This window comes from Mercenaria mercenaria, chromosome 2 (assembly GCF_021730395.1).
Source record: "Mercenaria mercenaria strain notata chromosome 2, MADL_Memer_1, whole genome shotgun sequence".
In the NCBI taxonomy this organism is placed as follows: domain Eukaryota; kingdom Metazoa; phylum Mollusca; class Bivalvia; order Venerida; family Veneridae; genus Mercenaria; species Mercenaria mercenaria.
The window spans coordinates 96,139,948-96,284,126 of record NC_069362.1 but is presented as its reverse complement, the minus strand read 5'-3'; the positions used below and the strand labels follow the sequence as shown (position 1 = coordinate 96,284,126).

The following is a 144,179-nucleotide window of genomic DNA, read 5'->3' as shown; positions in this document are numbered from 1 at the left end:
TTAGAGATGAAAAACATATAACAAAGTGTGTGTAGGCTGTTTAAATTTGATCATGTATTTCATACCGAAATGGAAATTACTATACCATGATTTATGTTTTCTTCTTGTAGTTTTTTCCTCTTTGTTTTTCGTAGTTTCAATTTATCGTACGTTTTGTACATTTCAGGTTTAATATCTATAAAATAATCAAATTGTCAAATATCAGTTGCTTGAATAGTTAACATTCTAACGCCGTGTCACAACATCCGCTTTTAATTGGTCACGTATCTCAAATGACGCCATGACGTATGTAAACAATCGTTGCTAATATAATGTTTTCCAGAACCACGATAACAGATATAATTCAGAAATTGTGAACACACAGGTAATATATGTGTATCGTCTGGATGCAAAGGCACTGGCAATAGTAAGTCAAACGTTTACAATATTCTCTGATCAATGATTTAGTCAGAGCATTTTTGCACCATTTCATGCTTCCAAACGTAACAATTACTTGAACTTTAACGAAGAAAATTACAAAATAAACAATCTGCAGGACTAAGGGACAATTGTTATATTTTCATGATATTAATAGACAGGGTCAACACGCTATGCCAAACGTCCAAAGTTCAAAGGAATGCATAAATCATGTGTATGCGTGCTCAAGCACAAAGTGCAAATACAGAATGTAAACTTTGTTCATATTCATTAGAACGCATAAATTTCAGAAGTATTGAAGGTAAGCAGGCAAAATAACAGCAGACTCGGCTGAATTGATTACGTTCTGTAGAGGTTGTTCAATTTCGAAGTGCAAATTATACCTCTCACGCCCCAGGGTATCTTTATTACAGACAGGCACTGATAGGACTCCATTATCCATAAGAACCATGATTTAACAAAACAGAGTCCAAAGAATTAAACACTTCTAACGACAGACATGCAACACTTTAAAAACGTAAAACTCGTTTTATTGTAAAACTTGAAAACCTGGTAAGTGACAAAATGATATACAACAAATAAACATCAAGTGTAGGGAAATAAAAAGGTGATATTATCTTTTTTCTAAAGAAAGAAAATATTTTTATGGAAAGTATTCACTTACTTCCGGTTATTATTTGTTGAAAGACAATTACTCAAACCAATGATAGTACGTTTTAGGCAATAATAAATAATAAAATATACTACGCTGTTGGACACATGATTTGTTTTTGAAAAAGGGTGAGCGAAGTCAATTTGTGTCAGAATACACACTATCTGGTTTTATTAGGCTGGCCCTCCTCTAAACAGACACGTGTTTGTCTTATCAACATATTAGGTCAGCATACTAAACTTCCAGCTTTTCTCTTTCAAGCAAATCATTAGCAGATGCAGTTGACTGAGTACGTTCACGAATAGTAATGTAGTAAAGAAACGTGACCCCCACCCCCATCCCCCCACCCCCCCGCAGCAACGGCTAAATCGTAATTCTCTTTTGGTACAATTTAATGGACTTCAGTGATCCAAAAGTATAAGAAAATAAAACAAATTCAAGTACGGAGAGATTTGTAAAGCAGTCGCATAACACTTAAAGACTGTTATTTTGGTCATTACTTAAATCGTAAAATATTCGACATTTCTTACATTATACATGCATTGGATATTTTACATTTGATATTTGATATTCAAGGTTAGATATATTTTGTGTAAATTGCGCTTTCGTCATTACGCATGTGCTTTTGCCAACTTTATACATGTATGAAAGTCTAGAAAACGGGATTTTGTTCCTGCATAGCGTTTATTTTTGTCGCAGAACGTGAACGATAAGAATTGATTTGCGTTTTGCGTGTCAGTGCATTGTTTGTGCAATATCAGAAATTCAGTTTCTCATATGAACTTTCAAATTCAAAGACAAAGTAAAACTATCCAACCTTGAAAGGTATCAATATGTATCAAAGTTGAGTATTATGGCTATGCTTTTGGATGCTAGTATCTTTCATTGATAATGATAATTCTATATTTCTAGTCAGGATACGAGGCTATTGGATTATTCCTTTATTAATTAAATGTCTCAATATAAATGTTAGAGAGACTTAAATAATTGCAAGGTTTGGATTAATATCTTATTTATTTTAGGTTTCCCACTATTAAACATTATAAAGAAAAACATGTGAAACATTTGTTTGTAGATCATATTACTATTCCTCTTTAAGGTAGTTCTGCACGTTTGATAAACCGGAAGTGATGGCGTAACGTCATTTATCCGGATAACGTAGATTAAAGCCTGGATTCGGCGTACGGAAATGAAAATAATTTTATAATTTAATCGAAACCTGTGAGTACATTTATTATAATGACCCTGATGCTATATTTCTAAAGTCAAAATATGATATTAAAACATATGACACGTTAAAAAATTAAAAAATGTCTTAGAATTAGCGTGAAATGTCCGGTTCACTTTAAACTTGGTCAGATATCTCAAAAATAAGCACACAGACCCATAACTTTTATTGCACCAAATTATAAGCCATGTGTTTATTTACAACTGTGAGAAGTTTCATCAAAATCTACATTGTAGAAAAAGCTCTATTCGCGAAAATGTTATGAAAGTTATGATTTTCCCATAGACTCCCATTATGAAATATTGCGTGAGGTCCAAATTTTTCAAATCAGTCTAGCCAAAAATCAAGCACACGGCCCTATCTTTAGTATTTGCTGAAGTTTCTAGATATATTTTGAAGTTTTGAAAAATCAGTGTTTAATCAAATTCTACATTGCAGAAAAAACTCTATCCAAACGTGCAGATCTACCTTAATCGGTAAACATTTGCGGAGTCATTTGCGTAGTTACAAGTGGAAGTTGCTTGGAAAACTATTACGACGTACACGTATTTCAAAATATCCCTTTTATACGGACAAGAAACGCTGGTCTTATTTTGTTGACCGAGTATCAATCAACTCTTGATTTCGTTTAAGAGACTGAAAGCTATGTACTTGCTACAAATTTGCAACTATAAAACACGCTATCTTAAACTTGTTTTCAAGTTTGGTGCAAAAAAATGGAACTTTAATGATAAAGGTAACAAATTGTCAGTTTTAGGTATAAATATTCCAGATGTCATATATTACAATATATCATTGCTTTCTAAGAGTATACTGCTTAATACAAGCAATCGTATTCCGTTTGTTTGTCCCTGTTATACACATGATTTACGTTTATGAATCAATTTCAGGTAATGCTTTATCTAAGACAATCATCCTATCATTTCGATATCGTAAACCATTTTAATAACTTTACCACAAAAAGCTAACATGCTTTTGTTTAAATTGTATTTTTATTGTGCAGCCTTTCACAAACGTGAGAAAACGTATTAAAATATTTAAAACAAGAACGCTCGATTCTCGAATTTCCTGTCACGGAAGATGTTATTCATAGATCAACTAGGATTGAAAAATAACGTTAACACAGACAAACATCATTAGCACTAATTGCTGAATGAAATGATTCTGATTCTCGCAAAATACTCAACACTGTTGACCCTATTACTTGTAGTACGTCATTGTAACTTTTGTGGTACTACGTTGTAAAATTTTGGTCGAGTTTGTTTTTTTGTTGTTGTTTTTTTATTATTATTATTTTATTTTGCAAATGTAGTGAAGGAATATCTTCTCAGTGATTTTAACTTTAATTCATTTCATAAATTAAGAGTAAAACAAGACAATAAATACCGAGAAAACGTTGATTATGAGCTTCAGCCGTCCGAATGATTCTTTTTTCAAACTAATTAAATATTTTGCTTTTACTACTGTTTGAAAGACATATGAATTGTTTAAAATAATTGTTAATCAACTAACAGAATAAGCATGTAATATATTATTAACACGAAATTGTCTTATTACTTTTCAGCCGGACTTCTGTTATACCACGTTAAAGTTTGTCTTTAATTTACAAAATTTAGTAAGACAGTAATGTATAGTAAAATAATATGGACTTGTGCCAAAGGAAGGTGCTAGGGAGTGTAATGGGTGTTGCTTAGTTCATTATATCTCATACACAGACTCAGTCAAACCGAGTCTGCCATTATTTTGCTTGGTTGCATTTTATGCCCTCAAAGAATCTTCCTATGGATTTCGTTTACTATTAACCATGGAATGTGCGACTCATTGCCATGGGCATTTTGGAAATGTTCAATAGACTTCGATTTTGATGATCGTTTTGGATTGATGTCTAAATGAAATAATTGTTTTGCCGTGGTGTGAGGGCTTTAGGATTCAATGGGCCAATGATTCTTGATGTACTTTTCCAATGTCGCACGTATTCCAAACTTTCAATAGGCCAGAATAGATAAAGTTGTTTACAGCTGATGTATACTGATTTCTGTGACTTTTGAAACCACAGGGGAACCTTCCAAAAGATCAGAACACTAGATTAGCCAAGACTGTTTACATATGTCAGGACGTCTTATGAAAAGCGTGTGTAATACCAAAAGTTGCCCTGGGAACGTTTGCTTTATTAGGCGAAGTTAGAAACTGTGCTCTTATGCGTCTACCTAGTCATGCTACCGACTATATAAAGTAGATAATATAATGTGGTCGCCTAATACAAACAGAAAATATTTATATAATTTTCTATTATTGGAACTCATTTTAAAGCATCATTTAAACGTGAAAGACAAACGTTACTTTTTCCAGTTCATAATTCTGTTAAATGTGTTTATTTAAATTATGCTACTTTGTTTCCCATTTTTGCATGTTATACATTCATATATTCACATAATTCTACACAATGAAAAGGAGCCGAATGATAAGAATTGTTTAACATTTAGTCTTGATACAATCAAATTTGTTTAGATTTATTGGATATTTTTTTATGTAAAGTTATATTAGAAAGTATATCAAGAAATAATTTTATTAGAACGTACATGAAAACAACCGAAGTCCTAACCAACTCCCTTAATCTTTTTGCAGTATGGTTTTAAACAGTCTACTTATCGACATTTTTACCCGTGTAATTTTTATTGAATTAGCATACTTCGTAATATCATTCCTATAACTGTTAAACATATAAATATAACGAACAATAAATGCAGAAACAGACCTTCAACCTTCGTCAATTCACATTCAAATTACTTGCCCCTCATCGATGTGGGTTCGAGCCTAACTCGGGGCGTTGAATTCTTCATGAGATGAAGCCATCCAGCTGGCTTACGGAAGGTCGGTGGTTCTACCCTGGTGCCCGCTCGTGATGAAATAATGCACGGAGGGGCACCTGTGGTCTTCCTCCACCATCAAAGCTGGAAAGTCGCCATATGACCTATAATGATGTCGGTGCGACGTTAAACCTAGCAAAATAAAATAGATAAATTCAATTATTATCCACGTGTCAGTTTAGGTGTCTTCAACTTTTTATATACCTTAATAAATAACCTGGAAAAACAAATCAAATATTCACAATGGTGTGTCATTCATTGACAAGTAATTTTAATTATTACAACACAACTATTCTACATTCCTTGTTTATTTAAATACTAAAGAATACTGTCCCAGGATTCTTTACCGGTAGGTGTTTCCGAAAGTAACTGTGAGAAGGAGGAATGATTTGAGACATGTTAAAGTTTGTTAAACTGTCACAGAGATCATTTGCCATATCCGTAGATAGAAGTATCGAAAATCTTTTCTCAGACTGATCAATTATTTATAATTTTATGATATAGTTTTCTTTTTGCAAAACATAGCAGTAATAATTATGACCCTGAAACTACGAGTACATGTAAAATAGAAAGAGCTATTGTGATTTTTATTGATTTATATAGATAAAGTTGATATTTCTTTTTGTAAAGTAAAAATAAATACATGTTGAAAAAAGTATTCAAATTACTTCCAGTGATTTATTGTCGAAGGAAAGATGAATTATTAAAAAAGATGTAAGTGTATTTCAAAACATTATATTTACATACATTAAACATTTTGTATGGAAATGAAAGAAGCGTTTATATCTGTATCGTATAAACAAAAGTGGTGTCACAATATCACGGACGGCAATTTCCGCGAGATTGCACACGCTATTCGACGTCATTCACAAAAAGAAACATTAAAAATGGCGTTTTTTTTTTTTTTGTTTTTTTTTTTTGTTTTTTTTTTTTTTTTTGTTTTTTTGTTTAAAATCTTTCGGAATTTGACACACAAGTTTCAAAAAAGAATATTAAATTATAGCTGGAACTATTTCTTTTGACGATGAAGATCAGAATTGAATCGACATGACTACATGATTTTCCACTTGATTTAACGATATTTTAAATGACTTTAACCGGAAGGCAAATTACTATTGAACATGGTTGGGTCTTTTGGACTGTTCTGTTAAGATGTTGAAAATATCGATGTCCTTGGTTATTTTCTTTTTCTAATCCTCATGGAAAGCAAGCTCCAAGCTCCTGTAAACATGTAAATATAGGGATTTATTGCTATTTTATGCGTTTATACTGCTATACTTGAATCGCTATCGCAATTTATGAATTTGCAAGACGTCCAAATGAAAGTTTTACCATTTTAAACGCAAAAAAACTAGCATTTAAATTCTGAAAAGGGAATAAAATGAGCAATGGTATTCGCAACAGGAAAGATTTTTTCATTCAACTATTATCAAAAATTCAAAAAGGTGAGCTTAATAAAAGTGAGCCCGAATACTTACTATCTTGTTGTACTAGGCTGACTTATCATTAAAGATATACGTGTTTGTTTTATCAATAGTTTGCTGTATTCGCATAAATTATAGAGATGGTCTTGAAGGGTCAACTGCTTTTGAAACAGCTTATTCGTGTGAGCAAGGAGAAGATAATAATGCGGTCAGAATATAGTCTTAACAGGTCCGAGTTTGATTGAAAATTATGTTAAACGCTTTTGCACATTTTATCGAATATTAGCTTTCCTTTAATCACACGTAACGCGATTGAATAGATTCTGTAGGGCAATGGTACGTTTTTCATGCTTATATTAAACGCTTGCAAGCTTTATAGATCGAAACCAGCAAGTATACATGCCTACGAGGGTCTCATGCTGCATGAAAGACACTTTTTCAGTCCCTAGTTTTTTCTTTTATATATGTCAATTTGCAAAATATCTTGCATGGAATTTAGTAACAGGAAACGGATATTCTATAAAAAGATGAACACTAGCTCATCAGATTTTATCTTCTGATCCTCCACTATAATATCAAGCACATTTTGATATTTCATCCGATATATCATAATAATTTCACTCTTGGGAACATTTTAATCAAAGCTATCATCTCGAAAGTACATTTTATAATTATTCGATAATGTCTATTATATGCCCCTAGATATAGAACTGAAAAGGTAAAAGTATAATTAATATTTATCGTTTTTACACAATATTGAAAAGAAAAATAATTATGCATTTCATCAAATCAGTGTAAATAATTTGGCAGAAAGCTGAAACAACGATCTATCATATACTTTGAATAGAAAAACAAATGAACCTTTCTAAATCGGAAGACGTTAACGGGTACTTTATTTAATAATAGATATTTTGAATGAAAAATCAATTTTTACTCCTTCGTTGGTGTTATTGTAGAACTGTGGCATGTACATGAGTAAATGGACAATTTGCTTCGCTGCAATGATTATATATGATCTTAGGTTGTCAGATGAATCTTTGGTAGTATCATCATTTAAATTTGACCAAGAACAAAATAGTCCATAAATTTTATATTAAAACATCATTTACATGGATGGGGTATTAAATATCTGTCTTGGCCACCTGTGTATTTGTATACCATAAGGTTGGACACAATTAGGAATAATATCTTATCACGCGATGATGTAAACCTTTATGCTTCGAGTAATCTAATTGTATGTTTTGATGAATAATGATGATAACAAACAAGTTAACTTATTTGGGAGAAAATTTTAAGATTGATGCTACATCTCAATTCAACAGAGACGGAAAATTATTCTTTAATAAGAATTGTTTAAGATGTGTGTACATGTGATAGGAAAGTTTCCTCAAGCTTATTTTCTATTTGTATGGGAAACATTTGAACGATTTCTTGATTAAAGGCATACCATTTTACACTTATATTAAAAACTTTCTCACTAATCCTTCTAAATAAAATAAAATATCTTTCACATTTTATTTCTAAACATGTTCGTCCTTCAAGCCTTTTACACAATTGAATATAATAATTTTGTGAAAAAGGCTTTAAGAGAAAGTTTAGAATTGATGTAGTATGTTACAGCCTGTAAAAATGTACCGCACCATAACATTTTAAGTTCAGAGATCTAGATCTCTTCGTTCAAGTCTTGCTGCCAACCGTTTAATTCAAAACGTGTGACTAATTTACCTTTCTCTGAAAATGTGTCGTCTGGAACTGTCATTTATTGAACTGTAAAAATATTCATTTGATGTTAAACAATTGATATTTTACAAATAATTCGAAATATTACATTTGATATCTTACAATCATTATAAGATATATTTTGTTCCGACAGGGCTTACTTCAGTTTCAAGTATTTTCGCAAAATTTCTGTATTGATGAACTCTTGAAAAAAAGATAAAGTGACTGTTTTTGTCGAAGAGCTTGTGATATTATAATTCATCTACAGTTTGCGTGGCACTGAATTCTTTGTGGGTAAAATACATGTTAAATATTGTTAAAAATGTAAAAAGAATGTAAATTTTCTTCATTATTTCAAAACCGTTGCAACGGTTTACTACATTCTGCGTAATATGTTTGGTTATTTACAAGAATGTCTTGCAAAAATCTTATATCAGTAAGTTTGTACTACAAATCACTTTCAGAGTACTCACTTTTTATGGATTTTTAGAGAAGTTATTTTCGCCGAAAATGTGTTGGTTTAGTCCCTTTAAGCAAATTTTAACTTTAAAAATCTTGGTGAAAGCGATAAAGAATATAATATTTTATTTTTTTTAACCATTTTAACACAATCATTTTGAAAATTTCTTTGTAAAAACCTTGGTTTGTGTGTTGGTGGAAGATACGTGGTTGAAAGATTTAGGGTTTCCTCTACCATTGTTAATACATAATAGAGAATAACGAAAGTGATACAGTTGTTTGCAGATCAAATTACTCTTCCTCTACAATCTACAAGCATAAGTATTGTCCCCCGACGTAGTTGCAAGTAGCAAGTTGCTTGAACTACTATTACGACGAACACATCGTTAAAAAGATTCCGCATTATACAGGTAAAAAGGACTTGCTGGCTTTACTTTGTCGATCGAGTATAAATCACCAGTCTATTTCGTTTCAACGAACGAAAGCCATGTACTCACCTCAAGTTAGCATCTATAATATGTTATTTACAAAAGTCTTTCAAAATTGGTACAAAAATAATGAAGCTGTAAGAACGAAAGAAACGAAATGTAAGTCCATTGTATAAACGTTTGGGATTTCCTATGTCACAATGTCTCAATGTCTTCTTGGTCATTCTACATAATTTAATCATTTATATGTCGTTTGTTTGTCTCTGTTTTTAGAAGTTATTAACGTTTAGCAATCTATCTCAGAAAATAATCTGTCATTCCAGTACCATAAACTATTTTCAATAACTTGGCTACAATATGCTTAAATAGTTTTGTATAGATTGTTTATTGTATCGCGTTGCTTTTCACAAACGTGAGAAATATATAGTTAATTAACGCTCAGTTCTTGAATTTTCTGTCACATAAAAGCTGTCCAAAGATCAATTAGGATGTAACAGTGAGCAATGACAAATCTCGTTAGCACTGACAAATATCATTAGCATTAGTTGCTGATTAAAATGTTTCTGATTCTCGTAAGATGCTCGACAGTGTTAGCCTTATCATGTATGGCATTACATTGTAAACTGTCCGTCGGACAATGTGTTTAATTTGCAAAGGTAGTGTTGGAATTTCTACTGCAGTTACAACAATTTATTCGGTATATCAACTGTAGAACTAGACTATAAAGATCGAAAAGGGCTGAATACGTGGGTAAAATGTATGTTTTGGTTGTTACTCCGTTTATAATGTAAGTTCAGTTGAAGAACACAACTCGAAGACAATGATGTTGTTTCTGGAGTTTATTTTCTTTAAATATAGATAATAAATAAGTCAACAATTTCATGACTGCTAATTCCAGTATACCGATGAAATAGGTTTCTAATGTTATAAAATAAAACTAGTGATTCCAGTATTTCGGTAACATAGTTACTGGTGTCAATCATTAGAAGGCAGATTCAATCAAAAATTGAGTTCCGAGATACGTTTAGATATATCAGCATGTTTCCTGATTTCTTTTATAGGAAAGGATTTAAACGTGATATGAGAAATTGAAATAAAATCTTATCTTTTTTATTATTGATCAGCAGAAGCCTAAAACATTTAAACGCAGACATTCATAAAAGGAAGTAGCAAGTATGTCAGCAAATATAAAATTAAATGGTGCTAAAAATGACAGCTGTAATGCCATACTCATTCATGCCTCGATTAGTGTTTAAATAAGTGTTTAATTTTAAATACAAAAATGGGTTTCATGATAATTCAGCCATCTTTCCTCCTTATTTTGCCTTTACTACCATTTTAAAGAAATAAAAATTAGCGGCTCGTCCAATATGGTTTTCTCAGCTGGGTACTCGTCCAAATATATCACCGTATTATACAGAACAATGTTAAATAACCTTTTTATTCTATATCTATTTTATTATAGTTTAAATTAAAAGAATATTGTATTCCTGCCTTTTCTGTATTTTCCCATCTTGGTATGAGTGCAAATATATATTATACAGAACAATGTTAGGCCCTAAATAACCTTTTTATTCTATATTCATTTCACTCCATACGTAATATACGTAATTCATTGAATGTTGTTTTTCTGCATATCAGTATTAAATAAATTATACGGTGCAACCTCCCTACAACAGCCATTTGGCGATTTGGGTGGTTATAATACTTGGCTGAGATATGCCAACAAACAATGTCAGCAGGTTTGGTGAAGATCCGATGAAAACTGAATTAGAGAGCGGACATGCTTTGGATGCCGACCGCCCGCCCGCTACTACGGATGTTCACATAATTCGCCGAGATATTATGCCCACAAACATTTCAGCAAGTTTGGTGAAGATCGGATGAAAACTGTTGGATTTAGAGAGTGGACAAGGCTAAATTTGCGGTTTTCCTGTACGGGTTGTCTAGAGGTCCGGTTACCAGACCCCTAGCCACTGCCATTCAAAATTTTCTCAACCCGTGACAAAATAATAGAGTTTTCCAATCAATAAGATTTTCTTCCAATTATATATGTATAGATCTAGATCTATATAATTTCTGTTTGGGAATACCTGTTCTTCTTCTTCTGAAACTTGTTCTAAATCAGATAGCATTGCCATCACTTGAATCGTTTTTGTGTGTTGTAAACAAACAAACGACAATTAAATCCTGATTTCAAGATGATAATCAAACTCTGTACATAGAGCACCTACTTCATCCGATTTACATTCGGAACATTTTCACGCGTTTCGGGCTTTATCGTATGTTTAACATGGGACTGTTGAACCGTCCAAATACAGAAAATACAGGATTTTTTGTACGCACGTGCGTCCAAATACAGAAAATACAGGATTTTTTTGTACGCACGTGCGTCCAAATACCGTAATATATTGTACGGTCACGTGTTGTAAATGAACGTTCGTGATTGGATATACAAAATAGATATAGAATAACATATAAATATTGTATTGACTATTTAGTCACATTTCTTTAACAAATATTTCGTATTACTAAGACAATATTTCGTGCAAATATTCTTCTGCTTATGTTTACTGGAAATATTGATGCCATTCTAACAATTTCCTTTGAATAACACATCGTGATTCACGTTCTAATGAATGACATACCGTGCTTCGAGAGTTTCTGGTTCAGTGTTCTTGTATTTGGACGGCAATCAGTTGACGCAATAGCCTGGCCCGAAAGCATTTTCAATTTTTCATTTTCTCGGAAACACCATGTTCCGACTAGAGTTCTAAATAAAATATGAAGGTGTCACTTTAATGTGTGAAGTAGAATTCATTTCTGTCTGAAATTTAACAATTATCGAAAAGCTTTGATTTTATTCATTTTCATTGATTTTGTTTCTAGTTTGGCATAGTATGTGGGCTTGAAGTTAAGATGGGCCCTTTACTCTGCAGTACATATTTCCAGCTATTAACACGGTAAAATTAGAACTGTATACATGTAATGTATAACAATTTCTGTGACTTTTGAAACCAACAGAGAGCCTTCCCAGGAAATACAACGCTTGTTTATATACTAGTTTGCTATTATGTAGGAAACGTTAGTCATGGCATAAACATATGCAAAGACGGATCAAGTAAATCGATGCGAAATATAAAGAAAATGTACCTATAAGAGATACATTGTGATAATGTAGTTTCCATCTTAAGTTAGAATACACTCGTTTGTTTAGAAAGTAAGCATTAAGGTCGCTATAAATGGTGGAATGCATTTTATATCCAGATTGTAACTGTATAGCAACACTTTATTCCATAAACAAAAGTCATATGTGTATACACTGTAAGTAAAGTCACTGAAACCAGAAAACGTGTATCATATAAAGAAAACAACAAAAAGCCCTACCCAAATTGCTTGATTCATTTGCAATATCCTTTGAAAATATTATAATAATATCGCGAACTTATCCAGATATCAACATGCACAGAAAGCATTATAACGGTCATCACCTCACGTCATTTATTTGTACTCTCGTATACAGACATAAATTATTTTTCTGAAAGTCATTTAAGTGACGAAATTTATAGGAAATTCAATAAGCCATCCCATAAGACGATAGGGGATTGTAGGTGAAAGGTCATCCTGAAATGCTTTTGAACAGTCTCTAAATATTTAAATGTATGATGTCAAGTTACACATATACATTATCTGTCTAATAAATTATATAAATAAACATCCATCATTACTTGTGATGGAAAATGTCCTCTAAACATTAGTAATGACCTTATGAAATCAAGTCGAGTGTGCTTTTGATTTGTTTGAATGCTTTCTATGTTTTCCATTAATCTCTTATAGATTCAATTATTGCATATTTCTTTAGCTATTTATTGTGTCATCCGGTATAACGTTAACAGGTTGAATATTGAAGCATTAATTATCATTCTTCCACATATTTTTCAACAACGATTAAAACATAAACGGCGTCTCATTTTGTTCAGTTTCAATTAAGGTTAAAGAGTATATACCGAATTAGTTGTTTATGTAAAACTCTGGAACGTATGATTAATTCTGGACTGGTCTGGTACCTCGAATCGCAAGGTTTAATTACAGACTTTCAAAGCGGCTTTCGCAAACAACACAGCACAACCGATCATCTTGTTCGACTGGAAAATTTTATTCGTGATGCATTTATTAAAAAAGAGCATCTAGTGTCTGTCTTTTTCGATTTAGAAAAAGCTTATGACACTACATGGAAATATGGTATAATGAATGATCTTAACGACATAGTCTTAAAAGGTCGTCTGCCAACATTTATATCACAATTTTTATCTGATCGAAGTTTTAAAGTACGTGTTGGTGATACCCTTTCTGACTCTTTTGAGCAAGAACAGAGAGTTCCACTAGGTTCAATTTTATCTGTCACACTTTTTAGCATCAAAATTAATAATATTGTGAAATGTTTGTTACCAGGGACAGACTGTTCATTATATGTTGACGATTTTTTGATATGTTATCGTTCAAAAACTATGCGTACGATTGAACGCCAATAACAACAGTGTTTGAATAAAGTCCAAACTTGGGCCATGGAAAATGGGTTTAAATTTTCTCAATCGAAAACTCAATGTGTCCACTTTTGCCAATTACGGAAACATCATTGTGACCCTGAGCTTTTTCTAAATGGTACAAAAATACCCGTTGTTGATGAAGCAAAATTTCTTGGTGTTATCTTTGATAAAAAGCTTTCGTTTGTACCGCATATAAAATACTTGAAAGCCAAATGTCTGAAGTCATTAAATCTTTTAAAGGTAATTTCAAATACTGATTGGGGTTTAATTAAGACTTTATAGGGCTTTAATTAGATCTAAGCTAGATTATGGCTGTATTGTTTATGGTTCCGCAAGAAAATCTTATTTACAAATGTTAGATACCATACATAATCAAGGTATTCGTATTGCTCTTGGTGCATTCCGAACATCGCCAGTTGAAAGTTTATATGCTGAAGCAAACGAACCATCTCTTTACACACGCCGAGAAAAACTTTCACTGCAATATGCTTTAAGAGTGGCTGCCAACAAATCCAATCCTGCTCATGAAATTATTTTTAAACCAAAGTACTCCGATTCATATGAGGAAAAACCAAAACAAATCAAACCGTTTGGATTTCGCATACAATCTTCTATGAATGAAACTGACTTCAAATTCGGTAGTATTAAAGAAAATTTAATTCCAGATACACCACCATGGACCCTTCATACCCCTACAGTTCTTTTCGATTTGAAAACTGCCTTTAGAAAGTCTGAAACAAACCCTGAAATATTCAAGTCCAAATATCATGAAATTAATTCAACTTACAATGACTATTTTGCAATTTACACAGACGGTTCAAAAGATGAATCAAAGGTTGGCTGTGCTGCTGTCAGCCTCCTTCATCAATCAGAATTACGTTTGCCAAATAATGCAACAATATTTTCAGCCGAGGCCAAAGCTATTGATTTAGCTCTAAATTTTATATCAAAAAATAGTGCAGAAAAATTTATTATCTTTTCCGACTCGCTTTCTGTTTTACAGTCAATTCATAACCGAAATATGGAAAATCCATTCATTCAAAATATTCTTCTCAGGCTTCATGAACTATCTTTAAAAAAGTTTATCATATTTTGTTGGATTCCTAGTCATGTTGGTATTCATGGAAACGAGGATGCTGATATTGCAGCAAAGAAATCCCTTTTATTATCACAATCTAATTTGAAATTACCACATACCGATTTTAGGACCAATATAAACAAATACATTTTATCTAAATGGCAGTCGTCATGGAACCGTGCTTCATTCAATAAACTTCATGATATCAAACCTACTCTAGGGGAATGGCACCAAGGGAACAGATCTGTTCGCAGGGAGGAAGTTGTTCTTTCTCGCTGTCGAATAGGTCATACCCGTTTGACTCACTCTAACCTTTTGAATAAAGAAGATCAACCAGAATGTGTACCATGTCAAACACCGCTAACTATTAAACACATTTTAATCGACTGTGTGGACTTTGCTACCGACGCAGTACATATTATGACGTTCAATCTTTGAGAGAATTATTTGACAACGTTTCAGGTGGAAATATTTTATCGTTTTTAAAGCAGATAGGAATATATCAAAAGATCTAACACTTCCTATTTTTATTTACATCTTGCAATATTATTATGTTTGCAGCTGATATTTTAACACACACGTACATACATTTTTACATTACTGTTTTTAGATATGCTTTACATTTTTACATGGATGCTTTTAGATATGTTTTACATTATTCATAGTGTTCTTTACATTTTTACATGGATGTTTTTAGGTATGCTTTACATTTTTACATCAGTGTTTATGCTTTACAGTTGGCGTTTGAAATATGACTTCTTCTCGGCGATATATGACCATTTTGTGTCGATTCGCCGTAAAACCCAACTCACTCACTAATATCTCACCATATTGAAGAGGTACGTGAACAGATCAGCAGATTTCGTCGACTCTACATCCTTCTAACAGCTTTTTGTATTATATTTATATCAGTTATTCTGTGTGCGTCATAAGCCAGTTTATCATTCTGTGCTTTCCCCCGTACTAAAACATATAGTCCACATGAAAATATCCATTAAATATATCAACAATTTTCAACCTTTTGCTGGTAGTCATTATCAACATAGATTTATATTACAAAATACGCCATGGCAATAATATACTTTCATACATAACGCTGCTCCTAAAATTATGTAAAACTGAACCATCACAAGAGAAAAACATGGCCGTCTTATCAATAAATTTGCTATGATTTCTGATTCACGTAGAAATTGACGTAAATACATTTGTATTTAGCAAGTTGAAATAATGTTTATTAAAACAAAGTAATGTGAACATAGTCAGTGATGCAGCCACGATATATTTCAGTGATGTAGATGAAATGGCAAAATAAACCATCTTGAAATTTCGAAAAAAAAACGTTTTGTTAAGATGAGAATGTCAACTGTGAAGTGGCCAAAATTTAATTGAAATACAGAAGGAATATATATGTGCCTTTTAAATAAAATATCAAAGTCACTAAGCTTGTCACGCTTAATAGTGGTTTAGCAAAAACGTAATATGTTTTGTTGTGATATATAAAGGTAATTGCACTCTTGAGAGAACATTAATGCCATATCAATCAAAGGCATGAACTATTTCTGAATACATTTAACATTATCACATGGAATTCTGCATCTTTTTTCTAAACAACTCGCATGCAAAAAAACACACTTTAAGTGAAACCCTTTGTCTGGTTTGGAATACACAGCGAATTCATGCACGCTTGTAGAAGAACAATTTTTGTATCTGTCATGACAGGACTTTTTCCTCATTTGCATAAATACTACCACTGTAGTCGAATTTGAAAAACATACGTTACGCTACAATTATGATTAGAAACAAAACTATTTATTGTCACGCAATGATGTGAATGACTTTTTACACTGAACAGCTATCAATGTTTTCCAAACGGAGAAGACAAAACAAAATTCAAATGAGTTTGCCTTGATTTAATCTGATGGTAATGGCTTAATTAATATCCGAAATGGAGGCAAACTTTTTTATTGATTCTCATGAAATTGTAGAACTATTATGCCTACACCATCGACAGATCTTATTGATTTTTTTATTTGATCCCAGAAATATAGAAGTACATCTCTATGCTTCACTATTTTACAGGTGGTCAATTCATTACACCGCATTGTATGACCTTTTTCACATTTCGTAAATCTCTATTACACAGTATGTTCCAAACTCCACTCCAGTCCCTCTTACATGCTGAGTATTTATATTGATTTTAATACAACTGCTTATATGATAGATATCGGGATATTTTAACAGTCTGAACAAAAAAGGTAATTTCTAAATTGTGTGTAGTTTTGTAATTCTTTTATTTAATTTAAACCTCGGTTGCACAACCAAAATAGGAAAAGGGAGGTAATTATTTATTTGTAATGAATTTTGGCAAAATATATAAGTGGCAATCAAATGACAAAATCATCCAAAAGTCTTATATTTATATCATTCTTTAGGCAGAGTATATTTATCAAATTCATACTTATGCTGTAATTACTCTTATCTTGGTTTGGAAAGCATTACATGTATAGTAAAATCAAATCCATTTAAACCCGACGTATATTACACGGCTAGTTAACATAAATTTGTGTAAATGATAAATGTTAAAATTTTAAACAAATCAATTATTTTGCCAAATCAAATCTGATAAACCATCTTTGAAGAAAATGAGCTCTTGTTTTTGGAAGTTGTTCATTACGTTCTACTTCAGGCAGTAGTTCAGTCTTCTTGGAAAGCATATATTTGGGTGATTTTTTGACAATTTCATTATGAAGTATGTTTCGTTTTTAATCCTTTGTACTTCCTGCAAGTGCAGAATAATTACGCAAAACCACAAAATGTTTTATCTGTCCTATCACAGTGATTTTACTCTTGAGAAAATATTTACGTGATTATTGTTCGTTAATTTCTTCAACGCTTGAAAGATCCGAAATTCAGTTGTAATTCTATAAATTCTCATAATTTGGTTGGTTGAGAATATTTAATTCCATAAAAAGCCTGTAAAACTAGTTCCAGTGATATATACTTTTTAGAACAACCTTGGAATTTATCAAAGATGTGTTTTGTTAACTTGTTCAGTCTGAAATTTTGAGTTAGAGTCAAGGAAAGTGTGTTCCATCACCCAAGATATTAAGAACCTGAAAATGAAAGAACATTTTCAATAAAGTATAGTCATTTCATAACACAATATCGTTGTCAATTTTGTTTAATTTCCCGAAAATAATTTAAAATCAAATAAGTAAACCCGTAGAAAACTCGACAAGAAAGATTGTAAGATATGTGAAAAGCCTTCATTTCATTTTATTTTACGATTTAAACATTTTTAGATCATTCTTAAATTTGAAACATATATTGAGCGTATCAAATTAACAGTCTAATTACAGCAATGTAAGGTTCACTAAGGAAGAATAACTGCTATTAACTGAAAACTCCTTGAGGAACTTGGTTTTACCATTTACTATCATAATTTGTGAGATTATTTACAGTTATTGAATAAAATCGATGGAATAAGTCATTATTGCGTGAAATACATTGATATGGTTAAATCAATTTTAAAGAATCACCTATTAATGCGCTAACACTTCGCCAAGTTTCAGCGTGCTATAGACGGCGGCAGTTTTCGTAGCATTTATTAAGCATCGTAACATATAACGGTCGTTGTAAGCAAGTTGCAGCAATGTTAAAATGGATTTGAAAAACATGTTGAATATTTCATTAACAGGGTCTGCTGTTCGTTTGCTCTATTATGTTCTCTTGTTTCATACACACATTAGTCTTCCAGTGATTCACTATCAATTCTGTATTTTCAAAACGACGTAATCGATATTTTGTAGCTTAAATATACACTATGCTGATCTTTTACTGATCTATTTGATAAAAATTTAGATACAGAAATTCCTCAACAAATTTAACAAACTTAAACCAAATATATGAACTATTTGTATATATAGAGGAGAACTCACAATTAATTGTCATATAGTAACGGTCAACTGTTAAAAAAGACCCCCAGGTATATTAGTCGCATTACATATTCATGCTATATTTATTTATACAACTTTAGCATGTAGTTCCTCAAACCTAACATTTATTAATGTGCACACACACACACACGCTTGCATGCAGACCCCACACACATGCTTATATTAATATTTCCACAAATACTGTATATAGCTTTTTTCGTTTTAAGTTCAGAATTTTGATATAATACATCATTTATATCATCAATCATGATTAAAATAATGAACTTGGTTGAATTTTGTGTAGAGTCGATAAAGCATAGCTGTATTGAAGTTAGCGAGTGTAATTACAGCAAGATGCCGATGAAAATCTGACAAGATAGGCAGAGTTCATGCTGTTAGTGACTGGTGAGTTTGTTTTCTTAGCGGCCGCGTTGGGCAGAAACCATAGAAAAAGCATATTTGTCAATACACTTGTAATTAAGTTATTTGCTTTACTACATACAGCTTTGTACTCACAATTGAATGGTGACCACGATAACAGGCAGTTCAGTGCAAAATATATATTTTTCTTTTATACCGGTATTTGAAGAAAAAATACTTAGGTATGCGTTTGATATAAGTGTTATTTATCTATCGTGTTTTGTATGAAAATAAGTTAGATATGTATCAAAGAAGGACTACTTAGTTTAATTAGAACGAAGTACGTTATGGCAAACTCTTTATCGAGCATCGCTCGTTTCTAATTTAAAGAAATGACTTAGTATTCTTAAATGCATAAACCGTGAACACACAAAATAAATTAAAGCCCCTAAGGGGATTCATATAATGAGGCAGGGTTTCATTTGACCCTCGTACGTTTAAAACCTAGAAACGATAGTCATATGTCCAACTACAGTTACAAAATGATACACTGATACATTTTCAACAGTACATCTAGAACCATATTTTCAGTCCGGATATGAAAATGTGTCTACGTCGGTGTGATAAAGAGCAAAGTATCCATTAGAAAGCTTTTTTTAAAGGTTTTACAAACATAAATATATAATGAAAAACACAGATTTTGCAAAACGTACCACAGATTCCACTTATTCCATTACATGTAAAGCGCCTTTGAACGTGTTTATCATGAAAGGGGCGCTATATAAATCTGGTATAATAATAATAATAATATTACATTGACTTTCCAGACAAACTATTCTACAGTTACCAAGCTTCCAGACTATCTCAAATTGATTTAGGAAAAAAGCGCTGTTATTAGTTAATTATAGTCAATACAAATGTAAAAATAAATAGATGTAAATGAGTTCTATGAGGAAACACTTTTGAAGTATGCATAGTATGCAGAAAAAACTCCTGAATGGTGGCCTCCTTTTGAAAAATTGAAGAAAAACAAGGATCTAAGACAATCAGTAGTTATTTTGTAACTAAATCTCTGTCATTTTAGCATCGGTAAGATATACTTATTTTAATATATTAAGGTTTTACTTACTTATAACATACCTGAGTTGCTCCCCTTTGTTGCAGTTCCGCCACTTGTAGTGCAAACAATGTGGTTTGTTTGCATTTATTAAAAATATTAAAAATTACCGATGAATAAATGTATGCTACAACTGAATTTTTTTCCCGTAATCTTATTGGAGCCGCTGCAAGAAGTGAAATATGTAAATGTTTCTACAGTGGAGATAACAATAGAAATCTTCATGAAGTATCAACTTTTGAAATTGGCCAAAAGGTTACGACATATGCTCTTGAGTTACAAGAAACATCTACTGTTCTTGGCAAAATTGAGTTCCGGGGATATCCTATCCCAAGAAGCAATATATCCTTTGAATTTTTATAGAGATCATTCCATCGAAACAGAAGAGAAAGAGATGTTACTGCCAAAGCGACTATGGACGAAAAACAAATACACGGTATCGCACTGGTTGAATTAGTTAATTACATTGATTATTTAAATTCAGATTCAGATACCTGTTTTCAAGCTTTCGAAGCTATAAACAGCTAGCTGTGATCTGTTAGGGAAACATGTATATTCACGTCACATAACTGAAAAAAAAATACTGGCAAACATTCCAGAGCAACAAGCTAATATGCAAGATCGTGAAACATTATAAATATATAAAATGTACACCTATGATATAGATTATGCTCTAACGGAAACCACTGAACAAGATTTTGATACTGAAGCTACAATTCTTACTAAAGCAGCAAATATTATATGCAAACATATATTGAAGCGCAAGAGAGATGTTTAGAATGGTTTTCTTAACCTACAATGTCAAGAGGAGTCTATTCCTCGCTCCTTACAAACAGTAATTGCAATGATGCTAGCAGGTACAATTATTCATAGTCAGTGAAACACAAGCATAATTTATTAATGCCCAATAATAAAATTCAACTCAACAGTTTGTCGTAGGAACGGCTCCAATGGAACATATAATGCAATGAATCGTGAATGTCCCCTGCCGATGTACGTTGACATGCTTATTCACGCGGTTTAGTTGAAAAACTTCATAATGTAGAGTTGGCAGTCTAGAAATGTCCAGGGAACTTGGAATCAGTGTTTGTAAGATGTATGAAAGACAGAATATTGCATGTCCATCAAATCTGAAATAAACATCAGCCGTTGACAACATTGACAACAAGCCTTGTTCCACTACTGTACACAGATCACTCCGTGGGACAGAGATATCAATCTTTCAACATAGACAGATTGGTTGTGACGGAGAGAACCGAAACATTCCTTCTATAGAAAATTGTGTCACAAATGAAACTGGGTTTATTCAGTTTCCGAATGTTTACAGATGTGTCTCTCCAGTTGATGTTCAAAGTAAACAGCCAAGTATTCCTAGTGTTGTCATTTGTTTTCGACAGAGAAGAACATATGCATTCAACGTTTACGCATGGAAGAAAATATGGAGGTAAACTTACCGAGAGATACGGAGGGAAATTCAGAATGGGTCAAAATAGTGGAAAAAAGTCGAGACATCAGTAGAAACCCACAAAGAGGTGATGCTGAAGGAAACTGGGAGCCTATTTGAAAATATAAGTGGTAATTCTACAAATAAAATTTCAAATCTCGCTGATTTCACAACAGAGTTGGTGGTTTATCTAGTAGTAAAAGCAAGACATACTGGTTCTCTGCGTCACATCGTATAATGGAGAACCTTAGTCTCACTGTAACGGATTGCATAAACATAAATCACTGCAGTTTTTATTTTGGTCAGTTACACTGTCACTTGTTTCATAAACAAAATATTTCAGATGCGCTTAGCTATTCCCTGACTTCTTTCTTTGTGCTAAAGTTACACAGAAATAAGGTAATATAACAAATTGCAAGCTTTTGATGGTGGAGGACTATCTTAGGTGCCCATGCGAGCATTTTAAGCACGAGTCTCTTTAAGGGTGCTTTTCTTGATGCTCTGTCTCCTGCAAAGGCATTGAGTACATACGTGTTTGGTTCTTAAGGTTTGCTTTTTATATAATTATACAGGAACATTTTTGTGCCTTTCGTTTCTAATGCGTGTGTTATAGATTCACCTGGCGGGGATTTCTTTTATTTACACTGTCCCATGATTTTAGGACATGGTTGGGGTAAGAGTGATGTTGGGTTCGCACCATAAACCGTTTTAATCTCTCAAGTGGTGTTTTTGCCACTGACCGTTCCAAGGCGGTGCTCCACTGTGTTCTTTTATTTGTCCGTTTTGTACTCCGCTGTTTACTTTGAATGCGAATGTGTATGTTGGCAGTGTGAGAATCTGCATGCTGTAAGTTTTGGTTTGTGGAGGCTGCGTTTTTGGACCTAGGCATTTCCTGTTTGATATTTATCCCTGTTTTCTCACATAGGTAGAACGATCTTTTTTCCGTAAGCAAGCTGTTGATTCGACCCTGCGTAAATGATTTTTGTAAACTGTATATTTCTCCATTTATTGACTGTGACACTTAAAATTACTTTGGCAGGTTTAAGATAACATATCATTTAACTATTTCTAAGTATTTGATAATCTTACGGATGAGATTCAGTCACGATTTTAAGTGCATGTACCACATTTACAAAACATCATACTGAAGATATGCGTTATTTGATCTACAATGATTTAGCAGGCTCGATTAACTTTATAACACCTATATACAACTGTGTTAACTTACATTGTTATACACCCGATATGTATTTTTGTTACTGTCATGATACGTGTTATATGACACAGCGAAGTGCCTACTTCTTCAGTATCTTGAACAATAAAATGGATCCAATCGCTAAAGTGACTATGTCTTAGACTAGCTGACAAATGGTGTAGAATGTCCTTTGTTAAAACGTATAGTTGGTGAGACTATATATCTGATGTATATAAAAAAATGTCTCTGGCTACCTGGCCTAAATGATTCGTGTACCAATGATTCGTGAATGATTTCAGTTATGAACTAGATAATTTCAGGGATCAGGCAAAACTTACCCAATGTTTCAAATATCAACCTTCAATTAATGAAATCAGCTTAAACTCCTATAGGCTGGAGATACTATACTTGACGTCTTTTTGTCGAAATTCCCGTCAGATAATGCCTTTGAACAACAACGTACGAGTCCTTTCGCGTTGTGTCTGTAACTCAATATGTTTGCCCTAACTCCTTGATGTTCAACGCCTATATGCTATCATATAAAGCATCATATAGATGTAACTCCGATTCGCCTATAACGCTGAACCTCGTAAATAAGCTGGAACTCTCCAACTGTCTCTGTAGATTACCAAACACTATTTCTCTGCCTCAGCTTTCCGATGTTCAGTCTACATTTGTCCGCCTCGGTAGCCTAGTGGTAGAGCGTCCGCTTCGAGTGCGGTAGGTCGTGGGTTCGATCACCGGCCGCGTCATACCAAAGACGTAAATAAATGGTACTAGTAGCTTCCTCGCTTTGCGCTCAACATTAAGAGGATAGTGATAGGACTGGTCAGCCCGGTGTCAGTATAATGTGACAGGGTGGGGTATCATGCCACGTGTCTACGGCGTGATACTCCAGTGAGGCAGCACTATAAAGTTGGACATTGTGCTCACTGCTAGAAGTAGACACCGTCGTTTATATGACTGAAAAAAATGTTGAAAAAGACGTTAAACCCGAACACACACATACTTGCTATCGTTATAGCATTCAACTACCGTTAAGATAAAACTCCTATGTGCTGGCCCTATAACTCGAAACCTTGTTGAAATTCTGCGAGTCTTCTTTAGTCTTTGAACTTCAAACGTCTTCTTTTTAATAATTTATCCGCCCTGACAGTGTAATTGCAGTAACTTCCTCATCAAGGTACGGGGATAAATTATAAATTGAATTGTCGATGTGTCTACATCAGTCGCTGGATACAGAATGATCTCGCTGTCTACCTATTTATATCTGCTACCTTAGCAGAAGTGAGCTTTGATTGGTGCTATTTATAGAACTTGTTTCTGATTGGTCTAAATTAGTACATGGTATTTTACAACGGATACTTGCTTTAACAAATAGTTGGTTCACTTTAACTATTGTATATAACATAATATGTAATGCTTGGATCCAGCTATAACTGTGATTAACCCTAATCGTCCATAAATGACCATTTACAGCAATTCAATTATAATTATAGCAATTATACCATGAAAAAGGAGTCAAGCGCTATCTGTGCTTATTTGTTACATTGGTAATGTATTAAATATACAAATTATTCTGACAATTACCTTAACTAAAACAGATATTAATGTTTACGCTCTTGGTTGGCTGAACCGGATTGTAAACTTAGTTCATATTCAACGATACCTTAACTATTGAACGATGAATTACGTTGTAACAATTATAGATAAGTGTCTCAGTTACTTTGAAACAGAACTTTTTATGTACTGTCGGTGCATTGATCAATTGTACATATTGATTTTGCTAGTTAGAATAAACTAGCCGAAACATGATTTAACATGGCGTGACGTCGGGGCGTCCTACAGATTAAAGTAAACGACATGGGGAATCCAAGCTCATTATATTTATTAAATCAATAATGCAATAAAATAATTATAATAATAAACCTAATAAAATCTATAAAGATCAGTTCTTCTCGGTTTGTTTCTGACTAAGCTCTGTAAGAATGATCGACGTCATGAAAACTGACTTGTTTCGAAATAAACTGGCTGGCGAATTATATAAGAATATTAACTATCACTAAAGAGATGCGTGGCCTTCTTATCAATAATAATTGCTTTATTTCATTGCGTATACACATACAAAAGTCCAATTTGAAATAACTTTGATCAAAACCTGGTTAAACGTGTGAGTTAGATGATCACGTGAAATGATCTCGTCAATAATATCTTTCAGCTGGTGTAGTCAAATAAAACCATCCTATTGTGTCCAACTTTAGACGCACGGAAAAGGTACTTTAATCCCACAATTCCACTTTAAGAATGCATTTTCAAATAGAGACAGGAAGTGATGTACATGTTCAAACTCAAACGTTGGAAAACAGTGTAAACGTAAGTTCGGTTTTGACATGCATATACGAAGCGTTATCCTATTACAGAATACCTGGTAGTAGCATTTCACCACGTGCTTTTTCATGTGTGTGGTCAATTTCAAGACAGATTTTTGTTTTCAAAATCACTGGAAGAAAATATATGTTCCCTATCCTTAAGACGATTTAACAATTGCCTGTTACGCTCTATAGAAATATTTACATCAAATCTCATAAAGGCAACCAATCATTATACATTGTATCATCTACGCTTTGTAAATCAGTCTATTAACTTGAAACGAAAAGAATTATTTTCTTTCTTATTAACTGTCAAAAGGTTGTCCAACTTTTTATATTGCTATTTTCAAAGGAAATAGTATCAAAATAGACCAACCGTGGTCGCACTTTGCAAGGATGTTCTACATACTTATGTGTCAGAATTCGCACGCGGAAAGCAAGCTTCTTTTTCAGGCTTTACCAGTGTCCAAAATTAGTAATAATACATGTTCACATATAAAAACTAGTTTTACACGAATTAGAGATTAAAATATCTTTCATGACATTTTTGTTTTGCATTTGCATGAAGTACAAACCAATAACTCATTACAAAGCTTAGGAATAATAACGGTGTATTATATAGATATATTTTATTTACATGTATGAAGAAGAATCATGTGATGTTACCTTTCATTAACAGACTCAATCAAACCGAGTCTGCTATTTTTCTTCTTGGTTGCACTCTATGCTTCCAAAGGATCTTTTTACAGATTTTATTAACTATCACAACAGTAATTTTTTAGTGCCGTGTGGCGGCTGTTAAAAGTCTCCCCGTACTTGGATTCAGTGTTGTTATATTTTCTGGTCCTTTGGGATTATGGAGTCTATTCAACATATGTGTAATAGAGTTCCGCTTAAGCCGCAGCTAGGGGGCGTGAGAGGTGTTGCACATTTCATTACCTCTCATGAACAGACTCTATCAAACCGAGTGAGTCTGCTATTATATTTCTTTGTTGCATTCTATGCTTCCAAAGGATCTGTTTACAGATTTATTAACTATCAGAACAGCAATCATTAAGTGCCGTGTGTCGGCGGCTGTAAAAAGTCTCCCCGTACTTAGATTCAGTTTTGTTATATTTTCTGGTTCTTTGGGATCATGTAGTCAATTCAACATATGTGTTATAGAGTTCCGCTTAATAAGCTGGTTCTAGGGGGGCGTGAGAGGTGTCGCACATTGCATTACCTCTCATGAACCGAGTCTGCTATTATTCTTCTTAGTTGTTTTCTGTGCTTCCAAAGGATCTTTTTACAGATTTTATTAATGTTTTCAAGCTGAAAATCAGTCAATATAAGCCAAAGGAGGATATGTATGCAAGCGATGTACCTGATTAGACTTACATTAATCAAACTTAGATGCAAACATTGTTCTTCATTTCATTAGCAAAGTTGACTAAGATGTGCTGAAATAAACTTGATATTTATTAAACTTTATAAGATCCTTTTTAGATATGTACCTGACTGAAACGTTTTGTTTATTCAATATAATTTTGATATACAAATGTAAAAAATGAACATGTCAAACTTAGTTGTCTAAATGCAAATACAAAATGTTATTTTCTTACAGTAAAGCGTCTTCATTCGTAATTTTCTACCAGGCTGTGAAAATTGGTTTAACGCGGTGTGAGAAAGTCCAAGCATGATTGTCATTATGCTTTTACAACTGTTTTGCAAATATACATATAAGTAACTTGGCATTCAAAATATACATTAGCAATGCATTCGTTATATCAAGGAAGAGCAAACTGCAAATTTCAAGCAAGCATTTCAGAAATGTAACTCACAGGCATATGAAACGCTTTGTAATTTGCTTTAAAGGCACTGGCCTCCAGATTGTTCGACAACAAAAAATTATTTTTCAGATATCTGAGAAATAATGCTATATTTCTTAATATTGCTTTGAAACTTAATTACTGACAGACTATACGTTACGGAAACACTTGACAATTAGTTGTTTTTACTACTTTTTACGATGAAAATCGAAAAATGTTTGTAACGCTTTACTCGAGGTAAATTGCCTCGATTATGAATATCTATATTTAACGCGCATTAAACACTAAATCCACCACAGCGGTATTAGTAACGACAGCGGAAAAACTTCTTTTTTGTCGCGGCGGTCCGGGTTCGATTCCCGACGCGGTCATCTTCTATTCTTGATTTGGCATTTTAAAATAGTTTAGAAACAAAACCTTATATTCTTATGTTCATAATATGACCAAGAAAGATCATTTTAGCCAAAATCCGGAGGGCAGTGCCTTTAACCAATTTTATCTGATTAAACTTATATCGGTATATCAATTTCGCATCATTAGTCGAAGGCAGCCTTACACAGAAGTTTCTGAGAGTTAATGATCCGTTCATTCAATTCAGGAATTGCGATCTTCAATGCGCATTTTCCCCGGATATACTTATTGTCTATCTAGATAATCATAGAATATGAACTGCTGTAATTTAAACCATCATCTGCCCGAATTACCAACAGATTTGCATCAGACATATACATGTAAGTGAACTGTGCTACATATCCTAAAACTAAAATAGGCTCAAAGCAAAGAAACAGTTTTATGACAGTTTAAGACAGGAGAATGTTCCATGTTGATATTTTGATTTGAAAATGGAACTATCATATCTGCAGAGGATAGTATAGGATAGTTATTATCATTTGCCATACATATCACATTCAAATATCTGACGTACTTTCCATGGATAAATCTTGGTATAAATTGTAGTAAGCTCAAATTAGTGATGTGTTAATCAATCGTGGCATCATCGTTGACGATTTTTGACCTCTCAACAGTGAGACAAACTGAAATAAGAGTTTAAATGCAAAGTCCTGTGAGTTTTTTCCAAACTAGCATTAAAACTGTTATTTCATTGCAAAGAGTCGCAAAGGTTAGTGTTTTGGTTCGGTTTTGGTCAAAATTCGAATACAGTTTGAGTATTACCTGTTCAACGACCGAGCGGTTTTTGTTTCCTGAAAAATAGACTACTTATATATATAAATGGACATATTATTGTTTTCAAACACTACAGTATTAATTTGAAATACTTCAATAATTTTCTATAACTAGAAAATAATGATATTCAATCGATAACATTTTTGCTAAAATGGAGATTTTTTTCCGATCAGCCAAATAGGGACTTTTTCCATAAGAAGTTTAAAATAATTAAATTGTCACAAAAACTAAAATGTCGCCATAACTACGGATTCATCCTCGGTAATTATCTGTAACCACCAAGAAGTGAAACAAGAGCCGTAGTTATTTATTATGTGCAGGTCAAAGCCCGCTAGTTCTTCAATCATTTTAAACTTGATATCCGGGATTGTGTGGAGTGTTTGTTATTGATATTCCGATTATTAGTTACTCTACAACTGAAGCGAATGTTGACAGAAGAAATTCAGTAACTGATCATTAACTTTGCAGGAAATCATTTAAAGACTATATTTTCGTACGCCATTATCACAAAGAAAGCTAGACAATGTCTGGAGGAAATATTCTGCCTTGCACACGAGTAACTTCTCAAGCCATTTTTTAGAATACAATCAGATTTTACTAAGTATTTATTTCTATTATTTTTGATGATTCCAGTCAGAATATTTTCACAATAGCCAATATCCATTACTATAATATGTTTTCTAGATAGTTTCAAATCGATCTATGGTCAATTCAACATGATGTCCTGTCCTAAAATTTCCTCAGTTTACAAGATTTCAAATGACTACCAGGTAGAGCTTCGGTATAGTTATCATGATAATTAGTTTCTTTTACAAATGTTTCCAAAAGTCTTCATTGGGAAGCTTCGGTATCATATGAATTGATGTCTTTAAAATCCGATATCTTCATACTAGTATGTTTAGAAAACGTCCTTAGTGGACCTCGGTCAGTTTCAGATTGATCTTCTATTAAAGAATTATCTATTATTGTAATTCCTTTTCTCATATGTGGGGGCCTCCGTGGCCGAGTGATTAAGGACGCTTATTTTAAATCACTTACCCTACAATGATGTGGACTCGAGCCTCACTCCGGCGTTGATTTGTTCATGAGAGGAAGCCATCCAGCAATCTTACTGAAGGTCAGTGGCCTACCCGTGAGGAAATAATGTGCGGAGAGGCACCTGGGATCTTCCTCCACCATTAAAGCTGGAAAATCGCCATATGACCTAAACTTTTAGTGCGATGTTAAACCCAACAAAACATTTTCATATTTGATGGGTTTTTTGTTTTTGTTTTTTTTTGTTTTGTTTTGTTTTGTTTTTTTTGGATTTAACGTAGCTAGAGAATTGATACCTTGGTGTACTATATATTAAAAGTTTGCTGATTGGAAAATGAATTGATATTTCATAACGTTTTAATATTAGTATAAACTTACGGCATCGGTCAGAATCTATAAAATCCTGTACTTCTTTTCAGCCGATAAAACGTGTTTGCAGATCCAACTGCTAACAAATATGTTCCCGAAGTTAAATTTGTTTTTCCCATTCATTTCTAAAAGTCATTATAAGTTGTATTGTGCCGCTGATAGTATGTATCGCTCTGTTGCCAGCTGTTTAGATTTAGTGTTTCCCTACGAGAAAACGTGTCGCATAAACGACATGACTGTTTCCTGATACAGTTGGCAAGAAATTTTCTAAAAAGGCATCAGTACACTTTACCATGAGTATAAGCAAATAATCACAGAAAGATCCTTCTTGTCGCATTAACTGATTCTGATAACTGATTTGAAGTCAGTCTAATTTCCTTTTCAAGTATAAATCTACCGTAATTAATATCTTTAGCATCAGTTGTGCGGCCTACGCCTTTTTCATTTTAAATCGATGAAATTAAACAGGGTATCGCGTTTATTGACATTTATTTTTCTACTAAAATTTTTACATGTTATTACCTTTTAAGCTAGTGGGCAAATGGTTAATGTGACTGTGTCGGTGTGAAGTTAAACCCAGCTGAAAAATAAGAATGCAAACACGTAAAAAGGAATAAGAATCCAATTCTAAAACAAGAAAATTGCACAAAACATGGTTGAAAATGCTTTTGTCTCACGAGACAAAACAATAATCTGGCAATGTCAGTAGGCGCCTATTGTCTTCTCTGATTTTTAAGGCCATAATATCTTTTGACTGTGAATATAGCTATGTCATTTATAGCAAGTATGCTGCTGCTCCTATATTTCAAACTTGTGTAGATTCTACGGTTCGCAAGAGAGGACGGAATACTTGTCATATCTTAATTCCAGTTCTCAAGAAATGTGATGTTCGTCAGGAGACGTTTTCTAACAACTGTATGAATTCGTATAAGCCTAAATTCAATGATTCAATTTCTTGATAATTGGGTGCAGTTATATCTAATCTCTCGCTTGCTGGAGAATGCATTTAATCTGAATTTGATATGAAGCTTGTATTAGTTTTGTTTGATATTTTCAGAAATTTATCTGAATAGACTTACAACTGTAATTAAGAAATGATAACTCATTTCCTCTCATATGCAACCAGGTAGTGAAAATAAGTCTAGACTCATGTAATAGTACCACTATTATCACAAACAAAATATTTGTCGAAGGAATTTCTCTTTAAACTAAAATATTGCTGTTTGCTAATTTATACCAGAAACTTAACCACGCAGTTTCCTGTACCGGCTTTTCGATTCAAAAGAACTGTAATAAAAGCCAGTTCATATAATCAAGATCAGTGGTGCGATACAAATCTTTCTCATTAGAACGTTTGATCCAAATGAGTGTTTTATTTTCTGAGAAGGACATATACTGCACGCTGTGAAAGGACAGTTCTATGTTGTGATATATGAAAAGATTTTAAACAGTTCAAGGGGCGTTAGGGTGTTGCAATTTTAATGACTCTCGTGAGCAGACTCAATAAAACCGAGAGTGCTCTTATTTTGCTTTGTTGAATAGCATGCTTCCAAATGAGCTAGATTGTATTAGCTACCACAACATCAGTCTATAAGTGCCGTTTGGCGATATTAAACAGCCTTCCTGCACTTGGAAACAGTGTGCCGTTTGGGATGAAAGAGCACTTTAATATGAACAGAATTCCATTTATGAAGGTGTTACTGGGTGTTTGGGGTGTTGCACTTTTCATAACCTCTCATGAACAGACCTATTAAAATTGAGCCTGCTATTATATACTTGGCAAGGATCTTTCAGATACTGTTATATATAAGTTTCTCTATAATTCAAATACGCTCAAGTATTTACGTTCTGTGTTGTTTTACCGCATTATTTTATGATTGTCTTATCACAGTAATATCACCCTTGGGAGAATATTAACATCATATCAGAAAACGGCATCAAATCTTTAATACATTTAATCTGTACTTACCCTTTACTCTTTCAATCAATTTAATGACTATAAATGTAAGAGTACATCAATCAATATTGAAACGTTAGTTAATGTTTGTCTTTTTCGTCAGATTTAAAGGTTGTTTTCAAGCAAGTTTAGCAAAAAATCATTATCAGATAAAACGTCAGTTGTCGCGCTATGAAAGATCGATTTTCACCATGACCATAACTATTAGAATTCGTGTTTGGAAATAAAACTTTAAATCAGGGTTCAGGTATGTGTATATTAGAGTGAATGCTTGCACATTTACAGTAATTTGACACGAAAGAGTAATATGTATTACCTCTCTTGACACTACTGACTTTTTGTGTTTCAATCAGACACAGCCTTTGAGAATGAATATGAATTACATTTCTTAGGAAATATTTATTAACTAAAGCCTTTGGTAATGTAAAATGGAAACAGCATTTGTCATTACTTCACCCGAACAGCTGTTACTGTTGTACTATAATAAACATGAAGTTGTGGCTATTGGTACGTTGACATTTTGTTCAAGTCTTATTGGGTTCTTCTGAATATCAGAACAAATTGGTAATGTTATATATGTAAACAAGTTCCAATATGTTTGCATATAAAGTCTGCAAGTCAGGAGCAACTTAAAGTAACAGTAGAAATTGAAAGCGAGAAAAGACGTAATATATTGAAAAAAACATCTACGGATGTCTTTAAATTGTATTTTAGTACTTGTAAAAACTGCAGCTGTAGCTTTCTACTCATCCCGGGATTACCTGCATAAACAGGGCATGTTCTAACTAATCCAAAAATATATTCGGTTCGAAATATAAACGATACAATGAAATAGAAAATGCGTCAACCACAGCCATGTAGATATGCACAAGTAAAACATATATGATATTTAATAATTTAGCGCTTTCAAAAAGTAAGCATACTTACACCTGAATGATTACTTAACTATAAAACTGAAGACAAGTCTTCTTGATTAGTTAAACGGATGTGTGCCTAGAAGTTCTTATTTTTCTTTCTTCATGTTATTATCTAACCTCCCAAGGACACAACATGTCTAACACGCCAGTAGAACTGATTTACTGATTCTACACATGCAATACCTATCGAACTTCTTTTTGATGAAGCGTCTAGTTTCATTCGCGTTTAGGTATATCTCTCAGATGTACAAATTGTGTCTTACATTTGATGAATCTGAATAGAGTCTATAATCGAATATAAGCTCATACTGACCCATTATTTTAAAACGCTGTGATGCTTCTCTGAGACCGCCAGCGGTGAAAAGAAAATATTTCAATATTAAAATGCACTAATTACACCTTGCAGTCAAAGGTAACTGTTGAATCCTGTCACGTTTTCATTTGTAGTTCTTTAGCAATTTGCTTATGTTATGCTTGCTGAACCAGTTTTACTTTGATCCCTGTTATCCTTATTTTGTACATACTATATATAATGTAATTCTGCATGTTATGTGCCAAGAGTTTCTTACTGGTCAATTCATTCATTTTCTTTCCCTCATACAAATACAAAACAGTCTGTTCATTTTTATCACGCACTGCACTCAGATCTGTTTCAAAATCTTCCTTCAAAGGTGAATGTCTCACCTATTTTTGCATACTCCTATGTCCCCCAAATAGTGATCACATTCAAGAGCTATAATTATTTTTGCAACGGAAACTCATTTTTCTGAACGGACTCATTTGGATGGTTTGAAGTGATACATCATTTTAATACGACCAGTATTTGACATGATTATTCGATATTTGTCGGGGGAAAAAGTCTACGAAATATTTCAATGTTGATCAGAAAATTTATTTTTCGTTAGGAACAGAAAAATAATTTTTGTATGTTCAATACAATTTAATCCTTCTTAAAAATTAGATAGGTTTTTAAAGTACAATTGTTTAATTAAACATCATATTTATGCCACCTTATAGGTTTAAACTGTGTTATTTCGGTTAATTTAAATGGAAACAGAAATTATGTCAACACTTGATTCAGGTCTAAATCATGTTTTACGTACACAAAAGAATTTGTATTACTTTGAAAGCAATACGAGTAAAGCCTTATAGTGTTTGCTGAGAACGCGGCCATGTGACACACCAGAAACGCATAAACGGTAAAAAAATGCACGACATGATTTTCATAATTTACACATTAATGAAATTGAAAGTCAATACATTTACAAAAGTGAAAATGATATTTCCTTCAGTTAAATTGTTATAAATAACCCTTCATCAATGTTGTACCTCCTGGTGTACTTATGACTCAGCCAACTTCATGTAAACGGTTAGATTCGTGGTCGTCGATAAGCTGTGCTGTATGACAAATTGTTGCACATATACAAGTTCAATCTAATTGAAATGACTTCTATTAAAATCAGGTTATCCATGTGAGTAGAAGTCCCGAATAAACCAATCTTACAGTTTCCAATTTTAGATGTTTAGAATATGTTGTGTAATCATAAAGTTTTACTGTGTGAAATGCATTTTGCAATTATATGTACTTGTTTACATGTTTATATTCAAATGTCGGGAAACAGTGTTTAATTTATAGGGCTTTAGTGTACAGATAGAAGTAGAAACTACACTAAATGACACTTCTAACGCTCCCGTGATACTTTAAACAATATAGTTCATAAAACTAATAGCATATTTCTGTAATTTCTTACACATTTAGATATATATGTTGTACAGAAAATGGAAACTTTTCAACACAATTGAATTATGATATGATGTCTTTTTATAAATTTTTGGGGGTCTCTACCCAATCTTAAAAAGTCATGAATATACACATAAATGTCTAGAATGATTCAGGAAAATCATGACAAAAAAAAACAAGCAAACACAAAGATCTGTGACTGTAATGTCTGTTTACTGGATTGTCTTGGAAACAAACTTAATTTTAATTGGATATTTGACCACATATTAGTGATATTTCATTATCAACACCTCTGTATCCTTATAAATCATATTTTTGCGTTGTATTCAGCTGTATTTTGTGACATTTTGCAAATGAGTAGAAGTCATAAAAACAAATGCTTTGATATATTTGCTCTATCAAACTTGTTTGTCATTTCCGTAATGTTCTTCACAACATTTTTATTCTAAATGTTTAGAAAAGTTCATACAATGTCATGTACTTTTAGAATATTTGAAAGATATTGCTAGAAATACCGAGAGACATCAGAAGTTTCGATCAGCATATTTCACCTACTTTTTCATGTTTGTTGTCAATTTCAAGGTAGATATTTCATGACAAATTGCTTAAGGAAAAAGTAATGTTCCCTGTGCTTAATGGTGATTTAGCAATTGTGTGTCATATCACAGTGATTACACTCTTGGGGATATATTTACGTCATATCACATCCCGGCATCAACACGTTCAATCATTTGATTATTAAATAATCTCCTCTTCTCTAATAAATTTATTGACCTGAAACGGACAGAGTGTAACGCCCAGCAATTTTCAATTACCATTGAAAAAGCTACATGGTGGTGGTTTTTTATTCAGTCATTTTTAGTATTGTTAACCAACCTTAAATCTACCCTTACCATTTATCATTTGGAAACATTATAATAACATTTTCGGGCTATGGCAATGATATTCTACATTATCATGTTATCAAAATCGCAAGTGGAAAACGAATATTTCAAATGGGCCCTTGATTTGTTCAAGCTTCCACACTGTTCAAAAATAATATTAATCCATGTTCATTTATATCGCAACTATTGTTTTTCACGAATGAGATATTGCAATATCTGTCATTACAGCGCTTTTGTATAAAATACAAGTTTTGAAACTAAACTTGGATTACCAATGATAACGTACGTTATCATGTATACATATGAATGAGTTTTCAATAATAGAGCTATGTTCCAAAGGGACAAAACATGTGGCAATGGTGAAGTTGTAATTAAAATTGGCAGAATTCAGCTTGAACAGTTATCGTAGATCTGTTTACAATATGGGATTATTTTGTATAAATAATCGATTTACAGACATTTTATATTGTTTTATATATAACAGCATTTATTTGCTTTAATGATACAGCTTTGCAGTTAGGAGAACAAATACACTTCAACTTAATTTTGAATTTTCATTTCTCTGTAGAGAACGATACTATCGATAATAACAGTTATGAATAAGACAGATGACTTTTATCTCAGTAAATGACCTAATTTAGATGGGGATGTACCCCGTGAATTGTATGAAATATATCTCTCTCAATTAATGCTATTTGCTTGAGCGTGAAGTAATGTTATATAGATTTTTATTTATTTTACGTGACTAACAAATTCCTTCGTCAGAGCTACTATTATTAACTCGGACATTTGTGACTTAAGGGATACGCAATTCCTTGGAAACCCCAACAAAAGGCGAAGTGAGTTTAAGGGATAACAAACTTTATCTTAAGCTATCTATACTGGACCAAACTTGGGCAGATCTTTCGAAAAGCCAGAAAAATAAAGATTACTCCTTTTGTGAAATATGCTCAAAATGTAAACTTTTTAAAATCTTTAACCTGTCTTCTTAAGCTAATTTAGTCCAGCATGGCCATACTGGGATCAGGATGAATTGTGATATATCTACCATTTCGATATGGTATCTGCTTTTTCTACTTTGTCTTTTAGCAGTTTCTATGATATGCTGGCTCAGAAACCTCAGATACATCTCTAAAGTTCACTTCGTTTAGTTCTGCCTATTGATTTCTCGTGTGTGTTGTTGGTCTGCGTGCTGAGTTAAGGTTTGGAGAGGCTGCATTTGTGAAACGTGGCTTTCCCTGTTGGATATTTATCCTTGTTTTAGTACAAGTTACATGTCAATTTCAATTTTTTTTGTGTTGAGTTACATGTGGAGTTTCCATTTGTTATACTAAAAATAATAATAATAAAATCTTTATTAAATGAAGGTAACATACAAAGTGTGCATAACATGAAAATGAAACGTATACTTATTTTAAGTATGGCCTTCAGTTAACAACAACAACAATACACATGTATACAAACATTTACGATTTCACAAACCACATAAAATTATAAAAAGTGTATCAATGATCAATGTATTAAATAAAAGCTTCCCATTTATCCATCCGACGGACTGAATAAACAGACAACAACATTCTTTTTAAATGGCATCATTATATGTAAAAACTGGAAGAATATATTTTAAGCACTGGACTGTAACATGAACAAATGTTGTTTGAAATGTATTTTTGAATGTTTGTAACGTGCTCGAATCCTTAATTTCAGCAGGTATTTTATTCCAAATATTAACGCTAAAGTACGAGAACGAATCTTTAAGATAATGTGTACGAGGTAATATATGCAAAACAAGATCTTTGTGGGCTGTTGATCGTATATTATGCAATTTATTATTTAGGTCACTCAATATTTCAGTCATGTCGATAGGCACTATGTTATGCATAAATATGTAAACCATCACTGCTGTGTGGTATTTTACCCTGCTACTAAATTTAAGCCATTTTAGATCAATGTAGTCTGTGAAGTATAATCTTATATCTTTTCTCCAAATAGTACAACAATAATCGAGAATGGGAAGGATATATGCATAATAGTACATCAATTTTGCTTCTTCACTAAGATAAAAGATAACATTTTTCAGAAGTGCAATTTTTGCATTCAAATTTTTACATAACATTTTCTACCTGAGCATGCCAACTCAGTGCATTATCTAGACATTTTCTAGCTCTGTGTCATTTATTTTCAGTTTTAGAGCACCTTCATCGAAGAACCGATCATCATACATTTCGTTTTCTTTGGGTGTAAGGACATGTTGTTTAGAATACACCATTCATTGACGTAGTCGAGGTTTTGTTGTAAAGTGTTTTGAATTTCAGTTAACTGATAACCGGAGTTATGCAGTGTAGACTACATAATATAGACAGATGGGAAGCTTTTATTAATTACATTTCTATTATTCTTCATGATTGATAAATGGGTTTGTTTTCTATGAAGTGGTAAACTAACATTCTTTTGATATTTTGTTGGATGTATGACGGATCGTCAGTACTTATTATCAGCAAAAAAATGTCGCTTCGTTTAAAAGCCATTATGCATTGATATACTTCATTTGGACCTTTCTCCACCACCTAAAGCTGGAAGGTCGCCATATGAACAAATTTATACCGGTGTGGCTGAAACCCAACAAAATGAATCAATTTATCTAAGCCTCCAGAAAAGCAAGATCTACGAAATAAGTACATGTTCATTGTCGGTTCTTCTAACTTGCCTGGCGGTGGTAAAAGTCTCCTTGTATTTCAGCTAAGTATTGTTATATTTTCTGGTTCTTGCAATCAAATTATTTGTATAACAGAAAAATGCTTGTTGCTAAGAGCTTGATGGGTGTTACACATTTTATTTCCTGTCACAAAACAGTCATACCGAGTTTAAAATAATTTTTCATGGTTGTATTTATGCTTCAAAAAGAGTTTGGTTGGAGTTAGAGTAACTCTGACAGAATATATACAGACACTGTTACATCACCTACGTACCACGGTAAAACCAATGATCTTTGGTACGTCAACTGCATGGCTTCATCACATAATTAATTCTACACTTAGAGCGAAAGTTTCGAACTCACACCGGCGAGGGGCAAGTGATTCAACGTCAGCGACCTTGGCCATCTGGCTACGGGGGCCCACCGCGTCCAAAGATTTTCAATAAACTAACTTAGATATGTATTAAAAGCAGACTATGTAGCGTAATAAGCAGTTTAAATCCATTCATCATTGATCAATGATCGTTCATGTACAAACCCTTATAATTTCAATTTTGCTATTATTTGTTCCTAAGACATTTTTCAAGCAAGAATTGATAATAAATAGTAAAATTGGACAAGAGTTTATCAAAGGGTACCATTTTGCCAAACCAGTTGAATTGTGATAAGTCACAAAAATTATCTACATGTTTGTTTATGACTTACTTATCTACAATCATTGATACAACGACTTTATGTATCTCTTTCTTGTCGCCGTTTTTTTTATTTTTATTATTTTTATCAAATAATGTAGATTATCTTTTTTCTCTCAAAGATGCTAAATAAAGACAAATAAAAAAACACAAATCGTATAAAAGAGTAACACTTTAAAATATACTGCTAAAACATTACTATAGCCGTGCAATATTCCTTTGAAGTCAAAACGTGCAGAGAAACGAATGATATTTTTTATATTTTCTTAGACTGACATGGGTGGTCTTTTTGTCCTTCTTTCGTGTTTATCGCTTTTCCGTAATCGGTCGGAAATTCTTCGAAATCACGTGATTTTAAAATTAATTCAAACGAATATCCGTTTAAATAACGTACTAATCCCCAATGATAACGTGTTTCACGCGCAAACTCGAGGACGCGTCCATTGTATGATAACAGATTTAATAGCAATTCATATTGCTTGTGCAATACTTGACAAGTAAATATTAGTATTTGTTTTATTTCAACTGTCCAATAGGTATATTGTGTAATAGCTCAGATACCAATAGCAAATCATCAACTCGTTTTGTATGAGTTCGAAACTTCATTACGATTCTTTTTATTTTTCGTAATTACTTTTTTTCATTGGGTTTTGTTTTTCCTATCCGTTTTTAATTCTGTTCTCTTTTTGATGGTTTCTTTGTGTGCATATATGTCTTTATAAAACATATGTTCATTATTCGCTTTCTATTTATGTGTTTAGCACATGCATTTAACTAATATCACATAACTTTTCTCAGCTGCTATATCGCCCTCAGATGAATCTCTGTCATTGTGTCATTGTGAAAAAGAAGGAATCTTTTTTATGCAAAAATAAAAAGAAAATTAACTGGCATGAGTTTCGAACCCACACGGAAAAATATCTGATAAACTTGATTAGAATGCTTCACCACTGAGCTAATTTGTAATTCTAGCTTCAACTTTTTGATTTGATATAATTTCAATTTTATCTATTAATGAATTACCATTATTTGACTGGTATCATTAAAATTCATCTGTGTTCTATGAATATTAATTTATTTTATGTTTTCCAGGGAATTATAGAGTTTTCCCAGTGAAATAAAAGTGATAATCCACAGTTTTGAAACAGTTGATTATCATTTTTATTTTTCACTGTTTTTGCCGAACTAGTTCCGGTCCTCCGGCGCGATTGAAGTCAAATTGTATACCGAGCGTTATGAATACCGGGGACCATAATGACGATGACGTCGTTAAATTGACGTCATTTGTGTTATGCTTTCTGCTGACCTTTCCCGCAATTTTCGACATTCTATAAAAGTAGAGTTTTACACATGAAATAAAAAGAAAATTTGTTTGTGTCGGTGAAATATCAATTTTACTTCACTCGTGAGCACCAAAAATGTCATTTTCACTCCTGGCTTCGCCACTCGTGATATCAGTTTTTGATGCTCACTTGTGAAATAAAATTGATATTTCACTGAAACAAACAAATATCCTCTATTTATTTTATGTTTTCCAGTGAATTTTAGAGTTTTCTCAGTAAAATAAAAGTGATAATCCACAGTTTTGAAACAGTAGATTATCATTTTTATTTTTCACTGTTTTTGCCGAACTAGTTCCGGTCCTCCGTCGCGATTGAAGTCAAATTGTATACCGAGCGTAATGAATACCGGGCACAATAATGACGATGACGTCGTTAAAATGACGTCATTTGAGTTGTGCTTTCTGTTGATCTTTCCCGCGACTTTCGTCATTGTATAATTTACGCATCAAAAGTAGAGTTTACACATGAAATAAAAAGAAAATTTGTTTGTGTCAGTGAAATATCAATTTTATTTCACTCGTGGGCACCAGAAAAAAGTCATTTTCACTCGTGGCTACGCCACTCGTGAAAATATCAATTTTCGATGCTCACTTGTGAAATAAAATTGATATTTCACTGAAACAAACAAATATTCTCTATATCTATATTATTATCATTATTATCATTGTTGTTACTATTTTGTATGTTTCAAAAGTTAACAACTCACAAGTAAGGATATATGTGGGTACTATTAAATTGCATATCTGTTAGGACTGTTCAGCATTTAAACGCACAAAGAAACAACAATGGGAAAAAAAACAAAGCATCACAGAAAATGCAGTGTGCTAAGAGCCAAAGCAATTATCTTGCCATGTTGATAGGCGCCCGTTTTCTCTTCCAATTTAGAAATGCATCTGCCGTTGATGGTCGTTGTAGCTCTGTATCGGTACAGAATCACTTGGGTTTTTTTTTCTTGTTGTCATTGTTCTTGTTGTTGTTTTTTTTTTTTTTTTTTTTTTTTTTTTTTTTTGTTTGTTGGTTTTTATATAGTTAGGAATCAGCGCGTCTATTGCTGTGTTGTTTTTTTTTTTTTTTTTTTTGTTTTTTTTTTTTTTGGTGCTCTTTGGCTACAGGAGCTATTGCTTGTGGTTGAAGTATCGTTCCAAGACAATACTGAGATTAGGATTTCAAACGTATGAACAAACACGGCTTTTCCTGGATTTCTCTTTTAACATAAAGCAATATCATTGATATCATACACCATTTAAGAGATCAAACAGTAGTCTGTTTCCAAATGAGCTGCCTGCTATTTGATGTTTCGTCAATATATCACATCTAGCCATATATCTAAACAGACAGAAGAATATCTAAATCCTGGAAAATCTATTTCAAAACTTTCGATGAATTGATTCTGAAATCTCTGAAAGCATCCCCAATGTCTTATGGTATAGAAATGTATTTACGTCGTACTATTCGTTCATTTCTTCTGCAGAACTATTTTAATTGACACGTGGTCAATGCATGTCTCTGTAGCCTTTTACAAAATCGGGAATTCAGATATTATTACACGTATTCAAGTTATCATAATTCTCTTGGTTAATTATATTACATTCCATTACAAAGCCCTTAATACACGCTACCGCTAGATTTACTTTTCAAGAACACCCTTAGGATTTATCAAATATTAAATTGACAGTTGTGTGACAGTTTAGAATAATTTGTGTAGGATGCTTGTATTTGTTAATAAGGATTAGACATTTTAGTCAATATCACAGACAGTTTGGACAGCTCTGAATGCATGACAGAAATAACCTGAAAAGGAGAATTTAATTTCAAACACCTCATAGTCAGTAGGCAACAGCACATTGTTGTCACTTTCTTTCAATTTTCCGAAAACAATTGCAAAACTATAAAGAAGTCGCGAGTCTATGGAGTGGAGACAGTAAAAATTGTAACTAAATTTTAGAGATTTTGAAACACATAATGGAGGTCTAATGTACAAATAAAAATAGAAGACGTCAATCAAAACCGTTTGAAAAAAAAACTATTTTCAGTAACCATTAGAGTTGTGTGTTAGATCAAATTTACGGTGTAAACAGAGTAATATATAATATGTTTAACATATTCCTCACTTTTGTTTACGTATACATGTGCTCAGTCAATGTGCGCATGTATACATTTACATATACCCCTATTTCCATGTGGAATGAATGCTGTGTGGGTGGCTGAGTTCCTTGAATGTGTGTTTTACGATTTGATTTCTTCCCTTGTTTTCTTTTAAATATCAATTGTAATTTTGTCTATATTTGTGAGCTAATACTTTGCCATCTTATAAATTGGTGTAGCCAGGCAGTAGTTATTATTTCCATAATTTCCGATCTTAATAAAGCATTGTCCTACATAACATATATCGTAAGCTAATTGTGGCGATTGAATGTATTCTTTGTTTAAAATTATGACGACTCGAAGTTAAGGGTAGTGAGACGTTTTCCACATTACCGTTCTCCCCATACCCCCACCCCTACGCCTATGAACAGTCAATGCCATTGAGTGTGCTATAGTAGTTTTCTTGGTTGCTTGCTATTCTTTCAAAGAAACAGTGGCCATACAGTGATCTTTAAATTGGAGTATCTGATACTTGTTTACTTATTATCGTGTTATTAAAAAATGCATTAAATACTTGCGATACACTTGATTCAACTTAAAACGTAAGCGACTGAAGTGACAAGATGCTAACGAAACTGTGGCAAAATACGCAGTACTACTCAACAAATACTCAGATTAATCAGCAGATTTTGTTTTCGTTTGTTACCCTAAACTCTCAGCGACTGCGTAAGAAGAAAACGCTTTTTATTGTAATTGTATTTGGAATAATGTCTTTGTACTTGCTTGGGAATTATGAATATGACAGCAGGCAATTCAGTACAGAATTCATCATTTATACACTCGGAGCCAAACAAAAAGTTCCTAAAGGTATGCATTCGATATTGGTGTAATTTCTTCTCATCGGGTGTTCCGCCCTGCTGATAGTATTCCTACTCATCTGAACTCCAAACAGTGATTTTGTCGCTATGTGAACTCCAAACAATGACTTTATTTAATGAAGAAATCATTGTTTGGAATATCATATACCATGATAATAGTACATAATACTATGAAATAACCAGATATATTTAAGTCTTGTATTTAAGCAATTGACCGAAAAGCATGGCAGAAATGTACCTAGTAAGTTGATGAAGGTTTTTTGGTTGTTTTTGTTTTCCATTTCAATTTTGAATTTTTAGTTAAGTTTAAACATATTTCATTGCTCATTCAATATTTACAAGAATATAATTTTATAACAATTTTACAATCACAAATAAAATAAGCAAATGGGCCGGGCCACAAGTTCTTAAAACATCAGATGACGACCCTCCCCAGTTTGAATTTGTAATTGTTTGCATTTATTGAATGTACTCTGGACCGTGTGTATATGCATGAAAAGAGTATTATATAACTGTGTTATAATAAGTCTGTAGATTGAACAGTATAAAGCAGTATAAAACACATAAATACGGCACACATCGGGAGCAAGACCTACTGAATGAATATTTTTGTCTCACGTTAAAACGGTAATACGAAGATTACTATTACTTCATGTGATTCTGCTCCGCTTTCCTACCAATAAAGATACTGTGAGTACTAGTAAACATCTCCTGTTTCCATGTATTTGAACATTATAATCCTAGATATACAAAATGATACACTGACATATTTTCTTAAAGTGCAATGTACAAACTACACCGAGAAATGGAAAGTGGTCTATAGTGGTGTGATAAATACCAAATATTTCCTTCAGAAAGCTTTTACGAAGGTTTTATCAACATAGAAGTTTCTGAGGAAAACACATACTTTGCAACTTCATATCAGACATCCCACTTCATAAATCATGTTTTCAGACAAATAAGCAACGTAGCCTACAATTATTATCACGCTATCAAATAAATGTCCAATTTTTTTAATTTAAGAAAATGTCAAAAGTAAATAAGCGTGGAACATTATAAAAATTATAGCCGTAGACAGTATTCAATTTAGAATAAAATCTGTTAGAAGATCCTTTAGAAAACTGAACGCAACCAGGCAAAATAATAGCGGCGGCTTAAGCGGAACTCTATTACCAATAAACAATAAATGGACTCCATGATCCGAAACGACCAGAAAATATACAAACACTGAGTCTAAGTACGGAGAGACTTTTAAAAGCCGCCGCGCAGCACTTAAAGACTGCTGTTGTGATTCATGTAGTTAACAAAATAGATAAGAAGACACTCTCATGTTGTCTGAAAATATGTAGCAAAACGCTAAAAGCGTTTGTCATGCAATGGAAATGTGATTTGAAAAAAGAAGTAATGTAGCTTTACTTTATTATATACTCTCAACCAACTTATATAATATTGGTTTATGATACTGCAGTTTAAATAACATTGTTTTCTGTTGCTGTATTTCATGACATTATTCAAACAGGAACATATGTATTCAAATTAAACTGAATCACATATGAGCCGGGTTTTATGTCGTACCCAAGACGACTCTCCTAGAGTAAGTTGAAACTGGCAAATGGAAATGTCGTTCTGCAATATACCCCTATATCAAAACACAGCTATCACAATGACAGATGTAAATTTGTTGTTAAAATAAATGACAGTTTCCTTCACCGAATTTTTTATGACAATATGAAAATATATTGATATTTTAAGTTAAATGTAATATGTTTCACAAGATGGCTGGGTTAGCTTTAATTTTAATGTACCTTACTTTGGAGGGGAATTCTTGGCATTGTAATAGTATGGGATAAATAAGCCAACACAAGTTTGTTTCATTAAAGTGCATTGCTGTTTATATGACAAAATGTATTTCTCGTATCCGAATACATTGAGTTAAATCTAGTTTAGAACTGCGGTGGCGATGATGTAGTATTATTTGTTACGCAATATAAAAAGATGTGTAAACAGTTCTTTCTGCCTAAAAGTGAATGTGCTACTGTCTATTGAAATACATTTTTGTACCGTGACTGCAAAAATCGTAAAGCAGCGTGCATGTTTAATGACTGACCATCTATATAATTTGTCGCTACGCTTTCTTATTTGACGGTGCAATGATTACTTGAAGTTTGTAAGTCTCTGATGCTTTTCACCTGAATCCTACTAAAACCGACGGAGTGCTGACAACTTGCCTAGTCGTGCACTTAAAGAGTTTTGCTCTTGATGCCCAGAATTTTGCCAAGATTTTGAGTACTTGGGTGTACTTGTACCGCGGACTGACCCTGATTATATGTATATTTTATACCGTGTGATATTTTGTCACTAATATTAGAGTTTTTTGATGAGGACTAATTTATCTACTCTACCTTGCCTAACTAGTTCAAAATAGCGTAAGTCTCAGAAAAACGTGTAAGCCTTCAGTTTCCGGTGCCTTTATTTTCAACTTGTTCTTTGTCCGTTTTGTTTTATATGTTTATTATCTTGTATGCCGGATGCCGGTGGTGTTACTTCCTTTCACCCCTTCTCTTTTATGCCCATCACAAAAAGACCAAACCTATTCTAGACCAAAATAACTTTATGAAATGAAGTATTTCAAAAGGGATTTGGTAAAAGGAGAATTGGAATAAATTATTCAATATTACAGTTAGAAATTTCTTATCTTTTTACTTTCTTTTTTGAGTAGTGGCCCATTTTTCAGTTATCATCAGAACATTGTGTGTACGATTCCTCCTACAGTTTCCATCCAACTGTAATGAAACTTCGACTTGCATCATCAACATGGTGTGGATATGGGCATATTGTCAGGACCTTCAAGTCCAATTTTGTTTTGAGTTTATAGCCCTGTTATGGACATTATTTTTTCTTTTGTCAAGCATTATCTTGGGTTATATTTCATACATAGTTGTCATAATTCTTGTTAAAAGAATATCAGCTAAGGTCAAAGATTTTCATTACACATTTATCCGCAGACATGCTTCTATTCAACTTGTATCCTTTCCGTCCTCATAAACATTCTTTAAATTCAAATATGTATTAGTCATTTAATAAAGCCCTGTTCGTTACGTTTCTCATAAACTATATCACTTATCAAGATACTGAATTATATACACTTTATTATAAAGCCACTACAAAAATATTGATGTTAATGTCACTTTCATGTAATGTTTTTACAAAACCAAACATTTCAAGAAAAGCTGTTGTAACAATTGACAACATAGAACAATATTAAAATTTTCTAACAACAAAGTTTCGACATTAAACTGACAAAGTACCAAAACAACGTTCATCAATTGCTATTTACTACATCAAAATGAAACTAGTTATCATGACGCAGGCATATGTTATTTATACCATTCGAGGGAACTGCACATAGTTTTAAATTCAGCATTAATAATATGTTCCAATGAAGGTAAAAGGTCGGACTCCAAAGAACTTTTTCTACTTTCGATATCTAATCATGTAAGTATCAGAACTCCTATGAAGATATTTCAGAGTAGTACAAATGCCGTTCCCTTTTTGTCTATCTGTGTTCTTGTGAGTCACGTAGAACACGTTGCCTAAATTGACTTTACCGAACTTGATGTAAGTAATCAAGCTTTGTTCGGATAGCGTTTAGTTATACTATAATAAATTTGATACTGCAATAAATTGGAACAAAATATGAACAAAATTAGATGTCTACTTAATTAACGTACGAAATGTACATTTGTTTCTTTTCTAGTGATATGAAAGGCTAGAAACATTTTACAGTACAACAAATTCAATAAACTTAAAATGCTTCACAGACAAGGCCTTGGAGATATGTACAAGTATAGTATGGTAAGTATTGAATACATATTCAATAATTTGGCACTTTAGAAAACCAAACGTATATAAATACCTGTATAATTAATCAATTCACTATAAAATGCAAGAAAATATTTCTAATCAGTTCAAGATAAGACTGGCTTGAGTTTGTGCTAATAATGGTTTTATTGAAATATCTAATAAGCCAATGATGAGCTGATTTAGAAATTTCACATGCAATAACTATCGAACACTTCACACTTTCTTTTGATGAACGTTTCAGATTTATATATCAGGTTGAAATTAGATAATTAACGTAAAGAACTGTTCATCTGGAATGTATACATTGTTTCTCTGATTTTGATAAGTCTAAATATTAATAGTCGAATTTTGACTCATTCACATTATACGTTACTGAAGCTTACACTAAAAATGCTGTGACACTACCATAATTATGTACATATTACATACATACACTCCAAATAAAATACTTCAAAATCATTCAATTCATAGCCGAGCATGACAGCTCCAAAGTCGTAACGTAAAACACATTTCCTGTCGACTTCTTCAACGCAATATCATCTTTCTACAGTTATCATAACACAACAATTTCGTATTCCTAAAACCTTTTGCAAGTAGTATTCTTCCTTTAAATACCAACATAATGTCCGAGCTTACTTTTCCTTTTTCTGACAAACATCGAACTTATTCACAACATTTTACTGAATAACGGTCTAATGAACGTTTCTATCGAATAGCACAGGGTCATACTCGTTTTATTGAATAATACACCGTGATTCACGAGCCCCAGTTCCTGGCAATGAATTCAAATTTGTTCGTGTCTGCGCAACAAGGAGATCCGTCCGAATACTTGGACGGCGGACATTTGGTGCGATGGCTCCACAAGCATCACTCATTCTACGTCGGATAGAAACACCTTTCCGACTAGGATTTGCAACACTATTACTGACGTATGACGGTGTCACTTTACGATGTAAAGCGGGACTCATTTCTGTTGGTAATTTAGCAAGTTTGAATAAACGAACGAATATTTCTTCGATGTTAATATTCTTTTTGGCAGATGTTTCAATGAAATCTGCTTGTTGTTGCCCTGCTATTAAAGCTTGAGGCTCTGAAGGGTCAATGACTCGATCCTTTTCTCTGTCGCATTTGTTCCCAACTAAAATCATAGGTGTATACATTGTCTTCCTGTTTGTGGAGCCTAATTTACACTGATTTTTACACTCGATTATCTGTTTCCGGAGTCTTGTCACTTCTTCAAAGCTCTCTCTGTTGGAAATACAGTAGACTAATATAAAGAGATCGCCTGAAACGAAACGAATATATTATATAATTTTGTATTATTGGAATGCCTTTAAACGCGCTAGTTACAGCTTGCTGTCAAAAGTGACTTAATAGCCTGTCGCTTTTCCGTTCAAATTGCGTTGGTAAGGTATGCTACACAAGTTTGAAAATGATCACTATTATCCTTCTTCTTGTATATAAAACAGGCAACAGACCATATTCGGTCAATTACCTTATCAGTAAATTACCTTATTTTTACATTGTTTTAGTTTTCCTTTCTTAACCGTTGTCACGAATTGTTTCCTTTGTTAAATCTTTTGTATGACAAAATTCTGAATGTTGCAAATATTTTCTAAAATGTCATGTCATACTTTTCCTGTATCATGACATATTTTAAGTTTGTTCGCCAATGGTGGTGTGATCAAATCTGATGTGCACACAAGTGACACAAAAATTTTTAGTTTTTTTTTTTTTTTTGTAACCTTTTACGAAGTATTGGAACTGTAATAGCTTATTTAGATTATAAGCTTGTTCTACATACGTTAGCTTATCCCATTGACCAAATTAAGTATTTGCGAATAATTTTCGTGCATTTAAAGAGAAACACTCTACAGTGTCACAGTCACGTACAATCTATAAAATATGTTAAGTCACAAACATTTTACTGTTCTCATTAATATCTCAAGAACGAACTTTGTAAACAAAACGTAAATCAGCAAGATGACAGTGTAATTGGCCGTAGTCCAGTGACGTTTCTTAATCTCTGTCACGATTGTTTTGTTCTGGAGGACAGCGAAAGCAATAGAAAATTCAAAGTTGACTTAGAAAATCAAATTATATTCATTTGCCTAAATTTTTATTGTTAGTTAAGACGATGAATCCGCCCTTAACAAATCCTGAACAACTTTTTCCATTCTGGAAATTTCACGTAAAATTTCCGATAACGGCTTGCAGTATTTCCACTGTTATAACTGAAAGGTGTGTAAATGGTTTAAATCTAGCGGTTAGATATTACTTAATTCAATTGTATAAAAAATATAATGTAATACTTAATAGCTATTTTAATTTGTTTTTGTAAAGTAAGACTATGTGAAGATTGACGCATTTATTACGGTGCTTCTTGTCATGTCCATCCTATTATAAACAAAAGGTATATGTATTTTGATGGACGCAATTGATATTTCTTTATTTTGCAAGAAATAAAAATAAAAAAGGTTTGTGTTAAACACAAGGGTACCATTAATGTCTTATTAAAAATTATCGACTAAGGCATACCTTGTGAATTATAAACCGTCAATTTTCATAATATGTCAGGTGTACTTAGAGGTACTAAGATTTTTATTTGTGCTCTCAAGTCATACCAAAACAGTTTATGTCACATGGCGCCTTTCCAGCTTGAAATATCCGAGTTTGACCATAGTTGACCCCCCCCCCCCACACACACACACACATACACACACACGTGCATTTTTTTTTCATGCATTGACGGGCGCATATCTAAATGGCTTACTCTCATGAATGATTCTGACTACCCGAATGCCCAAAGTGATGTTATGTGTGATAATGTGATAAGCGATTGGAAGACAGCCTTAAACACCCAGTGCGACCAAGGAACTACCCGCCCAGTCCGCATAAATCCTAGCTTGTCAAATCTTTGTATTTCTCTATTCATGACGATTACTCTTGTAAGCTAAACGATAAAGCATGTACACACCTTTTTCCACCCGTTTAATTTTTGATCACACATCATATTGAAGATATGCGTTAAGAAATCTGCAGTGATTTAATTAACTCAGTTGACATTACAACACCTATACAGAACTGTGTTAAATAATAATAACACCCTCATCATATTTCGAGATAAGGAGAACACCTTGGCCATTTTCGAAGTGGCGTCTATATCGAGAAATTACCAATCCTAAACCTTAATTAGCACCATCCAAAACCGAACCGTAATAGAGTGTGCATTATGAAATATAGACACATGGTTTGCATTTAGTGCTCAAAATAAGTCATCAAAGCAAGTTTGTAACTTTAAATGTCCGTTTAATCTAAGATTATTTTAAATGCATTTGGTTAGTGTGAGTAGCCAGTTTATATTTATTATGTTACTATGACACTATGATAATATTTTTGTGTTAGTCAGGTTTTACGATTTACCTTTCTCGGTATTGAGTAATCTCCCTCTTCAGAAATGGACGGGTGGGCAATATATTTTGAATTATAAGTAGGGTATAGTGGGTAGTTAACGCACTTCTATAAATGTTTTGTTGTTGCTGCTGCTGTTGTTGCTTTTTGTAGTTGGTTTCTTTGAGAGCTAGCTTGACTAGGGCTAATCTTTCACATAGTACACTTCATACAAATACAAAACAGCATCATAAAATCACGCATAAACAGCTCCATTAAATATATACGTAAATACACGCCATTGGTCTTGACGAAATACGATTTTGTAATAACATGAGGTTATAATGAGAATATAATTCATAATTTACACAGCAAATAAACTCTTTACAAGAAAGCAATTATGCAAATTGTTATTGATATTATGGCTCCCTTACAGTTCTTACTTGCACATGTTCCTTAATCTGCTAATAGATTATTTATCTGTCATTTTAAATTCAAACAATAGAATTTATCTTAACCATGGCGTGCATAGAGCAAGAAAGAAAGGCTTATACATTTTGTAAATTGATCTGTTTTTACGTTTAAAACAAGACGTGTAAAACCTTATATAGTTTGGTGGGTAAGCTTCATTTGATATGACCAAAATGCACAGTGACGAGTAATGCATGACATAGTTTATAAATCAACAAATTGAAGAAAACTATATTTAAAACAAGAAAATGCTCATGTGTTTTCTGTTAAATTGTTCAAAACGTATTTTCTTTGCCTCAACTAACGCCCCTAAAAGTTGGTCATCGATTACTTTACAATTCAGTATGATAAGAAGGGTCGATCTTATTCCAAAATAAAAACTGACAGTCTTGAATTGGGACAACCTACCACTAGAGAGACGCATGATATTCTCTTCAATACAACTTTCTGTTTCATTACATACACTCACACAAAGTAAAATGTGATGAAGACTTGGTTATCCTTGATATATCAAGGCGATGTTGTCAAAATGATTTTCAGAGGTGTAGCCGAATACACTCGTCCTAGAGTTTCAAATTTAAAGGGCTTAAAATGAGTGCATAAATCTAACAATTTCAATGTCATAATGCATTTTGAAAAATACGATATGAGGTGATGTGCATGTTTTATATTAAAACGTTGAAAAATAGTGCAAAAGTAGAGAAACTGTTTTGCGTGTCTGTAGCAGAATGCTAGGTTGTAGCATGTTACTAAGAACTTTATCACCGTTGTTTTTGTTTTTATTTTCATGTTTGTTGGCAATAGCAGGAAAGGTTTCATGAAAATTGGCTTTAGGAAATGTAATCCTTATCTCATATAGGCATCACCTCATTCATATATTTAATTATTGAATTATCTATTATCGCTCAATCAATATATTGACTTGAAACCTAAAGAACTTAATGTCAAGCTTTATTCAATAATTATAGTGGAAGTAGCATTTGGTATTTCACATCAAATTTTAAAACATAGTCCGAATTTTTGTATTACAAATTTAAAAGAAAACAGTATCACGATAGACAAATAGTGGCAGCGCTAAGTGAGGATGTTGTAGACAAATAGTTGCAGCGCTAGGTGAGGATGTTGTATATGATCAAATGATATATTCTGCATGTGGAATTCAAACAGTTCAAATTGAACCTTGATTAATTCAGGCTTCAGCACTGTCCGAATATAATAATAACATGTACAGTTATATCAAAACTAGATTTACACGAATGAGAGAATTGTAATATCTGTCATGACAAAAAAACGTTGATATGTTTTGCATTTGCATAAAGTACAACCCTGGAGACAGAATTTGAATAACATATATACTTTGTCCCATTACTAAGCTTGGGAATAATAACGGTACAATATGTAAATGTATTGTTATTTGCGTTTATAAAGAAGAAGAATATGTAATGCTTTACAGTTTTCAAGCTGAACAATTGTCAATGTGAACCAAGGGAGAAAATGTACAAAATGTAGTATACTAGAAAATGTCATTGATTAAAACTGTTGTAAAAGGTTAAATTGTAGTCAAAAATGCAGACTATAGTATTTCAATGCTACAGTTTAAAATTTGTAAGGGTACATATCTCTCGGTTTATTAAGTTTGTTCGCGGCTGATGTCATATGGATGACATCAATAACGTAATCTCAGAAGTGCTGTAAATAATAACAACATATCACACTGAATGGAGCACTCGCACAAGATCATACACAAGTGCCATTGTACATGAAATACCCTATTTTTGCAATATTTCTATTAAGGAAAGACTCGGAGTATTTAATATTTTCGTCAAAGTTAAATAAAAACATTCCTATACCACTTCCGGTACTAACAAAACAACCATGTGCACTTGCAGGTTTTACGTAAACAAACAAAAAGAGAGTGTGCAATATTCACAGTTAGGCAATAAAAACGAAAATTTGAAAAAAAGTCCTCTTAGAAATGACGAAATAATTTTGAATGTGAAATTATATTGTGAAAGGTGTTTGTTTCAAGTTGCTTACACTCATTTTAGCGTAAACGTGTACCTGAAATGACACGTGACACATATTTTCACATCAGTCAGTCAGAATATTTGTTGCCATCTGGACCGGAAATGGATTAGTGAACTTTTGAAAGTTTCCTGTAGCACTGACTATAACACAGAATACGCCGACTGTCTCTGCAATTACAAACCATTGAGAAAATTTGACTTGTGCACGACGGAGGATAAGTTATCAGTTGTTCAGTATGCATAGTGTCCTTTTGCCGAACTGTGCGTTTAAGGTGAGAAATACGAGATTGAAAGGCTAGTATATTTGCGACCTGAATACCGTGGTTCTCATACTCCGCCTGGGCGTACGGTATAACATGTACGATGAGATTTTCCACCTGATCACGTGCAAAGCCAGTAATAAAAATGCATATTGTTCACATTAGAAATTCACATGTTTACTGAGACATACTTAAAAAGGTATTTCAGGGACCTTCGTTGCCGAATGGTTAAGGCCACTGACTTCAGATCACTTTCCCCTTCCGATGTAATGTTCGAGTCTAAATTAAGTCGTAGGATTCTTCATGTGTGGAAGCTATTCAGTTTGCTTACGGAAGGTCGGTGTTTTGACCCAGATGCCCAGAGGGCACCTGTGATCTTCCTCCACCATAAAAGGCTGGAAAGTCGCTGTATGACCTATAATTGTGTCGGTGTGACGTTAAGCCCGACAAAATTACGTACAAAACAAGTGAATGAAGTATTGCCATGCAATACAAAGTCCCCTACTGGGAGGCACCTAATTTTCTCTACTGCAATATAACATAATGAACTGATATCTGTCAATGATGTATAAACAATATTGTACTACATATACAATATGTTATAACAACACACTTGGAATAAAATGTGCATATATAAAAACCCACAGTTGTTTCATATTGAATTCTTTTGGCTGATTATAAAAATAAAAATGTTATCATGCAAGTTATTTATAGTAACAACAAAGGGAAATTAATCTTAAAAAAAATTTATATAACATAAGTCCACAAAAAACTCTTTACCAGGTAGAGATAGCTCAAAATACACCTAAAAATTGGATGTAACACGCATGCTGTACCACAGAAAAGTGGTCTCGATTTTTCTCTACCGCCAGTAATAAAAAAGTTACAATAAAATCCATTTATAGTAAAACAAAGGGACGTAATTCTAAAAACAAGGGTGTCTCATGGTGGTGAACATTTGGTCCAAGTTACATCAAAATCCCTCCATGCATAAGGAGGAATGTTCCGTACAAAGTCATTCTTGAATTTGACCTTTGACCTCTAAATATGACCTTGACCTTAGACCTAGGGACCTGGTTCTTGCGCATGGCATATTGTCTCATCCAGGAGAATATTTGTGCCAACTGATATCTAAATCCTGCTTTGCATGACAAAGTTATAGACCGGACAGGAAAAAAATCCTCTTGACCTTTGATCTCAAAGTGTGACCTTGACCTTTAAGCTAGGGTACTGGGTGTTGCGCATGACACGTCGTCTTATCATGGGGAACATTTATGCCATGCCAAGTTATATTGTAATCCCTTGATGGATGACAGAGTTCTGGATCGGACAGGGAAAAAATCTTATTGACCTTTGACCTCCAATTTTGACCTTGACCATTGATCTAAGGGTCTGGGCTTTGCGCATGACATGTTGTCTCATCATGGGGAACATTTGTGCCAAGTAATATTAAAATCCCTTCATGGATTGCAGAGTTCTGCACCGGACAGGAAAAAAACTCTGTTGACCTTTGACCCCCAATTGTGACATTGACCTTTGAGCTAGGGGTCCGGGATTTGCGCATTACACGTCGTCTCATCATGGGGAACACTTGTGCTAAGTGATATTAAAATCCCTTAATGAATGTCATAGTTATGGACCGGACACGAAACAGACCCTGTTCATACTATGGTAACATTTGACTGCTAAGTATGACCTTGACCTTTGAGCTAGGGGTCTGAAAGTTGTGCATGACATATCGTCTTATTATGAGGTACATTTGTGCCAAGTAATATTAAAATCCCTTCATGGATGGGAGAGTTATGGACCGGACAGGAAAAAAAGCCTTTTTTACCTTTGACCTCCAATTGTGACCTTGACCTTTAAGCTAGGGGTCCAGGTTTTGCGCATGACACGTCGTCTCCTCATGGGGAACATTTGTGCCAAGTAATATTAAAATCTCTTCATGGATGGGAGAGTTATGGACCGGACAGGAAAAAAGCCCTGTTGACCTTTGACCTCCAATTGTGACCTTGACCTTTGAGCTAGGGTACAGGATTTGCGCAAGACACGTCATCTCATCATGGGAAACATTTGTGCCAAGTAATACTAAAATCCCGTCAAGGATGGGAGAGTTGTGGACCGGACAGGAAAAAAGCCCTGTTGACCTTTGACCTCCAATTGTGACCTTGACCTTTGAGCTAGGGTTCCGGGTTTTGCGCATGACACGTCGTCTCATCATGGGAAACATTTGTGCCAAGTAATATTAAAATCCCTTCATGGATGACAGAGATATGGACCGGACACGAAATTGCGGACGGACGGACGGTCGGACAGACGGACGGACGGAATGACGGAAAAGTGCATTCCTATAATCCCCGAAACTGGTTTTCAACCAGTAGGGGACTAATAAAACGATATTTAAATTGCAAATCAATCAATATACTTCTAATTATTAAATCTTTGAACACCTTTAAATCTGAAATCGTTCCTTTGACCACAAGACGTTTTGTGAGATAAAACATACGTTGAATGGTAATGTGGGATACAATTAGTTTAAGCCGTACAGCATTGTGTCTAGATAAATTTCGTAGATGTACACATCTGCTGTTTGAGATTGTATTGGATATTCTGTAAAATATGCATTAACTCAAAGTTAAGATAATTCAAAAAATAAAAAGCTTCCTATTACCTACTTTAGGTTCTAATGTCTTACACTTCAAGTAAAATTATGAGGAAAAAAAACATTGTTACGAAGAAGATGGCTCACACGGTCTACTTAGATGCTTTACATTTGCCTAAAATACATTGTGCATCTATACTTTTAGCCAGGAAAGTGGAAATGTGTCTACGGCGGTGTGGTACCTAACACACATTTCCGTTAGAATGCTTTTACAGACTGTTACAAACGCACATATTATCACAGAAAAAATACATTTTACCAGACATTACACGGTGCTGGATTTCAGACATATATTAAGTAGCCATTCCTTTGAAATATATATAAAGGACAAGGACCTTTGGTTTGTTTTATTGTATTTTTGTCGCCCTAACTCTGTTTTAACAGTGATCTAAATCTAAAATATCGATTTCTAAATGGCGAATCATCAGTATCGCCACGTTCCTTAAACTAAAACAAAAGTTTATCAGAGACAATGATCTGTTTCAGTAAAACAAATTATGGATCGTTATAATATAATTGAGACCTGGAATGTTCATTTTCTAATAACCATGCTTGATAACTTACTTCTTTGAGAATAATGATGTTGGAGTTACATCCAATTTAAAACTTTCAAGGCAAATGCATCGACTTTATTGTCGCCACAAAGACTACACCGCCGTTGAAATTTTTGAATAATAAGAGCAAGTAGAACATTTCAGTCAGTAATATCATTCTGCGTGTTTTGAAAATTATTCAATCAAATTAATTATTAAATACCCCTTTATTTGTGTTCCCTGTTTAACTTGCTATTCTTTCAGCCCAAGGAAAGGGGAAGTAACTAATGCATATCAAGGGTTACCAGTAATGGAGTTGTATTGTAGCTCTTCTGACACGAATTATTACTTTTAAAGCATGTCACCTAGGTCCAAGAAAATAACCTTGTCATAGCTTTAAGAACGGGCACTTCTTTAAAAGACGAATGTTTTAAAAAGGGTGATTGTTAAAATTAGATCTACAACAACTGGAAACAAACGTAAATGAAATGAAAGGCAGAAACAAAAGGATTAATTGTGGATTCAAATCGCGAAGATTAAACATCAGTACAGTGCTACTGAACAGCAAACGAATGAGTGTTTCCATCAAAAGGGTATAATGAATAGCATTTATAAATACTAATATAAATACTTAAAATGCATAACGTAGGAAATGACGTTTTATACTGCAGAAATAGATGCAAAAAAGCACATGTTGAGAAACATCTTAGGCTCAAAGTAAATCAACCTGCGTCAATTGAATTGTATTAATTATCCCCGATTTTCATTTGTAACCACAAGGAGGTGAATCAAAAGTCATAGTATATCATTATACACAGGTCAAAATACGCACCTTCTACAATTCTTTAGTAATATTGGAGCAGTTGTGGCGTATTTGCTTTCCATACTTCGACTATTAATTACCTGCAACTAAAGCCATGGCGAAAACGCGGATACATATTGACCGATAAGTGCATGGAAAGTAGTTCACAGCTTAGAACCTAGAATTGTTCAGTAGGCCATTATCACGACAAAGTGTAATTAATAACCAGACAAAAACTAGAGAATACATTTCTACTTTGCACACAAAAGGCTTCTTGGGTCATTATTTACAATCAAATGCTTTTATTTTGTTACTTGTTTTCTATTTCTTTGCAGAGCTAGTTCGGAAAGATAGTGAAGTTATTTATCGAATGCCCGTCGTTTTCTACACTTAATTACATTTTCAGAATTCTTCCTGGTGGAGCTTTAGTACTATTTTACAATATATCTTTTTTTTTATATTGGATACCTTCATGTATTTTCAAAAAACTTCCTGTGATCCGACCTTGCAAAATCTACTCGAGCAGAATACAAAATCCCAGATCTAGCTACTATTGTAATGACCCTTTTATTATTACCTGCGGCCTGGAGGTATATTGGAATGCAACAAGTAGTAAAGCACATGGAGACTGGGCGATTTCACGTGATATTTTACCGATTTGCGATTGGCTTATCGCATTTATGGAACGCCGTTATTGCAATAAAGCTGGCACTCTGTATGATATATATAGAGAAAGTCTTGTGTCCTGAATTCCTTATTTATTATTTCATATAACTTATTCAAACTTTCAGCGGTAATCAATATTGATACCTAGTTGTGCATAAGGGATCTTTAAGATTCCGCTTTGTTTAATTTCATGGATTATGGTCTTAAATTTGTTTTTTTTTTTGTTTTTTTTTTTGTTTTTTTTTTTTTTTTTTTTTTTTTTTGCTCTATATGTCAATTAAGTCCAAGTGAAGGCATGAATCACATTTGTAATAGTTCTAGTGAAGTATTTCAATAGTCAAGGAATGTGGCCTGTTGAGCTAAAAGTTACGCCATACACGAAAGGGAAATATAGTTATTTTTGCTCAAAACAATAACTTTCAGAATTAAGAAATATATATTTCATAGGTCTACTTGTACAACATGTAGAATGGAGTTATTTTTCCTATGTAAAGCGTAATGGTATGATAAAAAAAACAAGTACGATATTTACTCATAAGTTACTTTTTAGCCTGGTATAACTTCTGGCCGCAGGAAATCTTTCGACTTGTATACCTCTAGATTTTGTTTGTTGTTTTGTTATCGATAGAGATATTCATTGTTTATCAATGTTAGAATAAAACTGCGTGAAGATTTTGTGTGCACTATTTATAGAACTGTTTCAGGTTATGCATATTAAATGAAAGTAGTCCGGCAATATACAATACAAAAGGTACAATACGGATTTTGTTCTGTCTGTTTATATTTACTTGTGAAATACAAGCCGAATATTTGGCAGAATTTATATAGGTATATAATAAAACATGAAATGTTCAGCTTTAATTAAAACGCTAAGGAGCTTTGGTAAGTTTACATCGGTATATTCTCCTAAAACTTTGAAGCTGATATATTTACATGTAATATGAGAACCATTTTGAAAGAAGTCGGGGCAACAGACAAATTTGTTTTTTCTAACGGTCGATTAATCAGGAAGAATAACCAAGGAAACAATCGACATGGAACAAATAACAGTAGAAATCGAACAAACCACAATTAGGGGGGTATAACGTTTGGCGTATGGAACGTCGGTGGTTGGTCCCTAGTCGACCAAGAAAACTTAAACTTTAGAAAAAGTGTCATTGAATCATTAAATTTTGACCTCTTTGCAATATGTGAAACATTTCTTAGGGAAGATACTGATCTGAGTTTCTCTGACTACAAGTGGTTTGGTCACCATAGAGTTTTGACTAACAACAGGGCAAGGCGTGGCTCAGGTGGTGTGGGCATTTTCGTCAAAAATAGTATATTGAATACGTATGAAATTGAAATTATTGACAAGAATATTGAAGATATTTTATGGGTGAAACTTTCATGTCGAGAGTCTGATGAAAGATTCTGTTTTTGTGTTGGTTATCTCCCCCCTGACAATTCTAGTCGACATATTGATGCTGAACAATTTTATGCGAACCTTATGAACCAAGTTTATATGTATCAAAATGAAGGTCGTGTTGTCATCTGTGGAGATTTAAACTCACGGATTGGTGAAGAGGCGGACTATATTGAGGGTGTAGATCTAATACCTCCTCGTATTGCTATAGATTCAACCGTGAACAAACATGGTGATCATCTGCTGGACTTTCTGACAGATACAAATTTTTGTGTAGTTAATGGTCGCAAAGGGAAGGATGATTTCACCCATATCTCCAACCGAGGCCGCTCCGTTGTCGATTACGTAATAGTACCACATGACCAACTTGCGTTTTGTAATGATTTTACTGTACTAACCGTCACTGAGGCTATCAATACGCTCGGTCTCCACGGGTTTGCAAAGTTACCAGACCATTCCATTTTAGTCTGTGAAATTTTTCAGCAGAATATTCAGCTAGCTAGTGGAAAAGTGCCAAATTCTTGTAAAAAGTATGTGCTCAATGAGATTCCATATTCTTTCTTAAATTGTGAAGAATCTTTAAAGGAAATCGCAAAATGTATTGAAAATATTGAAAATTCCCTCAGCGAAGAAGCTGATTTAAATAAAGCATACAGTGATTTTGTGTCATTACTTAAAAATGAAATGTCTAAAAAGTTAAGGGTGAAAAAAGTTTTCACAGGTAAAAATAGTAAATATAGAAAGAAGGCATACTGGAATGATGAGTTACAAAGTGTATGGTGTAAAGTGTGCGATTCTGAAAAAAAATGGTTAAAATGTAGAACGCCTTGTGAAAAGAAAAGGTTGAAATCTGTGTTTGTTTCTATTAGAAAGCAGTTTGATGTTTTAAATAGGAAATTCAAAAGGGCATATCAACGCGAGGAGCAAGAACGCCTTGGAAACTCATTGATAGATAAAAACAATCCGCGGGACTTCTGGCGGAAGATAGGAAAGATTGGGATGGCCAACGAGCGTAAAACCAGAATTCCTCAGGAAGTGATAGACAGCGAAGGTCGTATTATTACGGACAAATCAGACGTTTTGAACAAATGGATGTCAGACTATAAAAATCTGTTTAATTGTAATAATACAAATGTATATGATGATGCGCATTTGCAGTATGTTGAAAATTGTTTAAATGGTAACAATATGTTTCCGAAACGTGACTGTTATACTTTAAATGAACCAGTCAATAGGGACGATGTTTATAAAGCGATATTTCATCTGAAACTTGGCAAGGCAACTGGCTTTGATGAGATTTCAGCTGAGGTTATCCGTAATGGAACTTGCATCGACTTGCTGTTCAAAATTGTTAATTATGCTTTTGAAAATGGCATTGTGCCTAATGACTGGTCCAAAGGTATAATAAACCCTATTCCTAAGGGAAACACAAATCCACTTGATCCTTTAGAATACAGACCAATAACCTTGTTGTCTATTCCTTACAAAGTGTATGCACATATTTTGAACAAAAGACTTATGTCTTGGGTTGAAGAAAATAAAATATTATGTGAGGAACAGAATGGTTTCCGTAGTCAGAGAAGTTGCTTAGATCATGTATATTTGTTACATTCATTGCTGAATAACCGTAAATCAGTGAAAAAAGAGTCCTTTGCCTGTTTTGTTGATGCACGAAAGGCGTTCGATACAGTGAATAGAAGTTGCTTATGGTATAAACTTATGCAAATTGGTATACACGGTAAATTTTTAAATGCAGTACAGTCTCTTTATGCATCTGTATCATGTGCAGTACGTGTCAATAACGACTTAACAGACTGGTTTAATGTTAATGTTGGTGTAAAGCAGGGTTGTGTTCTTTCGCCGACAATGTTTTCTATATATATTAATGATCTGGCAGTAGAAATCAAGAATCTGAACTGTGGAATTAATGTTGACGACGTTATGATCTCAATCCTGCTCTATGCCGATGACATAGTATTGTTGGCTGAAAATGAAATTGACATGCAATGTATGCTTAACACTGTGTCTTCCTGGTGCCGTAAATGGAGGCTCACTGTAAATGAAAGCAAAACTAAAGTTGTGCATTTTAGACAACAGTCCAAAACTGTATCCAACTTTCAGTTCATGATGGTTGAACTTAATATAGGTACGGCATCTGAATATAAATATCTTGGTTTTTGGTTTAACGAACATTTAGACTTGGAAAAGTCTGTGAAGGAGGTTGCAAAATCTGCAAGCAGGGCTCTTGGAGCCATATATTTGAAATTTGTTAATGTTGGTGGTATGTCACACAATGTATATAAGAAGTTAGTTGAAACCGTTGTCGAGCCTGTTCTCTTCTACTGTGCGGGAGTTTGGGGTTATCGTAAGTTCCCATGTGTCGAGTCTGTGCTTAACAAGGCTAAGCGAATGTACCTAGGTGTAACGAAAAACGCCCCAAACCTTGCCGTTAGTGGAGATTTAGGCTGGGCATCTGTAGATACTAAACAGAAGATTGAAGTTGTACGCCTGTGGTGTCGGCTGAGAAATCTTCCAGAAGATAGACTAGTTAGACAAATGAATTTTCTGTATGTTAATAAACCAAAATCATGGGAGAAACGGGCTCAAAAAATGTTCAATGTATTAGGTATAAGTGATTTCACCATGGTCGATAAGCCTTGTAAGACTAGTTGTATTAAAAAAGCTAAAGATAAGTTGTTTAACAATGATATGACTTCTTGGAGTACTAATTTGCAAAGTCAGGGTACAGTTGAAAATGGTAAAAAACTTAGAACTTACAGAGTGTATAAGGCAGATTATTGTATTGAGAATTATGTATTGCTAAATTTGCACAGGGACCAACGCCGTGTTCTAGCTAAATTTAGGGCATGTAATCTACCACTTGCTATTGAAACTGGTCGCTACACCAAACCTAAAACTCCTGTAAATGAAAGACTTTGTAAATACTGTGATAATAGTTGTGTAGAAGATGAAACTCACTTCCTTGTTAATTGTGAATTTTATAGTGACCTTAGATACAACTTGTTTATGAAGGCACAATCACTGTTTCCTGATTTCAATGACCTAAACTCTGAAAGTAAGCTAGTAAAGCTCATGAATACTAGAGAGTTACAGTTTACCTTAGCAAATACTCTTTTATCAATGTGTAGAAGAAGAAAACATGCTAAAGTGTAGCAACACTTTGTTTTAAATTAAGATACATATAATTAGCTCGATTTTTTATGAAGAAAATGTTGAGCTATTGCACTCGCCCCAGTGTCGGTGCTGTCGCTGGTTAAAGTTTGTGATAAAGTCAAATATCTCTGTTACTATCATAGCTATTGACTTTAAACTTAAAATAATTATTCATTAGCACAGTCTACACCATGAGAGACAACTTCAATAGCTCAGACTTGAATTTTGACAGATTAATGTCCCTTTTTAGCTTAGAATTTTTTTGGTTTCTGTTATTATTAAAGCTTTTGAGTTGAAACTTGAAATAGGTCCTTATTATCGCAGTCTACGCCAGGAGAAACAATCCACATAACTCTGTTTGAATTTTGACAGATCTATGCCCCTTTTTCACTTAGAATTTTTTAGTTATAGTTTTACTTAACGTCCAATATCTCTGTTGCTATTAAAGCTATTGACCTGAAACTTGAAGTGGTTTTTTTTTTGTTTTTTTTTTTCAATGTCAAAGCTGCATAATAAGAAACAATCCACATAACACTGTTCAGAATTTTGACAGATTTATGCCCCTTATGCTGGCTAGGCTCTAATTCAGAGCTAAACAGTAAAGTCGAGCGTGCTGTCTTACGGACAGTTCTTGATTTTAAGTTGTAACTGAATTTTAATCCATTGATGTGCTACTAACACAGTAGTTTGTAGCATTACTTACGCTTTATGTTATCGTAGGATACATATAACCTTTTAGTTTTAATTGCATTTTAGTCCTTGGATTTGCTACTCGCTCGGCAGTTTGTCTATCTTACCATCATATTAATTTAATACATATCCCACTGATTTACAGGCAGTGGCATGGACTGTTTTTCACTATGTAGATCAGATTGCCGGTGTTAAGTGAATCCATCAGGATGATATGAAATATGTGAATTCTTGTAACATACAACTACATTAGCCAAGCTATATGAAAACTAACTTGTGGGTCTTTTCATCTGGTGTTAGCCTATGTCTGTTTGGCCATTGAAAATGTTGGCCCTGCTTAATCCAGGTTGTTGTGCCCCAATTATTAGTTTTCTCGCAAACAATCTTAAATGGTTATTTTTAGTTTTAATAAGTCATTTTATCTTGTTTTATGGTACTAAATTGTTGAAAAACGATATTGATGTGAAAGCTGTGTGATCTGAGAAGACTGATTGTCAGATAATGCACCCTTTTCTGGTTTAAAGGAAATGCAAATAAGACGTTAAATAATAATCAGTAGTTTATATATGCTTAACATTTAATTAGTACACTTATATCATTAAGCAGGTTTCTTTTAGTATGTTTTTGATTCTGTAGAGAAAAATCAGTCCAGTTCTTCATTCCATGAGTAACAGATACAGACTCTTAAAGTTTAATGATAATTCTTTCGTCTGTGCTTTTTCGTCTGTGCTTATCAGACAGTCAGTCCCTTTTAACTTACATATAGAAAACTTTTTACTTTTTTATATGGGAAGATCACTGTTAGGTCAATGGATAGTTTCGATGCTGTTGAGTTTGATTTGCCCGTCGATGCTTTGGTTATGTCACTGCTTTTGTGGTGGTGGCATGGGCGCCTTGGGGTAAATGATGGTCAACAATATGGATACTTCCAAACTAAACATCTTGATGTACAAATACATGTTTTATACTGTTTTAGTGTCTCATAAGTCAGTAATGGCTGGATGTAAAACTGTTTTAACGTGACTGTTTTATACATTATGTAAAAATGCTATGAATGTTTTACATGTGACACTTTAATAAAATATAAAGTTGAAGTTGAAGTTGTTGTAATTTTAAGCGGTGTATAGACAGACGATAATACGACAGAGGTACCATATTGGGGTGTTTTGTTTAAATATCGTTTATTAAGGGCTGAATGAACACATACTGTTCTTCTTGTATGTAGCTACACCATGAAAATAAACTTTAAAATCCGAGTTCTATTAGAAAAAGATATGGCAGTTTGTAATTTAAGAATAGGACTGATAACAATTTTAGTGTTTATGACGTTATTTACACACATATGAATTATTTATTTAGCAAATACCATTTTAAATTTATCTTAATTTGTTTAGTTTCCAGAGTTTTAGATGTGAAGCATTAGCATATATTTTTTTTTATTGGAAAATGTGGAGAATTATTTTTAGAGTTAAGGAAATACAGTTCGAATGAAATTCTAAAAGACATTATAACTGCCTTTTTGTTTCGAGTTTCCATGGAAACGTAATGGCTGCGATTTTGTTTAAATAAGGTAATGCTCATAATTTTCTCCTTTTAAACCAATTTTGAAAATAAAAGTCTCACATTGCCGTAAATGATTTTAGAAGACTATGGAGACAACGTGGACAGATCAACATAATGTTGCGTTTTCCTTCAAGACCAATATCAGACCAGTCGTGCAGCTGAAATTATGGACTGATTCATCGATATTTCCCAGTATAACCGTTTGTCATTATAGCAAATAAAATTGCCGTGGAGGGAATAGCTCACAATACTGTAGTTGAATTCAGCAAGCAGATTTGTACCAGCAAAGAAATAAGGTCATATATGTTCTATCATATGTATCAGAGCTACCAACTATTTAGCATATGTGATAGATTTGTTTAGCATTTAGTTGCCTGTTAGGAATGTATGCAAGTAAACGCATTAGGAAACCAATTTAAACAAAAACGTAAAAGCATAAAACGTCATGGAAAATACCTCGTTTTTCTTATGAACCTTATGAACCAAAGCAATTACCTTGCCATATCACGAGGCGCATTATTTCCATTCCAATTTTGAAACACGTCAGATTTCTGTTCAGTATTGTTAGGCCTTTTATGTGCCACTGTTCCTAGTTTTAAAGGCTGCGTATATTTTGTGTTTAACAGGTAAACTGTACTACTCAAGTTTTCTTAAGTACCAGGGACATTAATCTTCCTAATTTATGTTTTAATTTATGTTTGAATTATATTGTATATTTTAATTAATTATATACTTTATTAACTTTTTTACGAAATATAGGCTTTGGTTGTATTTCTTAGCTGTTTTAACTCTAAATTATGATGACAGTGCAATTTGGTTACTTTTGAGAAATTGGGGTTTTTATAGAATTTGCTTGAAAATGTCCTGAACGAACAAAAACTGGCTTTGTATCGGGAATGTGAGACATTTCAGTTTATGACAAACTGGCAGCGTCTTCTTATGCTTCAAATAATGTTCCTGATGGAGCGTTGTTGGATACTGTTCCATTCTTAGACCATCATGGTGCGAATACATGGTGTCTCGATCGCGCTCGAAGATCAGCTGCGTGTAGCCTTGGAAGGATGGTTCGTAGAAATGTTGCAAGCACATGCAGTTTGGAGCTAACTTCGCAGCTGGGTGACCGTTGTAAAACGGTTCCTTTGGGCCTGGATTACCCTAAAGTGTTTGTTAGCTGATTGCGTATATGATAAATGATTTAGTTCCTTACTAGTTTCTCAGATGTTAATGAATGCATGTATTATGATTATCTGCATTTAAAACTATTTAGTCTAATGTAATATTTTAAGCAGACATGAAACTGATATTACGAAATGTCCGTTTTCTCTCTGAATTATCCACAACCAGGAAGTGAAAATTGATCTACAGTCGTTTAATAAAGATTATTATGAACAAAATTATCGTCGAGGGAATTCCTCACAATATTACAATATTGACGTTTGAAGTTGTATATTTGAGTAATTTAATCAAGCATACGCCTTTTTGTGGACGATATGTTTAAATTCGTGTTTTAATTCACAAACTAGTGCAAGATAATATAATGTTGAATTATTGAAGAGACTGTCGTGATAAATAAAAAATCAATATCTTTTATGCAAAGGCAATCGTTTTCTTGGAATATGTTTTGTTTGTTTGTTCTGACAATTCAACTTTTGACAATTATAAAAACAAATCAATATATTCGAAGAAAGCTACAGATTAGATAGCTGAAATGTTAACCTGCGAGTTAAAAATTTGTTTTTTTTTATAATAAATATGTACTTTCAAACTTAAGAACCTATGGTAGACAGGAATCAGTCAGACGTTAAAATGTTCATGTTACAGAAGGAACTATTATTTTACACAAGGAATTTCTAGTTAAAGTTCACGATACATTTTATTGAAAAATAAAACCAATACATTTGAGATTTATCTTTGTTACGAACGTTTTTCTGTCTGTATTTACCTCCATTTGTGCAAGAGCAGACATCATTTGTTATAACCATGTGTTAAAGAGGTATATTCCATGCGATAAGGCATTGTGTATCTCAGTGTAATATCACACCGCCCAAGATTGATTTTAAGAGCAGTATCTGCTCAGACATGGCAAAACTGTAATCACGAACATCATTCAACGATATCTCCCAGTGCAATCACTGTTTACAGGCAGGGAATGAAAATTGGTCCACACAGATATATACTAATCAGCACCCCACCATTATAACGACTGGAAATACTGAGAACGGTGTCGGGAATCAGTCCAAATGTCTACGGTGATTAATCAATACAACAATTTCCCGATCTTAGATTAATCATGTTTTGAAGAGGATACAAAAATGATGGTCATAACTGGAATGAAAAAGAAACCAATCTGGTTTTGAATTATGCATAACGAAATTTTTATATCTAATTAAAAATGTTTTATTCATATCTGGAACGTTAGCGATTTAAACCGACTTTAGAATCAATCCATAATTGTGTCATATATTCGGCTGAATTGCCGCGGTAAATACACAAATATTACCACAATTGATAACATTTAATATGTTTCCTTACTGTGGTGCTTTTTATGTCGAAATAAAAGTTGCAAGTCTGATATTGTTTGATACGAGTTTAACAGTATTTCAGTTGTCAACCTGCCCTCATAAATCAGAGGCGGAAGTCGACCGATTTCAGACACAAGAACCGTCACTCTAGGGATCGAACTCAGGACCTCGCGATTTATAGAAATACGTTCACCCTATTGAGCTGAGCGGGTGGGCTAGGCTGATAATGAACATAACAATATATTGTTTACTGTACTGGCTATCTGATGTAACGTTAAAGAATTATAGAACAAATGAAGAGTAAGACTGTGGCTTGCTTATCTAAGATGATGCTGATATCAGTAATCACTGGATTTATAGACATTCTGCTATCAAGTAAAGGATTCTGCGTTGTATAGACTAATTTATTATATTATCAGATCGAACGTTTCTCGTTGTTAAGGCAGACTTGAAATAAGATTTTGGCTGCTTCATATGATTGCATGTGCCTAAAGGTATTTTGGAAACCAATTTAAAGACAAAATAAAATGCTGAGCATTATGGAAAATGCACTTCTGCGAGTCAAAGCAATTATCTTACAATATCAATAGGCGCCATTTCTTGCTTCAAATGATGAAATTATTAATACGTTTTATTCTGTCTGTGTTTGCTAAACTTCCTGGTCTATTAGTCTATTAACCATTCTTGCTAGGTTTGTAAAAAGTCCGTGAATAAATCATATTTATCTAAGGAAGCAAAGGAATGGGAGTAAAGTAAAGCGGTTAGAGAGCCTGCGCCACATAAAGCAAAAAGACTCCGCTTACGTTCACAGGCATAAAATACATTAGCAGAAGTATTCTATTCATCTCCTCTCAAGATCTTTATTAATATGATTTTAAAATACTAACGCTCGAATTAAGTTTAACAGAACTTCTTTTATTGAAAAAAGGCATTTTGCGGTGTTTATTTCATCTAAAATTAAGCAATTAAGTACATGAGTAATATTTTACTCTACCACAAAAGTCTTAGAAAAATGCTATTTTATGATAAATATACTTTTCTAAATATATTATTGCATTTAATGAATCATCATAAAATAATTTACCTGTAATGAATGACAAACGCCTCATTGCTGGAAACGGATGGTTGCCTGATGTGTCAAGTATGTCCAAGCGGTACGCCTCCCCTCGAATTTTGTATATTTTCCTGTGAAAATCCTCAATTGTCGGGGTGTATGTCTCTTCAAATTTGTTATTTAAAAATCTAGACACAATAGAAGTTTTTCCAACTTTACTAGATCCGAGCACCACAAGCCGTCTACAATTTTCATCTGGGGCATTTTCACCTTGCTCCATAAGAGCCATGTCCGGAGACGCTGGTACAGAACTCGCCCAGCACAGGCACTTTGTAGTTACAGAGTCTTTGCTGTCGTCTTGCAGTGACAAACTCCAAGGGCGGCTGCAAAATGACAGAGTATTCATTATCTATTGCCAATCTCTTGCTAATTATTAGTTCGAGTGCTGTTTATCGATTGGTCTCTTCATTTTCTTAATTATTTTTCTAGCAGTAATATAAAAATATACGTCGCACATTTGCTTACAGTTATGACTGTCTTTTAGCTAATTATGTCTTAGTTATCCCAACCAATGATTTATCTAAACAAAATAAAGCTTTATTTGACGCAAAGTGCATCGGAAATGAAATTTTCTCAGACCTTTATACTCCTTTGATGGTGTTTATTTATCCGCCAATCAAATCATGGCATTTCCTCATGAAGTATAAATTCTATACAACGAAGTTATCCGATGATACGATGTTGCAATTTAGACTGTACTTGATAACATATTCTAGTAACCCAGAAATACACTTATGTAAATATATCATTTATTCTCATAGCGTCTGAAATTCCAATATAAGGTAACATGACGTTATATTCTCCCGTAAATTAATATTCATATTTTTGCAATAATTTCAGGGAAAATATTTAAAACACTACCATCGAATTCCGTTTCTGCATTAATGTTTCGAACATTTTGTTTCGATTAAGAAAGCCATATTACGAGCGTTTATAAGGTCATCCTCTTATTGTTTACTATTTCTAGTGGTTTAGTAATATTTCTCCTTAAGGATATTTGCTTTTATTACAATCTATCCATCTATCCATTATAGAAAAAATAACACTAAAGCAAATTCATACAAAGTTAAATCAGTGGTCTCCAGTATTGGAGAATGTCACATTCTCCCGCGTTCCAGATTCTGTCGTCTGCTTCTATAGTATTGATGTGGCTTAGATGCTGTGATTCCTAGCATTAAACAAATATGACGAATCGTCTGTCAGTGCTTGTTAAGAAATAAGAATATTTAATATTCTTAAAGTATATTACCGTGCAAACACAGCAGTCTCCTTTCAATGTCCGAGTATGTACATGTGGTATGTGGAGTATAAAAAAGGATTTATACGGGTTTCTAAATTTGATCGACTTTCAAAAAGCTCAAATAAGAAGTTATAAGTGTATTTAAAATTTAATCAAGAGTAATTGTTTATTTACTGAAAATACTATTTTCTTTTAAAATGGCGGGAGACGGATGGATGGATGGGTCGATGGGTGGATCGATTTGATTGATCAGTTGATAAGTCTTGTAAAGATATCCAAGATGCAATAATCCGTTACTAATCAATATCCTGCATGGGGTTATGTACACATAAACATTAACAAACTGCTGTCATAGGCATGTCACCATTACTAAAGAGTAATAAATCCTTAATTCCCATTTCGGTATTTTTAACTAAAACAGGGAGATAAAAAATATAGTTCTGGGAGATCTATTATAACGTTTTTACATCTTAGCTCGACTATACGGAGTACGGAGAGCTATCCTACTCGACCCGGAGTCGGCGTCGGTGGTGGCTAAAGCTGCTAAAATATTACTATTTTTCATATCACATGATTCAGTGTTTTAAACCAATTTCATGTCAAGTTATTATTATCATAGTAGACATTTCTAACATCACGTATAGGCTTTAAAATCATTGTTCAAACATGTGTAAGAAAAAGGGCAAGGTAGCGTGTAAGCATCTAATATTAGGTAAATGGCCAAAGGATTAGGTCGTTCTATATTGTATGTGTGGTACATATGGTTTGAAATATGTTTGAAAGGAAGATAGTATAGTATTGGAAAATCAAGAAGTTAGGTTTTTCGATGACTGGTCAAATCGGAAATCTGAGAAAATAGAAAATATTACAATTTGTTTTACATTACTGCTCTCCAGTATGTACAACGTTAGGAAATTCGCATAACGCGCTTATTTTGATAAATACAGGATAATAGCATACGTTATTTTGCTATCTAGTTAAATAATCACTCTTCTCACAGGTTTGATGTTGTCTTAGGTGTATGTTTAGAGATTCCGAACATAGAGTGCGTATAGATTTGCATTATATTAGCCGCAGAATATATCCATTTTACAAGACAGCATCTCTAAAAGACTTATTTGTGCATGAAGGATACGAAGGCGACTTGGCTTGCATACGTTTACCCGTTTACTAAAAGGTAGTGAAATAGTATATATCTGATGAGGATTTATTGTCACTATGAAGTACTATCTATATATATTAATATCTAAGACATACATATGTCTTCTGAGCTAGTCATTCAATCTACATGTATCACAGTATTGTTAAAAGCCTACAAAGTCACAGATATATCACGAAAATGGTCCAATATTCTGTATGAAATGCAATCAGTTTTATCAACCATATTACATGTTTCTAACAAATATCAAGAACATACAGAATCACACATGAAAAGCGCATGTATTTAGAGGTCGGTTTCACAAACAGTATGTGGTTGTACATTTCTTTTATGACGAACTGATAAATACTAACATACATGATAGATTGAGACTTACCCTAAGCCCTCTATATACAAGGGAAACAATCTGTTTATAAAGTGAAATTGTTGAGTGAACACCGTTTGTCAATCCTAAACATGTCTATGTTATATCAATGCAATGGGAAAGTAAGCTATCTATATAAATGCTGTGCAGGATAACACTGTCATGCATCTAACAGTCCTGAAACTGTTTTCTTTGATTTTCTCATATTTCTAGATATTTTTGCCATACTTTGACGTATTTATATTGGTAGCATATTGTTGTTCTCTTTCCAGCAGTAGCTTTTTCAACATAGTATACATTGTGAAATTCTGTGGGTTTTGACGTTTATAAACCATCTGTTTGTTGACAAATTTCACCACAAAAAAAATGTCACAGTTTTCTCAGGGCAGTAATTTACTTGATCTTTACATAGTTTTCTTTTCAGACTGTAGTTATTATGCTTGCTTTTTTCGTGCCTAGAAGTAAAACGTGCATGTTTTGCATGAGTCACTTAAGCCTACAATGAAATCATAGCGGAGTTGTCACCATTTTTTCCAAATATTTTACCCAGGATTTTTTTTCAGATGACATAACTCTTTTAAGAAAATTATATCTTAATTATTTATTCTGACTGTGTACTTTGATGCAGTTAACTACACATATATCTAAAATAGGTAGTGCCTACTTGAAGCTGGTATTTTTAGTTCTACTGCTTCCGATATACACTGATTTTCTGTCTATTGATCAGATAAACTTTATTACTGTAACTGTGTTTTAAGAGGTAAGTTCGAAGTTGATCAAATGAAAGATTTTTCGCTATGTTAAACATTCTGTGATGTAAATAAAATGCGAACTGAATTTGGAAAAAGTAAAAAAAAAAATTTACAGAAAATAAAGAAATACAGTCCATATATTACTGAGAAATGAGTATGCCAATTCGTCTAATGTTGCCATGGAAATAGAATGACTGCCACTTGATCAGTTATTGAAATGAAATATCTTTCTCTTGATTCCTTTAATAATGTAAGAAATCCTAGACGACAGACTTAACATTGCGTCATTATTACCTTTCCCTTTAATGTTTGTTAGATATTTATGAGCGAATGATTAATTGTATATTGATAAGGATATGTTGTAATTTTGCAAATACAAAAGCATGTTACTAAATTTGTGGTTCTGGCCTAACTAAACTAAAGGAAACAGCGTGGGAGCCATCTGGTCTAGTCGCGTAATGGCTGCCAGGTATTTGAACACTAATTTTTCACTTGGCATGGCAACAGAGATCTAAATTGAGGCTAGTTTTTGTTTAAATTTCATTGCGGATGTATTGTTGACATTTTGGTAGGAAAAATGGGAGAGCAGGTTGTATTTGGTGAAGTCAAGCTCCATTTTAGTATGAGTAGTACTTCCAGGTCACAGCAGTGTGATTTTGATGTCAGTTTACAGTAAGTAAATGTGATCAGAGAAATCTTTCTTAGAAGATACATGACCCCTACTTTTCTCTTCATTTTATATCAGTTTTATCATAACTCTTTAAAATGAGGTAAGGATTTGTTTTCTGAAATGGGTCTAGCTATGTTTGGTAGCTCTTTGAAACAGGTCAGTTTTATATAGAATATATAGGGGAAACTATTTAGGCTATTGTGACCTATAAGAAAATGTGGGCAAAAAATGAGATTTGTCCAGATATTGATATAAATGAACTAGTTTGGTCAGATTTGGTAAAAAATGAGCATTTCATTGAAATTTTGCTGCAAAAATTGGTAAAAACCCAAAAAATCACATTTTCACTGTCTTGGGGGTATTTTTTTTTTAAAAATGCAAATTTGCTCTCTAAATTATGCCCATCTATACCTTTCAGAGGGGACATTTGGTATATTTCAAAGTGTTAATGTGTAATTTGCTTGCAAATTATGGTGAAAATTTATGAAATAGGGCAAAAACCAGCTCTGGCTACAAGAACTGGTTAAAAATTATGTCGCGACATCAGTTTTGAAGGAAAATTGGCGCAGGGACACGCATTACTGAAAATGCCATAAAACCTGGAAAACTGATTTAATCAAGCTGAAACTTGGTATTTTTCATGCAGATGTGTTACTGGTACTATACAAATGAAATTGAGACTATTACAGAAAAACAGTTTTTCTTATAGGCCTAACTAAACTAAAGGAACCAGCGTGGGAGCCATCTGGTCTAGTCGCGTAATGGCTGCCAGGTATTTGAACACTAATTTTTCACTTGGCATGGCAACAGAGATCTAAATTGAGGCTAGTTTTTGTTTAAATTTCATTGTGGATGTATTGTTGACATTTTGGTAGGAAAAATGGGAGAGCAGGTTGTATTTGGTGAAGTCAAGCTCCATTTTAGTATGAGTAGTACTTCCAGGTCACAGCAGTGTGATTTTGATGTCAGTTTACAGTAAGTAAATGTGATCAGAGAAATCTTTCTTAGAAGATACATGACCCCTACTTTTCTCTTCATTTTTATCAGTTTTATCATAACTCTTTAAAATGAGGTAAGGATTTGTTTTCTGAAATGGGTCTAGCTATGTTTGGTAGCTCTTTGAAACAGGTCAGTTTTATATAGAATATATAGGGGAAACTATTTAGGCTACTGTGACCTTCTATAGTGTTTTTTTTTTTTTTAATTTTTCTTTCTTTATTTTTCTTTCATACAAAAATGTAGTTGTAATTGTTGACTTTTAAAGCGTTGATTATCATAATATTAATTCGGATTTAACCAAAATAATGAAGCCCTCCTATCATTAATATTGAATAGACAATTAATTGCCTGTGTAATTAGATCTATCATTTTTATATACTGATATTCAATATTTTCTGGATAACGACAATACTGTCTACAACCTACTATATCAATACTTAATATTTGTAAGAACACCAACGTTATGAAGCAGTCCTTCGTTTCTTTAATCCATATAATTATATGTTTTTGAACCCCAGCAATTGGCCATAAAATTATAATTGGTTCAATGAATAAGATAACAATATAAGTAGCCCTAGATACATTTTCACAGTCTTTCAAAAAGAGTGCGTAAAGGTTTTATCTCCGAACTGCATGAGTGTATAAGAAAAAAATGTGATTTTCCCATACACTCCCATTACGAAAACTTGTTCGAGGTTCAAAATTTTCACATCACCCAAGCAAAAATCAAGCACAAAAATCTTTCTTTGTCTGTTTGCCGAACTCTCCTACTATATTCTGAAGTTATGGAAAGATAATTTGAAATATATAACTAAGTATAAAAATATGATATATATAATATATTAATATAATTCTACATTGCAGAAAAGAGACTGATCCGAACAGTCAAGCATAACTATGAAATTTGGGAATAAAGACAAATCATTCAAAAATATATCTTCATTTAATGTGAATAAATTAATTTACAGCGGGCCTTATTTTGAAGGCACAAAGGTAAAATCACAAACCTCCCACAAGGCAACTGGATAGCTTCCTCACGTGAAAGAGTTAGAAACCTCAGGTGATGCTTAAATCCGCAGCGGTGAAGGACATATAATATAATCTTAACTATTCGATCACAGACACAGACTAAAGCAGCCAATCCCATGCAGTAAAAAGAATTTCATCCTGCAGTTCAAGAATGGCCCACTTTAGTGTTAATGACATGAAAATATGCAATTTCGTAATTTAATTACAGCAAGACTTTCTAAGAAATTTCTTAGAGATAATTGAATAAGAAAATATTAAGATATTCAGTCTTTATACAATTAAATAGTTAGTCCTATCTTTCTGCTTTATTGAAATAATTTTATTACTAAAATATTGTCATTCTAAGGAGTTAGATTATGACTGTGGCAAATATCGTGCCAGTTACTCTATTAGCTGGTTCTGCGTTTCTTTATTTCACCAAGTCGGAAAAAATAGAAAATATGAGGTATGTTGATAAATTTAACAAATTAGAATATGCAGGGTAGTAGCAGTCACTTAGTGCTGCTCAAGCATTTATTATTATTTGGTGTACTGAGTTCAACTTAGTTAATTTAGTTAATAAACAGAATTTTGTCTATACAGGATGGCTAATTAACCAATTTCGTGCTATAAGTTCACACATATGAATACAGAGAATAAGTAACTTCAGGCATATCATCTTGCAAATCATACGCTGTATGGGAGACACTGTCTAAGAAATAGACATAAATAGATGATGTTTGTTTGGTTCAGTGAAAAACTGAAATATTTTTCATCTGTGTTTCTTCACGACAAAGTTGCGTAGAAAAACATTTAATTACACATATAAAATGTAAAAGTAGCCCGACCCATTGGAATCATTTAGTACAGCCAAAGTATCAAAGTACATACACAGTACAAACCGTAAAACCACATGTTTCTGACAAGCTAAAACTACAATATGTTTCCTAAGTATCGAAAGTCGCTCTTTGTTGCAATACACCATATCACACACATAATGTAATTATAGTTTGTACAGAAGAACGCGGAAGCCTGTGCATGCAACCAATCCATTTACATGTAACTTAAACTCAATCCATTATGCAGCAACAGCAAGACATACAGAAATTGTATAACATTTATTAACTTTCCGTAAAATATCTCTCAAACAAAGCAATTGCTAAGTGTTAGGAATAGTAACTGAAATTAAAGGCGTACAAACGAACTTGGTCGTGCAGGTAATATCTATAGGTAAAAAATACGAGTCTGCTAAGAATGTATTAGCTAATAATTCGGTTAGAAATTCCATGCTCTGAAGTTTGACACTTTTCACACTGACTGGAAAGATAGTAAAAATACTAAACGTAGCAATACAACTTAAGACCTCTGTTGTTTTTTTCTGATAACCAAAGCATAAAAAGTGACACTTATAGTATATCGGGAATAGCAGTATACTAGTTCATAATAACAGCAATAAGATATATTAAATTCTTACCTCTTACCTCTTACCTCAGAAGTCCATATACAGTGTCTAAAAACTTCGTGGTATTTTTACTGTTTAATATCTTCTTTTTCAAAATACATATTCCACACTAAAATGTTTAAGCTGAATTTTATTTAACCAAAATATTATAAATTAATGACGTTGACAGAATTTATGTTCATTTTACTTTCAAGTGAAGTTCCGTCCGTACCAGTGAAAAATAAAAATGCTTTGAACCAATGAAAATGTCAATTTGATTTCATTGCTTTATTCCAGTATTTCACTGAAAAACATAAAAAAATTAGTCTTGTAATATTACACATTGCTTGTAATTACATACAGCGATAAGATTGTTCTTTTCGTCTTGCGAAAAATAAACACAGAATGTATGCTGCTTTAATTAAGTTGACATTAAAACTTAAGTATCTTCGTCTTATCTTTGGCTTCTTATTATCTTCTGTGGGCGCAAATTGTCTATCAGCTTAATGTTTTATTTTCCCAAAATCACCACTTGGCATTTGCTTTTTTATTCCTGTAGGCATATTCAAGAGCAATGATTAGGCATTGTAACAAATAACTACAAATTACAAGTAGGCACTAATTGTTTTAGATATATTTGTAGTTAACGGCATCAAAGTTGACAAAACATTTTGAAATACATCGAGGCATTACTGTGTTAACACTTTATTCCCGACTTGGGCGACCAGCATGGTTTAACCTCTTGCAAACCAGGCGCATTCTATATGAAGGTATGGAAAAGCATGCAGAATTACTAACGATGCATTAATTGACCAGTGGTCATTGAAGTAGTAAAGATCCGTACTGCAGGTAACATGGAAAGATATTGCATGGAAATATCATGAAAAGGATCAAGACTGACGCATGGTATTGATGCAAAAATTTACATTATATAAATAGGTTGGTTCCCTTGAGTAAACTTAGTTTGAAGCAAGTCTCTACGTAGATAATGAAGGCAAAAAGTGTTGTACCTTATTTTATAAAGAGAGTTGCTACATTTACGTGCTCCTTGATTAGATGGCACGACAGATTAATTGTTTATGTTTATATTACTTTAATAACACCCATAATCCCTTTTGGAACATATACATTTCTTATTCAACAATGAAATATTTGACACGAAATCAGGATATTTTTATTACAATCTACTACTCCAACGAATAAAATAGCATGGAACAGAAAGAAAAACATCTTAGAATTTTATTTATCAAGCAATTACAGTTTTAATTTTATAAGTGGAAAATATTTCAGTTGTGTTAATTTGATCTTTTAAAAGGCTAAAGCTTACTTTCTTAGTCAATTCCAACTGTAATATGAGCCGTGCCATGAGAAAACCAACATAGTGGGTGTGCGACCAGCATGGATCCAGACCAGCCTGCGCATCCGCGCAGTCTGGTCAGGTCCATGCTGTTCGCTTAAAGCTATTCTTTCGAAAAGGCTGTTAAGCGAACAGCATGGAGCCTGACCAGACTGCGCGGATGCGCAGGCTGGTCTGGATCCATGTTGGTCGCATACCCACTATGTTGGTTTTCTCATGGCATGGCTCATATAGTTTTTTTCACAACATGCATAAATTTTAGAAAACAGTTGGCTTCAGTGTATTATTTACAAGTTCTCAGACCATTAACAATGGATGAGGTATCAACACAAACTTACAAACTAACGGATAAAACATGTAAACATCACATCAAATGTAACGAGAGCCTCGCATCGTAAACATAGCAACAATTAAAATTACTAGATTCTACAGCAGTTTACATCAAAAAAGCAAGTAAGACTTCCTCAAACGCCGCGAGTAAGGCTCGAACCCACATCTGTGATGGGTAAGTCATTCAAAGTAAGTGACCTTAACCACACGGCCACGGACGCAAATCTTACTCATTTAAGATTACAACAGCTATGATATTTTAATTCCAAACTAAATAATCGTATAATAACTTATAAAAAATGTACTACCAGAAGTTATTGAAAATAATTCATATTTACAAGTTTATTTCATATAAAAGCACGACAAATAAAATATATATTTCAAAATGTTAAACTAAATGATAATGAAACTTTATATCTGTCATGAAAAATGGCTTACGGAAAACTTCAACTTTTAATAAAACGAGTAATAACTCTTACAAATAAAATAATCATACGATACAAGTGGTCATGTTTGCAGCTGCCATTAAATATCGTGCTAGAAACATATGAAGAATGTATCATTTAATATTGAAACTGACCGATTCGAAATTTTGTTAAGGATATTCAGAGATCCTCATCACCAAAGTAACATTATGGGTATGTATGAGTTGAATTGCAGTTACGTAAGAATTTTATTCAAAGAGACAACTAAATCACGTGCTTGCACAGAATATACAGACATTATGGTTTTATTTAACTACAAGAAAGGACATGTTTCTTATTTAAATATTTTAGACACTATTCAACAGCTCAACATAATTCTAAAAGTTACAGCTTTTTCCATGCATAATTAAATCTATTCTAAAGGTGAATGATCCCCCACCATTACTGGAAAATGGCGCTTTTGAAAAAGATTTGCAGAAAGTTTTTCCGTCACGAACACATTCCGTATTGCTTCCTGAAAGCTCAAAAACAAGCGTATTGATCTGGAATAAAGTTAGAGTGAAAAACCTTTGTAGTTTTATCTTATGAATCAAAGACAATTAAGCAGTCAGCAATTAAGGAAATTAACAAACCTAAATCCTACAGAAATATTGACGTGTAATTTTAACTAATTATGCAAAATCAATGGATTTTGAATTAGTACCAAACAATTTATATAGCTATAAGATCTAACAATCCCATTTCGAACGTTTAATTTTATTTATTTCTTTTATTTATTTATTTATTTTTTTTTATTTTTTTATTTTCGTTTTTTTTTTTTATGTAAAGTTGCTTTCTATGAATACTTTAAAAACAAACGTCAATTCATCAGTATTCCTCTAACAACAGGTACGAGTTGCCACGAGCCATTCGGTCATAAAAGCAATAGTGACACCCCCACCCCTGTTATTTTTGTTGTTGTTCGAGAAAAAATATCTCCACAATTCATAAATACAAAGAGTAAAACATTATTTTACTGCTGTTACGGTTACATCTCTGATCTATTAATTTAAACAGACTTACCCCTTGAATATTTGCTTTGTCTATCATGACAGGTTTCAGAGTACAACAATTTTTCAAATTACATGTACTTGTGATTTGCTACATGCATATAGAAATAGATTCTATCACAATCGTCAGTCGTGCTGCTGGACACATGGCAGATGTTGACGACAGCAAGGTATATTTGTAATTGCTAAAGGTGCTTCACCTCATGTTATATCAATAAAGCGAGGACCAAACTACTTAAGATATTTGAGCCGCGCCATGACAAAACTAACATAGTGAGTTTGCGACCAGCATGGATCCAGACCAGCCTGCGCATCCGCGCAGTCTGGTCTGGATCCATGCTGTTCGCTAACAGTATCTCCAATTCCAATAGGCTTTAAAAGCGAACAGCATGGATCCTGACCAGACTGCGCGGATCCATGCTGGTCGCAAACCCACTATGTTGGTTTTCTCATGGCACGGCTCATTTGTATTTGTATTTGAGGACCAAACTGTTCTTACATAAACCAGCAATATATTCAAAAAATGGAACATAACTAAATGGCCGTATCATATATTGCTTAACTTATTTACAGTGTCTGATGAATCGGATGAGTTAGCAAAAGTACATTTGATAAGAGTTAACTTGTATTTGATTTCTTTATGTTTATAATTTGTTTATTCTTAGATCCACTGTGCTATATAACTGACCCCCACGAGCAAAGAAACGAATCTAGCACCTGATCTGCAGCTTATCAGCAAGCAGGCAATAGTTGCTAAGTGTAGGTAAGCATGAAGGTTTCACATGAAAAGATATTTAATTTAAACCCAAATAAAAAAAAGCAAGACCGTACACAATTATTTTTGTTTTCTTTAAGATAAAATACCAGCATTTCCACATTTATAGCATAACGGTATTTCTTAAATAAAAAATGTGCATTAAAATGACAAATGCCCTTTTTAGTAACAGTAAAAAAAAACTTCATTGAACACATATTCAATGTAAGAAGATTATGCTATGGCTTTTGGTTAACTGTCACGCCAGGAAGTGTTTTTGATTTATGTCGGAAGGAATAAGTCAAAGAGCTTGTAATTTGTTTGCTTAATCATTTTTCTGGTCAAATATACAATAATACAGCATTTATTAGTGCTGCCTTTGTTATAATGAACGTGCATTTACATGATTCTGCGTCAGTTTTATATTTCAAAGCATTGCAAATAAAGATATAATTAATGACAGTACATTATTTAACATTATAATTGTTTGCATGTTTTACTTTGCAGATGATACTTGTACCTTTATATCCAAGCGTTGGTAACGGTTTTTTACTTTTAATAGCTTGTCCTTATGGACATTCAGCAACTTAAAAGAACTTTTCGTTATATTTAATTGATCTGGCCAATGGCTTTAAGTGTTGAAACAGATCAAGTAATTTTCATTTTTATTAAAGCTAGACATCAACAGTTAGGTTTCGAACTTTACCCTACTGTATAAGTAAGGTGAATAGTCCTCACATGAGAAAATTAAATATTAGAACTTGGCAGTACATGAAGGCTTTGCTGTCACGAACAGATTCATTGTTCAATGGCAGCGTACAGGGAAATGTATTGATTAAGAATGAAAGTAAAAAGTTTGAATGATAATCAGAAAGGAGGTTAATATCGACGAACTATATAGAAACACTGAACATGGTAGTAGATCTGATGTTGAAAACGTTCAAGAGTTTTAAGTATTGTACCATACAGCTTTCATCAATATAAAAAATATGCAAAAAGATCCTTTGGAAGCATAGAATGCAATCAGGTAGAATTATACAGACTTGGTTTGATTGAGTCTATTGATGAGAGGTAATGGAAGGTGCAACACTTCTCACGCCTCTAACACCGACTTAAGCGGAACTCTATTACACATCTATTGAATGGATTCCATGATCCCAAAGGACCAGAAAATATTACAATCCAATTACGGGGAGACTTTTTACAGCCGCCAAACGGTACTTAAAGATTGTTGTTGTGATGGTTAAAAATAATCTATAAAAAAGATCCTTTGGAAGCATAGAATGCAAACAAGCAGATTAAAAGCAGACTCGGTTTGATTGAGTCTGTTTATGAGATTTAATGAAATGTGCAACACATCGCATGCCCCCTAGCACCGGCTTAAAGGGTTCATTTTTATTTGTGTTCAAATTTGACTTCTTAACCAACTATTAAATATATGAAATAATTCCGCTTTATCGATTCATTGTAAGAAAACTACGTTGAACGCATTGGCACTTCACGAGAACTAGGTAATGGTTTTCGATTAACTGTCGTATCAAAAATATTCATTGCTTTCTATCGTGAGATTTCGTTTCGGATTTAGCCAGACGAGTTAATCTTCTTACTTGCTTGACTGCAAATTTGACAATTATAAAGCAGCTTTCCGTTGCAAATTGTCTGTTTTAATCCTTCGATTTTGCATCCTGCTAAAGCCTTAATTATTAGCAAAACAAAATTCAAACCTTTGACAGACTGTAATGCAACGTCGTTATATTTTCTTGGAATTTGAGATTATGAAGTGAATTTAATGTATCTAGATAAAGAAGTCCATGTAGACCCTAGCTGAGAGGTGTTGTTTATAAACAGATTCAATCAAACCCAGAATGTTATTGCTTCTTTGCGTTCATTGCGTCCAAAAGATCTGTTCGTTATTTATATCTTGTTTTCGCAGATTATCATGTTCCTTTTCAGACAGCAGTCTTAACAATTGTTTTCTTGAACTTCCATTTTAGCTTGTAGCCTTTAAATCAACCACTCACGAGATATCCTACTTTGGTCAATTACATCATTGCATTATTAAAAATCAGTGAATTTGTAATTTTTATATAAGCTACACATTCGAGTTTACTCTGTGAATCTGCAGCACATGAGTAAATTAACAATCAAAGCAAGGTTTTTTCGTCAGAACTTACAGACAGGAGTATTGATTCAGGGCAAAATATCAGAATACGCCTTTCAACGTTTATCTACAAATCAGTACAGAAATTGAACATGGTAGTAATTATAATGGTGCAAAATAGATCTTTTACTTTACAAATGGACTTCAAAGATGTGTTACACAATCAAAATTACTATCACAAAACGTTACATTTCGAGTTGTCAATTGCAAAAGCCTGGTTATTGTTCTTTTATTCAAAAAAGATACCTTTTTGTATATAAAATTACATAGTCATAAGTCTTCCTTCAGTTTCAGTCTATTTTAAAACTTCTCTATTCTCTATAGAAACAAGAAATTTATGAAATAAATGTAATGTTTTTAAATATCAATTAGCATCAAATTTAGACTTCATGATGCATTTTTTTATAAATGATAGAATTTAGTCAAGAAATTTACAAATAATGTTTAAAAAATCTCCTGTAAGTCCATGGTCACGTAAAAGTTAAAAACTAAAACACTTATTTAAATACTATTAACAACTTAAAAAGGAAAACCAACAGCTATTTAAAAAATCATTAAAAATACCACAACCAAGTAACTTAAAACAAATTAAATTCAGTGAAACCTGGTGCTATCTTGAAACCCAAGGACAGCACAAAAATGTAAGTCAATAAGATGATCTGATTAGCTATATTGGTGCAGGATAACCACGGGTCAAATGAAAGCCACTTTTCCATTTTGCAAGCCAGCGCGGACACAACAGTAAAACCATTTACCTTCCGCATGACTCCGAGGTAGCTTTTTAACATGAAATATTTAAAAATGATCGGCCCGAACTAGCGGCAGTGTGAGGCAATTTATTGGATGTACTCGACTGAAGTGTCCCTAAGTTTAACAGACTTCATGCAATTCAAACACAGCGCACATCTTAAGTTACTAGTATATATATTGTACCAATATTTTCTTACGTACTTTTTTCCCACAATTTTCTTGAGGATAACCAAATAAGAAACCATTAACCCTTTATCCATTCCAAATTATTACCATTTATCTGTTTTCAGCCAAATAACTTTATCATTACTTGTTATCATATTAAGACATTTAATGATAACTCTTGAAGGCATCGTGTCAGTTAATATAAACTATTAGCTGATTATGTATTTACTTGTACAAAAAATTAAAATAGTTGGAAAATATGGGGAGGGAGTGTCTATTGTCAATGGATATAATTATTAGAATCAACATTTCTAAGAAAATAGCAGTCAATCAGTGAAGAACCAGTAGGCATTATCATTTCATTTAGTTTGTTCAACCCAATTAATTGACAGTATTTCAGTGTTATACAGGGTAGTACCGTCTCGGTAGCATACTGGTAGAGCCCCCGCTTCCAGTGCGGGAGGTCGGGTTCGATCACTGGCCGCGTCATTCCAAAAACGTAAAAATGGTACTAGTAGCTACCTCGCTTGGCGTTCAACATTAAGAGGATAATACTAGGACTGGTCAGCCCGGTGCCAGTATTATGTAACAGGTAGGGGTATCATGTCACGTGTCTACGGCATGATATTCCAGTGAGTTGGGCATTGTGCTCACTGCTACAAGTAGACACCGTCGTTTATATGACTGAAAAATTGTTGAAAAAGACCTTAAACCCGAACACACACACAGTTGTACAGGGTTGTCAGTCAACCTTGCATTTCAAGTACAGCTGAAAACATATATACTAAAATCTCCCTACAAATCACCTTTAAAAACGTACATTTTACGCAGGTAGTCTTAGTGGGCACAGTGTTCTTGTTTTTTTGTGGTTATATGTTTATTTGTTTGCACTTAAAATAAAACATACACTAAGCTAATTCTGCACGTAAGATAAAACGGAAGAAGTATTGGCGTAACGTCTTTTCGGGATAACGTAGAAATAAGCAACTCAGCAAACGGGAACGTACGTCATGTTATGAATTAATGGCAACCTGTGAGTACGTTTATTAAAACCGCAACGTTAACATCTTTCTGGGTAAGATATATTTTTTAAAAACTTTGACACGTTAATTAATTCCATATGTAAACAACTTGAATAGTTTGATCCCTTTTATTATGGGCAAATATCTTAGAAATATACGGATATAAACATTTTATTTCACCATGTTTAACATCATATATTAGTTTATGATTTTGAGAAGCTTTATTAAAATTTACATTGAAGAAAAATATTCTTTTCGCAAAAATGTAATCAAATTGTGCTTTTCCCATAGGCTCACAATGAGATGTCAAAATTTTTGAATCAGTATACCAAAACTCAAGTTCACTGAAGTTGATTCATTTTAAACAACAAGGCATAAGCAATGATCTGTATTGCAACCATGCACACTTGTTTACGGAAACATGAAAGCCACTTGACTGCACAGATATACAGACAACATGGTAGTATTGGTACAGTTTAATCTATTTCATAGGTGAATGGTCTTTCATTTGACAATATTCATTATTAGAAAACGGCGAATACGTGAAAGATTTGCAGAATGTTTTTCCGTCACGAACATATGCCGTACCGTTTCCTGGCAGCTTCTAAACAAGCGTATTGATCTGGAGTGAAATTGGAGCAAACAGTCTTTGAAGTCTTTGAAGTTTTATCTTATACATCTAACATAATTTTGCAATCAGAACGGAAATTAACTAACACAAATTCTAAAGAAATATTGAACATGCTATTGTATCTAATGATGCAAAACAAATGGACTTGAAATTAGTACCAAAGATTATATGTTACTATAAAATCCTTCAGTACAATTTTATAGGCTTCATCTGTTTAGTCTGGGATTTTTTTTATTTTTTCGTGGGGGGAGGGGTGTTGTTGCTGTCATAATCTTACCCCAGCGTGCATGTTAAAACGAGTTCGTGCATTGATATGGCTATTGTGTTGTATATCATTTAAGGCAGTACCAGAACAAAGAAAAAGAGTCAAATGCATTCAACAGAAAAAATATCCATCTCATACCAAAACAAAAACACCTGTCAATTTCCTTCAAGTGAATGATAACATTTGTTAAATAATGGCAGCACAAACAAACAATTTCAATGTTTCATTGTTCTTATACGTTTCTGCAATAACATCATTCAATAACTAGCGTATATTCCTACAATTTTTAGTTACATGCATTTATTTTCAAGGCTACAATGTTTCTCTACAAAGCATAAATACTTAATAATATATAAATACATGAAGTATACATTTTGTTACTGTTGATACTTTGGTGTTAACGTTTGATGATCTATTTTTCTAATCTACTTTTCTAAATAGTTGATTAGAAACAGTACATTCTTGTGTTTTGTTACTTGTATATGTATACAGAAATGAAATCCATACCGTCAGATGCTTTGTAATACTTTTCTGCTCGCTGATATTTGTCACGTAGTGGGATATGACGACAGCAAGGTATATTTATAACTGTTACATATGCTTTGCTTCAAAGTTAAGTTATTAAGTAAGCTGATATACATTTTTATTTCAATATTAGATCACTTACTACCTGTATCCATGTAAACATTGAATACATACAGTTATACAAGTAAATTGCAATAAGCATCTCAGTTGAGCAGTTCAATATAAACACGTGTGTTATGAGTGAAACAAAACTCATAGAAATGTTAATATTTTACTTAGGGCAAGTTACGGCAGGTGCAAACATGTGTTCATCAATATCTGTTTGATAAACGTAGGTAAGTGTTCAGATGTCACGTTTTCCTAAAAGAATAGTACTGTGCGATAGGTTTAAAATAATGCTTTAGTAAACACTGTATAAAATATATAATTCTACTAAACTCCTGGAAGTTCTTTTTAACAAATATCGGTTGATGTATGACATTTAATTACGACTGTAGCGCTACATGAACTGATTATTTATTCATCCTAGTTTAATATATTTCACAAGTTTGTTTTCTAGATCATAATCAATGTCGAAAAATAAAACAGTTCAGTGAAAGATGAGCAAAGTAAATCCAGAATACAATGGCGCTTTATAGAATTGATCGCATTTGCATTGTAACAGAACTATGCTATTGTTGTCCATTTACTGTTATATCCTATTAATTGTTTTCTGCTTTACAAAAATACAGATTAGTTTCTTCCTTGTTTGACACATATTCTCCTACCAAATTTACAATTACTATGCCCCCAGATTCACCTTTTATATGACTTCAGTTAAAATCATGTCAGACAAACATATTTATATTTTCTGGTATTTTAGGATCATGGATTTCACTTGTATGCGTTTACCAAAATTCCGCCGAGACTGGTGTAAAAAGCAAGGGACGTGTTTTAAACAGACTCGTCATATTATTTTACTTTGTTGCGTATTATTATTCCAAAGCATCTTCTAATAGATTTCATAATTGTTCATAAAGAGGTTTTTCCACATATTTCTCCAGTCAACAGTATTGTTATCACTTTCTCTTACTTCCCTAACAACTTTTGTCTACGGGTATAACAGAGAATCAACTTTCTCTAGAACTCTAAATGCATTTTAATATTTTGGTTAATTAAAGTAATTGTTCATAATATTTTCTTGTTTTTATTAAAGCAGTTAGACCACGGTTACGATGACAACTCTGGGATTACTTAATGAGTAAACAAAACTATTCTACAGATCAATGCCCCCACAGATGAGTAAATTAAATTTTAGAACATCGCAATACTGCGGTGTTGTTCCGTCCCGAACATTGTCCTTGTTCCGCTACAGCTTACAGACAAGCGTATTGATTTAGAGTAAAATGTAGTTGTTATAATGTAGTTGTTCTGAATACAGCAAATAAAATTTTGATCAAAATTGTATACATCTCATAAAAAACAACTTACTGTTTTGCCACAAGTAAGGAATGATAACATTCGCCTGAGGCTGGCATCTCAAAGCAGTTATGACTCCTAAAATTCATTAAATCGTGTACAATGTTTAACTGTAAAAATTCATCCAATGAGAAGCGTTTATGTACAATAAAAGCACCAATGGTTTTTCATTATGTTTTCCAGTAGGAAAAATTAATCGTGTTATCTCCAAAATGCACACATACTATAATATGTGTTACAAACGCAAAAACGCAAAACATTTTGCTACTGGTGTGACGTCAAAAGTGAGATGTTTACATTTGATTGCCTCTATTCAACAGACGTAGATCGGATCCGCTTGCTTTGCAATTTATGGGAGGTTTCAGGATACAGAAGTCTTTAAAATACGTCTGTTTTTTTATTTGTTTATAGACCTGAAGTCCAGTGCTTACTTCCATCACCCTTCTGAACGTGTGAGGTTAATTTTATAACTAAATAGAATAAACTTCATTTGTTTTTGTTTAGACATTACTTATGTATTACCTATTTGTGAGGGATGTTATTGTTTTCAGTTAAGCAAAAATATGTTTTCTATGTAGAATGTACTCTACAAATATTGACTTAAAGAAGGACTTATTCACTTTTTGCGCTAAGGTGACGAAATGTTAAGATGGAAGGGTACGTGTGCATAAATATATAGTGGCACGTTCATAGAGTATAATGACTAGTATGTTCTTAGTACAAGCGGCGCGGTTTTTCTCTGCTGTTGTTACGCAGAGTACAACCTTATGATTAAATCATATTGCTATGTATTTCTGTGTCCACCTTCTTTTCGACCAGATAAATACGCGAGTACCTGAGATTTAGCATTAAATGTCAACTGGCGTGCTATAAACGTACTAAGAAAACGTTTAACTGTTTTTGATACGATAATTGTCTCAATTATTAATTTCATCTATTCGACCCAATATTAAGCACGAAAAGTAGAACTCTTAAAGGGCTAATTTCAACTTCTCACACTCATTAATTCTTTAAAGGAAGATTTTTAAAGGAATACAAAGACCCATTACATTTAGTTTATACTAATTTATTTTAGCTCGATTACGATGAAAGCTTCAAGCTTATTGGAACCCTCTCGAGTCCGCTTCCTGGAAAAACCGGTACTGGTGTCATATGAGAAGTCATGGTCGTGACCCCAGTGGTGCTAGAACCCACGACCCCTGGATTGAGCAGCCGACACCTTATCCACTAGACTACCACTCCCCTTTATTACATTTAATCAGATCCATATTAGAAATGTATATCATATTAAATTTTGTTATTTTTACAAAAAAATGTAATTTCCAAGTTAAATACTAGTATGACCGTATTTAAAAAGCTAAGTATACTGTAATTCTTCAGATTTAAATTTTAACAAAAATAGTTTTCGTTTCAACTTGATTGATACTGGGTTATTTCGACAACTTGAAACAAAAGTCCAGTTTTAAAATTGTGTGTAGCTTCAAAATTAGTTTACTGGTAATGCAAGTAAGATAGATAACATGATAATAATGTAAATATTATTTTACAAACATGTATTTCTGACTGATTTCATTCCAATATGTAGTTATAAAAGCTGTGTGAAGTTGCCTAAACAAACGACATACGACATTCGAAAATTTTGTATGTCGTCCATTGCGCAACATACGACATACGACATTCAACTTTTTCCGAATGTCGTATGTCGTATGTCGCACACTGAACGACATTCAAATTTTGTTGTCAAAGTTCGAATGGCGTATGTCCAATGTCGTTTTTTCACGACATTCAACTTTTTTCGAATGTCGTAACGACATTCAATTTTTTTTTTGTCAAAGTTCGAATGTCGTATGTCCAATGTCGCATGTCGCGCACAGGACGACATTCAAAATGTTCGAATGTCGTATGTCGTATGTCGCGCAATGGACGACATTCAAAATTTTCGAATGTCGTATGTCGTTTGTTTAGCCAACTTCACACAGCTAGTTAAAAATGCAACTGTTGACAAATATAATACAACATATTTTTTCTATTTGAGCTGAGTATATTAACATTTTGTCGAATTTATATTTACACTGAAATAATAATATCTTGGTTGGGCAACCAGTAAAGGACATTTCACATTACCTGTAGTGAAAATCTCACAAGACATAAACACTAAATGAACATAATATAGTTTATATACATTTGTACCAATAAAAGAAATTGTTCTTCGTGTCATATAAAATTCAGTAACTTTAGATCCATTTTGATATTCACCCTGTCTTATACCTATTTTCCACAATGGCTTGATGAAAATGAAACGAAAAGGTGTATTGAACAGTATGCATTGAAATGTATAGCATGCATTGAAATGCGAGCCGACTGTATTCAGACACACTAATATTGCCGCATTTCGGAAACCGGTCCGCAAAATAAACGTTCTTCTGTTTTCAAATCAACATCTCGAAAACATGCGAATATAAGCATAAAATATGTTTGATTTTGTGTAAAATACATTCCACAAGAGAAATTCTGTTGACGTGGCCCCTGGGTTACGTGAAAATGCGCTAAAAGTAGAAAAAGGATTATTCTGATTGTAAGGAACAGTTATCGAGTATACACATGAAAGCCTATTTCTGACCGAATTAATACTATATAATCATAAATCAGTGTAAATGATAAAATGATTAAATTTTGAATAAATACATTGACTAAAATTTGTTTAACCGCCTTAAATATTAAAAAGATATAGTTATTGAATATGGGGAGGTGCGACCGCTACAGCTGGCAAAACTTCAACTCAACCGGTTTGCGTTTGCTATTTTGAAACTACTGTATATATAACCAATGAAGTATTATCAAATGGAAAGTTCGTATTATATACAAGGAGTGTTTAGCATGCGTTTTGGATATTGTTTATCCGTTGAGAGATGGGCTTTACTGAATTCATAAATGTTTAGATTAAATCTTTCCTGAGGTGCATATAGCAACTTATTTTATCAGTGATCAGCCACTGCGATTTTGTCAGCATCATCTAAATGCCAAATAAACCATTGGATGTGGGCGAGACTTATGCGATGACATTCAAATTGAAATATTCAGTATTACGTGCGCAAATTGCAAAGCTAATTTACAACTTTCTCATATCACAATTTGGCATTTACTTGACACTGCGTCAACCGACTATTTCTCAAACCTCGTAATAATATCGAGCTATACAGTTGCAAAAAGTGTAAAACCATGTGTGAACTTGTAGGCGAGATGACTTTGATTTAAATAGAAAGTTAACTAGTGCTAGAACTTGGGGCCAACAGATTTTAGATAAATAAAACATTATATTGACTGTATGATACCATAGTATGTTTTGCACATTCTGAAGTAAAGAGTATACTAATGTTAAAATAATGAAGGGAAATTTATTACTGCGCATGCAAACTATCACGAAGCATACAGGCTTAAGCTAAATACTTACGCATCAACAGACGAACATACAATGATTTAATTTTAAACTGAAGCTAATCAATTAAGACATGCGTTGCATAATATACTATGAGAAGTCATTAACTCGCCAGGTATATTTGATAAGCTCTAAGTTATTGTCTTACGTAGAAATGTATACCTACTTAAAAGTGAGAATGTAATTATTTGCACAAACATGTACAAAGCTTTAGTTTCAATGCTTCAGCTACAGTTTATTCACCTTTTTCTTACACAGTATGTTTACCTTAATTGTGTTGTCCAAGGAATCATTGTAACTCTCTACTTTCTAGTTACAATTAAAGAAATATATAGTTGAACATACTGTTTGAACTTGGAGATTGCAATCATTTACCGCCCTATTTGATAAAGATAGGTAACTAAAATTCATTGCAGTAAAAAAACAACATTACAATGAGCTTTCAGTCGCAATGTCTTTTTTACAACAGTTAGTATTAAAAGAAATAAAGGGATAATTGGATATGTAAACTAATATCTTTCCAAGTATTATAATATATAAGTTATTTTATTATCTACATTCAAATATTACACATGCCTGACATACAGAACTATCATAATATGCAGAAAGCTCTACTACGAAATGCTTGGTAAAATGGTAATACTGACGCTATGCAAGTTGATTTAAAATCTACTCATGAGTTGTTTGGCTCAAATAGGAAGCTGCAAAAAGTCGTACTTATTTCCAAACGATTATCTTTCATGATATCGACAGTGAGTACTAGCACATCGCGTACAATTTTCAGATATACTCGCATGATGTATTTCCTATATGAGGGCTGATCATGATGTAATTTCACTAAAGCAAAGAATAGGTGCTGGTAAAAGTCAAATTTCTTGACCTATTTGCAATGTTTAGAAAAACAGCATCATTTAGCGTACATATCGAAATATAAACCTATCAGAATGGCAAAAGCCGCCTGTCACTGACGTTACTCATGTCGGAAATCGACGTTTTTTTCACTAAGTAGTAACAAGAGTTGCCACTACATAACGAGATTTTACCTACAATGATGTCACCAAAGTTTTAACGGAAGACGACAGAAAGACGCTACCACATCGTTATATCGTCATACGGTTTGATGCGAAACTTTGATGTTTATTAGTGATTGTTTATTTACTTTTTAACATTGTTTCAATATGTGGTGAAATAGTGTCGGGATATACTTTAAAACTTTTACGTATTTAAGACGAAACAATTATAGAAAACAATTATAGAAAACAAAGAAAAAAATGTATTGTCTCTACATGCCAAGTCTATGAGAATTTTACTCAATTGTGTTTGTTTCTTACTTAAACATAGCACAATCAAATTTCTGACTAGCTATAGAATGTTTCCCTTAACCCACTAGCACATTGTTTTAGAAAGAAATCTAACCACTAGCAAAATTAAACGATTCATTTTAAAGACTGCAACGAAAAGGCATTGTCGAAACGGAATCATATGACACGAATTTAAGTACAACTTTCATTGGATCAAATTCCTTATGCGCTTTTGCTAAGTAAGAAAATTACAATTTCGTCAAAAAGCATCACAGAGCACCTATTGTTTCTATAAGCAATAAATGTGCAACGTGTGAGATCCAGTTGCAGAAGTTCCAGGGCACAATAAGTCTCTTCTACAATTTCCTAGATGTTATGTTTGAGATAAAGATATTTTGTAATCATTTAATCTCTAATCTCTGTAATGCACAAAGTATTTATGTTTTCGAAATACAGAAAGCAAAGCATTTCACTGCTGTCATAATTTCGTAGTGCGATGTTGATATTTATATCTGATCATCTGGAATTTTAACAGACGTGCTGTATATCTTCCCTTAACATATATCTTCCCTTAACATTTACAGTGTAATGTTTACATCATGTTCTATAGTGAAATCGTAAAACGGGCTTCTGCTTTGATATTTGTATATAAATTTGTATTTCATTGGTACGTAATCAATTTTAAGTGATACCTTTTTTGCACAGCATGCAATCAGGGTTTGGCCGGGTCTTGTGCATATGTGCACAATTTATGAAATCAACAAAGTATGAAAGCAATTTTGATATCATACGTGTTTTTGTTAAAAATGGCAATTAATGGTTTTCAACTTCTAATCCGTATGCCCCCATAAAATTGCTTTTAATGTTTCATATATATTAAAGGTGTTGTTATTATGTACGTTGGATAATTTGTTCTACGTATAGGTTTTAGATGGTTTACATGTAGACTTTCGGGAGTCTAAACAATATTTTCTTGGGTCCTGTCGCCATCGAAACAAGTTCCTCCTGTTTGGTTCTCTTTATTGTAGGTTACGGATAGTGTGAACTGGACTAACCTAGTGGGCTGTGACACAAGCCAAAGATGCAGTATCTTATAAATTTGACATTGAACTGAAAAAATAGAAATACATATTATCATACTGTGCCACAATCAGATATACAAACTTAATTTGATATTCAATTACGTTAGGTGATCACACTAAAGCACTTAATCGGCAAATTATATTAGCTTGATATCAAAGTCTTTGACAGTGGTGTAGATACACACTGGTGTGAGTAGCAAATTGGATTTCAGATTAATAATTCATACAGAAACATTTTCTATAATACGCATCACATCACATATTCCATGGCAATAAGATATAAGACATATTAAACTTCTGGAAAATGTTATTCAACATTTTTATTAGAAATACTATATAGTTCTTTTCATCGTACTAAAACATTGTCTTTCGGCAAAAGAATGTGATTACGAGCTTTCTTTTTATCAAACTCTAAAGAAATAGCATTCATACATTTGAATACTCTTACTTGTATCCGGGTCACGTATTTCACACGGTTTTCATACAAGTTTTAAATATTTGTAAAATCTCTTACAAAATTTATTAAAACAGGAGACACTGCAACAATTGTATAGCACAGAGCATGATTGATGAATAGATATACAGTAAGTCTCTACGCTTTCGTTTTTTGTTGTTTTTTTTTTTTTTTTTTTTTTTTTTTTTTTTTTTTTTTTTTTTTTTTTTTTTTTTTTTTTTTTTTTTTTTTTTGTTTTTTTGTTTATTTTTGTTGTTTTTTTTGGGGTTTTTTTGGGGGGTTTTTTATGGCGCGGTAACACTTAAGTTTGAGGTTCTGTGATGCTTTTCTACTAAATCCCACAAAAAAACCGGTTGGGACGAGGTCAGTGAACTGTAGTCTTCCAAACTGCCTAGTCTGCCTTTAAAATGCTCAGACTCCAAATGAGTTATGGAGTACATTTCTGACACCATTTATTTACTTTAAACAGTCTTACATTTTGTCACTAATGATAGACCGTATCTCAGTGGGGAATTAATTTCTTGACATTGCCTTTTCTAACTAGCTGAAACTTGGATAAATGTGTGCCCTCTATACACATACAAAGTTTTATGAACCTAGCTTGAACAGTTTTTGAGTAATTGCAGGATCCAGATTTGCAGACGGACGGAAGGACTGAGGGCATTTCTTTAGTCCCCTCTGGTGCTCCGACGGTAGGGGACTAAAAATATCTTTGGTTAACCTATGTGAAGTTTTGCAATGCAGATTTTTTCAATACGCCTACATTATTTTTTATTTGTGTATAAGTTGTGATTTCACAGCTTACGTACAGCAACCTGTGGAGAGTTCTTTATTAAGGTAGTTCTGCACGTTTGATAAACCGGTGATAGCGTAACGTTATTTATCCGGAAAACGTAGAATAAAGCCTGGATTCGGCGTACGAAAATGAAAGTCATTTCAAGAATTAATCGCAACCTGTAAGTAAATTTATTACAATAGCACTGTTACTATATTTCTAAAGTCAAAATATCATGGTCAAATATCTTAAAAATAAGCACATGGACCTAAACATTTTATTTCATCAAATTATAGGTCATGTCTTTATTTATAACTGTGAGAAGTTTCGTCAAAATCTACATTATAGAAAAATTTCTATTCGCTGTTGTGAAAGTTATGATTTTCCCATAGGCTCCCATTATGAAAAATTGCGTGAGGTCCAAGTTTTTCAAATCAGTCTAGCAAAAAATCAAACACACGACCCTATTTGCGAAATTGTGTAGGTATATTCGGAAGTTTTGAAAAATCAGAGTTTATTCAAATTCTACATTGTAGAAAAAAATTCGATCCAAACGTACAGAACTACCTCAACTAGTGATATCTAATTAATGCTACAACAGCATGTTTAAAGGTACATGAAATGAAAAAAACGGTGCATTACTGTAGACAAGCTACGAACATAAAACTGTTTCGTTCAGCACAGATTAGTATCGGAGTATCAGAGTATTTCACCAATTTTCTTCGCATAATGTGTTTGTAATAAGGGCTATGAAATCTGAATACTCTACATTTAGATGCGTATGAAATTGAGACTCTACAATCAGTTCAACGGAAATTTATCATTTGTTGCTCAAAATCTGGACACCACTGCTACATTTGTTTAAAAAGTCGGTATGCTATATGACGTCATTTAAGAAATAATACATAGCAGAATCTTGTTTAAATAAACACGACAAAGAGGTTATACGCGGGCAGAGTATTTTCTTATATGTCTTTCATGTGAAGAAATGTGTTTGAATATATCAAAACATCGTTGTGTTTACTTATGTGATTATTCGGCAATGTGCTCATACTGCTTTTTATTATATGTTTTTCAGCGTATTATCGAAATATTACAGTGGTAATATTATATAATATCTCTGGTCAAATATATTTTTCACTGATTAGAAACTATAAACTGTGTAAATTTAGTCAAAACATGGAATAAAAAATAAATTGATTATTTTACATGTGAGATCAAAATATCTTTCACTCTTACATTTTGAAAATATTGCATCTAGTGTTCACTCGTGAAAGATATCTTGCACTGAAATAAACAAATATCCTCTATATCATTAGAATAAGAGCGCGGCTGCATTTAGTATTATATTTAAGCCACAATCGAACTGTGTCAAGGTAACATTTAGAAAATCTGGTACTTATTTAATTAAACAAAAAAGTCAGTTTAAACTAAAAAAACATGATCGATCCCCACTTATTTACTCTCAAGCTTTTATCAGAATATTATTAATGAAGCGATAAAGTTTTCACTTTTGTTTTTGTCGGCCAGTAAATTTAACAGTGTTAAGTGTCAATGAGCTATGGCAAAGGTTGTTCATTTAGTTATTGCAGATTGATATATATTTAATGTTAGGTACAACACATGTGATTACAGGATTAGCCGTTTTATTAATACACATAAACGAACACTATGCACCTCTAAGTTTTGTTAATAGGACGTCCTTACTAACAGGTAAATGACCTTTGTGGGGAAGATCAGTTTTATCCACATTTCAAAAACTTACGCGTAATATACTTAAAAACATTTGGCGTGTATTTGGGAGAATATAAATCTTATTCTTGACCTTTATAGCGGCTTTAGATAACACGAGGTATGGTCATTCAAAAATAAGATGTACATTTATAAATTAAACGGACAAGCGCCGCATTTATTCGATGAAAATATTGATTCGAAGGCGAATGAAACAAAACTATTAGGAAAAGGCACCTGCTTAAGAAAGCTAACTAAATCATTTAAAACTTCATTGATATTATCAAATATACTGGAATTGCTTAAATACGTTATTCTCCGTCTATGCAAATTGATGACTAAATAACTTTTCCGAAAACAGCACACTATTTATTGTGCTTTTTCTGTTTTATTATTAAACGTTCGCCTAATTTTGGAACGATAATACACCGGGAATAAATGTACTCTTAAGCTATATATGTATCTTGTTAACCTATTAGGGGACACTTTGTGAAACAACTGAACTTTAACAACAGTGTATGAGAAGTTAACATATGTTGTGTTTAGGGAAAAACTGAATAGATAAAGGTCAACTAAAGAGGTTAGTGACTATTAAAGTGCAGCAATCATTAACCTATGTATTCAGTTCTTTAGTCTGAACACCATTAAATCCAGCTATTCTTTATTTTTTAGCTTGCCTATTTCAATTCAGATACATTTGTTTAATACTGTTGTTGTTCCAATACTATTATACGGTAGTGAGGTTTGGGGTACGGAGCGGATAAGTATAATAGAGCAATTTCAACTTCGGTTTTGTAAATTGATTCTAAATTTGAAATCTACAACTCCTAACTGTATGATTTATGGAGAGCTGGGTTTACAGCCTTTAGCATTACAAGTTAAGGCTCGTGTATGTTATTGGTGTAAAGTAATTAATTCAGGTAGTGTTAAGATATGTTAATTGTTGTACGATACAATTTTCTATTTGCATATGAATCGTACACATTCTTCTTCTTGGATTTCTTTTGTAAAAGATACACTTGATGAACTTGGAATGTCTGAATATTTTCATGCTAGGTACATAGATATTTATTGTTTCAAAACAACTGTGAAAAGTAGGTTAAAAGATCTGTTTTTGCAAAATTGGCATGATAGTGTTGTCACTTCACCAAAATGTTTAGTCTATCGTACTTACAAAAAAGAATTTGGTTTTGAGGAGTATCTTGATTTATTACCTTCTAATTTAAGTAAGTATTTGTGTAAATTTAGAACTGTGAACCATTTGTTGCCAATAGAAAAAGGTAGGCATTTGCATATAGAGCGCAGTCAAAGAGTCTGTCACCTCTGTCCGAAGCAGGTACTAGGTGATGAATTTCATTATCTTTTGAAATGCAGTAACTTCTAATCCATTAGAAAGAAGTTTATTCCAAATAATTTTACTACTCGTCCTAATATTCATCAACTTGATAACCTCATGATAGTAAAGATAAGAGTTTACTTGTTATTATCACTGTTTTGTAAAATTTTAATGTCAAATTTTAAATAGCTCATTCTCCAGATTCAGTATTGTCTTCTAGTATTTATGGTTCGAGTAACTACTTTACTTGTAAACACGTACAGATGGTATTAACATGCTTCAGTTTTGGGTATAAGGTTGTATACCGTTGTTTTTTCGATCTCTGTTATAACATGTAAATGTTTTGGACCCCCCATTATTGCGGTTTATATGCAGTTCAAGGGAGAACGTTAAGTATTCAGGTCAATTAATAGGCAATATTTGGGGAATACACTCTGTCATTATTTCTGCATAAGTAGTTTTTGAGTTATCTGCCTTTCATCTTTGGCTATTTAGTGTAGTTGGTCCAATTCATTTTTTTTCTTAGTCAGACATTGTACCGCATTTTGTTCAACATTTTGCACAATATTTTACAATATTGATTTGTGACTGTTTCATTATTTCACTTTGTTGTATCAACATGCATATTATATGCCATGGATTATGAATAAATCTGAAATCTGAAATCTTATAAAATTACTTCATAATGTTTTTCGACATTTTCTAGCATTTCAGAGACTTACATTCTATATAAATATCGCTTCTATAGAAAAGAAAAAGGGGAGTATATTTTATTAGAAAACTACAATTCGTAAAAGAAAACCTTCTCAGATTTTACTCCTTTGTATACAATTTACAATTCAAAGTTCTTAGCTTTTCAAAAAAATATCAATGAAATCTGAGAGTTCGCTTCTTTTAATGTCTCTTTTCGAGACTTAAAGTTCTTATGGCGCCATTTGTATCTAGCATGCGGTAGGAACATGCCGATTTCGATAGAATTCTATAGATATATTTAGTGTTGAGCATATTACACTTGGCAATTACCTTTGCTCTCTAGTCCTCCATATTACTTGACTAACGGACGGAAAAATAGGTGTATAAATGGGTAGACAAACGGACAAAATTGAACATCGTGCATATTTCCTTTATTGTCTTTTATCTATGCACCAGATTTAATTTTAAAAATCTCTTGCACTTTTAATACAGCACAGGATATTTAAACTACCGATTGCCACAGCCATCAAACGTACCAACAAAATCAAGGGAAGTGCATGCTCTTTCTTTTGTCTTCTGTCGATATTTCAAGTTTCATTAAAAAATCTCGTGTACTAATCAGTCATTATTATCGCATACTTTGTGACTCGCGGACTAACAGCAGAACGGACGTGGAGAAATCCGCTATTAAAAGAACTATCCCAAGCTGCCTCCCCATACTTTGATTCAGTGTTGTTATAGTTTCTGTGGGGATCATGGAGTGCATTCAATATCTTTGCAATAGAATTCTGCTAAGCCAGTGCTATGGGGGCGTGAGGGGTGTTTCATATTTCATGACCTCTCATGAACATACATAATCAAACCAAGTCTGCTTTTACTTTGCTTGGTTGTGTTTTATGCTTCCAAAGGGTCTTTTCTCAGATTTCATTGCTATTTTGTTTTGAAAAGCTAAGAACTTTGAATTGTAAATTGTATACATAATTTATTGGAGAAAAATTCAAAGACATTCGACTACGGGAAAATGTCTGCCGTGTTAAAGCAGTAGAATCTCTTTCCCACAGTAACAAGAATAACGCCACTATACAACACAGATGAATGCCGATATAAATACTCCAACACCAACAATAAAATTCACGGATAGAGCGGACTCAGTAGTCCAATAAGACGCCGTACTATGGAACTAGGGCTTGTTAGGGCTTATTTCCGGCAGTTGTTTCTGCGCAACCTTTTGCGCAGCGGCCGTTCGGTTACTTATAGATTCTGTTTTTCGTTAAACAAAAAGATTATTTTAGGCGGATTCAGACACTTTGCTTTATCGGATAGAAACTGGTCATGTTTCAGTCGGTAAAAAGCGAATTGGTCGGTGTCTATAAAAAGCAAATACAAAAGAAATGTTTCTTTTATAATTACAAGTAAATTCTTATTCATTGTATTCGTATTAGCATATTCAAGTGCTCCGTAAGAAACGCGTGTTACTGGCGATATTTCTGAATCAAACATCCAAGAAAAGAAACAATAACGGCGGATAGTAGCGTTAGGCAAAAATGAAGAAAAAATAAAGAAATATCTAAGGAAACCCATGCTACATTGTATTTATACAGTAAAATACATTTTTAAAAGGTTGTGTAAAAATATATAGTTTTTGTTACATTTTTAGTATATCTGAAAGTTTTTCCTTAAAAAAAAACAGAAATTAAAGAAAACATTTTTATTCATGTAATTTTTGGAATTTATAATAAACTTTAATTACTTATGCTAATCACATAATACTGTATGTACTGATGTAAAAAAAATTAGAAAATTAAACCAATTTGTCATGTAATTTACAAATAGTTTGCTTCAATTCTTGGTACCAATTTCCAACTGGTCATTCACCTACACTGTCCAAAACAAAAAAACGGGTATGTTGATATGGCTTATGGTCGCGAAAGTGGTCTAGTACAGATTGAAGTAGATATATGTAAAATTTAAATAAACAAGATATGTCCGTACAAAACATTCAAGGACATTGCCCTCAGTATAAATCATTATTAACAGTTTAATTGTTCTTCAAAATTAATAGGATGTTTAAATTAATGACTTACATAACAAAACACTTCGTGCTCCTTCATTAATTTATAAGATAACGCTTAATATAACATGTTTCTCATTTTTGTCTCACAAAGATGGAAAAGTATAAAGAAATAATAGTTAGCAGTCGAAAACGTTCAGCATACAAATTACATATAAAACTTTAATTACAGAAAACAAGATACACTTACTTTTTTGCCACAAGTAAGGCAATGGTAATCTCATCGGAGAATGGCATCACAGTGCAATAATACGTCTGTTCCTTCTGCAAGAAAATTACTTTCGCACTACTCGTGAAACTCGGTAATTATCTATTATCGCCAAGAGGTACCGATTGTCTTCCAGTAAGCGCATTTGCACTAAAAGGTCACGTCTTGAATTTCTAAAATGTTTTTATGCGATAGACATATAGGATAACGTTATCTCTGAAGTGCACAAATTCTTTATGTTTTGAAAATTCAGGAAGCGAAACATATAACCGATGATATGACGTCATAGAAAAGTTCTGTAATGTTTATATGCGTGGTGGTCTGTTTTTCGACGCAGTCTTACCGAAACATTCTTGTTGTAATTTATGTGATATGTTATTGGTGCAATCGTCTAAAAATGGCAGGTATTTTGTTATTTGTATATGAGATTGGTTTCCTTGTGTACGTCAGTCAGACAGTCAATAGGAACACAAGAACGTGATGATGAAAAACACAGCTAGTTCACTGAAATTATATTTAAGTATAACCGGAGATTTATAGATATGTTCGTTCTGCCATTCTGTATTTACTAACGAAATGCTCTTTCTTTACGTACAGTGTATATGTGATGTATTCATATGACGTAATATGTCATTGCAGTATGTGTAATACGGATAAGAATACACTAATTGGTTGGGTTGTTATGATGAGACGATAGTAAATAAATTGTACACGCACCTTATAAAATAAACAGACTATTATTGAGAGTTATCATACAAAGCTATACCCATATTTAAAAAAACATAAACGCGCCAAGAATGGTAAGGTTTAAGTATCTTTTAAGAGAAAAGTTTGTTTGACCTGTGAACGCTGTGGAATTTATTGAGGTATGACAGCTCACCTGTTGGCATGGAAACACATGTAATAAGGCTTGTTTATATTTATCTTTTAAAATGCTACCAAAATATTAGCCAGAGATCAACAGTGAAATAAAATAGCAAGTGACCTACGTAAAACCATGGAAAATGCCATTTAAGATTGGTTTGGACGCCATTATCTGACTGGCTTGTCCGTTCCGTTTGATCACCATTCCTTATGTCTGAGAAATACAGTACCCTTACCACAACAAGACTGACAAAGCTTAAAACTATGCCATGTCCCCGTCTGTCAACATGTATGCGGGTGATTCAATAAATACTGCCACTAATGATCTTTCATAGAAACCACTGTACTACTTGGTAACGGACGATTACTCAACATACCAGTGAAAAATAGATTTAATTCAGTAACAGTTGAGCAAGTTATCCATTGTTGAATTACACTCACTCATATACAGTGGCTTTATTTCAATGCTATAATTAAACATGAGGAAACACAAGATACACGGATGCATTAGTCAGTCTTCTTCTTTAAGCTATGAAACATACATGCACTCTACACTTTTGCATTCGATTGGGAATTTATAAAGCAAAACAGAATGTAGTTTTTATGTTTTCAGGTAGACATATTTTACAGAACACATACTTTTCATCAAAATTATATTAATCATAATCTAGGACTCTTTGACAAAAGAATAAGACTAAAAAGGAGGGGCCGAAAAGTGGTGGTGGGTGGGGGTGAGAAATGACCAGTTTTGATATCGTCAAAGGATACGAAATGACCAAAATGGGGACGAGATGACTGTAAATCGTCCGTATCAGAGTGGCAGAGTCAAACTGTGGAATTTTTCATCTACCAATCACAATGTACAGTTTTAATCAGCTGTTAAATGACCTTCACCACAGATATAAACAGGAAGTAAAGATGAAATCAATACCTGCCTTCGGCCATAAAAATAGACACCAGAGCTTACATTAAAGCCTGGGTTTGTTTGCGAGTATCTCCTAAAGAGATATTTACTGAATTATGTGAATTATGTTGTATCCATGTTAGTTCTGTAGTAACTTTGAGAATAGAGTTTCGTTTGGTTAAAAAAAATTAACGGGGTCAAAATAGTCTTTAAAACAGTAACTGTCAAGGTAGGCCTCTTGTTCCAGTAACAAAGAAAAACACTGCTGTCGTTGTTGATAAAGAGGAGGATGGTCGTAAACTATTTCCCAAATTGCTCGCACTATAGACATTTCAGAAGGAACCATCTATCATATTCTGACTGGCCGTTTAAAAAGTTAAAGAAGGTTTATGTTAGATGGGTTCCCCATTTGTTGGCACCAGACTAAAAGCCCAAGCGTTTAAATTTCGCCAAACAACTGCTGAAAAAATAATAAAAAAATAATATCATGCATGTCCGGTCATTGCAAAAATAGTCGAAATGCGCAAAGAATGTTTCCTTTAGTTCTCGTGGTTTAGTTATATAAATTCCTTCAAAAGAGAATAAAGCCGTCACAAACAAGTTCTATAAAACAAAGTACTTACAACTGTCAAACAAATCTATCAAAATAAATGCCTAAGTAAAGGTTTGAAAGGCATACAGCTTATTCATGTCAATGCATCCGCCTACAAAAATGAAGTTGTAAGTCTTTCTAAGAACATGAAAAGGTTATTCAGGTCGAGCACAGCAGTTTCTGTGCAGGAAGAATACTTTGAAGGGATGCTGGGATCTGAGTAATAATTAAGGAAGACCAATGACAAAATTTATTGTTCATCCAAGAAACGATTGCGTTCTAAAACCGGACTTACACTTACAACAACAGAAGATTTTAGCAATTTAGCAGAATTGGAAGTTCCTCGATAAAATAAACTTAATTGATTTGTGCCAGAGACGAACATATCGAGTCAGACAACAGTGGTATTGAAGAAGCTTTTATAAGATGATAATGTGTGTGATGTTACAAAAATCGCACCTCGATTCTTTTTTTTGCCGTAGATATTTTAGCCAACTTTTGACTTACTTAAAGAACCAATACAAGTTGTATTTATAATCCTTCAACCAATAAAAACAGTGGGACTAGACAGAAATAAATACATGCATACATTCAACTGGCTGAAATCAATATAGAGTTTCATAATAAATTCCGTTACATTTCAACACACAGAGTATTACATATATACAGTAGATACTGTCTCTAATGACGTTTATCAGAGAAGCATGAATACTGTAGACTGAAGTATATTGGAGTAACTCCAAATTTGCGTAACTCTTTTATATACAGTGTAGTTGACGGTCGCGGTTGGCTCGGCTATCTCCGTAATATATTCGCGGGATGATTTCCACCATTTAATTAAACTAACGTATAGAAATAAATGCAAGTGTTTGCAGTATTAGTTTAGAATAGCACAGGAATATTCGAACTCTTTTATAAAGCGTCATAATTTTGTCAAGAAGTAATGTATATAAACAACGCGCAGGAAACTGTTCTTTATCTATACTGCAATTCAACATTTTCAATACATTAAATTCCACCAACGCCGAATATGTTTTAAAGATATGAGCCGCGCCACGAGAAAACCAACATAGTGGCTTTGCGACCAGCATGGATCCAGACTAGTCTGCTCATCCGCGCAGTCTGGTCAGGATCCATGCTGTTCGCTAACTGTTTCTCTAAATGCAATAGGCTTTGAAAGTGAACAGCATGGATCCTGATCAGACTGCGCGGATGCGCAGGCTGGTCTGGATCCATGCTGGTCGCAAAGCCTCTATGTTGGTTTTCTCATGGCACGGCTCATATTTCTTGTTTATTGTTATTTCTCATGCATTTTAACTTATCGATGATTGAGTCTTTCTTCTCATACCAATAAGATACAAGCATAATTTTAACACAAGTTTATCTTTTTTGTAAAAGCTAGTTACGAAGAGCCCCGTTTATTATGCTACTTTTCAACATGATATGTGCTATGACATAATTTTTAACACTATCACATTCACTTCAAAGACAAGAAAAATAGCAAATATAGACAGCCCTCCCAATTTGCCCCGTCCCCATTTTATTCATAGATATTTGAAGCACCCCTTCTACTACATATTTCCACTACAGTTTCTGTTTGTGGTTAGTTTGCTATGGGATGTGTGGCTCTGGCAATATTTGCTGTGATCAATATTATCAGGCAGTTGATTCTTACCATTTTATTATCGAATAAACTATTAATGAAATGTACAGAAATGTGAAAGGTTACGTCGAAATGGTCAAATAGATGGACATCAGCTGAGGACAAAATCAACTTGTAGGGAGTTTTTATACTTTTTTACAGAGACAAGTCTCTGACACGAAAATCATATACTACAAACAAACACTGAAAGTTATAATCAAACTTTAAGATGATTATATATTGTTTTTAATTCTTGAACATTATTCTAAACAAGAAATTAGTTTTGGTCTAACGTATTTAAAACTTATATTGAAAAGATATTAAGATTGCTTCACGATCAAACTCAGTATAACTAGAAGATGCTGTTTTATTGAAATGATGGCATATGTTATTTTTAAAAGAGTATGAATTGCTCGCTTGTGTGATAGTGTTTGGATAGTAAATGGTAATTACATCCGGTAATTAATTTGCAAGGGATAAACCATCGAACAATATTAGCATAAATACATGATGTTTCACTGTAAATATATATTTCTTATAAACACTTTACAGACTTTAAATGGCAAAGATATTTTATCTTGTAATATATATATATATATATAAACTTGACAATGAAAAGACTCGGCACAAGATGGAAGTCTGATAAATCAAATAAATAAAATGATTTCACATGCCTTTCCAACAGTTTAATTATAAAAATACAAACTAGTTTCGCATATCGGCCCATCATTGTACATACAATGTAACGTGACGTTACTATGGTAATGTTGTAACATAGTAACCATAGTAACGTATTCTGTTTTTCTTGCGTTTTTGCGGGAACCTCCAGTGTAGAGAGTTGCAAAAACCGAAAAATTTAACGAGAAGAGCCGAAAAGGAAGGAAGGGAAAAAACGAAAAATTAAACAAGAAGAACTGAAAAGGAACGAAGGGTACTGTATTCTGTGTTGATAACGCCTTGGAAGTTTGCCTTATTACTATTTCAGATCTTGTCTACATAGTTCTAAGGCGTATATTCATTCATTTTTTCCAGAAAAGGAGCAATCTGAATCTTTCTGCATAATTTCAACAACTACAATAAGGGACAGGCAATCGATGCATTTTCTACTTGCATAGATTGGTCCTTTGCGTGTCATTGAGCTTCTTTGTGTTCATTGATATAAGATGGTTGCGGCCTATATGGATTACATGACTTTTTCGTAAACCAGCTTTCGATTGGTCACTTTTTGTAAGCCTGCTTTCGATTGGACACTTCTCGTAAAGGAAACGCTATTTTGTTTTCTTGGTTGCTGGCTTGCATTTGTAATGAAAGTAAAAAGCTGAGAGCCAGGTTTAGGAGATGTTCTGCCTTTTAGGTAGATTTAATAGTAAAATCCTATCGTAATCTCGACGAGCCAGCATAATGTTGTTTGTTTTTTCTTTATAATATACTTGATCCGGTACAGACTTTTGCATATATGTATATATATCAGAAAATAGGAGTATTACATGTACAAAGAGTTTGATGTTTTAGTTACTTGTATCAGAGCTTTTACTTAATATTCTTCAACTTCTGACAGGATATTGACATTTAAATTAAATGTTTTAATCAAAAAGAAAAGGGATATAAACAAGTGAATGAAGTACTGCCGTGCAAAGCAAAGTCCTCTACTGGAAGGCAACTTGGAAGGCTTTTTTTTCTAATGCAGTATGGTGGACGGATAGCTCAGTGGTTTGCACACTGGCCTTCCAATCCTGAGGTCGGGGGTTTGATCCCCGGCAGCTTCTCTGGAATTTTCAGAAACGCTTTTCAGTGTTTCCCACCCAACAAGAAGCGTACTGGTCAGGAACCCAGACAATCCTTGCGTGTATCAGTGTTATACACTGGGCACATTAAAGAACCAGGCTGTCTATTCGCAACGAGCTAGGTCAAGTTAGCCGGACAAGCCTGTATCTGATTTCTGATCTCTCTGTCGTGGGGGCTTTGTCTCCCTCTGTCCCTCTAGTCAGATCGCTCTGTGTCTGTACTAGTAGAAAATGAATTATGCGCCCTGTGTGGCTGCATTTGAACTATGTAAAGCGCCTTTGAAAGTGAAATTGGTCATGAAAAGGGCGCTATATAAATCTGGTATAATAATAATAGTAATATAATAATAACAATCATCTGATATCTATCAATGACGTATAAACAATATTGTACTATATATACCGTATGTTAAAACACAGTGTTAAAATTTGCATATATAAACATCTACATTTGTTGACTGCATCTAACATCTATGAATATAATATGCATTTAATTTTAATTTTGATAACATATCATTTTGAAATTGGTGAGAAATTATGAGAAAAAACGTAAGAATTCATCATATCAAAAGGAAGTCATTCTGTAGAAAATACACAAACAAAATTATTGTTTTTATTTGGTCCAGCTTATATTCTAATATTTTATAAAGACCGGTAAAGGTCAATGTTGACTTTTGACCATCAAGTTTGACCTTGACCTTTGAACTAGGGTCTGGATATTCATTGCCTCATTATACGAAATATTTGTGTCATGTAATACTAAAACCCCGTCATTGATTACAGAGTTATGGACCAGAAAGGAAAAATAAATCTGGAGATCTTCGACCTCCGGCTATGACCTTGACGTTTGGGCTAGATATACATTCTCATCATGGGTAACATTTGTGCCAAATAATATTAAAATCCCTTCATGAGAGAGAGAGTTATTGACCGAACAGGAAAACCCCTATTGACCTTTGACCTCCAAGTATGACTTTTACGTTTGATATATGGTCCTGGGAGTTGCGCACGACACGTCGTCTTATTAATTTTAAATCTTGTTTTGCATGACAAAATTATGGACCGCACAGAAAAAAAACCCATAATGACCTTTGATGTCCTAGTGTGATCTTAACCTTTGAGGTAGGGAGCTGGGTGCTGTGCATGACACGTCGTCTGATTATTAGAAATACTTGTGCCAAGTAATATTGCAATCCCTTGATGAATGACAGAATGCTGGACCGAAACAGACCCTGTTCATGCCATGTTAACATTTGACTGCTAAGTGTGACCTTGACCTTTCAGCTAGGGGTCTGAAAGTTGTGCATGACACGTCGTCTTGTTATGGGGTACATTTGTGCCAAGTAATATTAAGGTCCCTTAATGATTTGTTGACTTACAGACCGGACAGGTCAAAAAAGCCCTATTAACTGTGACCTTGACTTTTGTGCTAGGGGTCCGGGTTTCGCGCATGACACGTCGCCTCATCATGGGGAACATTTTTGCCAAGTAATTTTAAAATGCCTTAGTTATGGACCGGAAACGAAATTGAGGATGGAATATATTACACTAGAAACAATGTCAGGATATTGACGAAAAGTGCAGTGTCAAAGAACCATAACTCTACTTTACCTAGGTTTTGAATTATCTCCTTTTATTATACAAAATAAGCTTGTCCGGAGCATTACTTGAAAAGTATAAATGGCATTTCGTTGACACTTCAGAAAAATGTAGAGGTCTATGGCGAAAGTGAGTGTCGAAGAACCATAACCACAACAATTATTGTTTTTATTTCCTCTTATTTTATATTATAAAGACCGACGAGCATTACTTGGAAGCCATACAGTGCCTTACCTTTGAAACTGGTCGCATATCATACCCCATTAACGAAAATTGCGTGTCATGAACTAAAACTCCTCTTGACTAAGGTGATGGACCCAAGGTATATACAAAATTGGAGATCTTGTCCGGCATGACTTGAACGTTTGGAATTTTTTCATATGGAACATTCCACAAATAATAGGAAAATTCATGAAAGATATTGTCCCTGCTGAAATATACCCTTTTCAAGTTTACTTTTCGTTTTCATTTGTTTGATGCGCCGACACGCGCTTATCAATTTAAAGCTTGGTTTTGCTAGACATCTTTGTACGCAGAATAAACCTAGGCCGGTGTGGTTCATGTGATTTTATTTGAGGTAGGACTTTGGGTCTGATATCAGTCGTCTATCTCTAGAATTATTGTGGGAAGTAGAGTTAATCTTGCGAGACAGGATTGACTGGACCGAAACGGGAACCTGTTCATGCCAGTTAAATGACTGCTATGTACTTGACCCTTCACTAGGTTCTAAAGATTGTGATGAACGGAAATTAGGAAACATTTGCCAAGTAATATTATATCCTTAACACGATTGTTCGATTAAACGGAGTCAAAAAGCTATTAACTAGTGTAATTTATTGCTATCCGTTGGTGACACGGTCACTTCTCATGGGACTATTTTGCAACGTAGTTTAACAGTTTTTATGACCAGGAAAAAAATTGAGGATTGGGAAGTCGTTTAGACTATAGAAACAATGTAGGTGATTGAAAAATGCATGTCAGTCCATACTTTACTTACCGTGTTGGCTTTAAATCTCTTTTATGTACAAAATGTTGCCGAATATGAATATAATATAACCAGAAATGAGAGCTATGCTGTAATGATTCAAAACAAAACCTATTACAATTAATTTTCTTCATCATTTTAGTCTATCGAAAAAACTGTGAGATTATTGCATTCAGCATTTTTGTTTGATACATTTGCTTAAACATGTCAAACTATCTACTTAACCGATGGTTTTAGAAGTTCATCTGCTTTTTTCAAATAACGCTTGTGAGCTAATGAAAATAAATGGTTTAATGAACTCCACAAACTAGGAAAATTACACAAATCATATGTCCTTGCTTTAAGATAATATCCTTGTTTAATTTCTTTACTGTTACACCATTTTGTAGCTGAGCTCATAGTAGGCGTTGGTCTAGTATGGTTCGCGAGTTGATTGGGGGTGTGTTTCTCCGTGACTATTGATGACACATTGTTCTGATATCATATCTACCTGATCTGGGGTAGGTTGTCAGTACTGGGGCAATCTTTTGTACTGGTACAGATGGCACTGGTTAGGTTAACTGCTCGCCGTTACATGACTGAAATACTGTTGAAAAACGGCGTTAAACCCAAAACAACCAACCAACCATTTTTTGTGGTTTTTAATACGTTATTCCCCATATTGGGACAAGCACATGCATTGGAGAGCATCATTCGGTTTTACCGATTCCTTGTTTTCTGATATGCAAAGCAAACATTTATGTTATAGTATACCAGAAGTAGAATGATACAGCATTTTATTTTATACTCTTCTGTGAAATATTGAAATTTATCAGTGAAATAAAATTGATATTTTCACTGTTTCAAACAGTGAAAATATCATTTTCATTTTTCACTGGTACGGAACTACATTTGAATGCGAAATGATATGATTTATAAATGATATGAAATTCCTTGCAAACTATTCTTCAGTAAAGGTAAAGATGTATAAGAATAATAAAAGGATCATAAATATTTACATTTTATCATAATAAAATGTCAAAGAAATCAGAAAACGTAATAGAACTATTTATAGTTTTTCTACAAAGACATCCTGACGTCACGACATTATCACGTTATGATGCGATGCACGCGACGTTGCGCGGGCAAACTGAATATAATTTGGCTAAAACCATTAAAAATGCATAAAATAAATAGAAAATTTGTTTGTTTCAGTGCAAGATAGAAATATATTTCACTCGTGAACACCATAATTTACATTTTCACTCGTGGCTGCGCCACTCGTGAAAATATTGCATTATAGTATTCACTCGGTGAAATATATTTCGATCTTACACTAAAACAAACAAATATCCTCTATATGGTCCGCAGTAACGGTCACCGTACGTATTAAATGTCAGAATTCCAGACGCAGTATTTCAGAAATGTGCAATGATATTTTTGAGGATTTTTTTCTGTATTTCATTTCATTACATACTACTTATTCCACACCAAAAAGGTTTATGCAGGAATAAGTCCACCTCCCAGAATTAAAATGTTTAGCCTATTTTATAGTTGCATTAACCCAAGTGCAGAAATATTCTGATATAGCATGTGAAACCTTGAACTTAATGTCCGTTAAATTAGGTAAACTGAATGTGTGTTTGGTACGGTCACCTTATCAGTTCTTATAAAGCCGCATAAACTGTGTTAAAGTCATAGAGAAGCCGGACTTAATCGAGATATGGTGATACTCTTTTCTGCTAGTTTCTGTCCTGCGCATTTTTTTTTTATTTTATTTTATTTGTTTTTTTTGTTTTGTTTTGTTTTTTTTTTTTTTTTTTTTTGATAAAATTAGTTAACTAAAGTTTGTTGAATATATGTTTAACATTTTACTATATTGTATCAGTGTAAAAGCAAAAAACTATCACTTTTAAAGCTAATCATTGACATATCTGATAATAATGTACTCATCATTTGGAAAGCAATATTGTTTACACTCCAAAGCAATAGTAACCGCGACCACATCGTTTCACTGATGGTTCTGCACTTGACAACTAATATATTTTCATTCCATGATGAAGCCCACGTGACTTATGTAGTGAATGGCATTAAGACCGCAAATATTTAAAAAAAAAATCTAACGCAATTTTGACAAAAATTAAGAACCAACTTTTATTTTGTTTTTATCAAAATGATTCGGATGAAAAGAGTTGCAATCCCTGGTATAAAAAATTCAAGACGAGGTGATGATATGTCTAAATGTCTGACGAATGAGCGGTCAGGATTTTGTACAACTGTATACACAAAACAAATACAATAGAACCACTTTTTATTTCAGCTGCGTGTTTTCAGCTTGCTCGCACTTTGTGTGGCTGTGCAATGCGCACAGCATCAAACAACCACAGTAAAACCCAAAACGGACCATGAGAATATTCAAGGTAAATCAACAAATTGTTAAAATAAAATGAAGACAAATGTTATTTCATATTTTTTTCTAAGATGACATTATTACGGAAGAGCATAAGTGCCAGGTGTATGTTATTTATTAACTCGAAATTAGGTACCTGGTGTATCCATCGGGTAGCCCTACAGGGTCATATGATTAAGATGACCGGGCAGCGTTTGCTCTTAAAAATATCACTATTTAAAACAAAGAAAAATATCAAACAGGGAGTGCCACGCACCAAAAGCGCAGCCTCCTCAAAACGAACCCCCAGCACGCAAACGCGTGCACCACACACACACTCAAAGCTTACACATCAGGACAAAACGAACAACACACACACAAAGCCAACACATAAGGACAAGACGAACAATAAGCATACACACACGCGCAAAACCATGTTTAAGTCTGGAAGGGTTCCGACCTACTTTGAGTCCATATGGCAAGGAAATATAGACATACCCTACATGAACCTGTAGTAATGAGTCTTGCCAAGATTAGGCACCTGGATAGATCTAGATTTTGAGGAGTGGTCATAAGTGACCGGGAAGTAAACAAACTTAGAAAATTTCACTATTTTGACCATATCAGGATGGTTTTTGACCTAGTTAGAGCCCCTGCCACCTGAACATACTATATATGTCTAGAGACTATGGGGTAGGTCATACATTGATGTATGGTAGTATTATGTTCAAGTCGCTACATGTTGGGTACAATATATAGATGTGTAGATAGATGATTCCAATTCGAAGAGTCAAAAGTCGTCCACTACATTTTTTGCCTTTGATAGACGGACAGACGTTCAATTATGCGGATAAAAAGGCAAGATACGAAGTCGAAATTTCGTGTTATTAACTCGAAATTTCGACTTAGGAACTTGAGATTTCGACTTAGTAACTCGAATTTTCGAGTTAATAAATAAAATACAACTGGCACTAATGCTCTTCCGTACATTATGCTTCTTAAATGAATTTAAACCTATTTTAAGTAGAAATAGTTATACAACCCCGGATGCACTGTATTGACGTTTTCGATTGTATTGTGGCTTATTGGTTATATCCATACTGGAAAAAAATACAGCAACACGTTTTACTATTTATCCAGTGACTGCAGGAGAAGTTTATTTCATAGCGATATATGTTTAGTTAGAGTGTTATCTGTGTCTCTGTGCTCTGACAGACCGCTCTTTTTCTATAAAGAGATATCATTTTTTGTATTAAAGATTGCAGTATACGGTAATGGATGTCAAACCACTTCAGCTTACACAGATAGCTCTTAAATTAAGACATATTTCTTAGAAAAATGTGCTCTCTCTTAAAACAAAGAGCTATCACTTTTCAATGCTATCTTTTAAATATATGATGCCTGATTTCTCTTGCCATGTAAAGATCTATTTATCATCTGAAACTAAGTACCATCAACATTCTCTGTAGTTACCGAATCAATAGAAAAACAGCTTGTCATAAAAAAATCTATCAAATAGCAAATGTGTGTTTTGATAAATGCAGAATGAAATGAAAACTATTGGCGTACGCCTTTCCTTTATTCATACTGGATACATATGTATACCTAAAATTGCATTTACGTAAATACATGTACCCAAAAGAGCCCAACTGTTAAGCTCAGTTTCCAACAGTGCGTATGAGGTATTTTTAATTTTATTGTAATGCAACTAATCTGCGACGACAATAAACTTACAGGAATACGTATACAAGGACCGTGTGCAGATATTTTCGGTTATGTGTTGATGTAATTGATACTAGTAAATACTGGTAACAAGTGAATTGGATATATTGAGCTTGGTAATATATGACACCTAGTTTTGTTTGCAAGATCAAAACACTTAAATTCTAGCGACGGTAAAGTTACTAATTAAGCGGTTCCTTATCAAAGTCATTTCGTGTCAAAACCTAGTACAGTTACGTCTTATCTTCCTTAACGCTGACTGTAGGTAGGAAAAGTGCATCAGAAAAATTTATTCATTTGAGACAAAGGTTACACGATCTTACATATATGTAAATACGCTGTTTAAGTACAATGCCAGATAAGACAGGTGACTAACTAATCGTATGGCCTAAACAAGAAATAAGGTGACCAACTTTACCAGAACATCAGTAAACCACGCTGCGCTTATCGGACTGATTTTGACCTAGATGCCTACGATAAAATGAATACAAAAATCTCAAACTCTGCTTAAATATACACATAGATCTTCAAAAAACATTAAACTTCATAAAAAAATAAACTTCATACAAAACTCGTCTGAAAATTTATCATAACATTGTGTGGTTTGTAAAACGCATGGTTTTGTAAATTTCGATAATATTTATTTTATTAGTCATGTATTGTTAACCTTCTCTGCACATCAACTTCAATTGCATGTAGATCTATATGTTGTACACTGTCTTGCCATATATCATGTTATATGTCCTCATGGGGCATTTGGCCTAATGGAATATTGAAAATAAACAATCATATCATATAATAAACATGCACAATATCAGCTTTTATTTAAAATGATGATACTAAACAAAGGTAAAAAAAAATGCTGATTCAAAAATAGAATGGAGCAATATTTTATTACGTAGTCATACGGAAAAATGCATTTGTTCTGTAAATATTAAATCTCGCTCAAAATTAGATACAGGCTTTATATATATATTACGAACCCAAACCTTCACAAGCCTTGCGTAACTGAAGCTCAGACAAAAGTACTTATCCATCCTATGACCCATTCGCCCTATACATTTTTGCGTCGATTTCTCTCGGTTATATTTAAATGTTTCAACTGAACACATAGTAAATATCTTGAAATTTTCTTTGACGCTGTATTATTTACCAAATGGAGTGCTTATGTTTCGGACATTTCAAAACATGCAGAGTTGATGCGTAAATATAGTATCAATATATTTGATATAGAAAGTGTACTAAAGACGTCATATTCGAGAAACGTTTGAATTTCACAAAAAGAGATCTAAGTATTTGATCTTTTGTATTCGCCGCCATTCCTGATAAAGATATTTTTACAATATGTCCATCATTGAAAGTTCATTTGATTTGGTCTCCATCATCAGTGCATGGATGTTTTAGTTTAATAATTGTAAAAGTGTTTGTTTTTGTTTGGCATAAAAATGGCAAGTTAATCCAAAAGTGTTATCTTTTGAACACTTTACATAAAGATTTTACTAGGCTTGGTTTGGATAGTCTTCTTTTGTTATCTGGGATTCATAAGAAAATATCAGTGTTGTACTATTACGAATCCAAAAGTAATATTTGTTTATATGATCCAAAATTCAGTTATATTTTCAAGAATTCCAAAGAAAATATCGATATTATATTATCCAGAATTCAGTTATATTTTCAAGAGTTCCAAAGAAAATATCGATATTATATTATCCAGAATTCCATTATATTATCTAAAATTCCAAAAATAACATCTGTGTTACATTGTCCAGAACTGTAAAGAAATTATTTTTGTTCTATTATCCAGAATTACTGGCTGAAAATGCCGTCAATAAAAGACAGATTGAGGATTTGACACGTCAAGTGATGTTGCAGCAGACATTTGTAGAGGAGAGGATCAGATCTGATGGTAGCTCTGGTCTTAAACAGGTATTTTACCAAACAAAACATATGTGTTTAGAAATATGCGCGAGTTCAGCAACGGAGATATTGCACGATAGAGCAAGTGCAAATTGACTTGCAAATTTCACGACACAGAGTTATTAACCTTTACATTACATCGGAATGGTATATAGCAGAACTATGTCACACGACCGATAGTGTACTCTTATTAAATAGTAACTGGTACGACTAAACTTATATCTTCACTACGGTAACACTGAAAACGATATATATTTTAATGTTATTTTCTTTCAGTACTGATGTTTTATTTTTCATGTTAGGTACGAAACAATATGGCTGGCACCCGGCCTTACTATACAGCAGGTTTTGCAGGTAGTAGTGTAGCCGGAATGCACGAACATTCAAGTAACGAAAGGTGTGTGAAATATATTTTTTCATTTCAATGCAATGCGCTAATTGTTGTTCTTTATTTCTAATGTGGTAACAATGTGTTTACATGTTCTGGCGACGGACTTGAAACGTTCTGTATTTACTTAATATATTGATTTTTTTTTGCGTCAGACCTTATAATAACGAGTTTTTTAACGAACAATCTAGATCACTGCCATCTCTTTCACAGAGTTGTCGTTCAATGATAAATCACATTTTGCTTCTAACACATACTAATAAACAGCACATCTGCATAATGAGTAACAAATGCAAACGGGTTAGGCATTAGATTTCAGTCTTTCTCAAGTGCGTAAAATTAATGACAGATGATAAATGAACGAGTGCTTTTTTATATTCTACATTCCTCAAGCTTGTCAGTATTGCAATAATAATATCTATAAATTATGATCATGAAAAAAATAAAAATTATTATTATTATATAATGCAAGCACTAGCAATAGTAAATAATGATCACAATAATGATAATGATAACTATAATAACGAAGAAATGTTCCATATCCCCGGGTGTCTACCATAAATAAGCAAGAAGCTTGTGCAAAATTAAGAAACTTAAAAGAGGACATGGGATTTACATAGACGTCTTGTCCCTAATTAAGAAAATGATAAGACATTACATTATGAAGTACTATCGAAACGATCTGTGTTTTTATATTTTTGAAATTCAGTAAAAATTGTAGCATTAACTTAATGGTAAACTGTTCTAGTTTTCGTAAAATGTTCTTCTTATATATGAATAGCGGGTTCATTTGTAGAAACAGCGTTCTGCATCTTCCATTTCAGGACCGCAATCACACATTAATTTTTCTCAGATGAGTTTAATGGTTAGCCCAATATTTTGAGAAGAAAAAATCAAACAAAACCAAATCATAGAAAGAAAGAGCTGTTTAACATGAAAATTGAACAACATATAAAATGTATGTTAATAAAAAATTTAGTGTCACTGTACTGATATATACATGAAATTCCCGAAAAGGACTGCAACAAGGGGCTACGCTTCTGTACAATAAATGACGTAAAAAATAGAGATCATGTATCTATTTGAGGGCGATATTTTCCTGTCACATTTGTTTTCTGTGGCATAACATCAAAATTAAAATGCAGCGACCTGGTTCTGTTATTCATACTGAAAATGAGTTTTACTTCCCTAAAAAAACCTTTCCTTTAATTTTTTTCAACAAAAATGTTACAAAATACATCCAAAATGAAATTTAACCATTTCATACTGCATGTCTATAATCATGATTTTGATACATTCCAGGACTGTTGGTATGGGTGAACTGAATTTTGTTCTAAATGGTGTTGAATTCCGTACACGCCATAATGACTACCGACTGCGCATGCCTGTGGCCAACGACAAGACTTACAATAAAGTGATAGACATACCATACCCTGAAGTACCACCAGCAGTTCTTGCCAAGCAAACTGTTCCTGAACAAGTTGCAGAAATGAAAGAATGGTTCAAAGGTAAGAAAATTGCAAAAGGCATTCTTTTGTGTTAGTGTTTTGCATCACATATTAAATAAATTATATTTACATCAGCTTTACTTTTGTAATATGTCGTGCTGCTTTAAGGGGACTAACCCACACATTTAAGGAGAAAAATAATTTCTCTCAAAAATACATAAAAAGTGAGTACTCTGAAAGTAACTGGTGGTACAGATTTATTGACATAAGATGTTTGCAAGATATTCTTATAAGTAACCACAAATATTGTGCAGAAGGTAGTAAACAGGTGCAACGCTTTTGAGATAATTTATATGCTTCTTGCATTTGTACCAATATCCGACGTTTATTTTCACCCACTTTATCATTTTTCAGTGTCATATATACATTTTATGCAAAACTTGGCGAGAATGTACATGATGAATAAATTTCACCCAAACTGCCGGCGAGTAGCTTTAATAGTATTGTTATCAAATTAAGCTCGCCTCGATGTTGTGAAATTAAACTTTTAATTAATCAGCGAAAGTCTCACAAGAATAACGTTCTTATTTGTGCAGGCAGTTGCAGGATATATGTAAATTGCATTATACATTAAATGTCACTCATGTAAAGGTATTTATATTTTAAAATGATTTTCACATTCTGTAAAAGCCTTTAAGAACCAGGATCATTCACATCGTGACTACAGGAATTACTTTAAACCGGTGTTGTGCTACATGGAAGGTGGCTGGACTACCAATACCAAGACTCTTGAGGAGCCTTTCTTCAGTGACAGGCATTTCATTGACGCGTCCAGCTGGTTTGACCTTCAAGACAAGGTGTGTTCATTTTTGTTTGTACATCACATAATGCTAAATTGTTCCTTACAAGTGAGTAAAAATGTATTATATTATGAAACAACAACACAATCTCTGCTTAAGTAGAAAATATTCACAAGACAAACAGTATATATGTTTTCCTTGGCATTATACACGTAACCATAAATTGAAAGAAGAAAAACATTATAACTCAGGTTTTCGTGTATAAATTTTCTCTTACAGTCAGGAGAGGAATCATAAGATTTTTTTTTCAACAGAGTGTCTTACCAATATGATATCAGGCGCTGTCTATTCGACGGGAATTGCGCCGGAAGAACGCAGACATCACCTTTAAAAAATAATGCGTTTATCCTTTGTGTGAGGTCCTAAGCAAGAAAAGCGTCATTACACGTTTGTTTTGTGCATTAACGACTGCAGAAGCCCTTGGGTTATGGAAATGACCATGAGCCAGCAATCCCTCTGGCTTCTGCAGACTTAAATACACAAAAACGTGTATTATTCTATGTTATGTCCTCAATTACCTGATTGATTTGTGTAGCAAACTGAATTTTTGGCACGATTTACAGATAATTCCATACACTGTTTTTAATAAAGGTGATTAAGTGCTTTACATTTTACTTAGGTTCGTTTCACCTCATACTCAGGGGGCAAAAGCAACCTTGAAAACTTTGCTTATCTACCAACAACAATCATGAATGTTATCAATGGTACACCGGAATATGCCCAGTGGAACTACAGGTTCGTTTGATGTCTAACTGATTATAATTACAAGAGACAATTTTGATGGCTTTTCGAATCTGTATGAGTTGTTCAGATCAAATTCCGGTCAAACTTGCTCAATAGACCACGTCTACTAAGAGACCACTCGCATTAAAAGACCACTTTTTTCAGTTCCCTCTTATGTTGTCAAAGAACAAATAATGTTGTACTGAGATATCATTTGTGTTAAGAGACCACTCTTGCCTTTCCCTTATGTGGTCTGTTAATGCCACTTGTACTGTATTTTTAAACAAAACTTCATAGTTGTACATATTTAATAGACTGGAGTGAGTAACAGATACCATACAGGAAAAAGGGTACTTGTGATAGTTGTGACGTGGCCGAAAAATAACCATACAGGGACAATTAAGAAGCTCTGCATATAGCAAAATTCTGTCATTTATGGACAATTCATGTTTCTGTTTAACATATCTATATTTATTGCAAGGCATTCGAATATTGTTATTAAAGGTGTAGCTTCTGTTTAATTCTTTGATCATTACAAGAGCAAAACATGTTAATAGGTACAATAACAGAAATCGAGGACGTTAGATTTATAAATTTAGTGAAGAAATGCATGTTTCATTCAAATTAAATAATGTATTAACTCTTTTTTTAAGAATTGTTTGTCATCCATTAAAGGACGATCTGCCAACCAGTGTGTTCAAGCTTGAAGATGACTTAGAAACTAGGTATACCGGAATAAGACACTGTGTTATTTAGTTTCTTCGTTCTGTATAAAATGAATGAATATCACGAAAAAAGCACCAACTGGATTTCTTTAACTGCTTCTTGAAGAATAATAGAAGTGGAACAATTTTCTGATTAAAATTCAAACCAGTTATGTAAGCATTAAAGAATTACAAATTATTTTTTAATTTAAACTTACTTAGATACAAATGCAATACTGTTTCCTACTGCTAGATAGTTAGCCGTTACTTTATAAATAATACCCACCATGTACCTGTTATGTTTTACCAGAATGCAGCGTAAAATACCGATGGAAAAGGTTAACGAGACACGCTTGGCGAGATATTCTCTACGTGAAAGAATTCCAAGAAGCGCAAGGGATCTCAAGAGAGAAAGGTTATATCTGTTTAAAATATGTTTACTTTTACTTCTTTCATTTGTTTGTTTGTTTATTTTGGATTTTTGTCAACAGTATTTCAGTTATGTTACGGCAGGCCTTACATGTGGTCCTGGATTCTGTACCAGTACAGACCTGTTCTCCGCAAGTAACTGCCAACTTCCCCCACATGAATCAGAGATGGAGGACGAACCATTTCAGACACAATGTCATTTATCATATCGTCACGTAGAACATACGACTTCCCCCACATGAATCAGAGGTGGAGGACGAACCATTTCAGACACAATGTCATTTATCATATCGTCACGTAGAACATACGCCACGCGATCCGTAGATCTGCAATATCCCTATTGAGCTAAAGTGGGCGGTCACTTCATTTTCTCTATCAAGTGATAATACGACTATTTGATAAGACTCATTTATGCCATCTGAACTAAATTGAAGAACTGAAAATCTAAATGAACAAGAATGATTATACTGTTTACCTCTTGTGTCTGATTAATGCCATTTCGTATTTTCTGCTATTATCTTATTTCTGTAGTTATTAGCACGTCAACAAAACCGTGAACATGGAATGTTTCTTCGTGTTGGTGACTACGCGGACGAAAAAATGAATTTTAGGAGGTCAAAGTTAGCTACATATTAATGTTCATAATTACTTTCAACATCCGCAGTTTCATTATTCTAAAACTCAGACGCGTATTAAATTATGTAATGAAATTGATCAAATGTGGAAATGTGCTTATCAAATTGAAAATTCAGGAGCTACCACTGGGGTCTTCTCGATGAATTGATGTATCAGATTCCAGGCAAGGATAACTACGGAGTGACAATCGACGATGACGCCCTCGGACTGACTTTGTATGACATCAGATCTAACACCGATCCAATGGTGAAAGTTAATACAGCTCATTATCATAGGTAATGTTTAACGGCAATCGACGTATGTGGTATGTTATGAGATTGTATGACTTTCATCCCCCCACTGATCCAGTGGTGGATGTTGATACACCTCATTATCACAGGTAATATTCAAAGATATTCAGTAACATAATTATGTAGTATGTTACGAGGTTGTGTGACATTCACGCCTCTACTGATCCAATGGCGGATGTTAATACAGCTCATTATCATAGGTAATGCTTAACGGCAATCGACGTATGTGGTATGTTATGAGATTGTATGACTTTCATGCCCCCACTGATCCAATGGTGGATGTTAATACACCTCATTATCACAGAAAACGTTTAAAGACATTAAGTAACATAATTATGTAGTATGTTACGGGATTGTGTGACATTCAAGCCTCTACTTATCCAATGGCGGATGTTAATACAGCTCATTATCACGGGTAATGCTTAACGGCAGTCACCGTATTTAGTATGTTATGAGATTGTATGACTTTCATGCCCCCACTGATCCAATGGCGGGTGTAAATACAGCTCATTATAACAGGTAATATTCAAAGACATTCAATAACAAATGTACTTTTTACGACATGTTTCCGCGGCTTTCATGAGGGGAGTAGATACAGCTGTTATCAAAGTGTAAAGGTACATTCAATGAAACATGTAGCAGTTTATGAGATTGTATGACAATTAATTTAACACCGATCCCATGGTGAAAATTACTCCTCCTTATCATAGGTAATTATTAAAGATATTCAATAAAATATGCAGTATTTTATAAGATTGTATAGCATATATTTAAGATTACGAAAATTACAGCTTAATGCGGTAAATAAAAATTAGATGTCGGTAAGATATTTTGCCATGTACAGAATATATCCTATTATTGTATTAGTATATAGTATTTGCCATCGATAGAGATCTAATTGCCACGGAACAGTATGTTATCATGTACATTGTATATGGCATTTTAGTGATTGCACATGACATATACAATGTTGATATTGACTATGATGATGTTACACAGTAGTTACATGGCAAATGAACACTTCGAAAATCAGACAACACTGTTTCTTGGAGTTATATACATTTTCAACATTTATCTAAGAGTATTTTGATATTAAATTTATAGTGCTGCATGAAATTTATACGAATTTACATTAGTGTTTTATAAGTTCATTAACTTAGAACAATATGTTTAATCAATTTTCCATCTGTAAATAAAATGGATGTCAATGGAAAATCAGACATTCCAAATATATTTCTTCTTTGCATACATCCAGATATGTTTGTATATCATGAAAGACATTAACACTAAAATATAAATGTATGTAGTTATGTAAATCAATTACCCTTCTAACGTGTTAAATTAATGAATGCTGGTCAAGTACAGAGGTTGCAGTGCATGCAAAAAGGCTGACGGGTCGAACATCAGATAAAATGGTTATTTTAACAATGACAAGAGCATGTGAAAAGGTGAAGAAAAGAGGAAATTTTAAAAGATGAAAATGTTGCTGTTTGGTCAAATAATGGTTTGCTGTCACAGCCATCTTCAAAGCATCAAGGTCAGGGATAGTAAGAATACGGCCAGGCAGGCTGAGTGAGGAAAGGATAATTCATGATAATCAGAGGTGACCTGTGCTTTCCTGAAGCTAGGAAGGTGCGTTTTTCTGTTTAATCTAAGTGGGTTTTGAATTGATAGCACCTAGCTGGTGGTATGGTTTGTTATACATTACGAGATGAGGATCTAGGCATCTGTGTTATAAAGGGAGCGTCAACCCAGTCTTTCTTGCATGACTGAAACACCGGGAAATATCTTGTTGATTTCTGTTGAGAAGAAATGCGTCAGAACCATCTGACGACTTGTTGGCAAATATCATAATTTTGAAGTGTGGTGAATTACTTTGTCAACAGCTTTACTGTAGTCAAGCAGAATTAAATCAGATTGTTATTGCCTGGAAATATTGCTGATCAGATTAATATCTGCTTATTCAGTCAGTTGGGTCTTACAAGAATTTGTAGACTTTTAGTAAAACATTAGAGATGGGATTCTTCGTGTTCAATGGAGCTCCAATCCAGTCTTCAAGTTAAGGACAGACAAGGAGTTAATATGTAAGGGGTTTGAGTAAATCGTTACATGATGTGATGTTCCTTTTAAAGCCGAGAGTTTTGCTTGCATCTGATGATAATCTAGTGAAGCGGGTGATTTTATCTGTTGGTATTCTAGAGCCAAAACATTTTGCCCTGGAAAGTTTGGCCATGGAAAAGATATATTATGACACTGATTTTTACTTTTTGTGATGAAGGATTAAACTGTGTGTCTCACTCATTTTCCAATATTTCTATCTCGTATGGGTTTGCTGTTATTAAAAGGGTTAAAATTAAGGTAAGGTAAGGAATATTTGTGACTTGATAGAGGACGGAAGATCGTTTATATAAATAAGAAAGTACAGAGGCCGAAAATCTGAGTCTGATATGGCCGGTATCTCACTGCAATGACTACAGACTGGCTTCTGTTGACAAGAAATGCGTCAAAAATATTTGACGACTTGTGGACAAATGTTAAAAAAGACGTTTGTGGTGAATCACCTTGTCAAAAGCTTTACTGGAGTCAAGCATAATTAAATCGGTATATTTGTGATCGGAAATACTGTTGACCAGTTCATCTGTAAATTCAGTCAGTAAGAAGAACGCTATTTTTTCTTTGTTTAGATATTACAAAGTCATTGAGAAGGATGCCATGGGCAATAAAATTGTACACAGAGGCTTCTCAGATCCAAACATGTTTGCTGCACAGGTGAGTTTCAGTTGTGAGTGTAACCGTAGATCATAGAATAATGATTTGCCATCCTTCAGTGGAAAATCTAGGACATATCTCACTATACAAGTTATTCTGCCACACGGCTGGATCCATTATCCGCAATGGATGATATCAAATGTGTTCTCATTGTTTCTCCTGAAACAAGGTCACTGTTTATTAACTGCTATTACTTTCTCATTTTGACTGAAAATCAGTAGTCATGAGAACTTTCAGTGACGACCTTTATAAATAATTTAAGTATTAATATCTATATTAAATAATTTCAATAAACGCTCACGATGGAGCAAAAGGCTTAAATTCAAATGCTTCAGGATCTTATTGACTTCGTCTAAAAGATCACTTACTTAATTTTAATCTCTGCCTTTCTTTCTTGTTATTAGACTACAAATCCAAAGATATCAGGGCTGTCGGTAACGACTTGTCACACTGAACGCCAAGGTCATCACAGAGTCAAGACGTGCAAGTCGGTACAAGAAAGATACACATGGGCAGTGCCTCTCGAGGTTATCTACTTGACGCCTCTGCTTAAATGGAATCCCTACAACCTCCATCATGTCGGTATGTGTATAAACTTCCTATAAAAGAAAACAATAAGTCAATCAAAACCTTTACATAAGACAAGTCTATCTATAAGGGCAAGTTTTACCTTGCTAAATTTCTACAATGAACTGTACCATCATTCAATTTAGGCAACACTATTTATTATTGGAAGGGGTGTTCACTGAAAATTACTGACTGAATAGCAAACAGTGCAGACCATGATCAGCCTGCACGTCCGTCTTGGTCTGCACTGGTCGCAAAGGCAGAATCACTTGCCGCCAGCAGGAGCCGGTCTGTATTTAGAAAGTAAAATACACTGCAACTATCGAAAATGAAACTAGCAGTATATACAGCCGAGTGGTATATATTCACAAGTGGTCTTTCTCAAGGATGTACTTGTGTGCTGTGATATTAAGCGTTTAACCCTTACCCTGCTAAGTTTCTAAAATGGACTGGTCCATCATTCAATTTGGGCAATACCATTTATTATTTGTAGGGGTGTTGTCTGAAAATTTACTGACTGAATAGCGAACAGCGCAGACCATTATCAGACTGCACGGATGTGCAGGCTGATCTTGCTCTGCACTGGTCGCAAAGGCAGAATCACTTGCCACCAGCAGGCTAAAGGCTAAACTGTTCCGCTACAACTGAATTCTACAGACCGATTATCAAGTTAAAATAAATACTTGGAAAACGTTTTTTTAACATTGGCATAGTCTTATTACACGAAATAAAAAAGCAGGATATATAGATTAAATTAATTTGAAAATTGATCACATCCTATCGACTTAAAACATAAAACAGTGAAATGTATGTGTTCTACTGGTTGCGTGGGGCCATATCGCTAAAAATGGATTAAAACCATTGAATAGACGCGAAACGAAATGAAGAGTCTTTTTCATATCTTTCATTTGTGGTCATAGCTACGCATCTTGCGTTTATTTGGTGAAAACTATTTCTGTCTGAAAGAAACATATGCTCTGTGCATATTCAGACTCGTTTTATTCAAAAGCATTATTCATATTATTGCATAATCCATGATCAGTATCATTATACTTGTTCACCTCATCTACTAGTATTTGTAGAATAAGGAGAGCTATTGTACTCGCCCTGACATCGGCATCGTCGTCACTGTTACATTCAGATTACAGTTTTATGACAAGCATCTTAATTTCTCTATATCTTCTTAACTTCTGTCCCTTTAGTTTTCAAACCTTACATAAGGATTCATCGTAGTAAGGGGCAGACACTCACATGTTTCACATTCGCCCACTTTAAGTACATTCCTCACACTAACTTATACCTGATATTGTTTCTTACATTCCCTCATACACCCACTTGTCTCAACCTACCCTCATCCCTCTTCTCACCCATCCCTCCCCAAATAAAATGACTTTTTTACATTTTTCTAGCAATTAATTTTATCTTATATCTCACATATCAATATGTTGTTTCAGTATTCCTCATAACCCCCACCTCCGCCCGCTACTTCCAAATGTTTTTACACACTCACCCCCCCCCCCCCCCCCCCACCCAATACTGCTATTCCCCGTACTCTATTATCAGTTTTTTAAATTTCTCACATTAACTTATATCTATGTATTGATGTTTTGTTTAGAATGATTGCCCAAGGTCGTTTAGAGTGATCGCTCAAGTTCGCTTAGAATGATTGCTCAAGGTCGTTTAGAGTGATTGCTCAAGGTCGTTTAGAATGATTGTTCAAAGTCGTTTATAATGATTGCTCAAGTTCGCTTAGAATGATTGCTCAAGGTCGTTTAGAATGATTGCCCAAGGACGTTTAGCATGACTGCTCAAGGTCGTTTAGAATGGTTGCTCAAAGTCGTCTAGAGTGACATTTCGATCAATTTGCTCATATTGCAAAACTCAGTTCCGTTAAGCAGGACTGTTTTATTTACTATAACAGTACTATAACAGATGTCTTTTACTATTATTATTATTATTATTATTATTATTATTATCATACCAGACTTATATAGCGCCCTTTTCATGATAAACACGTTCAAAGGCGCTTTACATATAGCAAACGCAGCCACACAGGGCGCGAAATACATCCTCTACTAGTACAGACACAGAGCGATCTGACCAGAGGGACAGAGTGAGATGAAGCCCCCAGAACAGATAGAGAGAAATCATTTTAGATACAGGCCTGTTCGGCTAACTTAGCCCAGCCCTTTGTGAATAGACAGACCCGGTGTGTAGCTCCGATACACGCGAAGCCGTCTTTCCTGGGAAGAACCAGTACAGGTCTCTTAGTTAGGTGGGAGACACTCAAGAGCATCTCAGAAATTTCCAGTTATATTCCTTACAGCTGCCTCAAAGGGTCCATCTATTTTCCCTGTCACTCATGGTCCTAATGGTACACGTAACGGTGGCTCCACCCCTGAGAAGGCATATAATGGCACCCACGGAAAGGCTTTCTACCGAACTCCCGTGGAATTGTTTTCTAGCACCAAGGCTGTCGGTGCTGACAGAGCTGACACTGCCAAAGGTACGTACGCACATTTAACGACGAACATTTTTTCAATTGTTGGTTCACATGGAAATGTATTTTTAAATGCAAGTAACCAAAAAGATACTGTTGCAGATTTTCGTCTTAAAGGAGGTTAACAGGGCATAATATAAATTTACTTCTTAGCCATTATTGGGTTATAAATATTATTATAATCATTATTCTATACGTGATAGCCCGTCTGCTTAGCTCAGTAGGGAGAGCGCAGATCTACGGATCCTCGGGCGAGGCGAATGTTCTCAGTGACGATTTGATAAAAGACATTGTGTCTGAAATCATTCGTCCTCCCTGCTATGGGAAAGTTGACAGTTACTTGTGGAGAACAGGTTTGCACTGGTACAGAATCCAGGAACACTGGTTATGTTAACTATCCGCCGTTACGAAGGAAAACTGCGTTAAACCCAATACAAACAAATCTATATATGATAATGTACAGAATAAGTGTTCCGTACAGCTAATCTTGATTCATTTTTATTTAAACTGATACGGGTTCATTTTAAAAAAAAATAACACAGGAGAAATTCAGCATCAATCAAATTTTACTAAATAAATCCACAGTATTTTGTCTAGAGATTTAGTGAGTTTATTTTGATAAGATCTCTATATGGAAGATTGTGATTAATTATTTCATGACGCCTTGTTTTTAGACAGTAGCTTGGACCGAATATACATTAACGTCCAGTTAAATCTGTAAATCAGCTTTAAAACCCAACAAAGTGTAAGTCGATAGGTAGGCACGTTTTAGTAGTTACTCATTTATGAGCGTTCTTATAATTTGGATAGTGATTTTGTGATTTTATTGATACATATACATCTCTACAACTCTATAACTTACTCAGTTCACTTCGTAATGATGTCCAGCAAAACGTCTCTTTTTAGCGCAAACTTTGGATCGGCGATAAAAACAGGGTAGTAATAGGGTTTATTAGGTTACCTGAACCTCACATTTTAGTATTTTACCTTACGGGACAATGAACAGTTCTAAGGTCATAACTCATATTTTAATGTAACAGGATCAGTGGGAGTTCTCGACAGAAATGGCGTGGTTCGAAAGACTGTTGCCTCAGGGAACCGTATCGTCCTCCCGAGTATTGAAGGGGTAGGAAAAGTAAGAACACGTTATCCAATCATGCCGCTTCATTCTGATGGTCAAGAAACAAGGAAAGAACTTGACGCCCTCAAGGTAAAGACATTTCTGTTGAAGAGTTGATAGGACTCATCAAACTGCTAACGGCATACGGTGATTTCACAGCTTAGTGGAAGGGTCGTCTAATGTGTCCTTACGTGCTACCTCTTAACCCTTACCCAGCATTTATAAACTGTCTCTTCATTGACACACCATTCTGTAAACAAATGGACTACAAATTAGATCACATGAGTCATGTCGACTGCAGGATGTGCAGCTGACATGACTACATGGTGCAAGATCAACCGTGTCCAGCATGACATGGGATAATTAAAACTACTGACAAGATCTGGTACTCATGTTAGAATTGCAATATACAAAACATGGTTTAACAAACACATTGTCGAATTACAGAAACTACACCAACGATTGCATTTTACTAGGATCATAAATTCGTTTCAAGAAAAACAAAATAACATCAGTGTATAAAAATCTAAAATTTATATTGCGGAAACCCTGTTTATCCTGAGAATAACTGCGTTACTAATTTGGTTCTTCATCTTTGCATACATATATAGGACATGGTTATGAAAATGCCGACATATTCTTCCTTGTTTGAGGAAATACCAACCACCGTCTCTAAGGCAAACACCCTTTACAACGAACAAGAACATCTTCTGAAGGTACTTATATATTATTACATTATATTTACGTTTACCTCTACGATTTGAGTAGCATTCAGATCAGTATACATGTATAAATTAATGGTTTTTGTTTGTGACAAGTAGTTGCTAAACAGAATTTGATACTGTGCTGTTACGGACAGAAAATAACATACAGGAAAAGATTTTCTGCCGAACCAGGGACTTGAGACTTCCAAATTCATACTGTACGTAATACCATTTGTGACGATGCTACTCTTTGGAATTTTTTATGAAGCACCACATAGCTGTTTATTTCTTATACTCGAACTTGTTAACGTCGAACTCCAATATCATGGGTATGACCAGTAATAATACTCGGTAATACTCGGTAATTTCCGTGTGATTACGTGAATTCGTTAGGCGATTCGACACTCTTCCGACGTAAATATAGCTTAGCGTGCACGTGGGTTTCCGTAAAATCTAGAGAATGTCGAAATCGCATACGGAGCCGGAAAACATGATTTGCCTATTATCATTATGGAACCATTGCCTTAAGTGCGATGTTCTGTTATATCGAAATCGCTTAATTGCCGAATTGGCTTAAACCATGATTTTATATTTAAACGTAGGTCGCACCAACAACACGTGACCCTCCCGGACTCCACGATCACGATCTGATCATTCATCAGTATGACATTGACGATATGAAGAAAGGTCACACCATTAAGGGTCTACTTACCAGCATTGAAAACGGGCATCAGCACAGCGTAGATATCAAAATGGACAGCCATGGCAACTACATCATGGTGTCCTGCGACGGCATGGCCAGGTGCTGGGATGGGCATGACACACATCTTACACTGGACCACTGAACAATTAAAATGTGATTTGCTGATATAAATTTATACAGCTTTTCTGATTAGAAATAAAAAAAAATAAAAAAGGCAGTCGTTTTTTGGTAATCTGACAAACCTACAAGCTATGTCCAACATCTTAGGTTCATTTCGGGACTTTTTCAATGTTTCCAGAGAAGGAAATGCTTATGTTAAATAACTTCCCTGGGGACTGGAAGGTTACTTTACTAATTAGTATAAAAGAAATAGTAGTATCTAACGGCGTTAAACCAAGCGAAACAAACAATATAAAATCACAGTCGCTGTCGAATCAACTTCCAGGAAAATACGTGCAACTGTGTGAAAGTTGCACTTGAAGCAACGTAATACACTATTCATCGCAACCGTATCAGAACAGGAAGTAATTGTCCTATATGATTGCAAAGATAAAAGCGGAGGATGACTTTGGTTATTATGCACAATTATCAGCCAGAGTTCTTTCCCCTTTTCAACTATATCGATGTCCGTTTTATAGCTCTTGAAAGGATGATTGTATCGAATGTATTTTTGGTAGAAAGTACATTACTCTATAATGCAGACTATGTTTGATTTCAGTTACAAACCATCAAGTTTTGGAAGAATTATTGCCCCTTTTCGGTATACAATTCAGCAAAGTGTCGATAACCATTCGTTGAATTCTAAAAGGATGAATAGATTGCAGGCCAAGTTCGATTTTGGTTACAGTTCATCATATTTTACAGGGGCTATGGCCCCTTTCGGCTTGTAGATAGGGTGATAAAACTTGGTGTGTGGGTAGCTTAGGTGGAGATAACAGATGCAATGCATTTGGAGTTGCTGGGATCAAGATCATTGTTACTGATGGCTAACAAAATATTTTCCGCGCAATATCTTTACTTTGGGTGCACCTGTTATCAGTTTATATAGTCTTCGCCATCGGCTGAACATACAACCAGTTTCTACATTTCTGTCATCAACCGAACATGCTGCCAGTTTCAACTCTCTGACATCAACTAAACATTCTGTCAGTTTCAACTCTCCAGCATCAACTGAACATTCTATCAGTTTTAAGTCTCCGACATTAATTAAACATTCTATCAGTTTCAAGTCTCCCACATCAACTGAACATGTGGTCAGTTTCAGCTCTCCAGCACCAACTGAACATTCTATCAGTTTTAAGTCTCCGACATCAATTAAACATTCTATCAGGTTCAAGTCTCCCACATCAACTGAACATGTGGTCAGTTTCAACTCTTCGGCCTCAAATGAACATTCTGTCAGTTTCAAGACTCCGGTATCAACTGAACATTCTATAAGTTTCAAGTCTTCGGTATCAACTGAACATGCCATCAGATGTTCGTCTATGGCATCAAGTGAACATGCTACGAGTTTCAAGACTCCGGCATCAACTGAACATTATATCAGTTTCAAGTCTCAAGCATCAACTGAGCATTATATCAGTTTCAAGACACCGGTATCAACTGAACATTCTATCAGTTTCAAGTTTCCGACATCAACTAAACATGCTATCAGTTTCAAGTCTCCGGCATCAACTGAACATGCTATCAGATTTTCGTCTCCGGCATCAACTGAACATGCTATGAGTTTCAAGACTTCGGCATCAACTGAACATTCTATCAGTTTTAAGTCTCCAGCATCAACTGGACATTCTATCAGTTTCAAGTCTCCGGCATCAACTGAACATTCTGTCAGTTTCAACTGAACATGCGGTCAGTTTCAAGACTCCGGTATCAACTGAACATGCTATCAGTTTCAATTCTCTGGCATCAACTAAACATGCGGTCACTTTCAAGACTCAGGCATCAACTGAACATGCTATCAGTTTCAATTCGCCGGCATCAACTAAACATGCTATCAGTTTCAAGTCTCCGGCATCAACTAAACATGCCACCAGTTTCAAGATTCAAGGCTACCGTTGCTGAATACACTTCGTGCAACTGTGTCAAAGTGGCACGTCATGGAACACCACCTGCGTAGCAACAATTGTGCAAAACAAACAATTATAGTTCTCTTATACAATTAGTATTGTTATTGTACGAATAAAACATTCAAATACAAATTAACTAAACTGATTAAATCATTTACTTTAACCTTTCGATCACGATACCGCATAATCAAGCGGCATTATATATCTTCTGCATATGACGCTACAACTTTGCGCTGAAGTAAATTATTCTTCAAAATTAGTGAAAATAAACCGTATGTGGGTTCATCAACTTTTAATTTTACAAAAATGAAATATATATCATTCAAAAGATATACTCATTTAGAGTAATAAATCGCTTGCATCTAAGGTTTCATATCAATGGTTTTGTACAAAAAGTTGCTTTAAACAAACGCGTGTATGACATTTTTACACATTTCATATAGAAAATAGAAGCGAAAAATGGCGAAATGATGGCATCATCAATAGAGGCGTGGGTCAATCGAAATTAAAGATAAAATTTAATTCAAAAATAGCCTTTGATGAATCAGATGTTATGGATATAATTCTTGCACCTAAGGATTCTTCTTTTTAGTATTTTTGTTTAGTAAAATGTGTATATGCCCTTGTTATTTCTATATAGAAAATCTGACCGCTATCGATAATTGGCCGGAGAAATATTCTGCAGAATGATATAACATATACAATGGTAACAATAGCAATAATGTCGTTCAAAATGGCAAAGCAATATGTGCCTGTAAAAATGAACAAACTTCATTGTAACTTCTGTCTTTAAATTGTCAGGCACATTTTAGCAACATTTTGTGACATTTTTCAGTTATTGGATATTCTGTGAGAAATTTATTAAAGGAACAAAAAGACCTATTTCATAGAGCTAGAAATGTATGTTTTATCATCTTTTTAAGAAATTTTGTAATTATTCCCCTTTAATATGAAGGTGTTCAAAATGTGGACTATTGCTTTTGATTTCAATATATATTTTAAATTTAAACTTTCATTTGATAGATACTGGAATATTTCAATAATATGAACCAGCAGGCAAGTTTTAAAACAGTGTGTAGCTTCGGAATTCATGTATCTCCAATCTGTCCTGGTTGCGCTACAAAGGTAGATAAATCGAGAAAATAAGAATTTTACAAACTTGCATTTCTATTGAATTTCGGCTGAATACATACTTATTTGTAAACGTAAGCATTTGACAATTACAATACAGTAGTTCTTATATTCATATGATTTCTTAGACAAAGTATGTTTATTAAATTTATACACTTGCTAAAATAATCTACAAGGGACTCTGTGGCCGAGTGGTTAAGGTCGCTGACTTCAAATCACTTGCCCCTTATCGATGTGGGTTCGAGCCTCACTCGGGGCGTTGAATTCTTCATGTGAGGAAGCCATCCAGCTGGCTAACGGAAGGTCGGTGGTTCTACCCAGGTGCCCGCTCATGTCGAAAAAATGCATGGAGGGGCACCTGGGGTCTTCCTCCACCATCAAAGCTGGAAAGTCGCCATATGACCTACAAATGTGTCGGTGCGACGTTAAACTCAACAAAATAAAAATAAAATAATCTACCTTGGTATGACAACCAGGATTGGTAAAACTATTTTTTTTAAATACCTGCAGTGATATTGTAACATGTATTAAGCTGTCAGTAAACACACATAAGTATAAGTGAACATTTGTTAAACTTTCGACCAAATCCTTTACTTGATCAGAATATGATTAACCATCTTTAAAACTGGATAGGTGAAAATGGCGTTTCTGCGTACTTAATGTATAACATATAGTCACTGTCAAAATATTCTATGACGATGCTTTGTGTGAAACTGAATGTTGCACTTTTTACGACAGACAAAAAACTAAAAAAAATACTAATTTCCTTTAACATTTTGTTTAAAGTTTGTCATTAGTTGGATAAAAAGTCCTCAAAATATATACTGATCACTGAACCAGATACTCAGTAGTATTCACTTTGTGTTTGTTTGTTTGTTTCCTTTGCATCGCCTCTACCACACAATACAACAAAGTTCCTACAGTAACAAAAATCAGACACACGTAGATCTTGATGTATGTACATATATAACTGCTGTAGCCAAAAGCTATGATAAATCCCGCTGACTCACACAGTCTATGGCTGGCAAAAGCCGTCTCGGGCTTTTGTGTAAATAAGTAACCATACAAGGCTGAAAGGTAAAATTAGAACAACGTAGACAACAGAAAATAAACTCTAAATTGTAATAAGTGTTAAACAGAAAATTAGACACCACAAAAAGACAATACTTGCTGGTACCTCTTATGTTGGATAATACTCAACTGTTTAAGGTAGTTCTGCACGTTTGGATCGAAGTTTTTTCTACAATGTAGAATTTGATTAAACTCTGATTTTTCAAAACTTCAGAATATATCTAGAAAATTCAGCAAATAAAAAGGATAGGGTCGTGTGCTTGATTTTTTGCCGGACTGATTTGAAAAATTGGACCTCGCGCAATTTTTCATAATGGGAGTCTATGGGAAAATAGCAACTTCCATAACATTTTCGCGAATAGAAAATTCTCCATAATGTAGATTTTAATAAAACTTCTCACAGTCGTAAATAAACATATGACCTATAATATAGTGAAATAAAATGTATAGGTCCATGTGCTTATTTCTGAGATATTTGGCAATGATTAAAGTTAACCGCCTATTTGAAGCTAATTCATTATTTTGAATTATTTAACCTGTCAGATGTTTTAATATCATACTTTAACTTTAGAAAGATAGAGACTGTTACAATTTAATAACTTTATTCACAGGTTGCCTTTAATTCATAAACTGATTTTCATTTCCGTACGCCGAATCCAGGCTTTATTCTAGGTTTTCCGGATAAATGGCGTTACGCCATCACTTCCGGTTTATCAAACGTGCAGAACTACATTAAGCTTAAAAAATTGATGAAGAAAAGCTGCGTTTTTAAAATTGCTTTGTCAAAAAGAGATGAAGCTACAGTTTCTGAAGTTCTGTTTTACCATTTAAAAGCGTCTGTATGACGGCATCTCCTATACCCCAGAATATTGCAAACAAATAGAACAGAATGGGATAATCAAGATTCGGCTTCCACACCAACAAAGTTATCAGTGTCCTTCCATGTAGTATAAACGCTGGAAAAGATACAAAGAAACGTACTTTTTTAATATCATGTGGTAATTTTAAGTTCAGTGAAGTTTGATTCAATGTTTCTGAATAAAAGAGCTCCATCTGACACGTTGCTAGGGGGCGCGAAGGGTGTTGCACATTTAATTACTGGTCATATGAACAGACATTCGGACCGAGTCTGCTACTGTTTGCTTGCATCCTTCCTAAGCTTCCAAATGATCCTCATTTTTTGAGATTTTATTAGAGTATTTTACAAATTTTCAGGTAAATCTTTACAGTAACCAAAAATTATTAAATTTAACTATTTTGCAGAACAATTTAAAATAGTCTAAAATAAAAGAAGATAAATTGAAAATATTGTCCTTACGAAGACACGGGTACTAAACACTGCCTGCGCTACGGCCTGTGCCGATGAGGAATGAAGGCACTTCGCATCCGGTACCGCAGGTACTCCGCCGATGTTTACAAAACAAGCGAGATCGGTCAGTGATTTTTTTTTCATTTTTGTCATTTTGTTACTGCATGGAGCATTTTTTTTCCAAAATCGGGATATGTAGCGGGATGTAGATGTATCAAAAGTAACCAAATCTCCAATAACTCGCCCTCGTACGATCACGCCAAAATGATATTATATTGGTCAGATGCAGCGCTTCTGTTTCAAGAAAATGGAATGAAAATATTTTTAGTTTTTGTCCTTCACCTGCCTTTTTTTTAAATTTCGCAACAGCACAAAATTTCAAAATATTTTTGGAACAATCTTATTGATTTATTGAGGGTCAAGTAATTTGTGTACAGGCCAGTGTGAAGGATATATCACAATTGGTGCTGTTTGTGAATTTGAAGCAAAATGATAAAGGGGTGAAGAGGTTATACACAATAACATGGACAGACAAATAGCAGAGAAGTGCTCCCTTTGTCTCGTCCAGCGGACATAATTGGTGAGCTCGATTCATACCAAGCCGGGCTATCCCGATCACGTGAGTGGTACATCGAAATGCACCGTGATGTTTCGATCGGGCTGTTTGACATGTCCCGCAAATGTATCGAATTGATGTGCGTGCAACTAGCCCGACTGAAACGAGAACAAATTGGCGAAATTGGTGTACTGGGTGAAAACAGGGTACACAATCGAGCCCACTTAGTTATACACTTACTTTAACCTAGAAGAAGATAAAGAAAGTAGATATGTGTGAAAATGTGTTCGCTCATACTAATGATCGATTGTGTTCCCGCAAAATATAGATCTATAACCACCCAATTTGAGCCTGAAAAGAACGTGCAAAGAAGGCTTTTTTTTTAAGTTTAATGTCTTCAGAAAAATACAGGTTGGTTTAACTGATCAAAAAGAATCTGGTATTAAAAAGAGTTTTAGATTACCCATGAAGATAAACTGACTGCTAAACTAGTTGTTTGAGACTTCATCAAATGTATTGGAAAGATTCGTAAATATCATTTATTCCACACTAAATTAGTAACAGGGTCTTTAGAGGTTTTCAAAACAAAAACAAATCTACAAGCCCTCGTAAAAAATGAAACATCTTCCTAAATGGAAAAAGATAGACCGAACAGATTATTATCTTATTGTCTTCGCAAGTATTTTGTATTTTCAGCGCCGGTGTAGCTCTAATTTTCACTGTATCACATGCTCATGTAGGGGAGGTAACTATATTCTTTGGTAATGATTTTAGAACATAATCTGTTAAAATACGTCAATAAGGTTGTTTTGATTTTTCGCGCTGTTGCAAAATCTCAAAAAGTCGGGCGAAAGACAAAAACTAAAAATATCTTTAATCCATTTTCTTGAAATAGCAGCGCTGCATCTGACCAATATATAACATAATTTTGGCGTGATCGTTCAAGTGCAAATTATTACAGATTTCGTTAATTTTGTGCCAAATTTATGCCCCGATACTTTTAGAAGTACCTGCGGAACATTGAAGGGGCTGCGGCACGTTTCTAAAATTGGCATAACGTTCAAACTCAGAATTTTCTGGACACATTTTATGTTTTGGCAGATCACATGTCATTTATAGATATAATTTACGACGGCAGTGACGATACGGTTTGGGTCAGCAAAAAGAAATGAGTCTAAACAGTCGCTTATATGAAAAAAATCACATTTCATTCCCAACTTATTTGTCCTTGCTTTTCTAGGAAATTGATCATTTGCCACTAAATTTAGCATGGATATGTATATAAGATACATATACACCACGCTACATTCCCCGATGTTTGAAAAAATGCTCTTTGCAGTAACAAAATGACAAAAATGAAAAAAATCATTCACCGATCTCGATTGTTTTGTAAACATTGGCGAAGTACCTGCGGTACCGAAAGGGATGTGCCTTCATTCCTCATTGGCACAGGCGGTACCGCAGGCACTGTTCAGTACCCGTGGAAAATGCAACATTTCGTATGTATTTCTAAGAGACCGGGTCAACTATATCTGAACGCAATAAAAATAGCATACTTAAGATAAACCAGGGAAGGAATCCAGTGTATTTTACCAGCCTCCCTATGATCAACGAGCAAGCTGCATCAGCCACACCATATGCAATCATGACATACCCAACGTTCCATACTCCCATAGAACAACTGATGAATGACTAAAATTTGATAAGATAAACACAATCAGAAGACGGCATGCTGCTAGTTATTCCACGAAACGGTAAACACAGTAATACAGTATATATTTGAAAGTTACATAAACAGACACTAAACATTTACATACATGAGAAAATTAGCTGAATAAACAAACTGAGGTAAATATTCAGTTTTGCGTCATATCCCGTCAATATCTAAAAATTCTAATTAAGTCTAGGACAATTAATTATTTCATTAAAATGCTAAGAAAATATTTTAATATACATATATACTTTCATCAGTGTCCTTAAAAGTATACCAGTCAAAAGTAAACTGGACGAACGTTGTATTATTTCTGGTTCGTATTGTCAACAAGCTTGCAGTGATTGGTAAATTTAAGACCCTGCTGTTACTAATTACATCTGATAAGAAGTAGTGTTGCCTTTGTTTTGTTTTTGTTGGGTTTACGTCACACCAACACAACTATATGTCATATGGCCGCTTTCTATGTTTTTATGGCGGAGAAAGACCCCAGGTGCCCTTCTGGGCATTATTTCATAGAGTGGGCTCTTTGGTAGAACCACCGATCATTTATGATAAAGCCAGCTATATGGCTTTCTCACATGAAAGAATTTTACTCCTCAGGAGAGGTTCCAAAAGGACAGTGGTTCGAAGTCAACGATTTTAACCACTCGGCCACGAATGTCCCCACTTGCAGTTTTTGTGATAACCTGCTTACATTTTAGAGAACAAAATTATGATACCCATTACCTACCCGTTACAAGAAATGCTCGTGTACAAATATATTAAAATCAAACCTTAACAGCCGTGTGCGCATATACTCAATGTGTTCCATTGTGGGTCTAGCGAAACAGGACAGAAACCCTTTTCATATAAGCTGTATATAGAAACTATTACGACAATAAAACAAAAAACATATATATTCTCTAACAAACAGTGACACGCAGTAGACATTTCTCTCTGGTCATTAGGGAGTAAATTTTTAAACTAAGAACTTCTTGTTTTGGCTAATTGTGTAAAACCAGCCAGATTATATAAGTATTTCCTAAAAACAATTGGATGTTATAATATTTTAACATACCCTGGTATAGTCACCTGCAAAGAAAGCTGCTTCAAATCCGCTGTACATGGTCAGTGGTATTAAAAGCTTCTGATACTTGGAATTGTAAAAATGGCGAGCCATTGCCCCTAGAAGCTGTTTGGTGGTCATTTGACTACCGTCTGTCTCATGATCTATCTTATCTAGGAAAATGGCAATTGTTACAAAGCCTAAACATGCACAGCCAAGATATATACCACAAACAGTATAGATCTGAAAATGAAAAGAAATGTGCAGTGAAAATCATACCTACAGGATGGTTCGTCAATATTCAAAAAGGAAAAGTTTTGACATATCAAGTGTTACTTTTGTAGCAAGAACTTTTTTCTGACAAACTAGACTCTTCCAAAAGAATTTCTAGAGTATTTTCAAAAATTGTCTTTTTCAGAACACATCACAATGTCACAGGGTTCTACAATCAATCTAGGTTTAATTGTAGTACATAATTTTAACTGGGGACCATATACCGATTTTCATGGAATTGCACTATCGTGTGTCACTGAAGGTTACATGTACATCAACGTATGAACACATATGTTGTATTTAAAGGTGGTAAATCTAATTTCAACAACATTTTATGACATTTTTCAGTTTTCATATATTGTGTTAGAGATTTATTTAAGGGAAAAAAGACGCATTACATAGAGTGAGATCCCTGCTCGTAATATATATTTTATCACTTTTTATGAAATCTGGTAAAAACCTCCCTTTAATACAAAAGTAATTCAAGTGGAGTTTTTCTTTCGATTTCAATATAATTTCTAGTTTTACACTTGCATTTGATAAATATCGGGATAGTTCAACTACCAAAAACAAAAGACAAGCTTAAAATAGCATGTAGCTTTGGAATTAATGAATTTTTATTAAATCTATATATATGTTAAAATAACACTATCTTAATTGGGAAACCAGGATAGGAAAATCAAATTTTAAAAATGCTTCCAGTGAAAAATGTGTATTAAGACTTAAGTGAACACAAAACAGTGTTATTGATCAGTTGTTAAAGTTTTGAACAATTCCATTGGTTGACCAAATTCTGATTAACACCTTTAAATCGTCACCTGTCATCTTATAGTATAGCTGTGTTATACCAATACTATCAGAATAATATTTATGAAGTTCATGTGAGGGGAAAAGTAGGTTACTAGTTTGCGGTGTGTCTTTAAGGAGGTAGGTTACCTTGTTACCAGGGTAAATTCAAATTAATTGAACCGCAGCAATGTTTTGTATTTCGTGTAATTTAATGTTTTAACAGCTACAATCTCAATTTCGTATATCTCTGTCCCTTCAAGTACAATTTTTATCCAGGTTTGAAGTACATGACCCTCCAAAGGTATTTTATATTGAAAGAAAAAGGAAAATACGGATATTTAACACTTTTCAGTGTATTTTTTGTTTCATTGTTATCCGTAGAAGTCTGCATAATTGATAATTTTAATAGTATGCACGTTAGCTTTCTAATATCAGCTTAAAATATATATGTCGCGGGGATCGTGTTTCCATGGTAACGCATTTTCTCCAATTTTAAACAACTATGTATGAAAACGGATTTTTCGACGGCTTCAGTGCCATTCTATTAATGACCAACATCGATTATTTGGGTAAAATTATTAGCAAAATACCAAACACTTTTCATGGTATCCTATTTTTCTGAAGGTTTAAAGTAACCATGGCAACAGATATGTTTAAGATAGCTTATATCTTGCTTTTTTTGGTAATTCCTTATAAAAAATTTATAAATAAAATCATCTTTCTTGTTAATGTAGCTTTAAAACATTTTATTTCTAACGTAAGTAAAATCTGCATTTTTTAAACAAATATCACACCTTAAAATACTTACAGCAGTACCCCTTGTCTGACATTTTTTATGGAAAAATCGTTCTGCATGCTGTTATTATTCTCATGGATATTGTTGAAATGCAAATAAAATGCCGAAGCTGTGTTCCTTAAATAGACCAGTGTCAACGCTTTTGAATTCTACAATTAGACATATAGGTCACGGGCTTCGTTTCCATGGTAACATCAATTTAATTCAAGAAACCACAATTGTCTACTGAAATTTGAACAATTCTAGAGCTTAGTTTTAGTATATAAGTAACAAATTTTCAGCGGAACTGAAGGTATTACAACTCAAACTGCCCCATTTCTTTTTGAAAATGGCCGTAACCAGTAACCTTTCACCCAGCTATTTTCCCAATAACATTAGTTACCATCATCCATTTTCATTCATTCCGGATAACATTTCAATATAACTTCATAAATGATGCAAACTATTGATAACTATTCAGAGCGAAAGACTCATAAAAAATATTTCGGCAAATAATAGCTGTTTAAATATAGCTCAAATAAAGAAAATGCACAGAATTACGTACTTTCAAAATAAAAGCTATTAGTTTTGCGCGGTAACTGACACGTAACGTCATGACGCCAATGACGTCATTTTAAGGCAACATTGTTTTGAATTGTTTCTGCGGCAATTTATTCATTATTTCTGCATTATTAAACCATTAACCATCAGATCGGAGGCAGGTTCATGATTTCTTTTAAGAAGAATGGATATACAAACACATTTAGTTTGTCGTAAACGTCGTCGTAAATCGTCGCGCTAGCTTCCGGTTGGACATGCGCACATACAAATATTAAGGTAACCTACCGCCTTAAGTAAATAATCAAATCGTCTTACAAATCAAAAAACTATTATCATTAAAACAAATGAAAAATGTAATGTTAAAACCTTTGTCATATCGGGTCTGTCTAGATTAGTGTTGTTTTGATAGTCAGACGGACAGTGCGCGGCACCACATTTCTCAAGCACATCGTCAGAAATATTCAAGTTCTCTGGAATCTTTTGACTGAATACTGTTGATGAAATTAAGTTTCCCCATACGTGACCTGTGGTAAAAATCAAAATAAATCATGATCCTTACTATTCAAAATCCATTAATGCTTTTCATAAGCTAACTTCTTGTAGATTTAAATAATATTAAAAGAAACACAATCACTGAACAAAAGACATTCCAACAGAAAATTTATTCACTTCCATATAATTATGTAGCCATTTGAATTAAATCCTCAAATCTCAGTCCATGTGTTTTTCTATTTTACCTCGCCTTGCCTGAATCCACGACTGTTTCTTGAAACAAGGCGGCCGTGATGGCTCTATACCGCTCACATGACTCAAATGTTACTTAGGGTCCAACTAGTGGTTTTAATATATAATATATGAAAGGTGACGTTAATAATTCTACGCATTCAAAGATGAAACAGTATGCAACATAAGATCATATTTTCATTATCAATGTAGGGTGCAAATATAAAACAGTATGGTTGAAAATGAAGAACAAAGATTTTACAGCTGGTTAATTGAATAACAGGGAAGTTAGTAACAAGCAAACCTGTATATAGTGTATTTAAGGTAGTTATCAGTAACTTTATAAACACCACGAATTGATTTTGTTTGTGAGCGACCTGCTTAGTAAACCAAAATGCTTATGAATATACAGTAGGCTTTCTTGTGTGTTTAAATTCTATTAGCCAGCATCTTTGACCCAAAGGACATGATTTGAACGAATTTTGAAGAGAATTACTAGACGATGCTACTCATCAAATATCTAGGCTCAGGCCATTGCGGAGTATTCTCCTATTTAGTTTTATTTTAGTCAATGTGAAATAGGTTAACTTAGGACAGGGGCAATTTTTACCTCAGGGGCATGATTTTATCAAAGTAGGTAGAGGACCTCTAAACAATGTTACATGCCAATTATCTAAGCTCTGTGCTCTTAGATTTAGATTAAATTTTCCTGATAAAAGTCTATGTAAAACGTAACTCCCACGGGCAGAGCAAATTTTAACTCCAGGGACATAATTTGAATGACCTTAGTAGAGGACCACTGGACGATGTTACATTCCAAATATCGAAGCTCCGGGTGTTGCAGATTTGAGACAAGAAGATGATATATAAAGTTACCCCGCAGAGTGGCCAGTTTCTACCTCAGATGCATGATTTGAAAAAAATTGGTATCGGACCACTACACATGCCACATGCCAAATATATACGCTCCAGGACTTGAGGTTTAAGACAAGAGTTTTAACGTGTTTCCTATGTAAATATGTGTAAAACAAGTGAACCTAAGGGCGGAGGCAATTTTGACCCCATGGTCATGACTTGGACAAATTTGGTAGAAGACCACTATACAATCCTGTACGAAAATAGGACCTGTTTTACAGCTGTAGAACGTCTGTGAAATACCTGTATTTTGAAATTACAGCTGTAAAGACATGTAAATGGATAATTACCAGAAATACAGTCGAAATTTACAGGTGTAAAATATTTGCAGGTCTCAAAAATACAGCTGTAAAAAAATTTGTTGAAAGTTACAGCTGTAAAATGATCATGGCTCAATATTACAGCTGTAATTTTTTTGGAGGGAAACAAGAGTACTGTCAGACATCTTCAATGCATTTTGGCGGGTCACTGAAATTCACAGACACCACATCATCTAAACTATTGGAATTTTAGCAATTATGGAGTAAGTGCAAATGTTTAATTATCTAATACGGTTGTACAAGGACATGTGTAAGCACATGCATTAACAGTTTACTCTGTATTTGAAACAATTAAGTTTAAAGGAAATAATTACAAAATTGTCATATGTTTTCATGACATAGAAAGTTTTATAAACAAGAAATGATTCATAGTTTCTACTTTGTATCCTACTCTTAAACTTTGCAATTGCTATACTAGAAACATATTCCATATTGTTCTTTACTTACTAGATCATCTATTTTGCCATTTATGTAGTAATTGCTACCCTTTCTAGAGAATTAAAATTCATCCTAAAACTTTTTGTACTTCTGCTTTCCTCCCTTAAAATAATGTTTTCTTTTTCAGCACATGTTATATTTCTACAGCTGTAACTTTTAGGCATATTTACAGCTGTAACTTTTTTCATTTTTACAGCTGTAAGTTTTTTTACAGCTGTATCTCATTTGAAATTTTTTATCTGTTTAACAGTCGTTTTACAGCTGTAAATTGAAATCTACAGCTGTAAACTCACTGCCGTTTTATAAAATCTACCGGTGTAAAATTGAAATAATCATAATTGAACAAACAGTGCTACCTGTCAAATATCTAAACTCAATGCGTTGAGGTTTTAACAAGAAGATTTTTACACTTTCTTCTCGAAGGTATATGTAAAGCAAGTGAACCCCACAGCGATAAAATGTCATCAATTACCATGTACAGTTAAAAATGAAAATATTTCGTTTCTTACTCGTTTGAAATATCATATAGAAAACTCCAAAGAAAACACTAATGGTTCCTGCTCTAGATGAATTGGTAATTTTAGCATACCAGGCACCAATACTAGTGAGGTATGTACACTTAGCAGCCCACAGTGTTGCAGCTCCGGTACCTTAAAACAGAACAGTTATAGTTAAGTCCTGTCCATGCAGTAGAGTATGTAATTATGACGGTATCTGATTTGTTCGAAAATATAAGAGATACCAGAGTATTTACAATACTCTGACTGTTTTGTATGAAACTAGAGGACTACTTGTTCATTATTGACAACATGGTCTAAAGCTTATACCTTCCAATGAAATACTCGCCACAACTAACCACTTGTTAGTTAGATCACAGCTCTTGTGTCTGTTTATCATAATATTTTTGGAAACGAGATAACTGTAGTGTATATGTATACAATCCATCTCCACCAAATGTGTCTGTTACAATTCTATGGCACAGTTAAATCAATGTTTACAAATGTAATTTTTTTATTTTGCTAGTGATTTTGTTACATTTGTATACTGCAATAAAAGAAACTGTTTAACATTCCGCTGAAGCTTATACAACCGTCAATGCATCATTAATTATCTTCGACCAATTTGTGTTCGCACTTTAAGAAATGTTTAATATGTACATTTACGCAAATCTGAATTATTTGAATAATGCTTCGAACCTCAATGAGAAATTCTCGTACAGTTTCCTTGCTAAAATGGTGTCTTTGATTTCAATTATAACTAACACATTTTTGGAAACGCTTTCTTTATGTTTGACTCGTATATCTTTCAAACTTACCTATGGTATCATTGTTCCCCATACTGCATACATATTAACTGCAATAAACACAACGTAACAGAACATGCTGGCCGCCAATGTCCACTTACATCCTACAATATTGATCACCAAGTGGGGTAAGAAGAGTCCCGCCACAACTCCAAACACGTAAATCACGGACAAGCTTACAGTGCCAAGACCTTCTTCTTTATTCAAACTGCTTTGAAGGTTTTGTAGAGACTTGAAAGCCGTAAAGAGAAGTAAGAAAGCGATACTGATAACCAGTAAATTTTTCATAATCATTTTCTCTGACATGCGAGGTTCTTCGGTGATTCCACGCCGTGGATTTCTTTTGCACCCTCATCGCGTAAATCTGTGCTTTTCTTCTCTAGCAAATCGAGTGCATCATCCTTGTTGCACTCAGACGCTCCCATTGTTGTTCACTCAGCACTTGAACATAAAAACGTTAAAACAGTTGCTTTTTTCTTCACCTATTAAAATGTTTACTTTGTTGTTAAGTTACTGATTACTTCAATTGCAAAATAAGACAGTTTAACAGAACACTTGATATGTTGTTTTGAAGGACGTCCGCTTACTGTCTTAAAACGTTTCTTAAACATATCAATACTTAAACTCATTAATATGATCCAGCATTTTACGACTTCTAAACTACAACATCGACCTTTATAAACAAACGTACTGATGTATAATATCGAAGTAGTTTACTTAGTTTGTAAATACCTAACTGATAAATAAAATGTTATTTGAATTGAGCCAGTTGGACAGGGCATTACTCAAATGTTAAACATATTCTGAACAAATAACAATAGGCAATTTCTAACAATGGCTGCAAGGAGTATGTTCATTTGCTTTGGATGCAGTAAAACAGAGTAACACAATGTGAGTGAAAGCTGTCATTTTTAATTTCTAAAAATGACGTACATTAATAATAGACAAAAAAGAAACTGTTATTCAAATTTTCGCTGTTAAGTGATGTCTACCTAATACAAAATAATTGAAAGCAAAGGTGGGTCAATAAAACCGCCTTAAAATGAAAATCATTAATATCAGACAAATAAAAACCGCCTTACTAACTACTGAACAAGCATTTTAGTAGGCGAATTGGAACAATAGATAAAGGTGTTGGTGGGGAAGTGGATTTGCACCAGTTTAAACCGTATTAAATTATTATTAATAAGGGGACGCATACTTTGAAATTAGAAAAAAGTGGGTGGGGTATGATAAAAGTTACATGCAAAAAAGTACAAGGTTTTGGTACATGAAATGGATACTGTTTCAACTGTTATAAGTACACAAAGGATTGCTCACTAAAATAATCAAAGCCTTGAGATGTCTGGTGGTTACGGGGTTTTGCTAGAGTCAGTGATGTAACCA

General features: G+C 33.7%; 4 protein-coding genes across 6 annotated transcripts; 2 read left to right on the top strand and 2 right to left on the bottom strand.

Moving 5' to 3' along the window:
• Positions 1 to 45,959: 45,959 nt before the first annotated feature.
• Positions 45,960 to 99,795, bottom strand: LOC123564646 (GTP-binding protein Rhes-like). Of its 2 annotated transcripts, none has more exons than XM_045358370.2 (3): positions 99,566 to 99,795; positions 67,942 to 68,294; positions 45,960 to 47,977 (listed from the first exon to the last, which is right to left on the bottom strand). In XM_045358370.2, exons 1-3 carry the CDS (start codon positions 99,610 to 99,612, stop codon positions 47,427 to 47,429), a joined length of 951 nt encoding a protein of 316 aa, XP_045214305.1. In that variant the 5' UTR covers positions 99,613 to 99,795; the 3' UTR covers positions 45,960 to 47,426. The 2 variants fall into 2 exon arrangements, with proteins under 2 accessions (XP_045214305.1, XP_045214308.1); XM_045358373.2 differs by lacking the exon at positions 99,566 to 99,795 and adding an exon at positions 74,163 to 74,283.
• A 9,804-nt stretch (positions 99,796 to 109,599) lies between these two features.
• On the top strand, positions 109,600 to 128,018 carry LOC123564645 (uncharacterized). The gene is made up of 16 exons (XM_045358369.2): positions 109,600 to 109,658; positions 110,253 to 110,352; positions 113,848 to 113,969; positions 114,263 to 114,357; positions 115,651 to 115,856; positions 116,487 to 116,653; positions 117,276 to 117,391; positions 118,033 to 118,104; positions 118,394 to 118,498; positions 119,265 to 119,423; positions 122,123 to 122,207; positions 122,612 to 122,789; positions 125,101 to 125,280; positions 126,315 to 126,484; positions 127,006 to 127,110; positions 127,701 to 128,018. The coding sequence occupies exons 1-16, from the start codon at positions 109,656 to 109,658 to the stop codon at positions 127,941 to 127,943; spliced, it is 2,106 nt and encodes a 701-aa protein (XP_045214304.2). The 5' UTR covers positions 109,600 to 109,655; the 3' UTR covers positions 127,944 to 128,018.
• Positions 128,019 to 129,285: 1,267 nt separating this feature from the next.
• LOC128549777 (neurofilament heavy polypeptide-like) lies at positions 129,286 to 129,645 on the top strand. The gene has a single exon (XM_053527340.1). It carries the CDS (start codon positions 129,286 to 129,288, stop codon positions 129,643 to 129,645), a length of 360 nt encoding a protein of 119 aa, XP_053383315.1.
• Positions 129,646 to 130,147: 502 nt separating this feature from the next.
• LOC123564642 (protein unc-93 homolog A-like) lies at positions 130,148 to 142,969 on the bottom strand. Of its 2 annotated transcripts, XM_053537307.1 has the most exons (7): positions 142,806 to 142,969; positions 142,000 to 142,140; positions 139,461 to 139,618; positions 136,709 to 136,939; positions 135,494 to 135,629; positions 132,897 to 133,028; positions 130,148 to 132,071 (listed from the first exon to the last, which is right to left on the bottom strand). In XM_053537307.1, the coding sequence occupies exons 1-7, from the start codon at positions 142,825 to 142,827 to the stop codon at positions 131,830 to 131,832; spliced, it is 1,062 nt and encodes a 353-aa protein (XP_053393282.1). In that variant the 5' UTR covers positions 142,828 to 142,969; the 3' UTR covers positions 130,148 to 131,829. The 2 variants fall into 2 exon arrangements, with proteins under 2 accessions (XP_053393282.1, XP_053393283.1); XM_053537308.1 differs by lacking the exon at positions 132,897 to 133,028.
• Between the last annotated feature and the right edge of the window lie 1,210 nt (positions 142,970 to 144,179).

Bases quoted from the DNA above. Each gene is read 5' to 3' on its own strand.
- LOC128549777 (XM_053527340.1), top strand. From the start codon at position 129,286: ATGGCATCAAGTGAACATGCTACGAGTTTCAAGACTCCGGCATCAACT.
- LOC123564646 (XM_045358370.2), bottom strand. From the start codon at position 99,612: ATGCCATTCTCCGATGAGATTACCATTGCCTTACTTGTGGCAAAAAA. The intron at 68,295-99,565 runs GTAAGTGTATCT...GTCATTTTGCAG, and splicing joins GCCTTACTTGTGGCAAAAAA to CCGCCCTTGGAGTTTGTCAC. The intron at 47,978-67,941 runs GTAAATTATTTT...GTTTCGTTTCAG, and splicing joins GCGTTTGTCATTCATTACAG to GCGATCTCTTTATATTAGTC.
- LOC123564642 (XM_053537307.1), bottom strand. From the start codon at position 142,827: ATGGGGAACAATGATACCATAG. The intron at 139,619-141,999 runs GTAAGAAACGAA...TTTTTACCACAG, and splicing joins CTATATGATATTTCAAACGA to GTCACGTATGGGGAAACTTA. The intron at 133,029-135,493 runs GTATGCTATTTT...TATCTTTTCCAG, and splicing joins CCTTCCCTGGTTTATCTTAA to CGTTTATACTACATGGAAGG.
- LOC123564645 (XM_045358369.2), top strand. The intron at 110,353-113,847 runs GTAAATCAACAA...TCTATTATCCAG, and splicing joins GGACCATGAGAATATTCAAG to AATTACTGGCTGAAAATGCC. The intron at 116,654-117,275 runs GTGTGTTCATTT...CATTTTACTTAG, and splicing joins GGTTTGACCTTCAAGACAAG to GTTCGTTTCACCTCATACTC.